General features: G+C 43.2%; 3 protein-coding genes, 1 long non-coding RNA gene and 2 other non-coding genes across 25 annotated transcripts; 2 read left to right on the top strand and 4 right to left on the bottom strand.

The window, feature by feature from the left end:
- Positions 1–5,496: 5,496 nt before the first annotated feature.
- TIPIN (TIMELESS interacting protein) lies at positions 5,497–21,309 on the bottom strand. Of its 19 annotated transcripts, XR_013538896.1 has the most exons (12): positions 21,066–21,309; positions 19,578–19,730; positions 18,714–18,807; positions 16,435–16,510; positions 15,410–15,532; positions 15,259–15,322; positions 14,072–14,278; positions 10,263–10,357; positions 9,642–9,761; positions 7,982–8,137; positions 7,435–7,500; positions 5,497–6,275 (listed from the first exon to the last, which is right to left on the bottom strand). XR_013538896.1 is itself a non-coding variant. In XM_078380881.1 (9 exons), the coding sequence occupies exons 2-8, from the start codon at positions 19,705–19,707 to the stop codon at positions 10,305–10,307; spliced, it is 747 nt and encodes a 248-aa protein (XP_078237007.1). In that variant the 5' UTR covers positions 19,708–19,730; positions 21,066–21,309; the 3' UTR covers positions 5,497–6,275; positions 10,263–10,304. The 19 variants fall into 19 exon arrangements, 11 of the variants coding, with proteins under 11 accessions (XP_078237007.1, XP_078237010.1, XP_072838070.2 ...); XR_013538895.1 differs by lacking the exon at positions 9,642–9,761 and having other exon boundaries at positions 10,254–10,357; XR_013538894.1 differs by lacking the exon at positions 9,642–9,761.
- Positions 14,527–14,659, bottom strand: LOC140702486 (small Cajal body-specific RNA 14). The gene has a single exon (XR_012081674.2).
- LOC144584563 (uncharacterized) lies at positions 21,307–22,995 on the top strand. The gene is made up of 2 exons (XR_013538900.1): positions 21,307–21,416; positions 22,908–22,995. It is a non-coding gene; the product is annotated as an uncharacterized LOC144584563 (long non-coding RNA).
- A 6,898-nt stretch (positions 22,996–29,893) lies between these two features.
- Positions 29,894–37,245, bottom strand: LOC110085466 (uncharacterized). Its single transcript, XR_013538893.1, has 4 exons — positions 31,795–37,245; positions 31,077–31,205; positions 30,676–30,854; positions 29,894–29,993 (listed from the first exon to the last, which is right to left on the bottom strand). It is a non-coding gene; the product is annotated as an uncharacterized LOC110085466 (transcript).
- Positions 37,246–37,625: 380 nt separating this feature from the next.
- Positions 37,626–101,610, top strand: MAP2K1 (mitogen-activated protein kinase kinase 1). 2 transcript variants are annotated; one of them, XM_072982078.2, is made up of 11 exons: positions 37,650–38,143; positions 68,757–68,967; positions 70,695–70,841; positions 85,642–85,719; positions 86,487–86,538; positions 95,736–95,860; positions 96,661–96,868; positions 97,972–98,036; positions 98,915–98,976; positions 99,393–99,438; positions 100,521–101,610. In XM_072982078.2, exons 1-11 carry the CDS (start codon positions 38,064–38,066, stop codon positions 100,632–100,634), a joined length of 1,188 nt encoding a protein of 395 aa, XP_072838179.1. In that variant the 5' UTR covers positions 37,650–38,063; the 3' UTR covers positions 100,635–101,610. The 2 variants fall into 2 exon arrangements, with proteins under 2 accessions (XP_072838180.1, XP_072838179.1); XM_072982079.2 differs by lacking the exons at positions 85,642–85,719; positions 86,487–86,538; positions 95,736–95,860 and having other exon boundaries at positions 37,626–38,143.
- SNAPC5 (small nuclear RNA activating complex polypeptide 5) lies at positions 101,525–111,650 on the bottom strand. Its single transcript, XM_020805673.3, has 3 exons — positions 111,500–111,650; positions 105,137–105,226; positions 101,525–103,672 (listed from the first exon to the last, which is right to left on the bottom strand). The coding sequence occupies exons 1-3, from the start codon at positions 111,587–111,589 to the stop codon at positions 103,559–103,561; spliced, it is 294 nt and encodes a 97-aa protein (XP_020661332.3). The 5' UTR covers positions 111,590–111,650; the 3' UTR covers positions 101,525–103,558.
- Between the last annotated feature and the right edge of the window lie 4,848 nt (positions 111,651–116,498).

The raw sequence follows: 116,498 nt of genomic DNA, 5'->3' as shown, positions 1-116,498 counted from the left end.
AATACCTCCATCTCTATTCAGTACATAAAATTGTAAATAGCTCAGGGAATAAGTATTAATTTGTTAAGATGTGACTACTTAATATTTCTTCAAATTTTTGCTGTACAATACTTGAAGGCACTGGCACTGAACAGTCAAACCTAAGTTAGCCACCTTAGCTACTTTATAGTTAAGCTTTTGGCATTTGCACGCTGGAGAGGTTTTTCACTAAGCGTATTCTTTGCAAGGGAATGGAGGGGAGCACTTTTTAATAGCAAAGGTACCACTTCCTGTCTCACCTGATACGTAGATGAGGGGTTTCTGTTTTGTTTCCAGTAACCAGAAGACCAAAAAACTACTTATGAAGCCAGAGCAGAGAAGGGCACAGGGAAGGCTAGATGTTCTCTACAGCGGTGCTAAGCTTTGCTACATATTAAAAAGGACTAAAACACATCCTGTTAAGGCAGAATAAAAACTTCTTTCCTAGGCACAATTTTTGTACACTTGGAGGCTTTGCTTTGCTTTGCAGTTCTGGGGTTTTCAGAAAGGGATTTGTTTGTCCCACTTAGTTTTTATTTGGCGAATTTTGTTAAAATGACAGAGATGACTCTGGGAGAGAGAGAGAGCTTGCAACATTTTGTTTTTAGGAATATGTTTTTAGGATTTTATGCTTGACATCTTTTAAAATTAGTTTGCAAGAGAAGAGGCAACAAAAAAGGGATTAACTTCTCCCTGCAGTGGTTTGATGAATATATATTGAAGTAACCTGCAGTAATATCTCTAAAGAAGGAGCATAGAGGATTATAGTGTTATGATGTACAGAAATTTTAATTTTTAAAACAATGTTCTCATCCAGTTGAGAATAACATCACAGACATCACAGACACCTTAATTTGAGGTGAATAATTTCCAAAGTTTTGCAAGTATGCAAGTCTACCACTGGACCTTGAAGGACTGCACCCCAGCCCCCCCACTACAAACATACTTCTATTTTACAAAATACAGAAAAGGATGGGGTGGGATGGGCGCAGGGGTGGGCAGGCACTCCTGCGCACACGCGAAGCGGTGGGGGAGCGCCCGCGCCGGAGGCATGGCAAGAACTCTGCAAACTGGGTATGGTTCCCAACCCGAGGTTGAGACTACCCCAAGCCAGCATACTTATTCTTTCTGCCTCCTTACCGGGGGAAGTCCTACCTCTGTTCCCTTCCTGCTGTAGATACAAATGCTTGCTTGCCTCTCTCTCTCCCCCCCCCAGCTCTGCACCACCCCCATCGCCGCCGCTGCCGGACCGTGAAGACAGACTTTCCCCCTTTCCCCACCCCGTACGTACTCCTCTCCCCACAGCAGCTTTGCGTGCATGGCGTGAAGGGGTGAGGGAGCGCTCACGCCAGGGCTGGCACGCGCGGGTGTGTGCAAAGGAGCTGTGGGAAGGGGAGTGCGGGGGAGAGGGGGAAAGTCTCTCTTCGCGGCCCGGTCTGGCTCATGCCAGGGACCAGCACCAGGTCGCGGACCAGGCGTTGATGACCTCTACACACTATAGAACCAAAAGGTGATGTTTTGTTTAATATTGTAGGTCCTGCCCATGACATTATTAGAAAAATTATCTCCCTGAGAAACACGCAGGTTATGCAACATTTGGGATCACAAGGATGTGATCCAAGGTTACTGATGGGTGGTTTGAGGACAGCTCTTACCAGTAATCTCTGCACATTTGCTGGCTGACAGAAAGCTATTACAGGAGGCTTGCTGATGGCTGTCACAAGATGCTCTGAGTTTGCTAACAATGGATTCATACAATCATAGAAAAGTGAAGTTGGAAAGGGCCTACAAGGCCATCAACCCCCTGATCAGTGCAGGAATACAATCAAAGCATATCTTCCAGATGATTATCTTTTTCTTGAATGCCTCCAGTGCTGGAGCACTCACCAACTCCTAGTTACTGGTTCCACTGTCGTACTGCTCCGATAGGTGGTTTTTCCTGATATTCAACTGAAATCTGGCTTCCTTTGAGCCCATTGTAGCATGTTCTGCACTATGGGATGATTGAGAACAGATCTTGCCGCTCCTCTACATGACAGCCTTTCAAATATTTTTAAAGTGCTATCATATCACCCCTCAGTCTTCTTTTCTCAAGGCTAAACATGCCCAATTCTTTCAGCTTTTCATCATAAGGCTTGGTTTCCAGCCCCCTGATCATCCTTGTCACCTTCCTCTGAACTAATTCTAATTTGTTAGCATCCTTGAAGTGTGGTGGAACTGGACACAATAATCAAGGCCTAAATAGTACTGAATAGAGGGGGACTAGCACCTAGTGAGATTCGGAAACTATACTTCTATTAATGCAGCCTAAAATAGCATTTACTTTCTGTAATTGCCTTGTCATAATTTGGAGATGCTGAATGGAAATCTATTATGAGAATGAGTTGTTCATTGGTAGATTTATACCTCTAACAGAAAAGTTTCCTTGAACAAGAAGCGCTTATTTTTATAATAGAATGAATGATAGAGTATATCCTGCAAATCGAGTGTTTCTTGCATAATCTTTTTATCATTGTGTTAAAAATGTGTCTGATTCTAAGAGACAAATCCTATGAGACAAACTTCTGTATATGTTTGGCAGGATCAGCGTTGGCATCAGTGGACTTGTTATAAAAGTCAGTAACAGATCTTTTCAGCAATAAGGAGAACAAGGAAACAGAAGGATGGATTTCCAATGGTTATTGGATGTAAATTTAATTCTGAATTGAACAGTTGATATGTGACCAAAATTTCTCTAGGTGTTCCTAGACTTTTGTCAAGACTGTAAAGATATAATCAGTAACCACCATATAAGTTTGTTACTGACCTTTCAAAATGTTTTTTTTCTTTGCCCATGAACAAATTTGCATAAGAAGGAACTACATAAGTGCCTATTGTTGAACCTCACCATTACAGGTAGTGTAATAATTAAAAATTATTACAAGAGGTCGAATGTTTCCATATTCTTTCTAGTGGATACAGATGTCTTTTTCTCTCTGTTTCAAAGTGAGAAGTCAGATCATCACATTTATTAAATACTAGAAGAGGCAGCAAGACCGCCTACTTCCTTAGCAACAATACTGAGCTTGTCTTATCAGGTGTTGGGTGCCCCATATTGCATGAATGGAGAGTTAGAATTTATTTATTTATTATTTTATTTATTGTATTTATACCCCGCCTATCTAGTCATTTCGACCACTCTAGGCGGCTTACAACAAATGATAACAAGTTCTAAAAAATTTATAACAATTAATTACTTAGATGATTCTATAAGATGGGAAAAATAAAAATAAATCAAATAGAGAGAGAAAAAAAGGAAAGAGGACAGGAATTAACTGGAAGGGAAGGCCTGCCTATACATCCATGTTTTTAGTTGGTTCTTAAAAGTACCCAGCAAGGGTGCAGTGCGAATCTCCGGAGGTAGGTTATTCCAGAGACGAGGAGCCACCGCTGAGAAGGCCCGGTTTCTAGTTCTTTCTTTCCGGGCCTCCCTCAGCGTCAGGCTCCTCAGCCTCACCTCCTGGCTCGCATGGGTGACACGGGTAGAACTAGTTGGGAGTAAGCGTTCCGCCAAGTATCGAGGTCCTAAACCGTTTAGGGCTTTATATGTAAGCATTAACACCTTGAAGTCAATGCGGAAACGGATGGGCAGCCAGTGCAGCATGGCCAGAGTAGGAGAGATATGCTGGTATTTTCTCACTCCAGTAAGGAGTCTGGCCGCCGCACTCTGCACCACTTGAAGTTTCCGCATCAGCTTCAAAGGAAGCCCCACGTAGAGCGCGTTACAGTAGCCTAATCTAGAAATTACGAGCGCATGTACTAAGGTAGTGAGTGCCTCCGTGTCTAGATAAGGTTGCAGCCGGGCAATCCGCCAAAGGTGGAAAAAGGCGGTGCGGAATACCGATGCCACCTGCGCTTCCATGGTGAGCATCGGGTCCAGGGGTACCCCCAGGCTGCGGACCCCATTCTTTGCGGCCAGGGCCACCCCCCCAAACATGAGGGAGTTTCCCAAGCCACCATCCACAGGGCCACCCACCCTCAGAACTTCCGTCTTGTCCGGGTTCAAGCTCAGCCTGTTCTCCTGCATCCACTGCTGTACGGCCCCCCAGGCAGTGCTGGAGGGACAGGACGGCATCACCTGCAGTTGGTGAAAAGGAAATATAGAGCTGGGTGTCATCGGCATATTGATGACACGATGCTCCATATCCCCTGATGACCCCACCCAGCGGCCCCATATAGATGTTAAACAGCATTGGGGAGATGATCGACCCCTGTGGAACCCCACAATTGAGACTCCACGGGGCCGAAATACTCTCCCCAAGCTGCACTCTCTGGGGGTGGTCCTCCAAGAAGGAACGGAACCAGGCCAGAGCTAAGCCACCGATACCCAATTCAGAGAGCCTCCCCAGGAGGATACTGTGGCCGACGGTATCGAAGGCCGCTGAGATGTTGAGGAGGACCAACAAAGAAATTTTACCGCTGTCGGCCTCCCTCAACAAGTCATCGTATAGGGCGACCAATGCCGTCTCTCTACCATGGCACGGCCTGAAGCCCGACTGAAAAGGATCCAGGGCATGTTTCATCCAGATGTGCCTGAAGCTGGTCAGCCACCACCCTCTCGACTACTTTGCTCATGAAAGAAATATTGGCGACGGGCCTATAGTTGCCAATTTTGTCCGCCGCCAAATTAGGTTTCTTTCTTATGGGCCTAATGAGTGTCTCCTTGAGGGCAGAGGGAAACCTGCCCTCAAGGAAAGACCCATTTATTATTGCAGTGGCCCATTCTGTTGTTATCGGCCTGGCTGCTTTGATTAGCCAGGCCGGGCAAGGGTCCAAGGAGGAGGTGGTGGCTTGACAGCGGTCAAGCACTCTGGCCACAGAATCAGGCGTGACAGGCTGCAAGGAGTCAAGGGTTACCAGGCAAGACGGAGCACTGGACATCTCTGCTCGACTCACTGTGTTCAAAAAAGGAGAGATGTCCCGTCGGATGGCCTCGACTTTAGATTTTAAAAAGGCTGCAAACTGTTCAGGTGAAAAACTAAGGGAAGGCCTATCATCCAGACCAGTTCCGGATAGGTTGCGCACTATACGGAATAACTCCACCTGCTGGTTGGATGCTTCACTTATCCGGTTAGCGAAGTAAGTTCGACAAGCAGCCTTTACCTTAGACAGGTAAAGGTTAGTTGCGACCTTGACAGCTATCCTATTATAATCCGTCGGGTTCTTCCTCCATCTACACTCTAGCCTTCTCCTATGTCGCTTCAGCACTCGAAGCTCCTGTTTAAATCAGGGCGCTGGACGAGCTCTACGACGGAGAGGGCGTTTAGGTGCGATCGTGTCTATAGCCCTGGTTACGAAGGTGGACCAATTATCTGAACACACATTTGTCTAGCTTTGAAATGACAGCCTGGATTATAAAAGTTTCCTGGTGGTTTTCTTCACAGAAGCCTGGTTCATTTTTTGTTTCCAACATTTATTTCCCTCATTTCACACATAAAATATGGACACAGATACAAATGTTTAATAATATGAAAGTTACAAAAGATTTAAATATTGAAAATGCTGGCTGTAGTTAGCTTGTATTATGTACTGTGGGGGTCCCCAACCTTTTTCACCCCGCGGACTGGATGGGGAAGGCAGGGCGTCCCCCACGCTTGTGCTCATGCACAAATGAGAGTGTGCACATATGCAAACTGCAGGGCAGTACTTGTGTGGGCACTCATAAACATGCGCAAATGGCACGGTGCTTGGATGTGCACACTGGAGCGCACATGCACAAATCAGTTGTGCAACGGTGAGTGCATGCGCGGGGGGGAGGTGTCTCCGTGGCCCGGTCCAGCTCAGGCCATGGACTGGCAGCAGGCTGCAAATTGGGGGTTGGGGACCACTGATCTACTGTTTATTTTTAGTTTGAAGTTGCTTATCCAAGTTTCAGGGATCTTCAGTAAATCTTACTAATATCTGACCTAGAGCTTCCTGACAAAATTGGTCAGTTCAAGCGCTCAAACTGGTTGCAGTTTTTAAAATTCAACTGTGAAAGAAAATGATAATAAAACTCCTTTAGTAACAAAGAATGAAAAATATGCCACTGGTGTTTCAAGATGTAGGGTTTGTCAGTAATTTCCAAAGCAGTTAAGATAATTTATCGTCTTCTATACTTCCACTTCACAGGTTTTCCGTAGCTTCAAAAGGGATACTTCCTGCTTCTACTGCAATCACATCTTGTTGCTCAATCAGAATGGTGTTCTTTTCTTCATCTGGCTGGGTCATGCACATCTCTATTAGAAACAAAAAATATTGGGTGTCTGAAGTTACTGTTCTTGCATTAAGCCCCTTCTTCTGTAAATTTAATTGGTAAGGGTCATACTCTCTAAGTCAATCAATAATAGAGTTTTACAATCTTTTAAAAAGTGACAATCTTTTTAAAAACAACTTTTACAAAGAAAAAAAGGAAAGCAATTATCACTAAAGCAGGAGTCAAGCTGCAGGAAATAGTTAATTTTATAGCAAAATAAAGCGAAGGTTTAATGTGAGGACAGACTTATTTTTATTATGATTACTGCACGTTTCCATGGAAAACAGGAACCAAGAGTATCGTATTACTTAAGAACTTTTTACAGTATTCTCACACCCTGCTCAGCACTTCCTATGAGAAAGTCTGTAGGTGTGAACAGAACATTGATTCTTTATGCCAAATCTCCCTTTCCCCACCAGCCTTTCCCCCTGAGAAAGTACAGGCAAGGAGTGCTAGAATATCTGCCAGCCTGACCCACAACTTCAAAGCTGTCTTCTGGTGGAAGGTTGCCAGTGCTGGTCAACCTTCTGTCTGAGGAAAGCCTTTGCAAGGCAAGGAAAATTGCTATTTAGACAGCTTGCTAGAAAGCAGTATCTCAGTGGTAATACATAGTTTTTCAATGCAGGTGGTTCCAGATTCAATCCCAACATCTCCAGGGAGAGCTGGAGAAACAACTGCTGCCAGTCAGTGTTCAACAGTACTGGGTTAGAAGGATCAATGACCTGACCCAGTGTTAGGGGGCTTCCTAAGCTGCTCCAACCACCTTCCAGTAGCATGACTCATTTCCCCTACCAAGAGGTGCAGAAGAGAGCCTGAAATGAGCATTGTAGATGTGGACTGCACTGGTTGACAACTCAATCTCCATTTCAAAGGTGCCCCTCATGCTACTGACCATCCACAATAATCATGCTCCCAATTGATTTCCCCCTCTGTGGGCCAATGGCCCTTGAGAAGAAAAAGGTGCATGTTTAATCATTTCATTTACAGTATTTGTTTCCAAAGGGCAAAGCAATTGTTTTGGGTAGATACTAAACGTAATTTTCTTTCAGCCAAGGAAGCCAACCCATTTCAGAGTTTGTCTGCACACTTCTCTTCACTGTCTATAAAGCTATCAAGAAGAAATGCAGTTTAAGGTTATCAACCTCCTTTCTTGCCTGGTGACATGACAGTTTGTTAATCTCCATCACTGTAGTAGTCTCTTTACTGAGCTGCACAAAAAAGAAAAAATTGCTATAAAAAAGAATTACTGCATTGTCATGGCAACCCCTATAGGCAAGCAACCTATACTGACTGCAAGAAAACATGTTAAATGAATTAGACCTCCCTGCCTTATGAACAGGCAGGCAGACAGCTTTTAGGCTGTAGGGGAGGGAGAACCTGCAGGCAGCAATTTTCTACCACGGAGCCCATTGCAGTCTGAAAAGGGGAGGATCAAAATCAAAACATGCAGTAAAACTCAAATGAGAGGGAAGGGGATGAAATAAGTCATGGGGGCCCGTGTGTCAGGCTCTAATACAAAAAGGTCACTCCTGGAGCCTTTCCCTCAACACTTATTGTCTTAGGGGCCTCAGGGCCCTTGTTAAGTGCTATCAAGTCTCCTCCACCTCATGGTGAATGTATGAGTGACCTCCAAAATGTTCTATCATTAGCAGTCCTGCTCAGGTCTTGCAAACTCAAGGATGTGGCTACCTTCAATAAGCCAGTCCATCTTGTATGGCTTTCCTCCTTTACTGATGCTTTCAAAACTTTTTCTACCACTATGGCTTCTCCAATTCTTGTCTTCTCGTTAGATGACCAGAGTACAACAGCTTCAATTTTTTCTTTTTTGCTTCAGGCTTGATTTAACTGTTCACATTCAAGAGAAAATTAGACAACCGTCAGATATACCTTGATTTGAATCCCTGCATTGAGCAGGGGGTTGGATTCAATGGCTTTATAGGCTCCCTTCCATATCCATTTCTATGTTCTAGGGCAATGGTTCTCAAACTGGGATCCCAAGATGTTCTTGGACTGCAATTCACAGAAGCCTTCACCACTAGCTGTGCTAGTCAGGATTTCTGGGAGCTGTGGTCCAATAACATCTGAGGACCCAAGTTTGAGAACTGATCTAAGGCCCACTTTTGTGCCTTTTTGGCAGTCCATGATATCTGCAATGCTCTCCTCCAACACCACATTCTGAAATACAGTGGTGCCTCGAATAGCAAACGCTTCGCTATGCGATGAAACCACACAACGATGGGCCCCGGGCCATCGCTGGAGCGTTCGCTCAGCGATGGCCCCTATGGGCTTTTTTCGCTATGCGATGATCGCGCGGACGCGATCAAAGCATAGCGAACAGCTGATCGGCGGTTCCAAAATGGCCGCCGCTAAAACAAAATGGCGGTCGCTGTTTTGCCTCGCTAACGAGGCATCCAAAATGGCCGCCGCAATGGAGAAAACTCGCAGAACGGTGAGTTTTAAGTCCATAGGAACGTATTAAATCAGTTTTAATATGTTCCTATGGACTTTTTTGTTTCACTTAACGATGGATTCGCTGAGCGAGGGTTAATCCGGAACGGATTAACCTCGCTAAGCGAGGCACCACTGTAATTTAATTTCTCCCGGTGGCTGTCTCTACTGTCCAGCTTTCACATCCATACACAGTAGCTGGAAATACAAATAGTGTTGATGATTTGGGGGCATGGACTCCAGGTGATACACCCCTTTTACTTCACAACTTTTTTTCTAGTTTCTTTGTAACTGCCCTTCACAGTCTCAGTCTTCTATATCAGTGTTTGTTTTGAGGGTTTGTTTATTTTGGGGTTGTTGTTTTGTCTAATATGCTTGCAGACTGAAAAAAGTACTTCTTTGAAAGTACTTTTGGTTTCTTGGCTGTGCATTCCATTTGGATGGCTTGATAATTGAACGAAGGCACAGAAAATCTTTAAACATTTAAATTTCTTCAGTAATGTAGCTCTTCTACAGTCATGATTCTTGTCTTCTTAATGTTCAACTGTATTCCTATTTTACAGTTTCATCAAGAGTTCTTTCAAGGTGTCGCTGCTCTCTACCAGTAAGTAACATGGTATATAACTTGCATGTTTCTTTGTTTGTTTATTTAATTTATAGTATACCGCCCATCTAGTCAAAGGCCACTCTGGGTGGCTTACAGCATAATCAAAGCAATAAAATACAGTATAAAAATAAATTCAACATATAAAACATACTGAAATATAACTACTATTAAGCAATTACACATTAAAGTGGCAATGCAAATAATAGTATTGGTGACTGATAGCTTTATTGGGATTCCATGGATGGAAATGCCTGCCTGAACAGCCAGTTTTTAAAGCAGCTTTCTAAAGTTTACCGGCAAGGTGAGGTCCAAGGGTAGTTGGCTCCAGAGTTGGGGTACGACCACTAAGAAAGCCAAGTTCCTTGTCTTCTCCTTCCAGGCTTCTCTCAGGGTCAGCACTCTCAGACATTCAGCCTGGGACAAATGAGTAGGGGGGGTAGTTGTTGCTGAGAGATGTTCTGCCAAGTTCCCAAGTTCTGAACCATTTAGAGCTTTATACGTTAGAACCATCAGCTTGAAGCTGGCCCTGAAGTGGACAGGCAACCAGTATAAGGTGGCCAGGGTTAAGGAAATATGTTGGTATTTACTAACTCCACCTATTGGCCTGGCTGCCATATTCTGGACCTGCTGAAGCTTCCATATCAGCCTCAAGGGAAGCCCCACATAGAGGGCATTACAGTAGCCTATTCTTGAGACTACCAATGCATGGACCAATGTGGTGAGTGACTGGGTGTCCAGTCTGGATGCAATTGCACGATCTGTCAAAGATGAAAGTAGGCGGATTGGACCCAGATGCTGTCTGGTTGTCCCTTGACAGCACTGGGTCCAGAAGAATGCCCAGACCGCACACCTCATCCTTAGCAGAGAAAGTCACCCCACCAAACCGCAAACACTAGGGGCACCCACCCAGAGTACCTCTCTCTTGTCCGGGTTCAGCCTCTGTCTGTTGTCCTTCATTCACCCCAGCACAGCAGCCAGGCAGTGCTCAAGGGACGGAACAGCGTCTACTGCTGATGGGTGGAAAGAGAGATAGAGTTGCATGTCATCCACATAATGATGACACAAAAATCCGAATCTCTGGATGACCTCCCGCAGCAGTCTCATATAGATGTTAAGCGGCAACTGGGAGATTATTGATCTTTCTTCCACTAGTTTTCACTCTGACTATCTAATCCAGCCTTCCATAAGACATATTCTGTGTATAGGTTGAACAGATAGGGAAATAAAATACACCCTTGTCTTACAACTATAGGGAACAACTGTTTCTACACAGTCTGTCCCAACAGCTTTTTGTCCAGAACATATATTACGCATCAGGACAATAAAGTGTTGAGACATACTCTTTAAAAATATTGTCCATAGGTTTTCACCATGAATACACTCAAAAGTTTTGTTGCAGCCAAAATGCAAACTGACCTTCTGAAGTGTTTGGTATGAATTGAAATATATCTTTGTCCCTTTCAGTATCCAGTCTGCACATCGGACATTTCTCACTCAACATAGGGAAAAAAATCTTTGTTGTGATACTTAAAGCATCACTTTGCTTGCATGAGATATTAATACACTCACTGGTGTTTTCATTTGGGGACGGCAATTTATACTGATTGCTTCCAGTCTGTGGGCCACTGTTTTGTTTTCTATATTTACTGGCATATTCCTGTTACGATTTTGACATATCCAGTCTCTGTAGTTTGAAATGGAATATTGAGAGGACTGTCTATTCATGGTGATTTAGTTCTTCCAAATGCTTACAGAGGCTTCCACTTCATTTTCTAAAACTGCAAGTTCTTGGCCACGGGATTCTTTTTTTAAAAAAATCTGACATCCTTGCATTTCTTCTATATAGTTTTTCAGTTTATCATTTTCATCTTCTCTTTATTTTATCCAGGTAAGATATCATGATCATTTACTGATTTTTTTACCATCCCTAATCTAGGCTTAAATTTCCCTTTGATTTCCTGGATCTTATGGAAGAGATATCTCCTTCCCAAGGGTCTATCCCTCTTATTTCAGAGTAACAGAAATACATACTGGTCAACAAAAAATAATAATAATAAAAGAATATTCCTGTCACTAGAAAACACAGTAATGCTGAAAAAAACTGGCAGCAGCAGAAGAGGAAAACCAAAATGAGATACAATCAATAAAGAAAGCCATGGCCTTGAATTTACAAGACCTGAGCAGGATTGATGATAGGGACATTTTGAAGGTTACCTATTCTTAGGTAAAGGTAAAGGTTCCCCTTGACAATTTTTGTCCAGTCGTGTTCGACTCTGGGGGGCGGTGCTCATCTCCATTTCCAAGCCATAAAGCCAGCGTTTTTGTCCGAACACAACCTTCCGTGGTCACATGGCCAGTGCGACTTAGACACGGAACGCTGTTACCTTCCCACCGAGGTGGTCCCTATTAATCTACTCGCATTTTGCATGCTTTCGAACCGCTAGGTTGGCGGGAGCTGGGACAAGCGACGGGCGCTCACTCCGTCGCATGGATTTGATCTTACGACTGCTTGGTCTTCTGACCCTGCAGCACAGGCTTCTGCTGTTTAGCCCACAGCGCCACCACGTCCCTCCACCTATTCTTAGGATTACCATAAATCAGAGACTTGATGGCACATTACAGCAAGCAATAAACCAGTTATTATATCGACAGCTAATTATAAGAATAAACACTGTACACCAAATGTGCTGTTCTTCTGGAATCATTTTGGTATGAGAAAACACAGCCCTACTAAACTGGAGTAGACCTCTGCGAAATATCAGAAATTTTATTTTACATAAAATCTAACATCCCTTGAACTGCAAAAGGGACAGGTAAAGTACAACCCACAATTCACATGCATGGCCTCCTCTAACTTCCCTTCTACAATTTTTAAGCAAAAAGAAAATGCTCAAGGAGTTTCTTTGCACACTGCAGGACACATGGGAGGCAATTCTGATATATTCCCCACCAGTACCTGTCTCCATCCATCCACCAAAACTTATTTTGCTTTAATTTGGCCCCTGAAGGGCACAGCAAAATTATCTAAGGAAAAACTGCTTTTTAAGTCTGGAAAATGTATGTGAGAGCAGTCCCTAAGGTTCAGGAGTTAAGCATGTCTGACCACTGGACTTCTGGAAATTGCCTAGTCCTACGTTACTGGGACATTATAATGGACATTAAAGTTCCATGAATTTAAATGCAGAATGTTTCCAAATTTATAAAGGAGAGTTGAGGGTGTGATCAATATATTAAAAAGCGCACACTTCACATAATTTCTCTCAGTTGAACAAAAAGTAAGAGTTGCTGTAGGGAAAGAAACACTTCCACTGATTCTCTTAAAAATCTGAAATGTACAACCAATCACTTTATTCCTATCTACAATTCTTCCTTAGGGCATTTCTTTAATAAAAATATAGAACTACAAAGCTGTCATATCTGAAACTGAAAGAGAACTCACGTACTGTATTACTATTAGCATTGATCACTTTTATAACTGCCATAGCTGATTCAAATATTTGCTAAAACAGATTTAAAGCCGTTTTTAAAAACACTTGACTATTTTGCAGGAACATGAGCCAAATAAACAATGGATGTTCAACTTCAAACAATGGTCCAATCATTTTATGATACTATAACTTGAGTAAAGCCAGAAATATATATGTACCATCTATACATCAGTGAAATTACTGGACCAGCATTATTCCACAACATGGCTACTGGCTGAAATTCTGTTGGTGTAACTACGCCTGCACAAGGTCGATGACTTCATTAGTAGAGGGCGTTTTTTATCAATTAAAAACTGCCTCCTTCTGTCGAGTTCCATTTTATGGAAGACACTGGAACTAAATTAGGGGAGGAGGAAGTCTTTGTTGCTACTAGATACCATTAACAGCAGGGGGAGATTTCCAATAATCAAAGACTTCTTACTGTGATGTAAGCTGTAGGTTTTGCTTTCAGACTCTGAAAGGAACTACAGTTGTGCCCTGCTGGACAATTACCCTGCTCTATGATGAATCCGCTTTATGTTGATGTTTTTGCAATCGCAAAACAATGTTTTAAATGTTTTTTTTTCGCTGTGTGACGATCGGTTCCCTGCTTCGGGAACCGATTTTCGCTTTACAACGACCAGCAAACAGCTGATTGTCGGGTTTCAAAATGGCCGCCAGCTTAAGAAAATGGCCCCCCTTTTCCTAGGACGGATTCCTCGCTTTACAGGCACCAAAAATGGCCGCCGTATGGAGGATCTTCGCTGGACGAGCAGGTATTCAGTCCATTGGAACGCACTGAACCATTTTCAAAGCATTTCAATGGGTTTTTTTAAATTTCGTTCGACGTTTTCACTCTACAGCGATTTTGCTAGAACGAATTAACATCGTCAAGTGAGGCACCACTGTACACAAAGGTTAGAAAAACCACAGGATGATGCAAGAATTTAAAAAGCCACAGGAGAAAGGCAGAAAATTTTTAATGAATAAAAATCAACCCCAACATCATCACCCTTCTTTGGGTGTAAGTTATACAACAGGATTTCGAGCTTTAAAATTTTTTTAAAGTACCTATTCTATCCCCTAAAAGAGGCAAAATAGTGATGATTTGTCTGTAGAACAGTTTCATATATATCAGAAACAGTAACTTTTTTCTTCAGTTCCTAAAACAGAACAACTATTTTTAAAGATTTTTAAAATGTAAGTATCCAAACTACATCCACATTTCTCTCTCTCAACTCTTATTTTGGAACTTACCATGTTCTTCTAATAGAATGTTGGACTGTGTTTTTGCATGTCTTCTTTCAAGGGCTATTTGCCTGTTTCTTTCAATTCTCTGCTGTTGCTCCTCTGTTAGTATAGTACTTAAAGGTGAATCATACTTTTCCTCGGCATTCAGTATTTCAGAAAATATATCTGGTTCTTCAGTGGCTATAGTAGGTACATTGGTTCCTGCATCTTCACCTGTAGTGAATGCAAGAACTCCATCAGCAGTTTTAGGCCAAAATCTGTATTTTAGCAAAATTGCTTCAAAATGAGTATATCCTGAAACATTTCCTTCCTCTGTGTTCACCACATTCCTATAACTGTAAATCAGTACGCCCTTACTTCATGAAACAGCTAAAGTTATCACATATGTAGTAAACAAAAACGTTTGTATATTTCTTGGATCTTACTTTAAAATCAAAATGTTTTCTGTTTCCCAGAATACATATGTATGGAACCATCGCACAGAAATCTGATAACTCGACAGACACTGTCGGCAGGAACCATCTTTTAATGTATGTGGTTATCTAGGGCTGCACTGTATTGTTAACAAATGCAACCAATATTCATTGCAACCACATATATGATTTTTTTACTCCAATATAGATAAAGACATAATAGTATTAGTCACTGTTGTGGCAGTGTCACAAACTTCTTCCTAATCTGTCCACAAGAAGTCCAAAATATCATAAGAGAAAACTATTATGAAGATATGACTAAAATACAGTCCTCATCAAAATGGATACAGAATGTATTTTAACAAACCAATTTGTATCCTCGCAATGTAGAATACAGTGTCTGAACTGGAGATGAAGCCAGCAAATACATACATCCCTAGTATTAATGTTCCTTACTACAGGAGGACAACATTCATTACACAAAGACGGACAGAAATTACATAGACCAATTCTGAGTGGACCGCCAAGCACTAGGATTGCTGCATAGAAAACTAGACAGCTCAAAAATCTGATTCAAGAAGGTACTGCTTCTGTCCTTGAGCAGGAGTGTACCTTCAGAGTCACTGAGGATAAATCAGTCCATCTTCAACTGCTGAAGTGTTTCTGAACATGCACCCAACAATATTAACCTGATTCAATAAACTAAGTGCATCCCAAATTTTGTTTTTAAGACATATTGTAATACTAGTCAATGTACTCCCATTTTCATTGCATACATGCCTTCATTACCTGGGAAGTCTTCATGCAAAATGGGTAGATCAAGTCTAATTCGCTTTAAGCATGCCTAGAAATGAGAACATGTACCATTTATTATTTACAACCTTCAATGAAGTATTATGTTTATTGAAAACTTAACACAGCTGACACTCACCTGAACGGTGTTCTTACTTCCCAAGCGCTCTACTCTGTCAACAAACTCTTCAAACTGAAGTTTAGGAAACAGCCTGTGAGCCCAGTGCTCCATGTGCCTTATAAGTGTCTGCAGGTCTGCTTCCTGAAAGCAAGGACAAGATTCTGTACTTGATCAGCCAAGCACTGGGCATACTCAGTCTTCACTCAACTATCAGTGTTAAACAATGGATAATTTAGCTTTGTATCTCTGGACTGTTAAGATTTACAATGTACAAAAAGAATTGTTATCACTACTGATTGGACGTCCTTTCTTGACAATACTGGCAGAATGGCCACAGCTCCCTAACAGAGCAAAAGTTTTACACCTTCAAGTAGGAAGGGCCAAATTAAAAATGAATTCCTCTTTGCACACATGTTATGGCAGCAGCAAGATTATTTCCCTTAATACAAATCACACTACAAGACCAGAGCAATTATTTGGAATGGTCTCTCAAAAACTATTTGTACAGTGAGTAACAATCTGTTCAACAATGTAGTAAATCCTCTCCTTTGCTTGACCCTCCTCATATAAGCAGACAAGATGTGTCCATCCAAATTTGTTAAGACTACAACTCTCATCATTTATCATAATTGGCTGTGCTGACTAGGGGCAATGAAAGTTGCAGTCCAACATTTGCAAGGCTGCAAGTTGCCCAATCCCACTTTATCTGGTTACAGAGGCACCACATTAAACAAATATTACTTAAAACCATGATTATTATACCACTATCTGAAGAAGCGGTACTTGTCTATGAAAGCTGACATTAAAATAGAGCCATTAATCTTTAAATTGCCACAATGTTTTTGTCTTCTTTGTTTTCTTTGTGTTTTGTTTTTTCCTGACATTTTATACCACTATTATCAAAAGAAAAGTAACAACAATTCACTGAAATTAAAAACTCTTCACAATTGAAAGTTTTGGATGTAACGTAGTTGAGACCCCAGACTACTATCATATGCATACAATTGGCCACAAAAATCAGAAGACTTCTCAGCATTGCTTACCTCATGACCTTTACCTTTGAATTTTACATTATCAAACATACTTCGCAAAGCTGGAAGTCCTCGCTCTGACACCAACCTGTGAATGTTAGAAGTGTCTCCAGTTACTTGGAAAAAAGGAATTGTTATTCTGTCTATAATCTTGAAATACTGTGTCAAAGTGTACAAGAAGCTTTCTGAATGCACACAGAAAACAAAACGCCACAGAGAACAAAACTGTGCTGAACCTTATTGAAACAGATTGACAATTTATGAGTAAGATTGTTGGACTGTCCCTTAGAAAGGTGCTGGTGTGCATTAGATCACAGAAATACAAAATCCTTGTCCTGCCATTAGGCTCCAAACATCTTCTATTGCAGTCTTCTACCCTTGTCCTCCCCACATTCTGTCAAAGAGATGACATGACAGAAAAACACATCAAGGGATGATGTGACCAACTTGTAACACTAATTTACAAAGACCACTTATTAAGTATTAAATACCTATTCAGCCCAAGGACCCCAATACTGTACAGTGGTGCCTCGCACAACGATTGCTTCATACAACGATGAATTCACACAGCGATGGGTTTTTTTGAGGAATTTCCCCCATCGTTTAACGATGTTCTCTATGGGGGAATTTCACTTAACGATGTCCCTTTTTGCTCATTTAAAAGTGTCTTAAAATGTTTGAAACCTGTTTTAAATGCTTGGATTCCATAGTGCACCTTGTGAAACATGTGAAAACTTAATTTGGTTTTGTTCTGAGTCTTCATTAATTTTTGGTGATTTTTTAATTTTCCCCATTTAAATCAATTGAATGGACAGTTCAATGCATTTAAATAGGGAAAACAAAAAACCATAAAAAATTAAGGACGACTCAGAACAACACCAAATTAAGTTTGCATAGGGTTCAGGAGGTGGGCTAACGATTGCAAGCATTTAAAACCTGTTCCAAACATTGTAAGACACTTAAAAATGAGCGAAAAGGGACATCGGAAAAGACTTCAAAAGCAGGAAAATGGAGATCAAAGAGCCCTTTCCAATGTCCGGTTTCGCTCATTTAAAAGTGCCTTACAATGTTTGGAACAGGTTTTAAATGCTTGCAATCGTTAGCCCACCTCCTGAACCCTATGCAAACTTAATTTGGTGTTGTTCTGAGTCGTCCTTAATTTTTGGTGATTTGTTGAATTTTCTGTCATTGGAATGCATTGGACGGAAAGTTCAATACATTCCAATGAGAGAAAATTCAAAAAATCACTAAAAATTAAGGACGACTCAGAACATCAAATTAAGTTTGCATAGGGTTTAGGAGGTGGGCTAACGATTGCAAGCATTTAAAACCTGTTCCAAACACTGTAAGGCACTTTTACAGGAGCGAAAAAGGACTTCGCAAAGCCATTGAAATGTATTGAGTCGGCTTCAATACATTCCAATGGAGGAAACACTGTTTCACTCAACGATGTTTCCTATGGGTTTTTTCACTTAAAGACAGCAATCTGTTCCAATTGGAACGGATTAACCGGTTTTCAATTCATTCCTATGGGAAATGGTGTTTCACAGAACGATGTTTCACACAACGTTGATTTTTTTGGAACCAATTAACATCGTTGTGTGAGGCACCACTGTATATCGAATTGGTAAAAACAAATGAATCAAAAAAGCAAGTCCCAAAACCAGAAGCCAGCCATTTAAGTTACACAACAGTGGAAACTACTAAGACAGATAAAAAAGCAAAAAGCGTGTTGCTTATATACCGCCCCACAGCACTTCAAGCACTCTCTGGGCAGTTTACAAGTTAATTATGCAGGCTACCCATTCCCACCCTCCCAGCAAGCTGAGTACTCATTTTACCAACCTCGGAAGGATAGAAGGCTGAGTCAACCTTGAGTGATTACAGAACAAATATCTTTTAAAAACTAGCAGTATGCTGAAAACACTGATAAGCAGGGAGGCAACTGAATCGAACAGAACAAAGAAGCCCACATAAATGGACACTACAACTGAAGGCCTTGTCATCTTGGTTAATCAGAATGCTAAATGCAAGAGGTCAACTCAACGGTGACAACAGGAAGGTGCAAGCAAGCTCATCTGGAATTCAGCTATCAAAGCATTGTTCTGAATAACTCTCTAAAAATGCATCAGACACACAGATCAACAAAGGATCAAAACTGTATATGTGCACCAGCATACATGTTGGGGTTTTAGGTTCAAGAATTCCAACATTAAATAAAAAGCATTAATAAAACACATTTTTGTGCTGTATATAAACTATGTATATGTAATTTCTTCTGCTGAAAATACCTTTGAGCATCTAGTTTAGGCAATGGTCTTCTAACCACTCTCCTGGTAGTTCCTGAGGCATCCTTGGTTTGTGACAGTTTGTTGCCCTCCGGCTCTGGCAAATAAAATACAACATGTGTAAAGAAGGAGAATGTAAATTATATCAATTGGATTGATATATTATTATACATATGGTACAGTGGTGCCCTGCATAGCGACGATAATCCGTTCTGGATAAATCATCGCTATCCGGAAACATCGCTATACGGAAATAAAAACCCCATAGGAACGCATTAAACTCCGTTTAATGCGTTCCTATGGGGGATAAACTCACCGCTAAGCGGGAATCCTTCATAGGGCCGCCATTTTCGCCGCCTCGGTAAGCGAGGAATCGGTGCGAAAACGCTGCGTGGCGGCCATTATGTTGATCTGGCGGCCATTTTGGAACCGCCGATCAGCTGTTTCTAAAACATCGCAATGTGATGTTTTGCCTATTTAGAACATTGCAATGCAATCGCTTTTGCGATCGCAAAATCCGCATTGCTATGCGGTTCGTCGTTAAACGGGGTGCTCGTTATGTGAGGCACCACTGTATCCATAAATGCAATACTAGTCTCAGATAAACCAACACACACACAGTATATTAAAAACTATAGCCATAAACCATTAAAAACTATAGCCATAAATTCTATCCCTTATGTTTCCAATAGATAATTGTTTTCAATGTTTTGGGTACAGAAAATTTCACAGTGACTCTGCAATGTCATAAACACTCTTCCTGAGTAAAGCCCACTGAATGCAAGGGAACTTAACCCTACATAAGCATACAGAAGGAAATACTGTTAGATTCCCTAATGCAAAGATTTAGATTAAATGAACCGTCACCTCCATTAACTAAGGAGGCGTCATCATTGTCTCCTGGAGAGTCTGGAGGTGGGAGAGGTAGAAACTCCTCATCCTGGATATGTTCATATTCAGGAAGATCAAACAAACCGCCTTCTAACGGATCTATCATCTTGCCACCAAAGGAGCTCTATCCTGGAAAATAACATAAACATTATCAAAATTAAAGAAAGGGAGGCTAACAACACTATGCAACAGGCACTTTTTTAAGAATGGCAGAGAATCTCTTCTCCCAATTCAGCAGTAAATTTAAAATATCCAAGGAAGATCAAAATACATAGGTTCAACATGAAAACTCTTGCCCACCCTCAGAAAGCTGTGGTCTATCAACTCATATTGAGAACTCATTAGTCTAAATAAGGTGGTACATTTTATCAACAAAATAGCATGTTATCAGAAACTAATATTGAAGCCAAGCCCCAACCTTAATACAGTGCCAACTCTTATCTTTCCCCTTTAGAAACTGCACTTTATAATCAAATATGTTATGAAACACTTTGCACCTCATGTGCATGTTTTCTGAAAATTATGCAAACATGGGAGAAGAAAGAGTTCAATTATTTCATTCCCTGCTCTGCTCCTGAAGGGAAACGGGAGGACCTTTCCTGTCACTGCTCCTGACACTCTGGAACTCTCTCCCCCTGGAAGCCAAGCTAGCCCCATCTTTGACTTCTTTCCAAAAGGAGGCAAAGATCTTTATCTTCAGGCAGGCCTTTCCCTTGTGACTGGCTGTCCGGGAGGGTTTTTTTTTTAATTGAGTGTTGTCCCTTGTTTCTTTGAATCTGTTTTTAATGTTGATTTTATCATTTTTAGTGGGGTATTTGTTTGATTCTCTTTTAAATGTTTGTCATACTTTCTGATTTTAGCTTTTACATCTTGCTTTTTAATTATGTAACCACCTTGGGCTTTTTGAAGGAGAATGAATCATTTAAAGGAGAATGGTAGGGTAAAAATGTTTTAAATAAATAAACAAACAAATAAACTGAAGAAGCCACTTCAAAGGAGCTATATCCTTTGGGAGAAGGGGTTCAGAGGAAAGAGCTCCTGAGACACCCGCCCCCATCAGAAACAGCTCCCAACCCCCTCAGATAATCCGACTCACGGGGCCCCTTCCAGCTCTGCAGTTCCCAGATTTACGGTTTTTTTTTTAAATCGTGCACCTTTAACGCAGAGAAGCATTTTACCTCAGATCTACTTCACGACTCTTATCTATCCCTGAAAAGCCAAAGAGCTGTTGGGCCTATCCCTCCTTTTAATCCTCATTCAAAGCGAAGTCTTTGCTCCAGAATAGCCGGGGAAAAGGAAATATACTCCCTTTTACTCGGACGTACCCTTAGGAAGCAAACACTCTCCTCCCATGGCCGTCTCCTTTTTTTTTCCCCTTTCCCTCCTAACGACAGGCAGCAGAGGGAGGATTCCCATCCACCGAAAGCTGGAGGAAGAAAGGACCTTGTCATGAATCCGCCCTACCTGAGGAAAACCTACGAGACACTTCGGACGGGGGGCGGGGGCTTCTCCTCCCTCCGCGGCTTACATGACGGGAAATTTCTCTCAAAACCAGGGCCTTTCCCAGTTCCGGGGGTGGCGGCGAAGGAAGGAAGAAAGCACCGACGGACGACGCGAGGCCAGACGCGGAGACGAAGGACTCTCCCCGGCACCGGGCAAGAGGCCTCGGCGCGCGCGGGTTTGAACGCGGAAGTCGCCCGGTCTCGCGAGACTTGGGCCTCCCGCTCGACTGAAAAAGAGGCCGCTTCCCGCCTCAGGAGGAGGGAGCGCCCAGTCTTTCTCCTCAGGAGACGGCTCGGCGCTCACGCGGCCGGGGTGTGGACGTCGCTCTCCCTCACCCCTCGCGTGCCAGCACCCGCCAATAAAGGGTAGCTGCACGAGTAAACAGATGAAGAAGGAGACGACCAAAGATGGGAGTGATTTAACTTGGGAAAGCCTATGTGTGTCCCCCCCCCTCGATTGATATACCACAACTCTCATACCCACCAAATTTAAAGAGGAGAGGTGCCAGTGAGGTTGGTGGAAGCCTTTAGGTTGGAAAGAAACACCAACCTCGGCCTTATAAAACATTCTGTAAGATTGTTGTGGAAAACCTTTTAGCTTGACTTTCCAGCCCGCAACAATGGGCATTATTTTTCCTACCCTGCAGATTTGAACCGCCCTGCCGCCTTCCTTGACTCAGGTTTGGTTGTTCACTAGACCACCCCTAGACCAGCTAAGTGGAGATTGAGGCAAAAGACTTGCATGCAAGAATTTGCTATGAGTACCACAACTAATGGTTCCCAATGTGTGTAGCGGATAGAGTGGCAAATTAGAACTCAGGATGTCTAGATTTTGAATCCCCAATTGGCCATGGGAACTCACCAGGGAAAGGAACATGTAAAACCACTCCTTAAATATCTCACTTACCTTTAAAACTCTGTTAGGGTCTCTATAAGTCGGTTCCAACTTGATGGCAAGAACACACAGCACCGTTTTTTCCACACAGACATTTATGCTTGATGATTGAAATGTTCCTGTTGGCACCAGATCAGGAGCTGGATTGGGGTTTTGGAAATTGGTTTAAAGTCACGTGGTACTCGCGTGGTTTTTGGGTTACTGTGTACATGCTCTCACTATAGTCTTAAGTGTGAGTGTGTTATATGAGCCAAAGGGCTACCTGGTTTTTCTAAGCTAAATCACTCTCCTCTTCCGTGTCTTCTTTTACACTTCTCTTTTCCCTCATTAAAAAGTGAATCACTATTCCTAAAGTAGCTGCAATTTTTATTTGCTTGTGGGAGCAAAGGGAGCTGAGGTCTGTTTTATACCCCAGACCCAGCTTGTGCTTTGCCAACCTTTCCTTATACTGTTCAAAAAAGTTTCATTTGCTGTATTAATGCTTTGCTGGCCAACTGTGACTACCGTTGTGATGTAGTAATTAGTTTTGCAGACTAGGGCTGGAAAGGCTTCAGTACAAATCTCATCTCTTCTAGGAATCTCAGTAGATGGATCAAGTCATGACCTCTCAGCTGGAGTTACCTTTCAGGATTGTAGTGAGAATAAAAATTCAGGAGGGATAGGAGCCTTCCTGTATTGGACCATATGGAAGAAAAGTATAATAAAACTCTACCCACTAAATAAAGACAATTAGTAACAAACAAACAGCCACCCGTGTTGTATGCTTGATAGGCAAGACAGATGCCCTTTTCTCTAAAAATATCTCATGAAAATCATGTAATCAGCTTAGTAAAGTTAATGCCAGATTGGCATTTGTTGCTGCATTTTCTGCCTGGTTCCATCTGGTATATCATTCTCTCTTCCTCCAAGGTCACAACTCATGTTCAAGCAGCCACTGTGGAAGTATTGGCCAAAGAGGCTGGGCTACCATGACTTCCAAATATTCTGGCCTCCACCTCCAACCACTCCTAACCATCATAATCAGTCAGCAAATATTAATGGGGTTGCAATCCAAAGAAATCAGGAACTGCTACAGCTGTCCACTCCTGAGCTACTGTGTTTGGTGTTAATTCCATATTTTGTTGCCTCCCGATACATATATTTGTAAATTCAAAACACATTCACAAGACTTTTTGAGAACTAGAATGCTTCTACAATGGAGAAGTTGTAGCGTAGTGAGGGCCAGGATCATCGCAATGGCCAATAAGATGAAGCCAGCCAAAGGTCCAGGAGCGTGAAATAAGTCTGTGAAGAAGAAAACTAGTTACCAGCATTCAGACCAACTTCCAACAATACTTAAGTCACCGTAAAGTTGAAATTGGCATCAATAGAAGTGTTTTTAATTAAAAGTTTAAACCTCTCCTTAGCTGTGTGCAATGGTCTCATTTTGGAATGGGCTTCTAATTTGCCTGAGTAAAAGCAAAGCAACTAAGATGCATGCTATCCATAAGCAGGTGGGTAGGATATACTAAGCAAAAGCATCGCCTTAGTTCCTCAGTGCATCATGCATTATTTTTTTTCCACTTTGTGACCCCGTACCAGAGCTTGGAAAGAACTACATCTACATGTAATTGTTTTTCAAGGAGGTAGCAAAATGACATTAGTGAAACATTAATGCAGTAATAACATTAATGAAAACAAAAGAGTTGGAGTACCTTAAAGACCAACTGATTTATTTCAGTGTGCATAACATTTGTGGACTACAGCTTCCAGTGGCCATGCTGGCTGAGGAGTTCTGGGAGTTATAATCCAAAATCAAATATTATACAAATCTCTAATTACAATCCACTTCCTCCAGCAGATTATAATTCATGAACGTTCACATTGCAATAAATCTGTTAATCTTTAAAGTTCCACAATACTTCTGGTTTATGTGGTTCTCACCTATAATTAGTCATTGGGGGAGAGGGATTGAAAACAACTAGAAAGAGTTATTAATGTCACCATAACGCAAGAGGATTGTAGCTCAGACTGAATCTAAAGCTGAAATCCTCTTGGGTTATAGTGGACATGAATAAGTCCTACTTGTTTTCAAAAATATATCAGGGATCTTCTAACAACTCTTCTCAGACTGAAGAAACTACTTGGATGAGCAGCGAAACGTTTCCAGCTGACAAGAAAGAAGTCCGGTTGCCATGACTCAACTTCCTCCATCAAGGATAGTTTCATGAAATATGACATTTGCACCCAGAAGAGCTGAAACACATCCATATTTTTGCACTAGAGCAGTGGTTCTTAACCTTTTTGAAAGAAACGCCCCCTTGAGCCATTGAGGAAGTTATCATCACCCCCCTCCCCACGGTGATGATATTTTTATTTATTTATTTATTTATTTATTCATTCATTCATTTATTCATTCATTCATTCATTCATTCATTCATTCATTCATTTAATACACTTAAATCCAATGACCCCTGTAAACAAAATTCAATTCCAAGAAAATGAAATGCCCCCCAAAAGTAACATTTAATGATTTAGTTGCAAGCGAATTTTAAGACGCAAAAAGAAATATAAAAAGGGCATAAAAACAAACCGCAATGCAGGAACTAAAAATTTCAAGACGAAAACTCTGAAACTAAATTAAGATTGGAGGAAAATACATATTCATGCACATTGTAAAAAGGCTGCAGCCATCTTCACAGGTTTGGCTTGCTCCAGAGCCCCCCTACCGCCCCCCTTCTGCTACAGCGCCCCCACGCCGCCCCTTTTCGTTCTACCGCCCCCCTGAAAACTGAAATCGCCCCCTGGGGGGCATTATCGCCCACTTTAAGAACCACTGCACTAGAGCAAAAGTGCCATGTGTTGAACTATCTCTGATGCTTTTTCTTACCTCTATTGGCACAGAAGGTTTCCATGATTCAGCATGGTTGTAGATGCTCCCTATGAATAAATAAAGAGGTTCCAAGATGGTTCTAGTCGTGGATCTTATTTTTCTTTCTACTCTAGCAGTGAAGCGAAGAATAAATCCTATGGTTTCTGTGGTTAGTTCTTCCAGCCTGCATGTGACCTGGCACATTTCTGTGTTTTGGGAATGTAGCCCAAGTTATTTCTTTATTTCTTTATCTAAATCTATTCAGATGCCAGCCAGGGAGCAACGTTTTTGCACCACTGCAGAGCTTTGCAACAAGGAACAGGAATGTTCTGTCCATGGGCCCTGGTAGATCTCTTTTGGCAGGGCCACTTCAGGCGGATCCCATGTAAATATCATATGAAAATTCACGCCTCATGACCAAGGTTTCCGCTAAGGCGCCCAGCTGCACAAGAGCACACACCTCTGCGCCACCTTCCTCCTCCGTGCATTCACAGTGAATGTGTTCACCCCCTTTTGTTCTGGCTGCAGTGGAACCCCACACAGGAAGGAGTCACACTCATAAGGGTGGAACTGGGGCCAGCAGGGCTGAATATCTGAGGGAACGTTGCTTGGGGCCAATGTTTGTGTTATGGTGGTCTCCTGAATGAAGAACCTCAAGTTATTTGCTGTTTGGCCTGAAGATACTGGTAGGACCTGTGGTGTGTGAATGATTTAAGATGAATCCACTGTAAAAAAAAAATCCGATTTGGATCCGTAACAGTCTGAGGATCCTAATTTAAGATCACGTGTTCCACGAGATCTATGCCATAGATATCCAACTTTTTTTGGTGTGTGTGTGTGCATCATGAAGATGCCATGCGTGAGATACTGTGTTCTTATGCTTCACTTTATGAGAACAGATGGAGCCACAATTTAGTTGTACTTGATCATATGGATCCTACATAAAAATCATGTCGATCCATGAGAATCCATGCTACAGATCCATTATTTTTGCCCCACAGCAAAGCTACACATCAAAGAACTCAAGATTTCTGTGTTGTAGTCTGTGGGCACAGAAGGGACCTCTGCTTGGACTGTGTTTTGGGGAGCACAAATATAAACATCTTAAGGATCCTGGAGGATTCATGCTTTGGTGGTTTTGCATGGTCCCATGATTCCTGTGGCCTATGACTAGGGAGTGGTTTAGGGATTACTCTACATAACAATCATGATCCAAAGCATGGATCCTCGTGGATCCACATCATCTTTATGCAGGATCATCCCCAAACCACTCTCCAGTCCTAGGGACAATCAGTGCCCACACACTACAACAAATAAATTGTGGGTCCTTCAGGGCATGGCTTTGCAGAGGGGCAAAAACTCGTCTGAAGCACAGGTGTGTGGTTATAGATGGTTTCTATGATGTGAAGGTTATTTAGACAGGATTTAATCTAAACATTATGTGAAATAATGTGGAACTGTGCCTGGAACCATGTTTTGACGCCGGTGAACAACCATGTGCCAAAGGATTCATGATTTATCTGGTGTAGTCTGTGCACACTGATGGGGTGTATAAGTTGATGGTGCTTTTGGAAGGATGCCACATGAAAATCATATGAGGATCTGTTTTTAATTCCATAGCACTTAAGAACTGTAGATAATAAATGCTGCTCTCCACTTATCCACCTATCTATAATAAAACTAATAACTACGGTATGGCCCATATGTATATGCATAACTACGGACTGCCCCATATGTATATGCATTGTCCATTCCAAAATATAGGACAGCATTCATGTTAGCTCACTTTAATGTATTGCCATCAGCCATCAGCTATACTAGATGCGCGAATTAGGGAAATTCCATTTAATGACTGAACTTGTCCTTGTGAAAATGGAGAAATTGAATCAGTTGAACGTTTTATTTTTCACTGCAGAATGTTTGATGATTGTAGAAATAAGTTAATCTCTCCACTAATATGTGTGTCTCTGCACATTAGCCCCTCCTGCTTAGAGGGTGTGTCCACTTATACCGTACTACTGACAGGGTGTCTACATTTTTATTGATTGCTATGAGAACTAGAGAGAAAATGTTGCAATCGCCTTTAAAGAAGGATTCATATACTACATAAGGAGTAATTTCTGTACGTTCTGTTTTCTTATAATCTTGCTGGTCTGTGACCGTAATAAAGAATGATGATGATGATTTAATAGATCCACCTTTTAGTTTCCTTCTTCGTTTGACGTATTTGAAATGTGGTGCTGGGAGAGAGTTTTGTGGATACCCTGGACTGCCAGAAAGAGAAAAATGGGGGTTCTGGATCAAATCAAGCCTGAGCTATCTCTCTTCAGGCAAAAATGATGAAATTGGGGCTGTCCTGCTTTGGGCACTTTATGAGAAGGCAAGATTTTCTGGAAAGGACAATTAATGCTAGGAAAGGTGGAAGGCAGCAGGAGAAGAGCAAGACCAAACACGAGATGAACTGACTCCCTTAAGGGACTTCCAATTCTTCCCTCGGTGTCCTCACCATTAGATCAGGTGAGGCAGTTACTTCACAGGGCAGAAGAAGGGCAGTGTGGCAACACTCCCTTCTCATCTTCTCCTGGTGGCAGACAGAGTCGTGGGTCCAAAGTGGCCTGTTCTGAACATCTAAGCTAGTGTGTTCCTCTCAGGTGTGCTGGAGGATGTTGGAGAGGGTACGGTTCAGTCAAGGTGAGGTAATAATTCAACTACCAGTCTGATCAGCTGCTGTAAGTGGAATGTGTGTCTGCGTCCGGAGGCTCCCTTTTGCCTTTTGCTTCAGCCAATAAAACCTCTTGGGCCAACCTTGCTCGAGTAAGCTGCAGAGGGGAACCCGTCAATGAGAGCTCTCACATTCAAAATAATAATAATAAAAAACTAATCTGAGAAGTGTGTCTGCTATGAAGTCTACCTTACCCACTGTCAAGCCAATTTGACTCCATTTGGAAGGAAAGTACCTTGATCCCTCATTTGTTGTCGGCAGTCCAGACAGGAATGAACTTCAAAGTGGGAAAAAAAACACCAAAAGCAGATTGAAATCTTGGGTAAATATTGAGGATAGTACAGGTATCTTAGCAGTAGGTTGAACTCATTGACTGCTAAGCTGCTCTACAATCATCCTGCTGAAGATCTGAAACTTACTTCTCTAGGCAGGGCTGTCAAAGGAGGTCAGGCGGGTGGTTCTTATAGGGAGCACTTTTTCAGCTCTGGGGGGCCCTCCTCCCAGTTCTGTCCTTCCCAGGAAGGCCTTTTAATTCCCTTGAGGCATTGTAATCACTCAGTTGCTAAGTGTGGTGTTCACTTTATTGCTCCATCCAGCAAACCTGCTCAAGACTGAACTACCCCCATTCCAACCGCACCACAATGTCTATTTCCCTACTAAACCTCCACTGCTATTTCCCCACCATTATTACCAGTAGAGCAGCCTTGATGATGATCGCTACTACCACTGCCAAGAGAACTTAAGCCATCTCATATCCCCACAAGACTTGGTTCCCTGCAATCTGGCTTGTGTTCAAGTAGCTAGTCAGAGGGTTGTGTGGAGGGAACCTCAGGGCTCTGGAGGGCATGGGTAGAATGTCTGGAAGTCAAATGAGGCCTCCTGGTCAACAACATCTATTTTAGATAAGTGCATCATTGTCCTCTATTGTTGATTTTCATTTAATTTTATTCCGAAGATTTAAAGAACAGAAAGGTGTTTCCCTCTCCCCACCCCCAATGTACTATGCTGATGCAGGACATTTAGATGGGGTTATAAGGAAAACATGTTACTCAGTGTGAATCCAGAATCAGGGATTTCAAAGGCTAGGGTCAAAAATCATAACCAGCAACCATGAGACCCAAACAATAGTCCAGGGAAAAGAAGAACAAGTGTTATAGAAAAATACAGGCTAGGAGCACACATGGCGAAATAGCAAACGCAAATCTAGAACAGCTGGGCTTCACTATCGTACAAAAATGAAAATAAGACAGGTCTTGCTCAGCTGCTTCTGCTTCACCAAGCTTCACGGCTGAGAATGGCTGGGTGGCATTAATTGTCCCATTGGTTCGCTGTGCACCTGGGAAGGATGAGATGGAGACGGATGGAGCTTCTCAGGAGGACGGCCACGAGGGACCTGAGGCGTTGTAGAATCTTCTCCGGACTCGGAAGGCTCCAAGCGTTTTTCATCCCCCACAGTCTCCTTTTTCCTCTGTTCTTGCTGAGGGAAAAGAAGATGGAGAAAAGGGGGATGTTAAGAGCAAAGGGAATGGTCTCAAAAAGCTTTGTGCTCGCTGACCCACCTGAGCGAAGAGGGCTTCACACCACAAATGGGTCTCAGGAGATACGCTCTTTCCTATCTATGCTAGGATACCCTTGTCATCTCCTAACCATTTGTTGATGAGGAAGTACTGTGTAGGCCATTTTCACTGCCTGCCATTTTTGCATTTAGATTCCATCTCCCCTCACGTGCCCATCTTTCTTCTCCTAGTTAATGGGGTGGAGGCATACATTTAGCTACTCTGTTTATATGAAACTTATCACACGTCTATCCCATATTTCTTCCAAAAAAAAAAAAATACAGCGTAATCCAAATGAATATTGTCACCAAGTTATCCTCACAAATTTTCCTGGGAGGTATGTTAATCTGATGAACTAATTACTGTACATGAAAGTGACCATGTAAGCTTCATGACAGTGTGGCTGCACTCAACCCGATGTCTAGCCCTCAAATCACCAAGCACATTTTGCTTGACTTTATTACTAAGTAAATTTCTTTTTTAAAGTTCTTCCAGTAAAAGAGCAGGATCTGTACTAAATGAAGCAAACCTCTATCAAACACATGCCAGCTTCGAATAATGTGGCTAGAAGACTCACTTCTCTTCTTTTCTTTATAGAGCACAATCTTTTTGCCTCCTTGATTGATTGATTGATTGATTGATTGATTGATTGATTGATTGACTGACTGATTGATTGATTGATATCTCTATTCTGCTGTTTAGGGTCAAGAATCTGTCCCCAAGGCACCAATTTGAAAGAGAGAGCGGTCTCTTTTTTGAACCTCACCTCCTGAAACTTCAGCCGCATCTTGTGAGCCAACTTATAGATTTTGTGGAGCTTCCTTGCATCCGATTTGGTAAACTTGGACACAAATATCCACAGGTTCCTGGAAGATAAAAAGGTTATTGCCCCCTGTTCTTGCAAATGGTTGAACAGATATTTGAAACCCATTCTTCCACCACCAGCCTGGCTTAGAAGCCCCAAACCTTCACTCCAGAGGAAGGTGGCGCAGAAGGAGCTAACCGGAAGGACGAGAGAGAGAAACGCTTTAGATGGCATCCGCTTCCCTGCCCTCTCCCTCTTGGCAGTAACTTTGGCCATTCCAGGCCTCGGACACAAAGAGCCACCAAACAAAGACACAGCCTGGGAAATGCAGCCTACGGTCTGGCCTGTGCCACCCACCACACTTTTTCCAACACAGAGGAGGTGCTCCAACCTCTGCCTAGATGGACCAATGATCTGACAGCACCTTCCCATCTTCCTAAAGGAAAGGGTCATGGTTGTGCATCCGGGGACCGATTCTCAAGATGTTGGCTGACACAACCATCTCCAGTCAGTCTAGAGGGTTTCCGGGCCACTGGGCCCTCCAAATATTATGGAACTAAAATCCCCATCCTCCTTTCAACTCAACCCCACCCTCTGCTCCCCTGTAATCTAGGCTGCAACTCATCTACGGGGCCCCATGGACACCCAAGTGAGCCCCTTTTGCATTGTCTAATCTGGGTTTTTGTTTCTGTGTCCTGGGAGTAGGTGATTCAGCTATTAGCAGAGAGAGGGGGAAAGATTACGTTCTCCAGAGCCTGATCTCCTCCTGGTCAGAATACGTTTTTAAGTGTTCTGAGATATGATCTCCAATCTTCAGCAGGGAGATCCGTGTGCGCTCCATCTCCTCTTGTAAAGAAAGCCCCTTGCCCGGCTTCTGCAGGTGGTTCAGGGCCCTTTTGACTGGCCGTATTATCTCTTTGCACTTGGAGAGGAACAGGGAAGAGAGAGAGAGAGAGCAAAGGTGCACGTCAGTGGCACAACAGAGATGGAAAGAGGACCTTTCAACCTTCCTTCCTCACTCATCCTCCTTCCCCAACCATTCCAAATCAGAGATAGACTGGAGGGTACAGGGAAGGGAAGGATTCAGCAAGACTCCCAGGCACTTCCCCTCCTGTCTCTCTGTGTCCGAGGAGAAAATCCTTACTATGTTGAAGGTTTCCTCATCCAGGTTGTCCTCTTTTCTGATGGAGACAGGCTGTCTCCCTGTAGTAATCTGGACACGGCTGTGAGAGTGTTTCCTCTTCCTTCCAGATCGACCTTCGCTGTCCTTGGACTGGGAAAGGAGAACATTTTCGCCAAGCTGGAGTGAATGTCAAGCCAAATGTGTGCTGTGGTTTCAAAACAGAGGGGAGGGGAAGGGGCCAAATGGTGGTGCTAGAGTCCCAGAATTGTGCTCTCTGGGACTCTGGCCTTAACGTTGCAAAAGGAAGCGAAGGGTTAGCCCTTCTAGTTGGGATGCCATGTTTGAAGGTCTATGCCCAATACCTCCCGACTCCCTGGCTACAGTTTGCAGAGAGACTTTGGTGCAATGTCCAATATTCCCCCCCCCGACTTCCCTAGAGACAGGCAAAGCCAAAAAAAAAACCATGCAAAATGAGGAAAATTTTGCAAATGGGCATAATGTATCTGTTTTTGACAGGTAGAGCAGAACATGTGAACAGCATCTTTGAATGTGCACTGTTTTGGAGATGCAGCAAAGAGAAATTGAAGTTCTACTTATGGTATTATAACGATCATAGAGCACTAAGTTGTTAACCCATATTCAAGTGAATCATGTTACGGAAGCCAAAATGGCCTCTGCTGGTGTAAGCAGGAAGAAAGAGATAGATCCTGTCCAGTTCTGTGCAACAGGTATCTTGTACCTTCTCTCTTTTGTCCTTTCTCTTCTTTCTCTTTTTCTCTCCTTCCTTCCGTTTTTTACTTGCAGTTGCTTTTTCTTTCCTTTCCTCATCCTCTGTCTTCCGCTTCTTTCTCTCAGGGCTTTGATCCACTCCGTCCCCCTAGAGAGAAGAGAGGGACATCCAACCCATGGATTCGTTTGAATCGTTTCTCATCCCTCCTTTCCTGAGAAAGATTCTCAAGGAGGAGAAAGCCACTCAACAAAAAGTAATAAAAGAACAGTGATACTATTTAAAAAATTAAGTGCACTGGAATTTAAATTAGAAGGCAGCCAGTGAAGCAAAAAAGAATGAGTTACAGCTACTGTAAACTTCAACTGCTTTGCCAAAAGTCTTAATATACAATTTTTTTTACAATGCTAAGTTTACCTGAATGTCTTTCTCAGACCGATTGCTCATCTCTGCCTTTGGGAGACCTGTTTTCCTTTTTAGCATGGGTCTCACTCTTTTTCACCTGGCTCTAGGGTAGGAGAAAAGCCAGTTAAAAGGAAAATATAATAAACTTGCAAGCTCCCCATTTCATTCTTTTGACTAAACACATGTATTTGCTTATATTGTAAAATCAGCTGCTACTTACACTGTGTTACCCAAAGATAGTTAATAACATACTTTTTCCTGCAAGAGTCACTCTGATAAATTTGAGCCAACAGAAAAATAAAAATAAAACTTTGCACCAAACTAACCCCAACTTGCAACCAGAAAGGTGAATTCTGTGATTTGTAAAGCTTATACAAAATCTGCTTGATACTTAGATTTTCCAAATATTTTGCAGAAAGATTTTTTTTTCTGCATTAAGAAGCAAAATAAGCAAAGCATGCTACTTATATACCACCCCAGAGCGCTTAAAAGCACTCTCTGGTTGGTTTACAAATTAATTATGCAAGCTACACATTGTGAGCTGGGTGCTAATTTTACCAACCTTGGAAGGATGGGAGGATGAGGAGACAGCTACTGGACCCAAAGAGGGGGAAATTTTACTTTCTGCAGTAGGATTAAAATACACCGAGCCAAGTATCTTAGAAATTTAGTTTTAAAAAGTAACCCTCGGACATTCAAGCAATAACCGCTTGGTCTGGCAAATAGCACAATCTCTTATTTTACCAATAACCAGATCAAACATTCACAAATTATTCATTTGTATTCATGTATGAACCAGCAATAGGCAGACAACCTAATATAGTGACAACATAAGCAACATAGAGGCTTGAAGTGAACTCCCAACCTCCCTAACTGACTTAACTCCCACTCAACCCAGCATTCTCGTTTCTATGGCAACCAGGTAACCATCAGGCTCCTCATGCAATCCCCAGCAACTGCTGCCCATCCAGGGATGGGGCAACTGCCAGCCTTACAGATGTTGCTGGAAGGCATCTCCACAAAAGTGAAGGATGATGGTAGTGGCAATCCAGCAACAGCTATAAGGCCACTAACTGCCCATTCTGAGCACATCCCCATAATGTCTGGCAGCCATCAACGGACCTCTCTTTCTCCATCAACTTGTCTAATCCCTTTTTAAAGCCATCTTGTGGCAGGCAATTCCATATGCTGATCATACATTATGTACAGGAAGAAATAAAGTCTCTTTTTTGTTGTCCTGACTGGAGATGGTCATGAACCAACAAAATGGCAGTTAGTCCTGGTTTATGGTTTGTGAAAGTCCGCAAACCATGAACCATGAAGATATGATTTTTTCCTGAATGAACCAGGAATTGAGTTATTTGTTGACCCAGACTCACATGTAGTAAAAAGGCCCTTCAAGTATCTGTCAGAGTTGTGTTTAAAAGCACTGCAATTCCACTATGATTGATACTGCAGCTGAGTTCCCTGGGAGTTATTAAGGATACATTAAATTTTGATGAGTGTAACTGAGGAAAAGTTAATTGGTATAAGACATCTTCATCAAACAATTAAATAATATTGTCTTGCGGAAATGACCAAATCAGAATAAATTGTGTGGTTCTATTTGTGAGGTACAAATGTGGCGAATATATTTGGGGGTATAATGCAAATTCTGACTAGAGTATCAACTAGACTTCATGGAAAGCCTTTCAACACAGCCATCATTCAAGTCTATGCTCCAGATGCAGGTACTGTGAAAGAAAAAAGCTGAAATTCAGGTGTCCTGGAGGAAACTGATTGCACATGGTAGGCCGATTCAAAACATATCAAACAGTCCCCCCCCCCCCGGAGCAAAGGGTCTTTTAGGGTTTTTTCCCCTTTTGCCCGATTAGGGTGCTAGCCAACTGCCCATTGAGCCCCAAGATGCATGCAGTCCGGAAGCCATAAGAATAGAAATGAGCTGCTAGGCTTGTATAATTGTCTACCTATTCATGGTACTCTACATGTATTTGAAGAAACAGGCTACACTCCATGAGCAATTGTGTCAAACTGATAAACTTCCACAGAACATTTTGTTATACCCATTTCATGACATTCTGCAGTTAACTGATCCCCACAGATTTGCAGGGAGACAGTTGTGAGGGAGACTGGTTCCATGTTCTTTTAGAGAGAACGAGATTAAAGAAAACCACAAAAATTTTAGGCCAACACCTTTGGCTCGGCTGAAGTGCCGCCATGTTAGATCATACTACAAGACTATGAAGCCAATGCTTGTGACCTTGGTTTTCGATCAAGCAATTGCCAACCACCCAGCAGGGTATGAAGGCAACTGTAATCAATATCTCATATTTTGTCTCTCTCTCTCTCTCTCTTGCTTTATATTCTTGCACAGAGTAACATGGCTACTTCTTTGAAAACACCAAGTAAAATCAGTTTTTAATCACTTGAGGGATCAAAAGGCAATGCATACGGTGTAATTCATTTCTTGCGTTTCTCCTCCTCTCTCTCTTTAAATTTATTTCTTGCTCTTCTTTAGTTTTATTAGAAGTTTTATATTTCTACTAGACCATTCAGCCCAAGTTTACATACATGATACATGGTGGCTACATGAAAGGAGACAACAATCTTATACCTTTAATAGTTTTGTAAAAGACAGTATTTCACAGGTGTAGCTACGGAATCTGTGCCTCACATCCATGTTTTTGCACTGCAGCCATGCTATGAATTGATATGTCTGTGATGCTTATTGTCTATTGGCATCATTGGCATCTCTCATTAGACGTTGTCACTTGGATGCATATTCCTCTGCCATTGTGACAACATGCAGGAAAAGGACTGTGAACTTTATGGTTTAGTCAGTGGCCACAGATGAGATGTCCAATTTTACAGAATTTTAATGCTAATACTATGTAAGAATCTTATAGATCTATGAAGATCTAGGCCTTGGGTATATGCTTATGCATTATGGCACAGCTCTGCAATGGATTATTTGTACATTGTGTGGTTCATCCAGAGAAGAAAGGTGGCATATATGATGGTTTGGGGCAGATCCTGTTGAAAAACTGCTGGGATCCACCAGATTCCATGCTTCCAACTTACATTTTTCACAATGGTGACACCAGGAATGAGAGATTATTGACTTTTATGGTGCAGTCTATTAGCACCAATTAAATCTGTGATTTTTATGGTGGCTTGGGGTGGAGAAAACATAAGGGTTCAGAAGAATCAATACCTGATATCCACATCTTTGTTCCGTGCTTTCACTGTGCACAGATGGGAGTTCAGATCATGATGCATATGTTTCACTTTCTAGGCATTAAAATGATCCATGATTTGACAATGATCTAGTGTGGACACCATGCAAAAATCCTGTGGATCCGTGAAGATCCATATGTGAAACACATGTTTTGGTATTCTGTGGACACCCTGCAGTGGAGGAGCTATGATTTTTAGGGTTTGGTCAGTACATACTCATTAATTCTAAGTTGTAGCCGCTCAGAGTGGTATAGATTTATCAGATGGGCGGGATATAAATAAATAAATAAATAAATAAATAAATAAATAAATAAATAAATAAATAAATAATGGTGTTGTTGTTGAATCCCTATACAAATCATGTTGATATCTAGGGATAAATTTGTGAGATCCAGATGTGATTTATGCTTAAAGCTCATAAATCTCATATAGATTGCAAAGGATCGTGAGGGATCCATGAACAGGAACATCAAGGTACACAAACCCACAAATTTTTGTTCAGCCTGTGAGTACAGACATAATTACAATTTGAACAATGATTTTGGTTGATACATGCCTTAGATTTGTCTTTTTACAGTTTGGTGATGCCTTGCATCAAACTATGGATGTTTATTGTGTTTCAGGCTGTACAAATAGTTGTTATCTAAGATTTGACTGATGTTTCGTGTGGATGCCATATGAAATCCCTAGGGAATCTAGTGGAGTGGATGTCTTAGACCCAGACATTTAGGTTACGCCTGCGGCATGCAGAAAGTACACCATTATTTTGTAGATTAGTTTGTAGGCACAGATGGGAGTTCAGATCAGAGAGGTCCACAATTTTTGTTTGTTTGTCTGTAGACACTGATGAAATATATGATTTGATGATTTGGGGAGAAACCACATCTCAGATGCACTATTTTGCAACATGATGATTAAGTAATCTATGGTTTTTAAGGTTCGGGGTGGGGGGAAATGACTGAGATGGGATATGTTGTTTCACAGTGGTTTCAGAAGGATCCATGTAAAAGCCATGTCTCAAATCTATGTTGTTGCACCATGGTGATGTCATGTAACAAGGGTTGGTTCATACGATGGGCATGGATGACGTACTGTATGTGAATTGACATGGTTTGGTGAGACTTCCTATGAAATTATTGTGGATCAATGAGGATCCACTCTTTGGATCAATGTCCTTGTGGCATGACATCACTGTACGGCCTGGGATCTATAATTTTGATACCTCTCTCTGTGGGCATAGATGAGATAATCTAATGGTGGTTTGCAGAAGATCCACGCTTTTGCACCACTGCAAAGCCATGTGCAGAAGGATCCCTGATCTCTGTGGTGTAGTCTGCAAGCCTGGATTATATGTAAAATTTAATGTTGGTTTGACAATGAGAATTGTAAATAAATTTTTGTTCCTTTTAAATATTTCTATACCTATGCTTTTTAGCACTAATATGGTCTTCTAATAATGTAAGCTGCCTCTTTATACTAATTATTCTTAGCTTTAAACATTAAATCTTCTAATAATGTAAACCACCCTTGTACACTCATTGTTTTCAGCTTTATATATTGTCTTTTAATGATGTAAGTAAGCTACCTTGGTTCCTTTTTAAGGATGAACGTGGGGTAGAAATCTTTTAAATAAAAGAAATAATAATAATTTAAAACAACACATGAAATCATGACGGTCTTTAATTATTTCCAGAGATCCACTTTTTGCCCCAGTTTCCTCACGGTGCCTAATGCAACCTGTGCAAAAAAATGAGCCTGAGCGCCTCAAAGGCAATACAGTAATTGCAACGGGGGGGGGGGAGCTGTGATGATCAGGATGAGCACCCCTCAAACTCAGCGGCTCGGTCTCGAGGGGGGAGGAGGAGGAGGCGGCGGCGGGGGCCCCTTTCGCTGAGGGGGTTGCTGACCCCATTTGCTCTTCAGGGATGCCCAGAGCCTCCAGAGGGTTCAGCACGCGCCCCCGGGGGGGACCGCCTCCTCTTCCCCGTCTCGCCCCATCAACAGGCGGCGATGGGGGAGCCCCGCGTGGCTCGCCTCCCACCGAGGCGCTCCACCCTCACCCCCCCCCCCCCGGCCGCAACTCTCCCGGGCACTCAAGGAAGGGCGGGAGGCTCCTTTCCGGCGTCACGCTCTCTCAGTGCCCATGTGCGAGGCGGGAGCACATGCGCCCTACGCCGGGCCGGGGCGGGCCTTTTGGGGGGGGGCGCCTCCGGGCGAGGCGAGGGGAGGGCGCGCTCCGCCTCCTTCCTAGTTTAAAGCGCTCCGGAGAGAAAGAGAGAGCGCGAGCGCGGGGGAGCTTGGCCCGCCGCCCTTGGAGGCTCCGCCCGGGAGGTGCCGAGGTGGAGCCCGAAGCCCAGCCCAGCCCAGCCGTACGAGTTGCCCGCGCGGGGGGCCCCCTTTGGCTTCGGAGCGCGCGTCTCTGGTGGTGGGGGGCTGTGGGTGCGCGGAGAAAGCCTCTTTTTTTGCTTCCCTCCACTCACTCCCCGGCCCGGGAGGCGTCCCTGGTCGCCACCCCCGCCGCGTCCTCCCTCCGCTTGATCTCCTCCAGGCGGAGGCAGCCCGGCCGGAGTCCGTCCGTCGGTCCCCCCCCCCCGCCCCGAGTTCTTCTTCTTCTCCGGGGGCGCCTGGGCGCGGAGACCATGCCCAAGAAGAAGCCGATGCCGATCCAGCTGAACCCGGCGCCCGACGGCTCCACCATCAACGGGACCAGCGCGGCGGAGTGAGTGCCTCGACGGCCCGGGGGGGGGGATCGGGAGATGCCGGGGGTCTGTCTGGGCCGGATCCCGGACCCCGAAGGGGCGCCCTGAGAGGAGCAGGGGCTGGGCGGCTGGCTGCCCGGAGTTGGACGGGGCGGGCAGGGAGGAAGTTCGCCTTCCGGAGCCGAAGGATGGAGGGCGGGGGGGGGGGGCGGCGGCGGCCGAGAGAGTTTCCCCCCCCCTTCGCTTCGCTTTGGGCGCCCTTGTTTCTTTCGGGACCTTCGCGATCTCACCGCTGCCCCCCCCCCCCTCGGGTGGAGCTCTCGGTGTTATATAAGTTCTCCCTCCTCGGGAGAGGATGCTGAGCCCGGGCGCTCTTCCTCCGAAGGGGCGCGCGTGCAAGAAACCACAGACCGACCCGGGGAGCGAGGCTCCGAGAAGAAGAAAGTCTCGGGTGGAATTGCCCTCGTGGATACACCAGAAACTGGAGGAGGGAGAGGGTGGCCCTCGAATTGCACGCGTGCCAGATTCGGTCGTTTAGGTAGATTTGAAGTTCCTGCCGGTGATGAAAGAATCATCACCTGCCCTAGATGATTCTTTCCGTCCCTGGAAATATTTTAGAGGCATCTTAAGGGGTGAGCCCTGTGAGAGAGGCAAGCTTTGAGTCATGAGTCGCCAGAGCACCTCATGACCCTTCTGCACCTTTCCTTCTCATTTTATGGATGTGTGAATCCTGGGAGGAATTGTCAGTTTAAGCAATAACATCCACCCACCGAGAATAATATGTTTTCCTGCCAAACATTTGAAGGGCTTCAGCTGGAGCGGTTGCTGTGATCATCCAGCAAAGCGGAGCCTTTTCTGACATCCCCAGGTAACTGCTGAAGATGTGGGACACGAGAAAGTAAGCTGGGGAAAAAGGGAATAGGCTGCAAGGTGGATCTGCGCTTGGTGCTTTCCCTCCCATATGAAAAAACGGCAGCGTTTGTTGCCCTGCTCAGAACTGTTGCCAGGATTACTTGGGAGAATCTTATTGCCTGAAAAGGCTGTCCTGAAGCTCTCCGCCTAAGGAGAGACAGGAAACAGTTCATTGGCAACAGGTGCCCTTTCAGTTTTTTTTACAGCTAGGATGAGGCAGATACAAAATTTTGAACTACCTATGAAAAGTAGCAATGTTTGGGCCCATTTTTGGTCTCTTGTGTGTGTTCCAACAAACACATTACTTATGTGAATTCAATTTTACTCATCCATTGCTATTCTGAACACATGTTTAAAAAATATATCAGAATAAAACTGGAAATATTATATAGGGAACACAACTATATTTTCAGTATTGTGGAGTTAAACTCTGTTTAAAGATGCATTTACTTTTGGATTTAAAAAGCATTGCAGATTAATGCTGAAACGGGATAGATTTACTAGGGATGATGAACTCCTGCAAAAGAGACACAATTTGAAAATAGACCGATGCACCCATCCTGATTCCAGAGTGATGGCTGTGCTGTGGCTTTGGCGAGGTCCTTGAATCTCTTCCATTTTTCAGATATGTGCAGAAACTCTGTATTGTACTTACTGCTTTATGCTTCCTGTTTTGTGTTTAGGAGAGGTTAATTCTGGGTACATGTAGACAACTTTAGATTGTCAGTGGGCACCCACATGATATTTGAGGAGATAAATTACCTGCTTTTATTAAATTAAACCAGGTGTCCAATGTAGACATTTTGATGATAAATAATGTACGGTACTTTCGTTTAAAAAAAATCCACATGGACAGGTGGAGGTTTGGAGTGCTATTGGGAACGCACCCATGAACAATCACAGGGATAACTTGTGGGAAAGTCAGTAGTATGACACGAATCCTTCTTCTGGAAATGGTGAAATGCTCACCTGCCAATTGAATTTTTAGTTATTCATTTATTTTTATATCCCACTGTTCTCCCAAACCAGGAGCTCAGATTAGCTAGCAAAATGAGGACAGAGGTGAAAGACATGAATTGCAATATTAAAAATGCAGTTAATCATATAATAATGTTTTGCAAAACCATTGACTGAAAATAATTTTGAAACATTAATAGCAAAATCTAAGAATCATAGCTCTGCAGTTCTAAGATGAAGGTGATGATTATTATAGAATCATAGAATAATGAAGTTGGAAGGGGTTCTGTAAAGGCACTGAGTCCCTGCTCAATGCAGTAATCTAAATCAAAGTGTATATGCCGGATGGCTGCTTAATTCATTGGAGCGCTCGCCACCTCCTGAAGTAATTGGTTCCATTCTTGTACTGCTCTAACAGTTAGGCTTTCCCCCCTGATATTCAGCCAAAATCTTGTTGCTTCCTGTAACGTGAGCCCATTATTTGTCCTGTAGTCTGAGATGGCTGAGAACGGATCCTGCCCCTGCTCTGGGGGGGGGGGGGAGCAATCTTTGTGATAGCTTTTGCTTTGCTAACAACATCTCTGCAATGCTTTGCAGTACTTGTCTGTAATTTTCCTTTGTGGCCTGGCATTCCTTCCACTTCCTTTTTTTGTCCTCCTCTCTGAGCTTTTTAGAAGCCAGAGTTGGTCTCTTTTATTTCTTTTATTTCTTTCTGTTTTTCACCTTTTATTCTTGTTTGAAATGTTTGTAGTTGTCCTTTTTAAGAAACTCCCACTACCCATCTTGGATTTCTTTTCCTATTAGGATCTCCTGCCTTAGGACCTTACTTATCCTGAGATGATTAAAATCTGCTTTCCTAAAATCCAGCGCACATGGGCAGCTACACAGTTTTCATTTCCTCTGAAATCCTTTGAGATTAAGAACTCCAGTAGAACATGATCACTTTTCTCCCAGAGTTCCCCTTACTGCCACTTGTTCCATCACGTCATTTCTGTTGGTTAGAATCAAGCCTAGCTCATCCTCTAGTTTCTTCCTACACTTTTTGTTAGAGAAAACGATTAGCAACACAAGCCAGGAATTTATTGGAATGGCCATATTTGGCAGAATTTTCCTCCCAACAGATACCAGAATAATTTAGATCTTCCATTATTACTGCATCATGTCTCTTTGAAATTCTTACAATTAGCTTTTCAAATGTTTAATGTGTATCTTCTCCTTGACTGGGCTGTCAGTAGTAGATTCCACCTACCACATTTATTTATTTTTTGTCCCTATTATATTAATCTGGATGCTCTCAGTGGGACAACCAAGCTCATCCTCCTGCATTTCTGTGCAGGAAAATATATTTTTGACATATAGTGGGACTCCACTTCCTTTTCTATTCTTTCTTTTCTTTTTGAACAATTTATATACTTTAAACTGCTGTATTCCAGTCGTAAGAGTCATTCCATCAAGTTTCAGTTATCCCTGCCAAGTCATATTTACCCTCTTGAACTAAGATTTCCAGTTGTTGTTTGTTTCCATTACTCTTGGCATTTGTATATAAACACCGGAGATGGTATGATTTGTGGTCTGCTTTCCTTTGTACATCTTTATGAAGATTATTATTGGGCCTCATTACAGCTGCTCATTTTGTTCCTCTTAATGTGCATAAGCTTTCATCTGTCTTTACCTCTGAACTTGTGTCTCCCTCCCTCTTCCGATTCAGTTTAAAGCTCTCCTGATAAAAGTTATTCATGCTGTGGTCAAGCACATTCTTCCCATTCACCCAGAATATTTTTCTTTCCCTTCCTCTTCGTCTTCTGGGTACTGTTAGGATGGGTGAGAAGATTATCTGGGCACCAAAGTTCTTCAGGCTCCCTCCAAGAGCTTCAAAGTCTAACATGATTTCTCTGGAATTCCTCTTGGCTGTGTCACTTGTTCACATATGGATGAGAAGGAATACATGTTCGTGAACGATGGCAACCCATCTGTCACATCCCTGATCCATCTTCCAGGGAGATGGCATACCTCACAGGTCCATGGAACTTCCTGACATATTCCCATTTCAGTCCCATGCAGCAGGGAGTCTCGTACTGCGCTGATTCTTCTTTATGTAGGGCATGACTCTGCTGAAAAACAAGTTTTTAAAGGTTTTAAAAATGGGTTTAAAGAAGAAGCAAAATGAAAAACACAAGTTTAAAACTCTGTAGGGGGTTTCACTTAGCAAAAGTTTTGTTTGAAAGAAAAATCTGTCCCTGGTGGAGAGGCCAACTTGTGGGAGGGAGTTGCACAGCCCAGGAACAGCCAGTAGAACAGCGTGTAGGACATGCCTGTAGGATGGCGGTCATGAGAGAAACGGTTCCCCAAAGATCTTAAAACTTGGGTTGGTTCATATGGTGAGTTAAGGTCCTTCAGACAGGCCAGACCCAAGCCATATTGGACTTTACAGGTCATAGCTGATACTTTTTGTTGAGTTCTGGCTCCATTTATTTGCATATATTTTGACAAATGGCTTTGAATAAACTTATTAGCCAGCTGGCAACTGGCTAAGAATCAGGAAATAAAGAGTAGAAAGAAAGAAATAGTTCACACAATGGATGAAGTTGAGTCCTGGGCTCACCTGCAGGTCTGTGTTGGGGAAATCATTGCTGATATTCATAAATTATCTGCAAGTAGAGTGAGGAGAGTCAGATTGGCAGAGGATATTCCAAATAACAAGAAGTATTAAACGTTTATTTGGTGTAACTTTCATGGACCGTCGCCTCCCTTGTCAGCTATGTAGAAGATACTATCCAGTGGTACCTCGACTTAAGAACTTAATCTGTATTGGAAAGTTCTTAAGTCGAAGCACCATTTCCCATAGGAATGCATTGAAAACCAATCAATGCATTCCAAGGGAAGAAAAAAGGCAGGGGAAAGGGGCTGGAAATTCAAATTTCCCGCCCTTTTCCCCTGCCTTTTTTCGTTCGTAGGTCAAGGCTCCGTTCGAAATTTGATGCCAATTTTTGCGAACGGAGCCATTCATAAATCAAAAAGTTCGTAGGTAGGGACGTTTGTAAGTCGAGGTCCCACTGTACACTTAAAGAGTGCAAAAAGTCACAACTGTGGCTTGGAGTAATTCCTTCAAATAGAAAGGGGCCTTTTCTTATAGCACAGAAATGGGGAATATGCAGATCTTCATCCCCACGAGGTTGAGTTGCAACTTCCATGATCTCTCACCATTGGCTCTGCTGGCTAGGGGTAGTGGCAGTTGAGGTCAAAAACCCTTGTTTTGCAGCCTGTTCCGGGACTATTGGAGGTGGAAGGGCAGGTACCCTCCTTTCTTCTGGCACCTGCAGCAGCTGAGTGGCTGGCGCTCTCCTGTGTCCTGCTTGCCTGAGTCACGCCAGATCAGAGTCTGCAAAATTCTGCAAGCTTGCCTTGAAATTCAGCCTCTGATGAGGTTGGGGTGGGAAATGTATGGAAATTCATCCAACTTGTAGATCATCTTCTTTGCCAAGTTCTTTCAAAAAAACCTTCGATGAAGGTGTTTGACTGTAAAGAGCATATTGTGACAAAAATTAAATGTGATTTTGTATATTTTTCCTGCTGCTTTTCTCTTTCCATTACTGCAAACTATTTGCTCAAACTGGGAAATAGCAAAAATATTACTTCCAGTCTTCCCTCTTTTGGCTCTAGTGAGTGAGAAAATTGGGTACAGTAAATATGTACCTGGAACAGATTTGATACTGGTCAGCCCCAAAATTATATGTGAGACATTACATTTTACATAAGGGAGTATTGTCGTGAGGAAGAATTTAAAAAAACTAGGTGTAACTTCAAATTAATTGGGGGAATAGAGAATGCTATTTCACAACATTGGGACAGACTTTTAATGCCTGCCTGTATGGCATAAATAATTAAAATGGAACTCCCAGTAGGAAATCATATTTCCTGAGTGATAAATGTTTGGCTGAGTCTTGCAGCACTTTAAAAAGGTTGTTGTGGTCTCTGGGGGCCATTTTGTGGACCTTCACTCATCTTGCCGTGCAAATAAAGGGCTTCCACGAGGAGATCACTCCCCCCAAGGCTGGAGAGGAGGTGCAGAGCTTGCAAACGTTCCTTGTTTGGACAACAATTTTTCAGACTTCAGTGGCCAGAGTCTCCTGCTGGTTGTGGGATTTTAGCAATTATAGTATAAAAACTAACATTTTTTTCTTTGGGGTAATGGCGGGACCATATTTGACAGTGGAATAGAAGAAGGCAGTAGACTCTGCTGTGTTGGAAGCTTTTCAACAGCAGTTGGATGGCCATTTTTTGCATTTTAGGGGTTTGGATTAGTGAAATGTGGGTCTCTTCCAGACCTACTCTTCTGCAAACTTGCCTAAGCCATTAAGGAAGTGCATGGAGCCCACAGATGTTGAAGGGAGTATGCTAGCCCAACTCTCTGTGGTTGATTGAAGTACTTAAATTTGGGCTCACATGGAGAGGCTACCAAGATTGGATGGTCTCTCCGTCTTCAGACCATCATGTTTCTGTGTTCAGCATTTATGATGAAAGGGGTAGGGCTATCGGGCATGCTTCAATATGTGTGGACTACAAAACCTGGGATTGATTGATTGATTGATTATTGATTTATTGATTTATACCCCGCCTATCTGGTGATTGTGACCACTCGTAGAGATTGTTTAAAAGTCTGTGCCTCTTTTGTCCAGACTTTTAAGAGTTTATGTTCATAAGAAAAGAAGCTCCAGAATGTCAAAAATGGGTAGTTGGTGGGATGGGGCTAAAATGTTTTTTTTCCCCCTCCATCTCCTGAATTTTTGACCTCTCCTCCAGAGAGAGGTTGGGGAGATTCATATACATCTGCACTCTATGTACATACGTACAGTGTCATGCATTTTCCTTACCGCATCCTGCCTCAGAAACAAGAAGAGTCTTACAGGCTGCCTACTTGGAGGCAGCATCCTGCCTTCCCTGCCTCGCTTCTTCTGCTCTCCAAAAGAGGTGGCACCGGGAACTGCTGAACCAGCGCAAACCGCCAAATCAGAAGTTTGTGCTCATCTCTAATTGCTACGATAGCACCCTGAGTACACCAGATCTTTTCTGATTTTGGAAACTAGATTAAGTTGGAGTTGGTTAGTGCTTGGATGAGAGAACAGAGAGACTCTTGAGATGGGGAAATTGTAGTAGTAAGCATCCTTCAGTCTCGAGAGACGATGGTATCGTGCTCTGTATGGAGAACTTGGAACAGTGTCTAGTGTGGCTGAAAAGGCCGATTCGAGAGTGACCATCCCTTCCACACTGAAGACAAATACAATCTGTCCCCTGTCCAGCTCCCTGATTTTGCTGCTTTCGTGACTGCCTCTTTGCCTCGGCCTGCTGGACAAGGGTCTCTTCAAATTGGGACAGGCCATGATGTACCGCCTGCCTCCAGGCTGAATGCTCAGATGTCAGGGTTTCCCATCTGTTGAGGTCCATTCCTAAGGCATTTAGATCCCGTTTGCAGATATCCTTGTATTGCAGCTGTGGTCTCCCTCTGGGGCGATTTCCCTGCACTAATTCTCCATACAGGAGATCCTTTGGAATCCGACCGTCAGCCATTCTCACGACGTGCCCAAGCCAACGTAGACAGCGCTGTTTCAGTAACGTGTACATGCTAAAAATTCCAGCTCATTCTAGGACTACTCTGTTTGGAACTTTGTGATACCAAAAGTGCGTCAGAGACTGTATTAACAGTACTAAGCTGGATAGATCCACTACTTTGACCTGATTTAAGACACCCTCTGTTGTTGAAGTTATTTTAAAAGTAGCCTTTCAGGGCCACTTGTTTGCAAAAGACAATGGCTGAAGTCCAGTATTAAGTTGCAACTTGAATATTTTCATTCAGTGGAATTTACAGAGGAGATGACTCACCAGATCCCCACTGATTCAGTGGTGTTATTTTAGTTGGGACTTAACTACTGGGTTTCAGCCTTTGATTTCTGTGGTTGCTCACTTTACATGTAATTTCAAGTCCGATTTTTAAAATTTAAATCATGATTTAAATACAGTAAATATGATTTTTTAAAAATAACATTGATTTTTATCTGCTCTGCTGAGTGCTCTGCGGGGCTGGTTTCAGTAGATTTCTTGAGTGATACTGATTTGTTTAGAGCGGCAGCTCTAGCTGTTATCCCTCTGAAGTGTCAGTGAATAGAGGATTCTTGGAGGTGGAGACAGTCTGGGCAAGGAGATTGTGAAACATCTCTATAAAGTTAAGGCAAGCAAAAGTGAGTTTATTTGACATGACCAAACTAAGCTTTTCTGAGCACTGGTTTAAATCACATCCTCCTTGGCTGAGAGTTTGTGATTGAACTCGTGTCATGGCACTCTGCTTGTGTAGTGGGAATGATATCATTGGCAACAGCGGATTGCTGCTGAGTAAAGACTTCCTCCTTGTGAAATCTGGGTGCCCATGCCTTTCACTCAATGCAACAAAGCTGCGTGCATTCCTAAATTGCAAAAGGAAGCATTTAATCGGTAGCGATCTGCCATTGTTTCTGTTGTCCAAGCAGACACCGTCCAGCAGGATTCTGGCATCTGATTTTTTTTTTGCAGAACTGTGGCTCCGCTGGTGCAGTGGTGGGCAACGCAGCCAAGGGGTGACGCAGAACCAGCTGTAGATGAAATCAACTAATTACGTATGCATTTGTGCCCTTGAGCCCTGGAAGTAACACATTACAATGTTACCTGCAACACTATATTTTGATAATAATGTTACCAGGGCTGTTACTTTAAAAAAATTCACGAACTGGTAGTATGGATCTTTTTTTTTTTTTTTTTTTTTGTTCTAATGTTTAATTTGATTGAAAAGAGGAAAGACTTCATGGAGATGGGCAAGCTCTAACTTTTGTGATAAAGGGTTGAAAAGGGCTGTTGTTGAAAAGGGTTCCGACAAATTACTGCTTCTGGTATATTTTTGAATAATGTTTTAATTGTATCTCTGTTTGAGTTTTATTGCCTTTAGCTGACTTGATCACAGTATTGTTGGCAGAAAGGCAGGATAAAATAGAAAACTTCATTAATCATAGCACCTTGACTTCCTACGCTCACCCTGCAGTGTTGCACTTTCTTTTTTTAGTGGCATTTTTGTTAGGTAATGCTTACAGTTTGCAAAAAAAGGATTCCTTTTAGTCTACAACTTAGAATCAACCGTAAAGACATTTAAACTGCTAAGGGGCGGGCAAGATAGTATTGGTCATAACAGTATTACATTAGCTGGCTCCTGGTATTTTGGGGGACTTGGTTAAAAGTGCTTGGTTTGATTTGCAAAGCTCTTCACAACTGAGAGCATTCTGGACTTCTTTTATTGGGCATCTGTTTTAAATGATTGTTTGCATAATTTGTATATGTTGTTAAATTGCATTTATACTAGCTGAATATTGCAACCTGTGTTGCAAACATGTTTTGCTTGGAAAAACGGGAGTAAATTTATGATGGCAAAGGGCTTACCCAACCTCAGGATCAGTGTGCTTCTAAATAGCAGACTAGCACATAGGGTAGCCTTAAGCCTTAAGGCCTTAGTCTTTAAAATTGTCAGATTCTTGGGATTCTTAATTGCAAGGTGGATAGAAATCAGTGATTAAAAAAAGACTTAAATCACAGCTTAAATTAAGGAACTGATTTTTAAAATTTAAATATCAAACAATTTGATTGTCAAAATTTAAATCATGATTTAAATAATATTGATTTAAATCAAATTCGCTCTGTTTGCTTGTGAAGCACCCACTGGATGTACTGTGTGGACAAATGCAGTATCAGATCTCCTTCTTCCTCGAATCCTCTTCATGTTCCTCTGATGAAATTCAGCCCCTTTTATTGGCCTAAGACACAGATTGGGCACTTTTAGAGGGCATGGGCCCATTTTTCATAACCCCCAAACCTGCTTGTGGGCTTTCCAGCCTCTCCCACTGAAAACTGTTTGTTTTGGTTTTGCTAAAACAAAGGGGGTGAGGGGGTGCCTTGTTTTAGGGAAAAAAAACACTCCATTTGGAGATATGATCGTTATATAGATCCGTACCTGTATCTGTCTGTATCAATCTATAATGAACAACATGTTATGTGGGATTTTGAGGCCTAAAAATAAGGACCTGCGGGAAGTCCCCTGGACTGCAAGGAGAACAAACCTATCCATTCTGAAGGAAATCAACCCTGAGTGCTCACTGGAAGGACAGATCCTGACGCTGAAGCTCCAATACTTTGGCCATCTCATGAGAAGAGAAGACTCCCTGGAAAAGACCCTGATGTTGGGAAAGTGTGAAGGCAAGAGGAGAAGGGGACGACCGAGGACGAGATGGTTGGACAGTGTCATCGAAGTGACCAACATGAATTTTGACCCATCTCCGGGAGGAAGACAGGAGGGCCTGGCGTGCTCTGGTCCATCGGGCCATGGAGAGTCAGACACAACTTGACGACTAAACAACAACAACAAGAAAGCTGGGCTAAGGTGGGCTAGCCCCACCTCCTTCTTTCTCTTTACTTACGCTCTTTCTCCTTCAAGCCACATGCTCAAACCATCAAGTTCTTTTTCTCTCCTATCATCATGGAATCGAACTTCTCCGACATAACCTATCGTCCATTTTCTACATTCTCTAACTCTGCCCTTCTTCTTTACACTTCGTGTCTGTTAAACAATTAGCCTCAAGGGGCTGTAACACCTTCCTCCGCCCTGAATTCCCATGAAAATCCAGATGTTTTATCTCTTCTCCAATTAGCTCGGTATGTTGAGTCTTTCATGGGCCTCTTTGTCCGACCTTCAGCTTTATCTCTAACCACACTTTACCGGTCTATGAAACCTTCTCCAGTTACATTGAACTAAATCCCCACCCTATCAACCCTGGCCACACCTTGAGATTATCGGGTGTACAGGATGCAAGATACAGTCTAACACACCTGAGGGGCACAGACTTGAAAACGGGTGGTCTAGTGTCACAGTTTGGCTACGGGAGGACCAGCCATTCCAGAACGGGAGGAGGAAAATGATTATGCATATTTTATTCATCAGACACAATTGTGATATAATGTATTTGATTGTGTATTTTGATAGATTTAGATATTTATTGTTCTGGAACCAGTCTTGGTTCTTCTTTTCTTCACTGTGGTGCCTCGCTTAACAATTACCTAGTTAAATGATGAATCCGCTTTACAATGGTTTTTTTGCGATCGCAAAACGATGTTCCTATGGGGAATATTCGCTTCACGACTATCGGTTCCCTACTTTGGGAACCGATTCTTACCATTACGATGATCTAAAAGCAGCTGATCATCAGGTTTCAAAATGGCTCCCCCCTGTGTTAAAGATGGATTCCTCGCTATACAGGCACCAGAAAATGGCCTCCCTATGGAGGATCTTCGCTGCATGATGAGGTATTTCACCCATTGGAATGCATTGGATGGTTTTCAATGCATTTCAATGGTTTTTAAAATTTTGCTTGACGACGATTTCCCTTAACAGCAATTTTAACGGAACGCATTATCGTCGTCAAGCAAGGCACCACTGTATTTGTTATCAGAGTGCTGCACAATTTCAAATTATGGACATTTATAAAATATAGCTGAAGTTCAAACAAATTTAAAATGTTAAAATGATTCGACTGTTGTTGATCAGAAGCCAGATGCTTCATTAAGATCATCTCATCCTCAGAAAAAGTGATGTAAGTGCACTTCACATAAGATGAAGGAGGAGGGTCCCTTTGGGAGAGGGCCTCAGCTGTGTTACTGGAATCGATATAAAGCCTCTTGCTATATTCCAGGATGCTAAGGTCAAGATTTGTAATAGCAGCCGTTTCAGGTATTTGAGGGAATTGTTTTCCTTGTGGGCCAAAGCTCAGACTCCTGATTGACCCAAGGAGTAGGTAGGAAATAGGAAAATAATATAATTCTCTCGTCACTTCACACAGTGGGACTAGACCACCTGTAAAGGAAAAATGAACAGTAGTGTTTCTATCCTATATCTGCTAATAACAACCTTTCTTTCTTTCATAATAGATTTCAAGGGAGCATGAGAAGTGCTGGAAAGCTCAGTGGTTTAGGTTTCTGGCTGTGGAGTCAGAGATTGAAAGCTCAATTCCCCGCATGGGCCTCCTTGACAGGAGCTGTACTCCGCGATCCGTAGGGTCTCTTCCAGCTCTGCAGCTCTAAGATTATTTTATTATTATTATTTTAAGATGCTAGGCACTGTCAATCAAGATTATAAAAACATTGACTGGTATTATATAACAGATACAAGTGTTAACCAAAAACCTCAGTATCTGTTAAACATCGGCACAGTATGCATGCTGTTCCTGACATAGCCATATCTTTTTTTTTTAGCTCTAATGGTGTTATTTCTGAGATCTGTAACTGCTTATAATATTGTGTGAAATTTCTTGATACTGTTCCCAAAGCACTGTTGACTATGAGGACCACTGAGGTATGTTTTATCCACAAGCGAGATGTTTCAAATGTCAGATCTCTATATTTTGTTAGTCTTTCCAGTTCTTTATTTTTAACTCCCCTGGAATTACAATGTCAATGATCCGGGCATTTCTTCATTCTGTTGTCCGATCAAGGTGTCTATCAGTCTGGATCCGGAAATCCCACAAGATCTTGATTTTGTCATTTTCTGAGGCCTTCTCTACCTGATGTTTCCATAGGTTTTTGGAGGCTGGCAAGTTATATTTATTGCATAATGCCCAGGGCACTAATTTTGCCACTCTATCATGTCTAACTTTGTAATCTGTTTGTGCAGTCTTTGGGCATTCACAGATGAAGTGTGACATAGCTTCATCCTTTTCTTGGCAGAGTTGACATTTGCTGTTAGCACGAATTCTTTGAATCTTAGTTTTTATCACATTGGTTTGAAGTACTTGTTCTTGTGCAGCAAAAATCAAGCCTTCGGTTCCTTTCTTAAGGGTTTCCAGTTTTAGCCATGCCCATCTTGAATTATGATCATGCTTTCCATCAATGTTTCTCAGGTGTTGTGCATGTAGTGGTTTATTTTTCCAGCTGTTTAATTTATTTTCAAATTGTTGTTTCTTATATTGAGCCTTTGTTTCTCTTGTTTTCAAATTATTCTCTATTTCCACTGCCTTAAGTAATTTTTCTCTACTTGCACTAATATGATAATTTAGGATTTTTTTCTCCTACTACCTGCTGTATTTGTAGTAATCCACAGCCTCCAGTTTTTTATGGTAAATATAATCTGTTCACATCAGTTTTTGAATGTAGTGTGTGATACATGTTCATACGTTTCCGTGTTTTTTGATCCAGTACTTCTAATTCATTTTGCGTCCAATCTATTGGGTAGCTGGGCATTTAATTACCGGAATTGCCCATGTATTGATGGCTTTCATTGTATGTCCACCATTTAATTTTGATTTTAAGATTTTCTGCAGTCTTTTGATATACCTTTCTGTCAGTTCTTTAGCTTTTGTGCTCAGGATGTTGTCTGCTTCTACCCTGTTTCCCTGAAAATAAGACAAGGTCTTGTATTAATTTTTGCTCCAAAAACCGCATTAGGGCTCATTTTCAGGGGATGTTTTATTTTTTTCATGTACAACAAACTACGTTGATTCAAATACAGTCATATCATCTTATTCTGGTTGCTGCACAATGGTGGAGGGCGGGGTTTCACTTAACTGGGGCTTATTTTTAAGGTAGGGCTTATTTTGGGGGAAACAGTAGTATACCAAGGTGTTTATAATTTTAATCATTTGATAGTGGTTTATGATAATGATGTAGGTACTTGTGCTGTGTTTCACCTAATCGTGGTTTTCTTTAGTGTAGCCAGCTGGGCCCTCTGTATTTCTGTGCTAACACATTGACATTTTAAGGCCTTTTATTATTGTGCTGTGGGGACCCCACAAATGGTTTGCTGTCCCTGATAGAGTTCTGTTAATTTAAGCCAAATGGGGGACCACTTGGAATCTTCCCCGTTTGAATCCCATAGTTGAAGAAAGGCAGAATGTGCATTTCTTTCTGGTCAATTTCCATTTATAAAAACATTGCTTTTAGCTACAGTGGGCCTCAGTAGGGAGCCAAAGTTGCCTTTAAACAACCAGTCTCGTCTCCCAGAGTGGTGCCTCGCTTAATGACGATAATCCGTTCCAGGAAAATCACCGTTAAGCGAAAACATCGTAAAGCGAAATTAAAAACCCGTTCAATACGTTCCAGTGGGGGGAAAACTCACCGTCCAGCGAAGATCCTGCATATGGCAGCCATTTTCGCTGCCTGTGTAGGGAGGAATCCGTCCCTAAGCACAGCGGGGAGCCATTTTAAGCACCTGGTGGCCATTTTGAAAACCCGACAATCAGCTGTTTTTGATTGTTGTAAAGTGAAAATCGGTTCCCGAAGCAGGGAACCGATAATCGCTAAGCGAAATTCCCCCATTTAGACCATCATTTTGCGATCGCAAAGCGGATTCGTCGTAATGCGGGGCAATCGTTAAGCGAGGCACCACTGTAGTAGGTTTCTGGTTAACAAAAAATTGCTTTGCCCCAGGAGTTGTCAGGGGCCTGCAGGCAGCTTTTGCTCACTACTGTGCTTAGCAAATACATCCTCCTCTATTCACTTCAGTCACTTGCAAGCCTGCCGACCTACCTCTTTCCTATCTGCCAGTATCCTGGACAGCTTGGGCATGAACGCTGGATGTTGAGGCCACCTGCCTCTGCTTCCTATCCAGCAGCATGGGAAGGAAAAATGTCCCTACTGGGTTGAGCCAAAGTTCTTCCCGGCCAGTCTCCTCTTCAGTGGAAATGCTTGTGGGACGCTCACCATCGTAGCACAAAAGCAGCAGTGTTCTATTTGTGATCCTTCCTAACATCTGGGAGGATGTTATTTGCAGATTGGATATTTATTGCCATGGGTTCTTAGCCACACAAGCATTTTTTCTGGCAAATGCCCTCTTGTTAAGGAGCATTGGTTTCTCCTTTGGCAGAAGAGGTGGTTCTGTGTTTTCCTTTACACAAGAAAGCATCCTTCCTCAGCCTGGTGGCCTTCCAGGGGCCTTGGAGCACAGCCCCAGGACTTGCCAGTGGGGCTGCAGGAGAATTGTACTGCAATAAAGGGGAACTGTGCGATTAATTTAAAATAAAATAGGTGCAAGAGTAAGGGACACCTTTATAGGCCACTAAGAATCCTCAGACAATAATGTACGGTCATTTTTCAGTGGTCAGTAAAGGTATTGCCCATTCTTGCATTTGTATTTTAGAAGGATTGTAGTTCCGCGTATTTGGAGGGCTGTTGGCTGAAGGAAAACTGTAGTAGAACTTTTTATGTTTCTTTAATTTGGGCTGATTAGCTTTTGACCAGAGAAGCTGCCCAGTTTGATGTTATCACTGGAAAATGAACGATCAAGCCGTTTTCCACTGTCCAAACTGGCATGTTTGCCCTGCTAGCAAATGGAGGCCACCTTTCCCTTTCCTAATGCAAAAAAGGTTCCTCTGAGGACACGTTGCCTTAGAGATGGCAGACCTGTTGCAGGCTGCAGAGAACCAGCAGCTGTTTGGGGGGGGGGGGAGAGGCATTTGCTGTGCAGAAATTCTCGACAAATGTCTGCTCTCTGATGGAAATTCCTTCCTACCCACAGTCCTGTCCGTACAGGAAAAGAGCAGATTTCTTTGGAATGCTGCTGGCTGGCATTCCTTCGTGGCTGCGACATAATTTACGACCTCTCTGAGAAACTTCTTAAGACATTCCTTCTGTGCCACAGGTGCATTCATGTCCAGCAAGGAGAAATGCTCCAGGAGGTTGATTGATTTAATAGTCGTGATGGGCAGAACGTAGAATGGGAGAGGAGTATCTGTAGGAGATCTGCGAAATATTTTTTTTTTGGTGCCTGATAATTTTAGAATAGCAAATAATTTTCAAAAGGGCTGCAGAACAGGGAAGGAACACGCAGTACCTTTAAGGCGAACCGATTTCTCCTGGCATAAGCTTTGATGGATTATTGTATGACGAATGACAGTGACGAAGCGGTTTGTAATCCACAAAAGCTCATGCTCGCAACAAATCTGCTGGTCTTAAAGGTGACACTCGGCCCTTTTTTAACGGTAAGCAACATTGCAAGTAAAGACAGATTAGAGTTCATGACCGCCTTTGGCTTTTTGCCAGTCATGATCTCTCAGCCTGGCTATAAAATCATTGCTTTTTCACCAAGGGTAGGTGCTAGACAGTTTAGAATCCCTGATCTCTAAGCTACAAATTGTAATTCTGCAAGTACTGTGTCAGAATCAGGTTTATTTCTTTGTGGCTAATAAGTTGCCATGGATTGGTTTTCCCTGGTTCTGGTGCTTTTTGTGTGTGCTGGGTTCTGACTACCAGCATCCAAGTAGGATGATACATGTTGTAGTTGTGTGTGTGTGTGTGTGTGTGTGTGTGTCCATTTCCCCATGCATGGATGATTTTGCCCAGCTTCCAGGACAAAGCTTGATGTTCAGCCAACTTGGATTTGTAAGTGCAGTTCCATCCAGGTCTATTCGGAATGGAATTCAATGGGATATACAGTGGTGCCTCGCAAGACAAATGCTTCGCAGGACAAAAAACTCGCAAGACAAATGGTTTTGATGACTCGCAAGACAGATGTTCCTATGGCCGTGCTTTGCAAGACGAATGCTTTCCAGTTTTGTTCCTGCCTCATGTTTGCTGATTTTTAAATGTTTTTCTATGATGTTTTAAAAGTTACATTTTTTATTTAAATTTTTAAAATCATCTGCACAATATGTATGACTTTAAAGAGCACCTAATAAACCCTTTGCAAACCAAATTTGACTTTGTTCTGACTTTTTTTGCCCATAGGAACGTATTAATTAGATTTCAATGCATTCCTATGGGAAAACACGTTTCGCAAGATGAAATTTTTTGCAAGGCAGCATTAACCGCGGAATGAATTAATTTGTCTTGCGAGCCACCACTGTATATTCCTTTGTAAGAGTTCAGGTGACTGCAACTCAGGCTGAAGTCTCTGGAAAATACTTTCTTCAAAGGAGAGCGGAAAATCTTCCAAATGCCCAGGAGACCAAATTTCTTATGAACATATACGATGTGAGGAAGCATCTGTATAGTGAATCCGAGAAAACATTTCAATGCCTAGATCCTGGGATCAAAAATTTCAGAGTGAACGTGATTAGGGAGCTTAGGAGCATCCGTGATGCTGCCTGTAAACCCCCACTCCTGTTCTTCTGTGGTAGTCGGCCTTTTTGGTGACCCTGGTAGAGTTTATGAGATGCTTGAGAGTTTTAGGAAGTGGTTTACCATTGACACCTCCAAAGTTTACCTGGCTGAGAGTTCTGTCTGCTGCACCACACTGGCTCTCCGTTAAAGTAGGAAAGCAAGCAAGCAATTAAAAAAAAAGGCCACCTGAAAGCTACATAAATTATAACTCACATTCTTGCCTAGATGTAAAAAAATAATAATTACAGTACATGGAAGTGTTAGCTCTTGCCATTTTTTTTTTGGGAACAAAAATAATGAGTAATTGCTTTCTTTACTAATGAAGGACAGTGATTACTGTATGATGATGCAGCAGGGTGACACATGCTTCCTGGAACTGACTGGAGATGATACAGCATTCTGTTGCTGGCTTTCAAGTCCTGTTAGAAAATGACCGAAATGATTCGTTTTTTGTTAATGTTCCATGGAACGACATCCAGTTTAAACTTTGGCAAATGATTTCATTTCCTAAAATTACTCCTTGCCACTAAGAGTTTCCAGAAAAGTAATTGTGTTAATGAGTTGCGACAAAAGCCACAGAATCTTGTGGTGCCCTCAAAACATCAAGATATCAGTTGGTCAGTGCAGTGCATCAGTCAGTCTGTATTTATTCATTATGCTAGTATCTGGGTTTTCTCTGTAGTACTGTAACTCAAGATGATGTGCATGCCTCTTCTTTCCCCTTTGCCCCCTTACAATCCTGTAAGGTAGGTCAGGCTGGGAGAGAGAAGGAGGAGTGTGAGTGAAGTATGGTTCACTCCTGGCTCAGTGGAGGCTGTGTCTCCCAAGTCGCAGACCACACTCTTAACCACCAAAGTCTATGAAAATTTATAGGAAATACAACTTACTAAACTTTAAGATACCTCAAATCTATTTATTCTTCCTCCCGCCTGTGTGTTTTTCTACATTTCTTTGCAAATGTACTTCTGACTCATAACAAGAACAAATATGTAGCTGTGCTGGATCAGGCCAAAGAGTCCACTGAGGCTAACCAGGTGATTGAGAAAGTAGCAGATTTTGAATTACATACTGCTCCTGTACATGGAGGTTCTGTTCAGCTTGGAAAAGTTAGCTTTTTTTAAAAATTGACCATGCTGACTGTGTAATTCTTGGGGTTGTAATGTGAAACACTTATTTGTGGGTATGGCCTTATTTGACTGGCGTAGTTAATAGCTACTGATAGACCTAAGCAAGGTGTGTGTTCTGTATCTTCAAGTCAGAACCAACTTATAACGACCCTAATTCAAGGTAAGTGAGATATTTAGGGAGTAGTTTTACCAGTTCCACTAGCCCTGTGAGTTCCCATGGCCATGTGAGTATTGAAACCCTTTACTCCAGAGACAGTCACTTTATCCATGACAAACCCCACTGGGAATCAGCAAAGTGTATCTGTCCCTAAATTCCCCTTTAAATCCAATTAAAGGCATCAATGCTGTTTATGGCAGTGAAACCCACAACGTGTGTGTTGTGTCTCTGTATTGCTGTTCTGTCCCAGCAGATGGTGAAGTAATTTTAAAAGTGGATCTCAGCATACCACAGAATAATATCCACCTGCCATGGATTCAGTAAGGAAAGCTGTAAGGTCAAAGGCAGTGACCTTGCATTCCTACACCTCCCTTTTTAGGATTTAATCCTTGACATTCAAAGGAACCAAACAAAGTACAGTGGTGCCTCGCTTGATGAGGATAATTCGTTCCAGCGAAATCGCTGTAGAGCGAAATCGTTGTCAAGCAAGGAAAAAAAAACCCATTGAAACGCATTGAAAACCAGTTCAGTGCGTTCCAGTGGGCGAAATACCTCAGCGTCCAGCGAAGATCCTCCATAGGGTGGCCATTTCCCGATCCCTGTTAAGCGAAAAATCTGCCCTAAAAATGGCGGGGAGCCATTTTGCACAGCGGGCAGCCATTTTGAAACCCTACGATCAGCTGTTTTTAGATCGTGTAATGTGAAGAATCGGTTCCCAAAGCAGGGAATCAATCATTGTCAAACGAAAATCACCCTTTGGAACATCGTTTTGCAATTGCAAAAACATCGGGTGAAGCGATTTTGTCATTTAACGAGCTAATCGTAAAGCGGGGCACCACTGTAGTTATTCCCCTGCTGACAGGACTGTGCTGGCTTCTCTGGTGAACAAAGCTAACATCTTAAGGGAAGGGACACTTGGGGAACCTATAGGCTTGGTGGCAGACCTGACACTTTGCACACAGGAGTTGTTATGTTTTCATCTGCAACCTTTTTAGTGTGTAACAGAAACAACGTCCCTGTTAAGGTCTGGGGAAGCAGTGGGCTGATGACCCAGAGTTGGGGAAGGCAGCTTCTGTTGTTCCTAAAGTGACAGAAAAGTTGGTGATGCTTTCTGGAACCAGGCTTAGCAGCAGATTCTCTGCCAGTGTTTTGTGGGTAATTATGATGGTTCCGTGTCTAAATCACACTGGCCATGTGACCACGGAAAGATTGTCTTCGGACAAACGCTGGCTCTATGGCTTGAAGAGCGGGATGAGCGCCACCCCCTAGAGCAGTGGTGTCGAACTGTGGCCCTCCAGGTGTTCTTGGCCTTCAACTCCCAGAAATCCTGGCCAGCAGAGGTGGTGGTGAAGGCTTCTGGGAGTTGAAGTCCAAGAACATCTGGAGGGCCACAGTTCGACACCACTGCCCTAGAGTCAGACACGACTGGACAAAAATTGTCAAGGGGAACCTTTACCTTTACCTTTACCTATGATGGTTTACGTTTAATCTCACCTTTTCTCCTGTGAGGAAAAGGCAGTATATACGTTATTCTTTTCTTCTTCACTTCATTTTGACAACAACCCTGTGGCTAAGAAAGAGCGAGTGGGATGGCCCCAGGTCAATCGGGGAATTTAATGGCTTTATAAGGACTAGAGCGTGGATCGCTGGAACCTCAGTCCGATTCCAAAGCCTACTACACCACTGTGTTTTAAATACTAAGCAATCGATTCAGTGGGCCAAATTGGCCATGACGCCATTCATACAATTGTCAAGTATGTAGGGGTGGCTTTTTATTTTAATGTTTTAGTAAATAGATGGTGTGCAAGACCCAATCTCTACTGGAACATTGAGAAGGAGGAAGCATTCTGATCTTGTGTCACCCCTTTGCTCCACTCCTCCTGTTTCTTATTAATCGTTTAAAAAGTATACTTATTCATAAAATTCCTAATTGCATATGCAGTGTTACAGCTTGTTGTGCTTCAGATCTGCTGACTTAACTGACAGTAAAAGGTATCAACCCGAGGGGTGAGGTGCAAAGACACTTACGCTGTGCCGAGCATCTACGCACCTGTTATTTTTTGAAAAAGTAGAAGGCATCTGACAGCGCAATTTGCTTGAGGAATTGCAATCAGAATAATTCTAGGGCAGGAGACAGGAATAGTGTGAAATTCTAAAGAGCCCTAAAGGCACTGGGAGAGGCAAAATCTTCTTCCTGACTGCTTCATGAAACAGAAGGCAAGTCAGTTTGTAATTGTTTCTTGAGGAATATCTCTGGGGGTTGGGGGTGGAGGTGGAAATAAGACATGTTTCAAGGGAGCTGCCTTAATCCTAAGGATGTGGTTTGTTTGCCTGTCAGCAGGTCTCTGCAGTCTCAAGTAGAGAAGGATCTTTTCTATCACCTGATCGCAAGGTTGGATGACATCTGCGGGTCTAAGGGCTGCTGTAGCTATTGGAGGCTACCCAGGCCACCAGTGATGCAGTCAGACATATAGAAAGCAACCAGAAATGGCTGGAAGTCCATTTCCAGTTTTGAAAGAAGTCTCAGCAAAACTACGAGTGAGAAGGATCTTGGAATTGTCATAGATCACAAGCTAAATATGAGCCAACAGTGTGATGTGGCTACAAAAAAAGGCAAATGAAATCTTAGGCTGCATTAATAGAAGTATAGTTTCCAAATCCCGCGAGGTGCTAGTCCCCCTCTATTCAGCACTGGTTAGGCCTCACCTTGAGTATTGTGTCCAGTTCTGGCCCCACAGTTCAAGAAGGATGCTACTAAATTGGAACAAGTTCAGAGGAGGGCGACAAGGATGATCAGGGGACTGGAAACCAAGCCTTATGAGGAAAGGCTGAAAGAATTGGGCATGTTTAGCCTTGAGAAAACAAGACTGAGTGGTGATATGATAGCACTTTTAAAATATTTGAAAGGCTGTCACACAGAGGAGGGGCAAGATCTGTTCTCGATCATGCCAGAGTTCAGGACACGCAACAATGGGCTCAAGTTAAAGGAAGCCAGATTTCAGTTAAATATCAGGAAAAACTTCCTAATTGTTAGAGCAGTTAGACAGTGGAACCAGTTACCTCGGGAGTTGGTGAGTGCTCCAACACTGGAGGCATTCAAGAAAAACTTAGATAATTACCTGGCAAATATACTTTGATTGTATTCCTGCCCTGAGCAGGGAGTTGGACTTGATGGCCTTGTAGGCCCTTTCCAACTTCACTTCCATATATTTTGTGTTGTTGTTTTTTAATTTTTATTTTTTAACCTAAGGGATGACAAAAAGGAAAAGGGGACATAGGAATTTATGGGGAAGAGGAGAGACCATAACATGCTAACAACCATTCTAAACTTATTGCCATATCATAGTTTTAAATTGTTCTGTTTTCTCTTTTCTGCCTTTTAGATTAAGTTCTCATTTCAATATATGCTATTTACACGTTGCCTGTTAATTTGGTCCATTTGTTGAATAGGTCCCATCTTTCTGTTGCCTTTTGTAGGGGATAGTCCTTCATGACTTCTGATAAAATGTCCATTTCTGCTATTTCCCGTATTTTTCCAATAAGGTCTTCTTGTTTCGGTATCGTCGGACTTTTCCAATTTTTGCATATAGAATTCTAGCTGCCGTAACAATGTACATAACTATATGTTGCTTTGACTTATCTATGTTATCAGTACTTCCATATATTTTGTGCACTGCAGGGATCTTACATTTTAGGAGGTAAATTGCTGCTCATGGGATAGCAATTCACCTTTTTTTTGCTGGGGAAAATCCTTTTTGAGGTTGGGGCATTAATTTAGTCCAGTTGTTCCTACTCTAGAGGGTGGTGCTCATCCCCGTCTCCAAGCCATAGAGCCAGTGTTTGTCCGTAGACAATTTCCGTGGTCATGTGGCCAGTGCGACTTAGAAACGGAAATCCATTACCTTCCCACCGAGGTGGTACCTATTTAACTACTTGCATTTTTACATGCTTTCGAACTGCTAGGTTGGCAGGAGCTGGGACAAGCGACAGGAGCTCACTGCGTTGTGTGGATTCGATCTTATGACTGCTGGTCTTCTGATCTTGCAGCACAAAGGCTTCTGTGGTTTAACCTGCAGTGCCACCACGTCCCCTACCATTAAGCCAAAGGCCACCCAAAACAACTGCCACAGTGATACTTTGCTCATCTTGTTCTAACTGGTGATGCTGCAGACCTGCATGTGTATCAGAGATGCTTTGCCACTGGGGTGAGAGCTTTTGTGCCAAGGTTTTCTATCATGATTCAAAACCCATTGCTGTGGTGGGTTTTTGTTGTTGTTTTTTACTTCGTCACATTGGTCTTTGACTTGACAATGTTCCACCAGGTAAGAAGTTAGCATAATTAAGTGTGTGACACAGCAAGTTAAGAAGCTGTGTGACTTGGTCTGTAACAGCAAATGTGTACACTAACTGCTTAACTTGCAGCAGTTTTGCACAAGGATTTATGCCAGTTCTGATATAGCCTCATAAAATAAAATTGCAATAGGAATTTGGCCACTGATTTGTAACCAATTCCTTCTTTGGTAACAAAGGGCTGATGACTGTAATGCGATCTACCTTCCCTTACTGAAGTTGTAATTTAAAACAATAACAAAATAAAAGCAAAAGGATTTTGGCACCTTTGAGACTAATAAATGTATTTCAGTGGAAGTTTCCATGGATTATAATCCACTCTTTCAAACACAGTTTACACTAAAACAAATCTGTTAACTTTTGAGAGGTACAGTACAACGTTTCTGTTGTTGCTGAATGAGAGATATCTTTAACTCACTTTTTTAGGAGTCAATCTGGCTTCTTGAGTTTGCTCACTAGCCAAATGGCAGTTTGAACCTTAGACTCAGTCATTAGCACAGTAACCAAAGTCCTAATCACCCAAATAGAATTGAATGACCAATGACAGCAGTAGTGTGACTCTTGCTTCTTGCAAAAAAATCAGTAAAAGGCTGTGTGGTCCCCTCCAATACAAATGCAGGAGCAGGTTATACATTTATTGGATCACTGGAAAAATTAAGTAGATAGCTAGCTTTCTGGAGGGGCGTGGTGGCGCTGCAGGTTAAACCGCAGAAGCCTTTGTATGCTGCAGAGTTAGAAGACCAGCAGTCGTAAGATCAAATCCATGTGACGGAGTGAGCTCCCGTCGCTTTGTCCCAGCTCCTCGCCAACCTAGCAGTTCGAAAGCATGTAAATGCAAGTAGATAAATAGGGACCCCCTCGGTGGGAAGGTAAATAACATTCCGTGTATAGCTGCGCTGGCCACGTGACAACGGAAACTGTCTTCGGACAAACGCTGGCTCTACGGCTTGGAAACGGGGATGAGCACCGCCCTGTAGAGTTGGACACAACTATTCTAAATGTCAAGGGGAACCTTTACCTAGCTAGCTTTCTATGATAGCCAGCTTTTGTCAGTCTGTGTTCCGAAGTTTCATGGCATAGTTGTTAATGTAGGCAAAAATTGTCCTCAGGTGAGTTGGGCAGTATGCAAAGAGCTTGTGGGGTGGGTGCGTGGAAACACCTCCCCAAGTAGCATCTCACCTTCATGGTTATAGGCATGTGGCCTGATGAAATGATGGAGAAGAAACCCCCTTGTTTTATGCTGCCTGTTCCCCTCCTGCATCTGTTGAAGTGACAGCAACACAGGTAGGAAGAGAGCAGAGATGAAGAGTAGCTGGTTGTTACTTAATGAGTTTTTGTTTGAAATAAGTAATGCTTCCCATCTCTGGAGCGCAGTGCATTTTGTATAGTAGGCCAGTGGACTGCAACTTTCAGATGTGTGTGTGTGTGTGTGTGTGTTTTACTTTTTTAAAGTAAGTCGCTGAAAAGATTGCTGTAAGTAATTTTTATGAAAAGGAGAAAATAAAACAATACTTTTAAAATTGCAGTGATAGTGGTAGCTACGTGTTTGGGATATGGAGTTGTACGTGTAGTTAGTTGATTTTTAAAAAGTGATTTCCTAAGCCCTGAATATCCTTTGCACATCTTTCTGTTAAAGCAGACATCCGGCACATGGGGAATGCAGAAACTGGAGCATCTCCTGCCCTGGAGCAGAATTCCACACCAGGGTCATGTGGCTCCTGGCACCATCTGATCTTTCACGGAGGAAGTTCCCAAGGCCTTTCTTTCCGCTTGGCTGTCTATAAGCCAAAGCTGCCGAAGTGGGCCTCCCAACGGACATGCTTTCAGAAGTGTGAGGCTGCTTATTCTCCTCTCCTGTCACAAAACTTCCAAGGCAGGAAGCGCATCATCAGATTGCATTGACACTCCGGTATTTACTGGGGTGCGATAAACGCAAGCTCTCTGCTCCTCCTAATGACAGCTTGTACTAATGTTGTTTTATGATTGTCGGCAGAAAGACAAGAGGCAGGAGACAGCTGCTTTTTGCCAGCTCTTGCTTTTAGTGGATGCTTCAGTTGTTCTGCAGCAGGCAGTGAGAGTACAGCTCATCCTTTCTGTCTTGGGGGGGGGGAAGGGCAAGTGAACGGGCTATAGAAACATAGCCCTTCTGTTCTTTATGGTACAATTCTGCAGCAGATCCACATTAGAACAACAGTGCCATGTGTGTTTTGTGGATAATGCAGAACCCCCTAATCCTGGGCACTGGCAATCTCCTTTTCAGGGTTGTAAAATTTACCGGCGGGATAGGCTCACAAACGTAGGTCTCTGGATGTGAAGCCAGAGGTTGTGAGTTGGCTTCTCCATTCTGTCTGTCTCCTGGGAGACAAGCTAGCCTGTGTCGTCCATGGGCAAGCTGCACAGTCCCAGGGTGTCCCCAGAAAAGGGAATGGTGAACCACTTCTATGTATTACTTACCTAGAAAATCCTGGAAAGGGTAAAGGTGGAATTGACCTGGCAGCACACAATTATGATTATTAAGATTTACAAACTTCTGAAGTGGACTTAGACTGCAAACTGACATATTGCTGGCTCTGATCCTGGATATGCCACCAGTTGCAATTCAGTGGTTCAGTGACTGTGCGATCTGACAAAACTTCAGTTTTATGGTATTTTTATAGGCACCACTGAACAGCTGTTACTCTGCAAGTATCCATTTTATTCCACACTGTGCTTTGGTTATCAAGGTATAAGGGTGACAGGTCCTCTTAGACGGAAGGAGTGGGCAAAATGTGATCTTCCAGAGAGCGTGAGACTGTAACTCAGAATTCGTCACCATTGGGCCGATAGAAGCTGCAGTCCAACAACATCTGGAGGATGGCATTTTGCCCATCCCTACATTAGAGCTTTGGCTGGTGCCTCCAATTTCAGTAATGCTATGAAACCGTTCTGGATCTGTCTTCAAGCTTTACAGGTTCTACTGGAGGTGCCAAGTCTGTTTCAGCAGCTTTGGATGCCTCTATAATGTACAGACTATAAAGCCCAGAGTGGATTCATAGCATTGGTGAAATTGGAGTCGCCAGGCGTCATTGCTTGTTGGCGTACGCTCTGAAATTCTTCAGTGACCAAAAAAATACATATTGGTAGACTTCTTATTGCTTGCAGTGACCCCTTATTTGGGTCACTTAGCAAACCAGAGGGCTTTAGATAATAAGAATGGATTTAAAACATCCATAGCCAATTCCAACTGAGCAAGAAAACCACTTATAATTACTAGTTAAGCAGGTAAAAGCTTCAAAGATGTGGCATCCTGAAGAGTTGTAAGTGCCATATGGTGGGTTTGGAACTGAAGCTGTCTTCGCCTGTTCCTTTGTTTTACATTCCTTCCCTCTGCAGACATTTTTACGTACACAGGGAGAAGAAAAAGCATAGGCAAGAAGCTTTCCTCCTGTTAGAGGTTATGTAATTGCCTGTGAATTGACACAGATTCTTTCCAGAGTATGATATGCATCGTTTCTCCATCCGCCCCCCTCTCACCACTTTCCACACTTCAGTGACCTCCAGATGCGTTGGAGTACAATTCACAATTGTATTGGAATGCTGTCCCACAGGCTGTCTAGCAACACAGTCTGGAGGGGGGGGGGGGACACACACTGATTTAGGGCAGGTGGTTCTAGCAGAATAAGGGAACACTTTCTGTAGAAATGGTGATCTTTCACTGACATGAATCAGAGGTCAACAATCGCATGGAAGAAGGGAAGGTGAACTGAAATTAGGACTTCCCTCTGTCAGCCTTCTTCAAAAAGGGTTTTCTTGGAAATCAGCTCATGGTTCTCATGTGGTGAAGACTGGTTTGGTTTGGTTATTGTTTATGTCGCACTTCCTTATCATGCAAACTCTCTGGATTTTGCTGTTCTGTGTGTTGAAAAATGCACAATGGGGTATTGGTATAAATGCAGCTTGGAATTTCTGCTGATTTTAGATTCCAGTTTTGTTGTGTTTTCAAAAATCACGGATCCTTATGATTTGTAAAGATGTGCTGGAAAGAGTTTGGCCAATGTCTTTTTAAGTCTCAGAAGATGCCGGGGGGAGGGATTGGGGGAAGGAATGTATTCATTTGCTAGAGAAGTCTGGCCTGGCCACAGTGCCACATGCCTTTCTTCTTTTTTGTTTAAGCGCTGCTGGTGTTTGTGGATTTCAATGGCTCCCCTGTGCAGTGTAACATAATGATTGCTGGTGTTGTCCAGTACCTCTGTGTTTTGAAATAGAATTTCGTGTCCAGCTTGTTTCAGGGCATGTTCAGCTACTGCTGATTTTTCTGGTTGTTTTAGTGTCTCTCATGTTCTTTGATTCTGGTGTGGATGCTACCTTTTGTGGTTCCAATATATACCTGGCCACAACTGCAAGGTATCTGGTATACTCCTGCAGTGGTGAGGGGGTCCCTTCTGTCCTTTGCTGACTGTAACATTTGTTGTATTTTTGTGGTGGGTCTGAATACTGTTTGTAGGTTATATTTTTTCAAAAGTTTCCCCATGCGGTCCGCGACCCATTTGATGAATGGCAGAAATACTTTATTTGTGAGTGGCTGTTTTTCCTCTTCAGTTTGCTGTTGTTTTCAGGGTTGATGGCTCTTGTGATTTCATTCTTGGAATAGCCATTTGCCTGTCGGGTCCAATTCAGATGGTTGAGTTCAGTGCTGAGAAATTGAGCTTCACAGTTCCGATTTGCACGGTCTACCAGTGGGCCTTAGTGGGCCTTAGAAAGCCTGGCTAACAACAAGGCCAGTGGAGGTGATGGCATTCCAGTTGAACTATTTAAAATCTTGAAAGATGATGCTGTTAAGGTGCTACATTCAATATGCCAGCAAGTTTGGAAAACTCAACAGTGGCCAGAGGATTGGAAAAGATCAGTCTACATCCCAATCCCAAAGAAAGGCAGTGCCAAAGAATGCTCCAACTACCGTACAATTGCACTCATTTCGCACGCTAGCAAGGTTATGCTCAAAATCCTGCAAGGTAGGCTTCAGCAGTATGTGGACCGAGAACTCCCAGAAGTACAAGCTGGATTCCGAAGAGGCAGAGGAACTCGAGACCAAATTGCTAACTTGCGCTGGATTATGGAGAAAGCCAGAGAGTTCCAGAAAAATATCTACTTCTGCTTCATTGACTATGCAAAAGCCTTTGACTGTGTGGACCACAGCAAACTATGGCAAGTTCTTAAAGAAATGGGAGTGCCTGACCACCTTGTCTCTCTCCTGAGAAACCTATATGTAGGACAGGAAGCAACAGTTAGAACTGGATATGGATCAACTGAGTGGTTCAAAATTGGGAAAGGAGTACGGCAAGGCTGTATATTGTCTCCCTGTTTATTTAACTTATATGCAGAGTACATCATGCGGAAGGCTGGACTGGAGGAATCCCAAGCTGGAATTAAGATTGCCGGAAGAAATATCAACAACCTCCGATATGCAGATGATACCACTCTGATGGCAGAAAGTGAGGAGGAATTAAAGAACCTTGTAATGAGAGTGAAAGAGGAGAGTGCAAAAAACGGTCTGAAACTCAACATCAAAAAAACTAAGATCATGGCCACTGGTCCCATCATCTCCTGGGAAACAGAAGGGGAAGATATGGAGGCAGTGTCAAATTTTATCTTCCTGGGCTCCATGATCACTGCAGATGGAGACAGCAGCCCTGAAATTAAAAGACGCCTTCTTCTTGGGAGGAAAGCGATGACAAATCTTGACAGCATCTTGAAAAGCAGAGACATCACCTTGCCGACAAAAGTCCGAATAGTCAAAGCTATGGTTTTTCCTGTCGTGATGTATGGAAGTGAGAGCTGGACCATAAAGAAAGCAGACCACCGAAGAATTGATGCCTTTGAATTGTGGTGCTGGAGGAGGCTCTTGAGAATCCCCTGGACTGCAAGGAGAACAAACCTATCAATACTAAAGGAAATCAACCCTGAGTGCTCACTGGAAGGACAGATCCTGAAGCTGAGGCTCCAGTACTTTGGCCATCTCATGAGAAGAAAAGAGTCCTTGGAAAAAACCTTGATGTTAGGAAGGTGTGATGGCAAGAGGAGAAGGGGACGACCGAGGATGAGATGGCTGGACAGTGTCTGCGAAGCAACCAACATGAACCTGACACAACTCCGGGAGGCAGTAGAAGACAGAAGGGCCTGGCGTGCTCTGGTCCATGGGGTCACGAAGAGTCGGACACGACTAAACGACTAAACACACACACCAGTGTTTTGATTATGCCTCTTTTTTTGTTGTGGGTGGTAGTTGGAGTTTTTGTGTAGGTACTGGTCTGTGTGGTTGGCTTTTCTGTAGACCTTGTGTCCCAATAGGAGGTCAGTTTTGTGTATGACCATGACATCTAAGAACGGGAGTTGTCCCTCTATTTCTTTTTCCATGGTGAATTGTATACAGTATTTGGGTGGATGCTGTTGAGATGGTTTAGAAATTCTTGCAGTTCTTCTTCACCATGGTTCCAAATTGTGAAGGTGTCATCCACGTATTGGAACCAGACTGCGGGCGCGAAGGGTGCCGAAGCCAGGGCCTGTTTTTCGAAATGTTCCTTGTAGAAGTTTGCTCCCCATGGCCACTCCATCTGTCTGTTCATAGAACTTGTTATCCCACTGAAAGTAGCTGGTCGTTAGGCAGTGTTGGAAAAGGGCCTTGATGTCTTCTGGAAAGATCTGCTGGACGAATGCCAGAGTGTCCTTTATCAGTACCTTGGTAAATAGGGATACTACATCAAAGCTGATCAGTCTGTCCCCAGGGTTGAATTTTAGGGTGCTGATCTTGCTTATGAAATGTCCTGAGTCTCTGATGAAGGATGAGGTTTGTCCAATGTGGGTCTGTAGGAGGGTGGCTGGATATTTTGCTAATTCATATGCCGGGGAGCCGATGGCACTTACAATAGGCCTGAATGGGATTGAGTCTTTGTGGATTTGGGGGAATTTATTTAATTCATTTAAACATTTGTATAACTTAACTGTTTTTAGCTTTCAAATACTGCCTTTTTTAATGGTATAAGCCACCTTGGGAATTGTTTTAAAGGAGAAAAGTGAGGTAAAATTATTTTAAATAAATGAATACATTTAAAATAACTAAACATGACTGTTCCTGGGCAAGTTAACTGAGAGAGAGGTGGCTGATCCAGTTGCAGGTGTTGTTGGAGAAGACTGATAGTCTCGATCCGTTTCAGTTGGGATTCATGGTACTGAAACCACGACCTCCTCAGGGAGACTGTCAGGGGTGGGTGGGTGTAGCCTTTTTGGTGCTTCTGCGGCCTTTGATATTGTTGACCGCGGGTGGTGTCCTTCTGGGAAGTCTACCGAGTGTGGGGATCAGGAGCACGACTCTCTGATGGTTCTAATTCTTCTTTGATAGCCATACCCTAAAGGGATATACCGTATTTTTCGCTCCATAAGACACACCTTTCCATAAGACGCACCAATTTTTTAGTAGAAGAAAACAGGAAAATATAATCTGTTTTCTTCGCTCCATAAGACGCACAGACTTTCCACCCACCCACCCTGTTTTGTGGGAAAAAAGTGCGTCTTATGGTGCGAAAAATACAGTAGTTTAGGGACGTTGTCTTGTCCCCTTAGAACTTCCGTTATGGGATCCCACAGGGGTTGATGGTCTCTGTGCTTTTTAACATCTATATGAAGCTGCTAGGAAAAGCCACCCGGAGTTTTGGAGTGCATTGCCAGCAGCACACTGATGGCTTACAGCTCTCTCTCTCTCTCCTTTCCATCATCTGCAGAGGGTGCTGTTTGGGTTCTTGAGTGCCACCTGGCCTCGATAATGAACTGAGATGGAATCCAGATAAGACAAAGATCCTGTTTTGGGAGTTTCATTTGACTGGTTAGAAGGAAACCTATGTTATGCCTGCACAAACAGGATTTTGGCCAGTATGTCAGCTGAAAGGCCCTGATTTCACTTCAGCTAATTACTGTTTCTGTGCTTTCTCTCTTCTTATGCTGCAGGACAAATTTGGAAGCCCTGCAGAAAAAGTTGGAAGAACTGGAGCTTGACGAACAACAGCGGAAACGACTTGAGGCCTTCCTTACCCAGAAACAAAAAGTTGGGGAGCTGAAAGATGATGACTTTGAGAAGATCAGTGAACTTGGTGCAGGGAATGGTGGGGTGGTCTTCAAAGTCTCTCACAAGCCTTCTGGCCTCATTATGGCAAGGAAGGTGAGCCTTGTCTTGCAAGCTGTTCTAGAATCTGTTTTCAGTGAAACCTATTCAGATTTTAAGAGCAGAAAACTGAAGTTTTTGTTCTTTTTTGAGGGGTTTAAGTATCTACGGACCTGGTTAGACTTTTAATCCTGGAAATCAGAGAAGCGACAGTTTTCAGTTGCAACAGCATCGAGTGTATTCCCCCCACATAATCCCTCCCATATCTGCAGATTCTTTCAAATCAAATTACAGTATGTCTACCTTGCTTTTTCCATCTTGTTTTATTTGCCCATAAAATGGAACCACACTGTATGTCTTCTAAATTCTAAAGTTAAGCTGTTCAATAGTATTTGCATAAAGACACTTGTGGCACTTTAAAGATTAGCAAGTTTTATTTGGCTTCTGTGAACTGTGGGTGGTCCCGCTTCAAAAGCATCTTTAAAAGTAGGTTGCAGTTCATGAAAGTTTATGCCAAACAAAATTTGCAGGGATGTTGGCAAGTCTTGGGACCCAAATCCCAGTAAGAATCTTGGGGCCGACGTCTGAGTGCAAGTCTGTGGTACCAAGTCCCAAGCTTGAGTCTGAATTTTGAGTCACCCGTCTGCCCCCCGCCTCCCAAGGCTTGGGCCTGGGACCCAAAGACCCGGGCCTCCCCCCACACCTGCCATTGACCTACCTGCTGCCACTGCCACCCCCCCTTCAGAGACAGCCTTCCATTCCTAGAGCCAGCCACTGCCTCTACCCGCGCATGTGCTCACCTATCAGCTAAGCTGGTGCGTGTGTGGTTGGAGGAAGTGGGCCAGCTGTCTCTGAAGATGGTGGCAGAGGGAGAGAGGCCGATGGCAGGGGCGGACCCAGAAGGACTCGACAACGTGACTCAGACAAATGGGTCCAAGTTGCAAGTCAAGTCCCAAGTCTCCTCCAAAACCCCTCAGTCGAGTCAAGTCACAAGTGCAAAGTAAGTCAGACTCAACAGGGATTTGCGACTCATCCCTGAGACATTACCCCTCAGTCGAGTCAAGTCACAAGTGCAAAGTAAGTCAGACTCAACAGGGATTTGCGACTCATCCCTGAGACATTTGCTAGTTTTCATAGTGCTGCAAGGTTGTGTGTGTGTGTGTGTGTGTGTGTGTGTGTGTGTGTGTGTGTGTGTGTGTGTGTGTGTGTGTGTGTGTGTGTGTGTGTGTGTGTGTGTGTGTGTGTGTGTGTGTGTGTGTGTGTGTGTGTGTGTGTGTGTGTGTGTGTGTGTGTGTGTTATTTTAGACTAGAGATGGATGTGTCCTATCTGTCTGGAAAGTTACTCAGTGAACTTTGATGACGGTTGTTTTTTGTTTGGCTGGTCTGCTCTTTAGATGCCTCTTCATTCAGCCTTTTTTTCCTGGCTGGCTTCTTCAGCCACATGTGTTAGGCAGAGTCATGTGACATTTGCCATTTGGGGCATTGTGCAGTTGCAACTTGGCCACATCATCAGATTTTTGGCTCTTGTTGACACATCCACAGTGACTGATTGAGACAAGTGATGGGAACAATTCTGGCAGGAAATTCAGATCACAGATTTTATCCTCTTGATTTCTAATGTTGCTACTCGGCAAGATTTTGCTCCATGAAAGGTAGCTTGGACGATAAATGGTTTTCCCACATCAAAACAATATGCCATAACATTAAGGATATGTTTTTTTTCCTTCTTCAGTTCCTAAGAGTTGTCCAAAGAAGAAACTTAAAGCAATTGATTTATTTTGCAGCTCATTCACCTAGAAATCAAGCCAGCAATTCGCAACCAGATAATCCGGGAGCTTCAAGTCCTGCATGAATGCAATTCTCCATATATAGTCGGCTTCTATGGAGCATTCTACAGTGATGGTGAGATCAGCATTTGCATGGAGCACATGGTAAGTAAGCCTTTAGGCTTGTGTACATCTTACACTTTGTCTGCTGTGTGGGTTCTGTGTACTTAGCCTGCATATTCCTGTGTAGTGATGGAAGGGTATGTTATGGTTCTGACTATGTTTTTTTCTATTTTACTTTGCTGATGTATTTTGTTGTAATTTTATTTTATTTTTTTATTTTTTTTGCTGAGGGTCATGGTTAGCAGCAGAAGTAAAATTTTTATTGCCACTGGCTTTTGTGATTTCAGACATTTATATTGGGTACTCATGTCCCCTTTGTCCCAGAATGCACTGATAAATAGACTCTGGTATGCGTGACCCTGGTCAATAGTTCGTTCATCTGAAAAATCTTCATTTTGAGTCTTAGTCAAAGCTACAGACTTCGCAGCCACAATATCTGGACAGAGATTTGGACCTTTTTGTTTCCTCTCCATCTCCTGCTTTTTGTCCCATATTGCCTGAAGTGTAGATCTGGAGAGATGAAAACTTTGCAGGCTTCTGTAGCTATTTGTTTGCTTCTGTCAGTATTATCACCTGCCTGTGGATTTTGTTTTGTTTTCTCACTGACCTGCATGGCTTGCTTTCTGGTGTTTGTGATTTTCTGAATACTGTTATTTCCAAATATACAAACTTTGGGATCACTTATGAGGCAAGGGGGTGGCACAAAAGAAGCCTTTAGGTGATTATATGCATGAAACCTCATGACAAAGAATGGTGTAGTTCTTTGCTTGGATCAGTTGGTGGCTAAAAGTGCGGCTTCATGAAAACAGGCCTGTAATTAATGTATCTTGAGAAGTAACACCCTGATGCCTTCATGGTGTCATTTTAGACACCTCTGCCCCTATTTGGCACTCTGTTAGCAGACAGGATTCTGAGAAGGAATGGATTCTTGGCATGTACCTATGGGTGGTAAGGAATTCTGCAAGTTGTAATCCCAAGCGATAACTTTTCTGAGCTCTGATTCAAACAAGGGTGGCCCACATGGTAAAGGATCTAAGAGTGTGCCATATGATAGTTGCTTCATTTTATGCCTTTTGGGTAACTGTTAAGCAGCTTTGACATACCTCCATGTTTTCTGGTGTAACCTTTTTAGTTCTGTGGGGTAGTTGCTAGATTTATTCCTGTGTGCCTGTCCTGCCATGGCGTCCTGATCCACTTCTCAGGAAGTCTCTCTACTCCTTTGCCCTTTTCCTCCTTGAGGTGGGGAGACCTAAGGAAGGCACAAAAGGCTAGTGAAACCATCAAACTCAATTTGGGCTGTTTCGACTCCCTGGCATGCAACCCCCTTCTCCGTGGTTGTGCCTTTTCAGAAGTGTTACCCACATAAAATAACTTCCACCATTACCCACATCCTGTCCTCTCGTCTCAAAAATCCAGTAGCATAGCCGAGGCTAAGGCAGTAGAAGTTAGCACCTAAATTTGCTCTGGACTTTAAATCCAGCAGACCCCTGGAAAGGATTTGTTTGTATTTTATTAAAAAGAAAAATAAGCCAAAAGATAAAATAGTTACAAAAGAGTGAAAAGGTGAAAGTTACCCAAAAGATTCTTGGTGAAAAAGGTTTCTGTCAAGCATAGGCGGACCCATTCTGACAGATGAATTTTTCCTTTACATGAGGATGCTAAGTTGTCGCCTTTCCTTGTATCTCCCAGGCTTTCTTTATACAGAACAAGCTTTATGTCACAGAGGCCCTAATTACCTGTCATTGCTGTTAATACCTTTCAAGTACTTCCAGGCTAATGAATTGTTTCCTTAATGGGGCTTCATCCCTCACTCCAATTACCATACCCTCAGGCAGGAAGACAAGTTCCTCAATGAAGTCTAACATACATTATCTATCAAAGCTTACTTTGAAGGAACTACACAGGATAAGCAGGGCAGCCAGGGGTCAGCCCTTTTGAAATTCTTCCTGGCCATCACAGTTGGCAGAGGGCAAAGCATGAAAAGGTTTCTTCAAAGGTTCGATTTCTTCCATTTGGTCCTCAAAGTCCACACATGTTTCCCAGGTTAATACATGGCCCACGCTTTATCATTTTGTAGAGCCTGTTTTTACAGAATCCCTCCACAATTCCTGCCTCTTTCTCAGGCAAAAGTTTGTCCCCTGCACGAACAGAAAAGCGAGAGGTTTGAACTCCCCTAGAACACCCACTCACTCATAGAATCATAGAATAATTGAGTTGGAAGGGGTCACTTGTTACCTCCTCCCAGTTTGAGAAGCACTGTGGTGAGTACGATTCTGTAGCCAGCTGTGTATCTACCTGACAGTGGTTCTGTCCAGCCTACACCTAGTTAGCTTGCTAATCAGAAAGCAATACTTCATTTTTTCTTCACCACTTCTAGGCAGTGTGGTACACTAATTACGGTCCTGGACAAGAGCTTGCAAGACCCAGACGTACTCCCTATTCAATTCTTTTTAAAAAAACCTCTGGTTTATAAATGTGGGATATTATGCTTTTGTAACCACGATTCAGAATGCTAGGAAATGGCTTGATATCACTGTATAATATTATGCCTCTGCTGTGAGCAGGAAAAAGAATGTCAAGCTTAATGTAGCAAGGGGCAGCCTGAATGTTGACAAAAACAATGTCAGCCGTAAAGATGGTCTACAGCAATGGTTCCCAACCTTGGGTAACGCAGGTATCTCGTCAGAGTCTTGAGAGCGGCAACAGATAAGGCCTTCTCCTGTGTTCTCACCCAACGCATCTGAGAGGATGGTGGGACTGAGAGAAAGGCTTCTCCTGATGGTCTTAACACCCAGGCAGGCTCACGAAGGGAGATGCGGTCTTTCAGATAGCTTGGACCCAAGCCATTTAGGGCTTTATAGGTTACAACCAGCACTTTGAATTGCACCAGAAATGGAGTAGCGGCCTGTGGAACAGCTGCAACAGGGAAGTTATGTCTTTCCTGTCACCAGCCCAGGTTAACCATCTCAGGACAGCCGCTCTTGGCAGTTTCATGTAGATGTTAAATAGCATGGGGGACTAAACAGAACCCTGAGGGATAACGCAGGCCAACGACCAGGATGTCGAACAGGAGTCCCCCAACACCCCCTTCTGAGTTCTCCCCTCCAGGAAGAACCAGTGCCACCATAAAACAGTTCCTCCAATTGCCATCCCAGAGAGACGGCCCAGAAGGATAGTATGGTTGATGGCACTGAAAGCCATTGAGAGACCCAGCAAAATCAACAGGGGCACATTCCTCCTGTCCAGGTGTAGCTCATCCACCAAGACAATGAAAGCAGTCTCCATTGTGTAACTATTGTGCAGCCATAATTGACCCAAAGATCACTGAATGACTTTGGACAGTCAAATCCATCAACCTGACCCACCTCGGAAGGTAAAGATGAAGTGGGAAGAAAGAGCGCTGGCTGCACCACCCTGAACTAATTAGAATAAACCAAAGATAGTATAATATTACGGTATCTTAATATAAGGCTGGCTAGTACTTGGTCGTGGTGGGGAAAGTGATCCTTATATACTGCCCCATAGCACTTGAAGCAATCTCTGGGCAATTTACAATTTAAATTATGCAGGCTGCACATTGCCCACCTGCCCCCAGCCAGCTGGGTACTCAATTTACCAACCTCAGAAGGAAGACTGAGTGAACCTCGAGCCAGTTCTCTGGGACTGAACCCAAGTTGTGAGCAGAGTTTTGGCTGCAGCAAAGCAGCTTAACCACTGCTCCACAAGGAAATCACCAGGTAATCTCCAGGGAGGGCCAAAAATGAATTCTGCCTCTAACCTTGAAGAGTCATGGCTTAGCAGGAGTCAAGAGTATTGGAGCACATGGGACAATGTTTTTCATTAAAAACAGTTCGCAGTGTTCCTTAATGTGACAAAAAATAAGTAAATAAATATATAGCCCCTGCTGTCCTAACTGCTGGTTGTGAATTTGCACCATGTGTGGATCTGTATGTTAGTTGTTTGCCAACTCGGAGCCCCTGAGCGTCCATTTTCCAGCAGTTGCAAACCTTTGTCACTTATCCTGATGCCTTCTGACTGTTCCCTTTCTAACTTCATTTTTCACCTTGTTTGAACTCTGATATACGTATATAAAAAAGGCATTTTGCTCTCAACATCTGCCTGCCTTTGTTTAGCCAGATGGAAGTTCTACTTTTAGAGCACCCTTTCAGTGACTAGGAACTGGTTAAATCCCTTCCTCTCCTCAGCTTGCATTGAACAGTTTCACATGTGAGCGTAAATGCTGTGTGAGGCAAAACGGGCCCTGGGGCTAAGTGAGGAAGGTTTCGAGAAAAATAGCTGTTTATGCAACATTAAACCTAGCTATTTATGTCTTGCTCTTATAGAAACCTTAATTGTCATCTTCTGTTTGTGACACTAATATTTCTAATACGGTCAGATGAAAGTTTGTGTTTTAGTCAATATTAATAAAAAACATAACCCATTGGAATAGAGAAGAAGTTGTTGAAATGAAGGTGGGTGGAGAAATGAGGGAGCATAGAAAGCCAAATGGAGCACAACAAGAAATGGTGGGAGGGGAGGGTCTGACCTGGGTTCATCTGGGATGGCTAAGGAAAATACCCTACTTTGATAGTTTAGGAGTGTTTTCCCTTTCAGAGAATCCTTGTACAGACAGTGGCAAACATTGATTGTGTGTCCCTTGCGTTTGAGTCCAGGGACCGTGTGTGGGACTCTGATTAATGTAATGTCCACCTAATTCACCAGTGGGTGCCTTGGATGAACTTCCTGAAGTGGTCTCACACCTGAGATGAAAATGTTTGGCCGGTACCTAGGGCAAAAGTAGAGGAAACCTCAGCCCATTTCCTTTAAAGAACGTTATAGACAATTCATGTGTGTCTGCTCACAAGCAGTTGTACTGTGTTTCCCTGAACATGAGACAGGGTCTTATATTAACTTTGCTCCAAAAAACGCATTAGGACTTATTTTCAGGGGGTGTTTTAATTTTTTTCATGTACAACAATCTAAATTTATTCAGATACAGTCCTGTCATCATCTTCTGGTTGCTGCACAATGGTGGAGGGCGGGGTTTCACTTAACTAGGGCTTATTTTGGGGGTAAGACTTATATTATGAGCATCTTGAAAAATCATACTAGGGCTTATTTTCAGGTTAGGTCTTATTTTCGGGGAAACAGGGTAGCTGCCAGAAAAACATATTGTACAGGCAAACTATCAAGGGCTTCCCAGTGATTCAAGAGAAATATTTAAAGCTGTGCAAGAATTTATCAGCCATGCGTTCAAGTAGTGTTTGGCTCTGACTTACAGGTAATTCTAAAAGTAGAGGCTTCTGTGGTGCCATCTTGTCATTGTTTTCTGAATAGATTCAGTTTCTCTCCCTCAAAGATGTTAATAGGATTCTAGGGTGTGTGAAGGCTACCACCTGCGGTCTGGATCTTTGCCCTCATGGTAGCTTAAGGCCTGTTCAGAGGAAGTGAGAGACTTCCTGCTGATCATAATTAACACACCGTTGTCAGATATTGTCTTCCCAGAGGCCTTGAAAATAGCAATTATAAAACCTCTGTTAGCGAAATTTACTGTGGAAAGGACCAAATTGTCTAGTTATTTTCTAGTTTCCAACTCACTCTCTTTTGGGTAAGGTTGTTGAAAAAGTGGTAGCTGAGCAGCTCCACAGACAACTAGAGAATGTCTTCTTTCACGTCTGGCTTCTGGCTCAGCTGTGCCACTGAGACAACTTTGGTGGCTCTGGTGGATTCTCTCTTTTGCTCTCTGGTCAAGGGAGAGTCATTGTTGCTGCCAGTGACCTTTGATACAGCGGATCGTAATCTTTTGCTGAGGAGACTGGAAAGAGCCCTGTGTCTTGCTAGACCAGTACCACAGTGGTCTTCATCATTCTTTTGCAAGGGGACCCAGAGAGTCATGGTAGAGGGCTGCCTGTCAATCTTCTGGGAACTTGTAGGGCATCCTATAGGGCTCAGTTTTAGCTCCAGGGCTGTTCAACGTATACATGAGACCCATCTGTGTCTTTGGAGTTAGTATTATCAATATGCTGAGGTCAGCAAGCTACTGTGTGGCTTACATTACCTAAGCAACCAGAGGCAACTGGAACAGCACTTAGTCAAGTGACTGAAGGTCATCAAACTGAATCCAGACAAGATAGAGGTGATGCTGGTCACTTGGCAACCGGTAAATCCAGCTGTCACTTCTCCAGTAACTGGTGGAGAAAAAGTTCACCTTGTGAACCAAGGAAAGAGCTTGGGTGTTTTATCAGACCCAGTGTTCCTCCTGAAGAAACAGATAGGAACCGTGGCCAGGTCAGCATGTTATCATCTAGAGCAGTGGTTCTTAACCTTGGGTTACTCAGGTGTTTTTGGACTGCAACTCCCAGAAGCCTTCACCACCAGCTGTGCTGGCTGGGGTTTCTGGGAGTTGCAGTTCAAAAACACCTGAGAAACCCAAGGTTAAGAACCACTGATCTAGAGAAACTTCTCTATCCTACTGATAGAGAAACATCTATCAGTAGAGAAACTTCCTCCTTACAATTGTAACCTTGAGATTAGATTACTGTAATTTATTCTACATTATGCTATCCTTGAAGACAACTCAGGAGGTACAAATGGTACAATATATAGAAGCCAGGCTATAAATGGCTGCTTTCCGTTATGCTCTCATATGATACCTATGTTATGCTAATGTTATTGATTGCCAGTGGTTTTCTGCATTGAAGTCAAGGTGTTGACTATTACCTTTGAGGTCAAACATAGCTTGGGACCCACTTACTTACTTACTTACTTACTTACTTACTTACTTACTTACTTACTTACTTACTTACTTACTTACTTACTTACTTACTTACTTACTTACTTACTTACTTACTTACTTACTTACTTACTTACTTACTTACTTACTTACTTACTTAATTTATATGCCGCCCACACTACCCAAAGGTCTCTGGGCGGCTTATTAGACCACCTCTATGCATATAAGGTCAGATGGAACTATCCATCTAAAGGTGCCAACCACCAAAGTAATACAGAGTGTATTAAAAAAAGATAATTCCATGTTGTTGACCCCATGCTCTGGAATGCTCTTCCTGAGTCCCTGTGACATATGACATCCTTGCTGGGATTCAGGAAGGGATGTAAGGTGGAATTGTTTCAGCAAACCTTCGGAAGCTAGATATTACTGCTTCACTACTTACGTGACATGCATTTTTATATGTTAGTGTTTTCATTGTTGCTCGGTTATATTGTACAGTGTTTTATTATTTGTATTGAATAGTTTATTGTTATCTGTATATCTTTTTGTTGTGTGTCATTCTTGATCTCTCTGGAGAGAAGAACAGCATATAAAGGAAAATAATAAATGATAAATAATGAATTTGTCTCCTTGAACATGGCTTGGCAGCAGGCACAGAACTTTTGAAAAGTGATTTTGGGGAATTACAGGTCCCAGAATGCCCTGACCATCATGGCTGCTAGCTATATCGGCTGAAAATTGGGAGGTCTTATCCCAAAAGCAAGTTCTGCTGGTCATTGCCTTGTGCTGGACAGGTTGACAGAAAAAAGTACCAAATTTGTTAAGGAGTTTGAAGGAAGTTCTAAAAAGGTTGTTGATCCTGCTTCACAAGTACATAAGCCTAGAGTCTTTCTTGTCCAAGACGTAAGAGTTGCTGAATACAAGAGAAATGGTAGTGTGATTTCTGAGTGTTTTGCAGTTTGTTTTCCCTTGCAGAGGTGTAGAATGGTTTGTCAAAGCAAAATCTTTTTTAAACATTATTCCCATCCACCAGAATATCTACTTCAAGGCCTTTTTGTGGAAGTAAAACTATAAATATTTATTTATTTATTTATTTATTTATTTATTTATTTAATTAATTAATTAATTAATTAATTAATTAATTAATTAATTAATTTCCCACCCATCTAGACACATGTCTACTCTGGGTGGCTAACAATAAAAATAGAACAAAAACAGTATAATAAAATAAAAAAGCAACAATAATAATATAGTTCAAGATGGGGAAAAAAATAAAAAAATCAAGTGATGACAGGAGGGAAAGCCTGACTAAAGAGCCAGGTCTTCAGTTGGCTCTTAAAAACACCCAGCGAGGGAGCCAGACAGATCTCTGAGGGGAGACTGTTCCAAAGGCAAGGGGCCACTGCTGAGAAGGCCCGCTTTCTTGTTCTTTCTCTCCGGGCCTCCCTCGGCGTTAGGCCCCTCAGCTGCCCTTCCTGGCTAGAATGACTGATTTGGGTGCTATATATTGAGGTCCTAAACCATTTAGGGCTTTATATGTCATCATTAACACTCTGAAATTAATGTGGAAATGAATGGGCAGCCAATGCAAGGCAGCCAGAGTGGGGGAAATATGCCTTGCATTTCTTGTCCCACTAAGAAGTCTGGCCACTGCATTCTGCACCATTTGAAGCTTCTGCATCACTCTCAAAGGTAGCCCCACGTAGAGTGCATTGCAGTAGTCTAATCTCGAGATTACAGGTGCATGGACCAAAGTGGTGAGCACCCCAATATCAAGATAGGGACACAGCTGGGCAATCCACCACAAATGGAAATAGGTGGAGCGGACCAATGACGCCACCTGGGTTTCCATGGTGAGTGCCAGATCCAAATGGACCCCCAAGTTGTGAGCCTCACTCTTCGTGATGAGAGTCACTCCCCCAAAAGAGAGGGAGTTTCCCAAACCACCAATGGAGGGGCCACCCACCCTCAGGACCTCCCTCTTGCCCAGGTTCATTCATCCCACTTAAAAAAATTACATGTTCTTTTGAGAATCAATGGTAGTTACCTTAGTGCACAAGTAAATTTACTAGTTTTAATCTTTGAAGTTACTTTTTGCACTATGTGACCCTGCCAGCTAGCAGATTTTGGGAGCTGTAGCCCTACAACATTTGTACATTATGTGCCGGATCAGGAGGATTCAGCTTCAGTCAACAAGATGCTTCTGGGAAATTCACAAGGTATGCAGTCAAGTGTCCTCTTCTTACCCATCTACTCCATGGCAGAGACTACTTTGCTTTTGAATACAACTCCTCTGTTTAACCTGTTTGGGTCAACAGTAACTAACAGCCCCTTATTGCAGGATGGAAAAAATACACAGTAAATTCCTCTTTATTTTATCCACAAGAGGAGACCCCTCCAAAAGACAGAGGTCTTTCCAACCATTCAAGGGTTTGGAATTTGCATAAAATGTCTCTCTTGTCCTTTTCTTGTGTGAAGAAGGACATTTACAAATATGCAACAGGAACAGAAGGACTGGAGATAATGAAAAAAGGCTCTAACTCATCTGGTGCTTCAAATTCAGAGGAAAAGCAGCAGTCATCCAATTTTTGGCTAATTCATGTAATTTCTGATTTGAAAAATTTAGTTCAAGGAATATGTAACTATGCAAAACATAACAAAATTTTGCACAAAAATTGGTTCATATCTCACTATCACCAGCAAACTATTCCCTTGTTCCAACACAAAAGGAAGCAAAGGGGGAGAATGATCTAGCTGAACAACCTTGAACAAGTATCTTTTGATTCTTTAGGTATCTCTTAAAAAGAAATCTGGAGAAGCCTTCAAATGGTTCTTAAGCACTGGAGAAGTTGAAATGATTTCCCCCATATCATATTTAAGCTGCAGAACAGTCCATAAAACCGCAGGGACAAGTGTGTGTTACCCGTCAAGGCAAACATCAGAGTTGGTAGCACGGGTAAAACGGGCTTCAGACAGAGAAATGGCAACAAAGGAGTTGGATGTTATTGTTGGCTTGCATGTTGTGGGTATATGTTGGACTTTTATAAACTGCCCAGACCTGTGGCTTGCCACTAGATGGGTGGGATATAAATGTAATGAATAAATTTAAATAAATTAACAAAGCAAAGCAAAACACCATCCTCTGCAGCCAACAGAGTACTGATCTAATTCTGCCCATCTGCACCCATCTGTTTTTTAAACATCAGGATCTGTATCCTGTCCCAGATTTCATGAAGTTTGATCTTCATGCACGTGAAGGCATGCGAAAGGGGCTAAATCAATTTATTAGTTCCACAAGTAGCCGTGTAAGAAGAAAAGGATGCAGAGAATCAGACACAATTAAAGCAACACAAAAAAACTTTTGGAATCCAGTAAATAAGAATAAATAACTCTCTTGGCTTATCAAGGCCTTATTTAATGTGTTATAGAAAGCAAACACACCCCTTCCAAGTTAAATATAATACTGCTGTTGCTAAGAGCTTCAGAAGAGGGGAAATGGTGTATGCCACATTTATTCTTCATAAAAGACAGCCATTTAAAATCAAGAACAGCCTTTAAACAATGCTCACCTCTGTTAAAAAACAGGAAAAAAGACTACATTTTAATTTTTTCACGGAAAGGAAAATAAATAAGTTCCGATTTTTACTGTATTGCAGTTTTCCTGAAGTCGTGGATCATGTATGAGATACAAACAGTTCCTGCATTCCTTTATTTATCTTAACATTCAAGAATAAAATCCTGCCTAGAAGAAGCAAATTGGTTGGGCTTGAACATCTCATTCCAATTTAGTAATGTATATCATTGTGTGCTGAATGGTGAGATTGTTTGCCTGGCACAGAGCATTCCAGACGTCATACATAACTGTGGGGCCTCAGAAGCTCACTGCAATCAATTCACATTACATTCTTCAGAATTAGTTCCTCTCTTTCTAGACTGGTTGCCATATTTTTTACAGAGTCAGTGAGAGATGTGCAGGATGCTGTTTAGTCATGTTGCGTTGGATATATTTCTGCCTGTAAAACCTAGTGAGGTTGGAAACCTTCTAGGAAATTGGGCCTCTATCCCTGTCCTCTGGATCCTTGCCCATCTTGGCGATTGAGACCTGTCAGATTAGGACTTATTATTCAAGATCATAAACACTGATAATGCACTTGTCAGTGAACGATGTACTATATGCAGCTTTCTAAGTCAAACTGTTGAATGACAGGTTAGTTCATGGAACAACTCTAAACACCCAGGATCTGATCCTAGATCATCATGCTCCGCTGGCATGTATCATAAAACTAGATGAGGCAGCAGTGTCTCAGTTACGCAGGAGAAGGCTCACCCTTGGGGGCACAAAACTGGTCTATGAGAATAACACCACCCTGATAAAATGCTTATTCCAGGCTTTGCCAGCTTTGAGTTCCTTTGAGGCTGGTTATCTGGGACAAAATAGAGGTTCTCTTGGTGCACCATCATCTGCCCTGCGGCCCAGTAGTCTTCCAACTGAAGAAGGCTGAGGCAGTCACACGGTTGAGGTCGTGTCTCCTCAGACTGAGTGTTCTGTGGGGTTTGGCAAAGCAATACTGGTCTAGCAAAACTCAGGGCTCTCTCCAGTCTCCTCAGCAAGACAATGTTCCCCGATATCAGAGGCTGCTGAGAGATCTGACAGTATTAGCAAGAATGACTCTTCCCTTGACCAGATAGCAAAAGAGAGAATCCACCAGGGCCACCAAAGTTGTCTCAGTGGCATAGCTAGGTCAGAAGTTGGACTGGAAAGAACGCACTCTGTAGTTGTCTGTGAAGTTACTCAGCGACCACCTTTTCAACAGCCTTACCCAAATAACTAGTTCTTTCCATTGTAGGCTTCTTTACCAGAGGTCTTTTCCATTGTAGGTAATAGAAGTGTTATTTTTTTTTAGTGCATCCATGGAATATGTAGCCAAACAAACAAAGAGCAGAGTTTATTTATCAACTATAAGTCATTAAAATACGTTAAAATAAAATAAAAGCAGCAGGTGAGATAATTAATTAAAAAGCAAATACAATGAGACGTAAATAGGAATCAAAAAGACAAAGGTACAGGAAACAAGCGAGCTCGGATGTTAATTGCAGCCAAGGCAAAGTTTGCCACGTTTAAGGTGGTATTGGCGTTGATGTCAGCCAGGAGCCAACAGACCTGGGCGAGATTAGGTCTGTCTTGGATGGAAGTCAGAGAACTTGCCAAAAACCTTGATCGAGGGGAGTGGTAATGTGGACATCTCAAAAGGTAGTGAGTGATGTCTTCGACTTCTCCCAGGTGGCAAGGACAAATTCTTAGATGATAGGGCAGATTCTCGTGTCTGCCCTCTAACACTCTTGAAGGCATACATTGAAAACGTAGAGCGGTGAAGGCCTTGCGAAGGGCGAATGTAGTTATCCAGGTCAAATAATTTTCCATGACAAAGGTTGACTTATAGAGTGGGAGTGAAGAGGAATAAGGCGAGCTAGAGATGGTGCAAAGGTCACTTCTGATATGAAAAAGGCGAATTGTGTCCTTGAGACTAGCTTTCACACATTTGAGCGGAAGAGCGGTTAAAGAATCTAAGTCGATGCCATAGGAGTCAGTTATTTGTTTCACAGCACTCACCCAGGATTTAGGAGAGGGGTTGGCCAGTTGTTCTCTGAAGCAGATCTTAGGTAAACTGGTATCATTCATTTGGGACAGTTTATGCCAGTACCGGACTAGTGCTAAATGGCAGGTGGCAGCTACAGAGATAAGGCCTACTTCTGCCCTAAGTAAGGAGGCTGGAGTACTCCGCGGGACACACAAGATGGAACGAATGAAGGTGTTCTGTGCGGCGTCTAGGGTCGAAATGTTTGTGTATCCCCAGATTTCGGCCCCAAAGGTCATTTGGGGAATCAGTTTTTTGGCAAAAATTTCAGTAGCGGGGGGAACCAAGTTGCCTCCTTTAGACCTAGTAAAGTGTAGGAGGGCTTGGATGGCATGGGCGGCTTTGAGCCTTGCTGAGTCCAGGTGTTTTGACCAGGAAAGATGAGGGCCAAAAATAATACCCAAGTAACGAAAAGCTGACACTTGCTCGATTGGGAAGTCGCCAAGCCTCCAGGTATGTTTTCTGCGATGGTTCCCAAAGGTCATCACTTTGGTTTTTGCGTGATTTATTGTTAGTTTTTCATGGCTGCAGTAGGTACTTAATTTGGCCAGTAGTCTGCGTAGCCCAACCGGGGTGAGTGAAAAAAGAGCAATGTCATCGGCATATAATAATATTGGAAGTTTTATGTCCCCAATTGTCGGCGGAAAGAAATCGAGACCTTGGAGCTCAGGTACAATGTTGTTTATGTAAAAGTTGAAAAGAAACGGAGCCAGTAAGCAACCTTGGCGGACCCCCTTTTCGGTAGTAATTTCCTCTGAAAGCATACCATGTGGGCCGAGTCTAACTCTGAGATTGGTGTTTGTGTGAAGCTTTATAAGAAGAAGGAGGAGTCTTTTGTCAATATTGGTTTCTGCAAGTTTCCGCCATAGACGGGATCTATTTATTGTATCAAAGGCCGAGGATAGGTCGACAAAGGCAGCGTACAATTTTTTCCTCCCCGCCTGGGTGTATTTACGGACCAAATGGTGGATAACAAAGGAATGGTCCAGCGTTGATTTCCCTTTTTGAAAGCCAGCCTGTTCTTTAGCGATAATAGAATTCTCTGATGCCCATTTCTCCAGCTTAAGGAGCAGGAACTTCGTGTATAATTTGGAAACCACACAAAGAAGACTTATGGGACGGTAGTTTTTTGGGTCCAGTTTGGATCCTTTTTTGTGAATGGGAGAGACAATACTGTCTAACCACACCGGGGGAAATTCACCTGAGTGGTTAATGAAGGAGAACACTTTGGATAAAACATCAGACCACCAGTCTGGGTTACATTTGAAGAGTTCACCTGGCAGCATGTCAGGTCCAGGGGCTTTGTTGTTAGCAATGGCGGTAATAAGTTCATTTAGTTCTTCCTTAGAAACTGGGTCCCATTCAGGTAGCAGGTGAAGTGAGGGGACATTCAGCTCGAGTAAGTGAGTGAGCGAGTTGGTATCATCCTTTTCCCGGTAAATGGCGGAAAAGTGCTGGTGCCATTGGGAAGAAGAAATCTGATGGTCCAAGGGCTCAAATGAAGACTTCATACCTCTGTTGACCAAGGCCCAGAATTTGGCAGGTTCCTTGTGTAAGGCGGCCGAGGATAAGGCCTGCCATGACTTTTTAGTGTGTTCGTCTTTCTTCCTTCTGAGCAGGATTTTGTAGTCCCTCCTCAATCGAGTGAAGGCATAATAGTTAGCAGTAGAACCCCACTTGCGGAGTCTTCTGAGGGCTGTTAAAAGTACGCGCTTCTGGATTAGACAGTCTTTGTCAAACCAGCCGCCTGCTGAAGAAGAGTCATATTTTGGGGGTTTAGAGGAGACAAGGAGAGGCTTAATTGCTGCTGTAATTTCATTAAAGGTATCCAAGGGGTTTGAAGTATCGGAAACAGAATCTCTTAAGGCGAGCATATTAGGAGAATCAAGTAGAAGTAGAACCTGGTTTTGAATTTTCTCATTCCATGGAAGCCTTCTTAGGCAGTAGGGTGGGGTGGGAACATAGAAGTGTTATAATTGCTGTTTTCAAGACCTCTGGGAAGACAGTCTCTGACAATGACATGTTAATTATGGTCACAGGAAGTCTCACATTCTCTGAACAGGCCTTAAGCTTTAAAGATCCAGACCGCAGGTGAGAACACACATCCCAGAATCCTATTAACATCCCTGAGGGAGAGAAACTGAATCTGTTCAGAGAAGAATGACAAGATGGCACCTCTAAAGCCTGTACTTTTAGAACAGCCTCTAAGTTAGGGACCAGGTCATCTTGGAACACATGTACTCCAGTGGTCAATTTGGTGTTAAAAGACAAAAGGTTTCTCTCACTCTGCACTTAGATCTCCACTGTTTGCTATTGAGTTCCTCACAGGCGCAGCCCAGCCATTCATTTTCTGTGGTCAGATATCAAGATGCTGTCTCTCCCCACCCACCCCACCCCCTTCATCAGGCTTTTGACGCTTTGAGGATAAATGCAACAAATGCACTGAATTTTAAAACGTTTTCCGTTTGATCAGGATGGTGGCTCCTTGGATCAAGTCCTGAAAAAGGCTGGCAGAATCCCGGAACAGATTCTGGGCAAAGTTAGCATTGCTGTAAGTATATTGCTTTGGTGTTCAGAAAGAGGCATTCAAATACAGTTGGCATCAGGAGGTCATGCCTGAAGGCAGAGACTGCTGGAAAAAATGTTTCCTTGAGACCAAACAGAATGCAGTGGGCTTACCTGACGGTGCTTTGGTGAATGCATTGGTTTTCCATTTTGAATAGATCTTCAGCTTTATGTAGGAGATGCAGCCCATGAAGGCATTTGCTGATCATAGCAAATCCTGCTTTTAGCAGCCATTGCAGGGATCCACTGAGAACTCGATCTCATTCCTGCTCCAGACTCATGATTCAGCTTAGAGTAAACGGGGCGTGCAAAGGAGAGGAAGACAACAAGGGGCCTTTCTTTCCTCTGCGTATTTGTCTTGCCTCTGATATCACCAGCCCAATAACCCTCCAGTCTCCAAAAAATTTAGGAACACACAAACGAGGTCATTTTTGTGTGGTGGTGGTGGTGGTGTGTGTGTGTGTGTGTGTGTGTGTGTGTGTGTTTTCCAGGCAAGTACTGTTACCTTTTTCTTTTGAAAAGTGATATTTTGGGTGTAGTAATAATAATAAAGTGCAACCAAATCATTCCCCATCTCCACCACGATTCCAGAGTTCTCTGTGCATCATAATCCATATGTATAAGTAAAGCAAAGCAGGACAGTCTGTCCAAAAGAATATCTCCTCCAACTGAAGAGAAATATTACAGTTTCCTTGAACTGATGTTTCATTTCCAATATTATTGTTTTGATTAAAGTTCTGTTTTGGGTTACAGGTCATAAAAGGTCTAACATATTTGAGAGAAAAACATAAGATAATGCACAGAGGTAAGAATGTTTCAATCTGCGTTCCTGTTTGAGTCTATTAAAATGCCTTTGCTTATTTAGTCTATTTCTAGAAATGTGTGAGTGGTGTGTCTGTATATGAGACTGAAGTGAACAGATATTTCTCTTCAGAGCATCTGTGCTGGTTGACGTTTGCTGTTCTGTTGCTCAGTCTGTCTCTAGCTTAACCAAAATATTGAATATTGTATTCCTGTAAAATATTTGAAAATGTGGTTTCTAAAGCTAGCTCGTGCAATCTACTCAAGAGCAGAAGGTTGTTGCTGGGCTGGGAGAGTGTGGTTCAGTTCTGGACCTGTCAACCTCACTTGCCGTATCAGGAGCAATCGTGCATATTTCTGTGGAGTAAAGACAGGATTAAAAAAAAGATACCCCACCTTCCCAGAATACTATTTCCAGTTTTGTTTTAAGAGGTTTGTGCCTGGCTTTGTGGCAAGATTTTAATTTGCTCCACCGCTGCCAGACTTTCGTTGAGGGGGGAAGTAGGGACCTCAGAAAAGGTATTGCGAACCCCTTGTGGCCCACAGGCTGCACTTTGGCACCCCCGATTTAGGGCCTCGGATTTATGAAGGGCCTATAAATTAGGAGGAAAAAAACAGGAAATGGGTCAGTTTCAAGTTTTATGTAATACAGTACACATTTGTGCAGTGCTGCTGAAATATAATAGATCTTTGGCTCCTCCACGGTTTTCAATCTCGTCCCGATGTTTAGTGATGCTTCAACTGTTCGGAAGTGTCTGTGGAGATGGTGAAGGGGCCTGTACGTGTTATTGCAAGCAAGATTGTTTGTGTCCTTTGAAAGACATGCAGTTCCACACAATGAATATACTGTATTTTAAAGCTAATTCCTGCCCCCCCCCCCAATTCCAAAGGCAATGTGACGTTTCCCTCCTGTACCAGTTTACCAACAGGGCAGGCAGCAGAGGTCGTGCCTCAGCGCAACCCCTTTGCAGCTCCTCAGGAGTCGATGGCGCTTTGATGTTTACAAAACTAGGACATGCTGTTTTCAAATGTCCGTGTTCTGACAGCGTTCCCATCAGCCTGTCTCTTCCTGCCAGCCATTATTGGATATTTGGGCAGTGAAAAATCAATGAAGGTAGAGAGTTCAGATGAAGAGGAGGTAAAAAGGATAAGAAATCTCTCTCTCTCTCTTTGTGCATGAATGTGTGCGTGCGTGTGCGCATGTTTGCTTAAAGAGCCCCTCCTTCTCTCCTGGATTATCTTCTGGGATTCTAATCCTGGATTCGAACTGCTTTGTTTTATCTTCCTCGGTGCACTTTTAGCTGCTTGCAGGCCAGTTGTTTTCCATTTGCGGTTTTGTCTCTCCTTCCCCACAAGTAAGGTTGTCCTTGTGTCCCTACACATTAGGGAGATCAGCACATTCCACCCTAGAAATGACTCAGATCCGTTCATTGAATTACCTGTTTTGCAACCATCTTGTTGAGAGGTCTGGGGAACAGGGCTTGAGAATTAATCCCACTGAACTGGACAGGGGAGGAGAGTCTTACTAAATTAAAAAAAAAAAACCTCTGCTGAAATGGATTAAAATGTATTTGCATCTTACTTTGACCCCAGACAAAGTGTGAAGTCTGAGCTACTGATTGGGCGTGGGGGAAGGACTGTTAAGGTGATTGTGGATGTGTTTAGTTAGGAAGGTGTGAAAGTTATGTACGTAGGTGGAGTGGGGACACCCACTCTGGAGAGCAAATGCAGAGATTTAAGGCATATACAGACTCCTCCCCAACCTTGAGTAACCCAGGAGTTACCATAGCAGCCGATAAGCTGAGTCCACAATTTCTAGGTGGAGAGATTTGCGCAGAAGAACCTCCTGGATGAAAATAAGAATGAAATACTGCCTGGCCACCTGAAAGAAAGTGTCGTGATGATGGGGAGGGGAGCCTGTTTTCTTTGAGGACCATAAATAACTGGAGTAGCATTTCAATCTAGGTGCTGGCAAGGGAGCCATCGGACGGTATAGTTGCATTAGGCTAATTGACTGCATGTACTTAAGCTCTCAGCCAGCTTCTTTGGCAGCCATAAAACATTGGGATATGATGGCAGCAAGACTGAGGGAGGTCAGAGGAAGCAGCTGCTAAAGATTGCATCCGAGATAACCTGGATGGGAACTGAGTAGAAGAGCTAATACCCTGTTTCCCCCGAAAATAAGACCTAACCTGACAGTAAGCCCCAGTACGATTTTTCAGGATGCTCGTAATATAAGCCCTACCCCCAAAATAAGCCCCAGTTAAGTGAAAGCCTGCCCTTCCACTCTTGTGCAGCAACCAGAAGATGACACGACTATTTGAATAAATGTAGAGTGTTGTACATAAAAAAATTAAAACATCCCCTGAAAAATAAGCCCTAATGCATTTTTTGAGTGAAAATTAATATAAGACCCTGTCCTATTTTTGGGGAAACACAGTAGGAAAGCTAAGGGCATCTAAAACTACTGCACTTCTTCCTTTAAGGACTTGCCATGTTGAAGTCCTGCTAAACAGAGACTTAACTGCTCCTTCTTCATTTTGTCATTAGTCTCTTTTCTGGTGCTAGATCCAGATCGGGCTTGAAAGGAATCTCCTCAATAGTCTTAGCTGGTCAACGCTGACCGTCCTGGGCTAGATGGCCGAAAAGTTTGCCTCAGCGTAAGGCAGCTTTCAGTGGCCCTTGTCTTTCCACACATGTTTGGTCCTGACTTGAAATTTCCGCTCCATCTCATAAAGAACTTGGATGTCCTTATTTGTACTGTGGTCCGTGTCTGTGAAAGGCACAGCAACGTCCCACCTTGTGAGGGTTTGAACTCAAGCCAATCAGCTTTCTTAGGGAGCCCTCACTGCACTTCAGGAGTGTCAGATAACATCGTTATAAGGCAGCAGTTGGGATATCGTGGCCCTCCAAACGTTGATGGATTGAAGCTTCCGTCATCTGTCACCATGGACTGAGTTATAGGGATGATGGAAGTCAGTGGTCCAGCAGCATCTGGAGGACCAGATACAGCCTGTTCCTCTCAGAGCCAGGTGGCACTCTCTCTCTCTCTCTCTCTCTCTCTCTTTCTCTCTCTCTCTGAATAAGGGAGGTTGGCCATGTGACAAAGATTGGGAGCAACCTCTAATTTACACACTCCTTAAAATTTAGAGACTAATAATACTGCTTTCAGTCATGGTGAGATGGTAAACCAGCTGAAGCCGATAATGTTTAAGCTTTAAAGGGTTTTCTTAAGATAAACAAACCCTGACTTAAATAGAAGCATAAACCATGGCTGGTGCTAGAAGGGAAAGTGAAGTCTTTTTTAAAATGCTTGACAAGGGATATGGTGGCAAGTGGTTATTCTTTTTAAAGAGACATATTTACAATTTAACAATGGGTGAGTCCCTTGAGTCCTTTTACTGGGAAAAGGTGGCATAAAATGTTAAAAAAAATTATTTTGCACAAGGTACAAAGATTCAGTGTGTTTGTTCGCAGGGAGTTCAGAATCTGCCATAACTTTTCAGTCAGGGAGCTCCTTACCAAAAGCTAGTCTGCTTTTATTAGCGTGAGGGTAAGAGGAGAAGGGGACGACAGAGGATGAGATGGTTGGACAGTATCATCGAAGCTACTAACATGAATTTGACCCAACTCCAGGAGGCAGTGGAAGACAGGAGGGCCTGGCGTGCTCCGGTCCATGGGGTCACGAAGAGTCGGACAGGACTAAACGACTAAACAACAACACAAAGCACCTCTAGCCCTCTTCTTGTTTGTTTCATTCAACTTGAGAAAACGGAAAGAAAGCCTTGTCTGCCAATTTGCTCGCCCCCTTCAGACTCAACTACCCTCAGCCCCATCTGATAAAAAGGTAAAGGTAAAGGTTCCCCTTGACAATTTTTGTCCAGTCGTGTTTGACTCTAGGGAGCGGTGCTCATCCCCGTTTCCAAGCCATAGAGCCAGCATTTGTCCGAAGACAATCTTTCCGTGGTCACATGGCCAGTGCGACTTAGACACGGAACGCTGTTACCTTCCCACCGAGGTGGTCCCTATTTATCTACTTGCATTTGCATGCTTTCGAACCACTAGGTTGGCGGGAGCTGGGACAAGCGACGGGAGCTCACTCCGTCGCGTGGATTCGATCTTACGACTGCTGGTCTTCTGACCCTGCAGCACAGGCTTCTGCGGTTTAGCCCATAGCGCCACCACATCCCTGATAAGCCCCAGCATTTGAAGATAATAAGTCTTACATCAGAGTTTGTTGAGGTGCTGGAGTCGGATTGTCTGAGATGTCTTTCGGAGGCTCTTCAGTCAACCTGTCCGTCACAGGCCTCTGCCTCGGAACCCAGTAGACATGCTAGGCTCTCTCCATAAATTTATATCAATGTTTTAATTTAATTTTAACATTTAAAAGATGTCCTCAGTTGGGCGATACTGACTGAGCTCCTAGCTCTCATCTGTCTCAGTGGAGGGGCTTATTAGAAGTTTTTGGGGTCCATGGTAATATGTTGTTTTTTTCCTGGCCATTTTGTTGCTGCCATTTACCCCATCTTGGAAATGTGTTGCTAAGCACAAGACTTGAGTGACACAGGGTCAGAGACTGGAAGTGTACCTTTTTCGACTGTATAATCCCAGTATTTCTCAGCCACCATCATAGGTAGCCGTATTGTTTAGTCAGTTCTTAGTTGTAGCATAGAAAGGTGATGTTTTTCCTAAGCTGTGTGTTTGGTCTGAGTGTCCAGGGAGGAGTAATTTTGTACTCAAGCATTAGTTCAAGTGCACAGAATCAGTGGAGGGTCTAAGGTGAGGGAAGGGAGGTTGGCTGCACTATGAGGGGAGGAATGTTCCCATTTCAAGGACAAGAATCAGCATCCTTAGGTGCTGTAGTAGATGAGCACGGCTAGGCTACCTCTCAGGAAGCATCTTTGGACTCTTTTTATACGGCACCCACAGAGATGATTTTGTAAAAGTGGAAGTGGAGAAGGAAAGTGTAAAAGTGGAAGTGGAGAAGAGCCTGTGGCTTCTAGACATTACTGTTCCCCTATTTCTCATTTCACAAGTAAACGTGTGAGGAGGTGTCTGCTTCTTCTGTTCCCTTGAACTCTCCATCACTGAGTGTATATTTCCTCTCCCCCCACCTTTTTTCTTTTTCTTTTCTCTGTACTGGCAAAATTGATTTGCAGATAAGTCTGCCTACTTCATAAGGCTTAATGCACTGCTAATGACTAGATAAGTGCTCTGTTCTACAGAGTGGTGTCCTACGCCTACAGTAGAAAAGATGAAAGGAATTGCTTCGAGTGCTTGAGCATTCATAAATAGTGAGTTTTCAGTTGCCTGGATACCGGCAGCCTTCATTTAAGGAAGTCAGAATATATTTATAGGAGCATGCTCATGATGGCTGGATTCAGACAACCACCTCTCTTTTCCAATGAACCTTTACTTCTGCAAAAATTAAAAGTTTCAGTGCATCTTAAATTGATTAATGGGGTACAATAAGCAATGGGCTACCAGCATCCATGTGTTCCACATGTTTATGGAAAGTGGGATCCCTTTCAACTAATTTGCTTTGGTTTATTATTCCATGACATAGTAGCTTTCAAAGCTTGTCACTTGAGAGGGGCAGAAAATTACAGGCTTTCCATGCAGATGACCTCAGGTCAAAACAATACAAAATAATCCTTCCAGAAACCCTGGGTAACTACTGCTGGCCAGTGCAGAAAATGTCGAGCTCAATGGACAAGTGGGCTGACTCAGTCTAAGGAAGCTTCTTGTCAATGGTGAGGAGATTCTAAGATCTTGGTTTCTATTTGGCATTTACTTATCTATCTGTTGAACTAGATCTCTACTTGCAAGGTAGCAATCTCCCTGCTCCCATTGTCATGCTCTCAGGAGTGGTGTTATGATTCAGGCTATTACAAATGTCTGTGAACTCTGAGTAGGTGAACTGCTGTCTCACTGAATGCATGAAAGATGTTGGCATACACCACTTGCACGCATCACTGGTTATGTGTTCCAAACATCCTCCAAGGAGCTCAGTACATAGCTTCTCTCCCATTAGCCTTTTGCAATAGTCTTGTGAGGTGGGTTAGAGAGAGAGAGGAAGACCGTGGGCAAAGAGCAGATATACAGGAGGAACATATGACCCATTCAACAGAGAACACCACTGGCAGAGATGCAAGGTCAGAAGAATCTGTCCTCAGCACATCTGAAGACTTCTTTTTGATTCATGAAGATCCTGGTGTTTTCCTTGTTCAAGACAGGTTTTCAGACTCAATGAAAGAATTCTTTGCTTCATTCCCACAGGCTTTTATTACACACACTTCCACACTGGGACATAACCTCTTCCCTTCATTCCTTTAGTGCTTTCCATTATTCATTTCACGACAAGTGCATCGTAGGGCAAAAACCACACTCCCAAAGATCACTTGTAGGAATTATTTTCAACTGGGGAAGATCATTATTCATGTCTTTGCTCTATCACAAAGTTAAGATATTAGATGAATGGAATTCCTGCTAAAGCTCTACTATACCTGGACAAGCTGGCAGTGAGTGAGATATCTGGCTGTGGAGCCAGAGGTTGGGAGTTCAATTCCCAAACTCTGCCTCCAGGGAGAAGCGCCAGCCTGTGTAGCCTTGGGCAAGCTGCACAGTCCCAGGATGCTCCCAGAAGCAGAGAACTAAAAATCAGTTCTGAGTACAGTGATGCCTCGCTTGACGATGATAATCTGTTCCAGCAAAATCGCAGTAGAACGAAATCGTCGTCAAGCGAAAGTAAAAATCCCATTGAAATGCATTGAAAACTGCTTCATGCCTTCCAATGGGCGAAATACCTCACCGTCCAGTGAAGAACCTCCATGGGGCAGCCATTTTCCGGTGCCTGTAAAGCGAAAAATCCGCCCTAAACACAGTGGGGAGCCATTTTGAACAGCAGGTGGCCATTTTGAGAACCTGACAATCAGCTGTTTTGATCGTCGTAAAGCGAAGAATCCGTTCCCGAAGCAGGGAACCGATCATCGTCAAGCAGATTTTCCCTATTTAAACATTGTTTTGTGATTGGTATTGCGATCGCAAAAACCTCATCGTTAAGCGATTTCGTCGTGGAGCGGGGTAATCGTTAAGTGGGGCACCACTGTATTCTTTGTTTAGAAATGCTGGAGAAGGGTCACTGCAAGTCAGAATTGACTTGATGTGTGTGTGTTTAGTCGTTTAGTCGTGTCCGACTCTTCGTGACCCCATGGACCAGAGCACGCCAGGCCCTCCTGTCTTCTACTGCCTCCCGGAGTTGTGTCAGGTTCATGTTGGTTGCTTCGCAGACACTGTCCAGCCATCTCATCCTCGGTCGTCCCCTTCTCCTCTTGCCATCACACCTTCCTAACATCAAGGTTTTTTCCAAGGACTCTTTTCTTCTCATGAGATGGCCAAAGTACTGGAGCCTCAGCTTCAGGATCTGTCCTTCAAGTGAGCATTCAGGGTTGATTTCCTTTAGAACTGATAGGTTAGTTCTCCTTGCAGTCCAGGGGATTCTCAAGAGCCTCCTCCAGCACCACAATTCAAAGGCATCAATTCTTCGGCGGTCTGCTTTCTTTATGGTCCAGCTCTCACTTCCATACATCACGACAGGAAAAACCATAGCTTTGACTATTTGGACTTTTGTTGGCAAGGTGATGTCTCTGCTTTTCAAGATGCTGTCAAGATTTGTCATCGCTTTCCTCCCAAGAAGAAGGCGCCTTTTAATTTCAGGGCTGCTGTCTCCATCTGCAGTGATCATGGAGCCCAGGAAGATAAAATTTGACACTGCCTCCATATCTTCCCCTTCTATTTCCCAGGAGGTGATGGGACCAGTGGCCATGATCTTAGTTTTTTTGATGTTGAGTTTCAGACCGTTTTTTGCACTCTCCTCTTTCACTCTCATTACAAGGTTCTTTAATTCCTCCTCACTTTCTGCCATCAGAGTGGTATCATCTGCATATCGGAGGTTGTTGATATTTCTTCCGGCAATCTTAATTCCGGCTTGGGTTTCTTCCAGTCCAGCCTTCCGCATGATGTATTCTGCATATAAGTTAAATAAGCTGGGGGACAATATACAGCCTTGCCGTACTCCTTTCCCAATTTTGAACCACTCAGTTGTTCCATGACCAGTTCTAACTGTTGCTTCCTGTCCCACATATAGGTTTGTCAGGAGACAGATAAAGTGGTCAGGCACTCCCATTTCTTTAAGAACTTGCCATAGTTTGCTGTGGTCCACACAGTCAAAGGCTTTCGCATAGTCAATGGAGCAGAAGTAGATATTTTTCTGGAACTCTCTGGCTTTCTCCATAATCCAGCGCAAGTTAGCAATTTGGTCTCGAGTTCCTCTGCCTCTTCGGAATCCAGCTTGTCAGAAACAATTGACTTGATGGCACACTATTATTATTATTATTATTATTATTATTATTATTATTATTATTATTATTATTATTATTATTATTATTATTATTATTATTATTATTATTATTATTATTATTATTATTATTATTATTATTATTATTATACTTGTATAACCTGTACTATGCTACTGTAGTGCAGGGCTAAACACTCACTCCCCAAATGTTTTTGTGGATCCTTGAGGGTCTTCCTGCATCCCTTGTCACAACAACTCTTGCTGCACCTCCAGAATTTGGTGAGGTGGGGTGGCAGTAGAGGCGGGAAAGGCTCTTTAAAAAAAAACAACAACCCAAACCTCTTCCTCATTAAACCAATTATGTGTGGGGGATTCTGTGACTTGTCTGAAAACCAGTTAGTGCTCCCAGAAACGTCATCCAAATACTGTACTACTTTGGTGACAAACAAGGTGCACATTCCATACACAACTTGTTGTGTGTATCGGTGACTTGTTTAAAAACAAACATCATGGGTAAGGTGGGGTTTCTTTGCAGCACAGCTGGAAAACCTGTTCCCAGAGGTTGTGAGGTGACCATGCTGCTCCCCAGATCATCCCGGGGACATTCTGCCCTCTTTGCTATCAAAGGAAAATGAGTGTTTTTGGAAGTAGAAAAGAGATTAAGAAGAAAGGGAGCATGTCACCCTTCACTCTTTTTTTTTTTTTTTTGGTTCCTTTTTGTGGCTCAATTCTCCCATTTCATTGTAATCACTCTGGGAACTTCAGAGATCAAAGGCAGGGCTGAAAGGCCTTAAATAAAATTAAAAATATATCCTCCATTCACCTTCTTCTTTTTTCCCTCCCAGATGTTAAGCCATCCAACATTTTGGTAAACTCTAGAGGGGAGATCAAGCTTTGTGATTTTGGTGTCAGTGGACAACTGATAGATTCAATGGCAAACTCCTTTGTGGGCACACGGTCGTACATGTCCGTAAGTACAGATGGTTGAGATCGTCCACAGCAGAAATGCCTCTTATGCAGGCAACGCTATGGGATAGGAATTTGTGCAGTCCCAATTTGCATGTAGATTTTTTTCTGTGATGCATGCTGATGTCTTTTGCTAGCCCTGCAGCAGAATAAGGTGTGTGCAGTTGTCACAAGCTGCTTTCGACCCAGAAATGCTGTAGTCAGGATTGACATTTCTGGGATCAGACCTTGCAAGGAACCTCTGTGGTCTTTGAACTTCCAAGCGCAAGGTGGGTAGGAGTGTGGAATCGTAGTTCTGACTCTGGTGTATCTGCCTTGTACAGAGACACCCCTTGATAGAAATGGTACCTATTCATTTCAGGGTCAGTTTTAATAGGAGATGCTAAAAATGGTTGTGGAAGCCAGATGGTTACACAGTTTTCTTTGTTGGGGGAGATTTAATAGATAGTACACCAATAGCAAATATTTTTTAAACATGTTGGTATTTGTGGAATGTTCAGCAGCTCAGTCACCCTTGAAGATCTGCACATCCTACAGGCTTCCAAACCAAATTGTTAGCTATTTAGGGGTGGGTGGGTGGGTGGGTGGGTGGCTTTGGGTGAAGCAGAAAACCCAAAACAGAAAGAGTACCTGAGACAACATGTAGAGTCAAGCTTCTCCCTCCCTTTTGCTTCCCTTGTCATACTTCCCAGGTTACGGCTGAATGAAATGTTCCCTAGACCATGTTGCAAATTTCTGCTGCCCCTCAGAGTTTTACTTGCTTTCATTTTTGTTGTTGTTGTTGTTGTCATTTTCTGCATGTAGCCAGAAAGACTACAGGGGACTCACTATTCGGTGCAGTCGGATATCTGGAGCATGGGGCTCTCGCTGGTAGAAATGGCTATTGGCAGATACCCGATTCCCCCACCAGATTCGAAGGAGCTGGAGCTCATGTTTGGGTGCCCCATTGGGGCTGACTCGCCGATCTCGGAGACGTCGCCCAGGCAAAGAACACCAGGCCGTCCCATGAGTGGTAAGGCAACTTTGGCTACGTGCGGGGGCTAGAAAGGAAGAGTGTTTTCTGAGGTTGGGGTATGATTGTACATGGCTTCTGGGTTCCACATGAACTCACAAGGCAGTTTTTGCCCCTGGGCCCTTCCCTATCTTGCGGGAGAAGCAAAATCACTGCTTCTGAAAGCCACCAGGAGTGGCCGTTCTCTAAAATAAGGCCCGGCGTTCTTTCTTCAGAACTCTGAAGCAGAATTTTATGTTTTTTTTTTTTTTTTTTAAACTAGAAGCAAATAACTGGGCCAGCATCTTGTGGGATTCAAGTGTGTAAGCCAGCAATCTTGTGTGTGGCGTGTGAAGTCCTGCCAGCTGTCCTTCACATGCTCCAGGATGGCTGTATCACAGACAAACAGTGAAATGTAAAGAATACAGAAGGGCAGTATCTTCATAAACATTTAACCTACTGATGCCTCAATTAATGTAATGTTATTGGTATCTATTTTTATTTTTGAAATTTACCAGTAGCTGCTGCATTTTCCACCCTCGTCTTATACTCGAGTCAATAAGTTTTCCCAGTTTTTTGTGGTAAAATTGGGTGCCTCAGCTTATAGTCGGGTCAGCTTATACTCGAGTATATGCGGTAGTAATTAAGTGCAAAAACGCAGTGCTCCTTTCATATGAATTTTTTTTATCAATTATTATCTGGCTTTAAGTGGAGACAAATGTAGGGGGAGTATAGCTTACGACATTGGCCTCTGTCCAGTGTAATGCTTGTCATAGCATCACAATACCCGCTTCTCCTCTCACCTTCTGAAAACAAAGGGGAATGAATTTCCAAGCCATCTGGAGCAGGGTTGTAGTTTTTTTTAAAGTGTGGAAGAGATTGTCACTCTCGAATTGGCCTCCTCAGCCACACTAGACACTGTTCCAAGTCAGAGCACGTCACCATAGTCTTTCGAGACTGAAGGGTGCCTAACAACAACAACAAATTGTTGTCTCTCTGTTTGAACCTGCTAAAGCAGTTTTAATAACTAGTACTAGCAGAAGAAAAGTTACAAATGGTACAGAGCACGTTGTTAGTTTATAACCTCTCTTGCGATTTATAACCTTCTGCTACGGCTTTTTCAGCCTACGGTTCCGATAGCAGACCACCAATGGCTATCTTCGAACTCCTAGATTATATAGTCAATGAGGTAAGCTAGCTTGTGTCACATTTCACATTTAAGGGTACACCACTACATTCTTTTCTACTAACAACTGCTGCTCTCCCCAATCAGGACAATTGCTGATTTTGCCCGTTTGAAGCGATTTGTCAACTTGCACCTGAGATGCAAAAGACCCCTTCCGACTGCCGCAGAATATTGTTCTGGCAGCCGTTATTCTCTGGTATCCCTAAACCAAGCAAGGCTGCAAATGACTTAAATTCTGCAGAGTTAGTTATGACCCTGTTGATTGCACCTACCTATCCGGTTGTGATTCAGCCTCCCATGTCCTGATTGAGGGGACAGCACAGGATCGAGAGCTGTGTGATCTCCTTTTCTGGGCTTCTGATTTTAGAGTCACGGTTGTATACCTCTATGCACGGGCTTTTACCTCGTAGCTTTTCTACATTTCTGCTGATGATTGACAACTGCTTTTGTTTTGTCTGCCATTCTGAAATAAAGCCAGTTTTCAAAATTTTGCCGTCAGGTCCCTGACCGATGGCATCAGCAGCCTGCAAGGATAGATGCCTGTTAGTACAGCAACACAAAAGGCAGCTAACATTTAATATTTAAAAGGCACAAGAACAGGGTGGTTTGGCAGTCTATCTCTGCTTTTAAAAATTCAGCTTAGGCTTTTACCTCTGCTGCTGCATGTGGGAATAAACCTGATCCTTCTCTCCTACAAAGAACCCCACGAATATTGAATCTCTGCCTGTCAATAGCATCATCTGCCATACTTTTTTGTCTTGTTGAGCTGATGTATTAGAATAGAAGTATTTTATAATAATAAGTATTATACAGCAATGAAAATGCCACAAGTTAACGTTGATTCCTGTTTGCATCCATCTCTTCGTAATGTCACCCGGCAGCCTCCTCCCAAGCTTCCCAGTGGGGTCTTTAGTCCAGAATTCCAGGACTTTGTGAACAAATGGTGAGTTCAACTCCTGAGGAGTTTTTCCCCCCAGGATTTTTTTCCCTTTTTAAAAGGAATTCTAAGAGCGCTAGTATGAATGGGGAAGGAAAGAAAAGAAAGATGTATTTCCTTTCTTTGAAAACAATTCAAAACAAGTTGGCTGGATCAAGATGTTTGTGGATTTTCCGGCTCACACACCAAACTGGCACAGCTTTGCCCTTAGTTTATAACGTGGTACAACCTGGCATTCCGGGGAGGTCTTGCTCCAACCCGGTTAAATGAATGAAAGCCATGCAGCTCATGCTATGGAGAGCTGTTGCAGGCAATAGGGTGCCAGGTCTTAGGCAAAAGGAGCAGCCTCTGCTATCATTTTGATCAGATTTTGAGAGAACTGGAACGCGCAATAATGGCTCCCTCTGTTCTTTTTTGTACAGCTTGATCAAGAATCCAGCAGAGAGGGCGGATTTAAAGCAGCTTATGGTAAATGGAACCCTAATTTTTCAGTTTACCTGTTCTGATTCTTTCTCTGAGCTTTCCTTGTGCCCTCCACACTTTGTCTCCCATCCCATCCCTCCGAGATTAAAATCAAGAAAAAGGTTGGTTCGAATATCGATGAATCTCAAAGAAACAGCAGAGAGTGCTAGGACTACAATGTGGAAAGACAGAACTAGCCCTCTCCAGCACTGGGTTACTCGGGCTAAAGGCTAGAGTGGATAGGACCAATCTGAACTTAAGAAAATTGGGTTTTCCCCTCAAGATATACAGTCTTTTGTGAGTGCAGAAGAAGAAACCAGCCACTTGACACCTCTGTCAGTGTACTCTGTACTCCTCTCAATATGGACCATTAGAAGACTTAACGTTAGCTGCCCTCAGTGTTCTTGATGTTGCCTGTTGTTGGGCAACAATTACCGTATTTTTCGCACCATAAGACGCACCTTTCCATAAGACGCACCAATTTTTTAAGAGAAGAAAACAGGAAAATATAATCTGTTTTCTTCACTCCATAAGACGCACAGACTTTCCACCCCCCTGTTTAGTGGGAAAAAAGTGTGTCTTATGGTGCAAAAAATACGGTATCTGCTGTCTCTGTTAATGAGACTGTGTTGTTTCTGACATGAACAAAAAAAGAAGGGCTTTAGTGACATTGTATTCGCGAAGGCTTTCACGGCCGGAATCTAATGGTTGTTGTGGGTTTTTCGGGCTCTTGGCCGTGTTCTGAAGGTTGTTCTTCCTGACGTTTCGCCAGTCTCTGTGGCTGGTCTCTCTGACAGTGCTGTCCTCTGAAGATGGCGGCCACAGAGACTGGTGAAACGTTAGGAAGAACAACCTTCAGAACACAGCCAAAGAGCCCAAAAAAGCCCACAACCGCCGCTTTAGTGACACTTCTGGCTCTCTGTGTGCTGCGCAACAGTGTGCAACAACAGTGGCCACAAGGAAGTAAGGAGGAAAGCATTGTGCCACTCTACGACAGGCCTTCCTTGCCTTGGAGCCAGCACGCAGTTAGGAACTCTGCCCTGTTTTTCTTTGGGGTGGTGGTAACTTTATTCTTTGGCCTCCTTCAGGTCCACACGTTCATCAAGAGATCCGAAGCAGAAGAAGTGGATTTTGCAGGCTGGCTGTGTTCCACCATTGGCCTTAACCAGCCTAGTACCCCGACCCACGCTGGCGGAGTCTGACAATCAAACAAGGATGCGGAGAATCCACCAAGTGCTGCTGCTACACAACCATCATTCCAAGGAGAGGGTTGACCAGGGAGCCCCACAGAAGACCCAAGGGCGCTTGGTGGATTGGCATTTGGGTCCTTCCTCCTATTAGCTATTTAAAGCAACGCTGTTTTGGTCCTGTTTCTTCAAAGCTTCTTGTCTACTAAAAAGTGCATTTCCCCCATCCCATTTAAGGAAAAACACCTCTCTCTACTTAGCATGTGCCAAATTATTTTTCTGTGCCAACCTCTTTCTCTCTCTCTCTTTCAGATTCTAAAATGACAGCTGTTGTGTTTTGATTACTTACTTTGTTAACTGACCAAACATGTGATGCTTTAAGTTAGTGGTATGCCGATTTGGAGTAAATGCTGGATACCCTTTTGCAATGGGAAATCTGGCTGGAGCTACTGCCTTCCTACCCCCTTACCTAGGTTGTTTTGACATGAAGCATTTGTAACTTGGTGGTACTTTTTCAGTCTTGCTTAGTCAGTTTCAAGCGACGTGGTAAGGGATGCTTCGAACAGGCCTCTCCCCGAGCATGTGTTAGCTGCTATGAATCCGAAATCCGAGTTCCAGTCACTGTTCTGAGCTTTTTACAATGAACTCTTGGTAATGTGAGCAGGACCTCAGCAAAGCCTCCTCTTGTCAACATAAAGAAATCTGTTGGCACTTCTATTTATTTTTTCCAGTGTCGGTTAGATATTTTGGAATTAGTGGTGCACTTCTCTCAGTTGAGATTTGTATTTTGAGAATGAGAGATAGGAGTAACCCTCAGCCATGGTCAAAATTGTTTTTTTTCCAAATGCCTCAGTATCGGTTCCCTTCTATATCAGCTGATGTTTGATATGAAAAACTGTGCAGACTTTGTGTTTGAAAATTCTTTTAATCATTTTATTCTTTCAGATGTTGAGCAATTTCATCTTACACTAATAAATATATCATGAATTTACTCCAGGGAACTGCTTTTTTTTTTAAGGAAGTGCTGCTTGCAGCTCGAAGCATTTGTAATGAAAGGGTGGGTGTGCCTCTCGCCTTGGTCTCTACGGCCTCCGCCCCCCGACCTCACTGGTCCTCTCCACTTCTAGCCAGGGACACAAAGGGAGGACCTTCTAAAACAGGCTCGTCCTGCGGTAGCCGATGCTCCTCTCAGCCTGGGAGTCTGGTGAGCTGGTGCATGCGACTCTCAGCAGACACCACACAGGGACCTGCCCAAATAAACTCCCTAATACTTCCAGGTCTAAGAGCGTTTTGCCTGTAAGTGGCAAAACAGGAGACAGCCACTAAAGCCTGCACATGGAAGGAAAACCATTAGGAACATGACCAGTGCTACTCACTTTGTCAACCGCAAGGCTGTTGTGATGACGCAGCAGTTCCTCCTCCTTCCGAGGCTATGATGACCAAACAAAGGGAAGGATAGCTCCGCATTATGCTAGAAGCCACTGCTACAAACATTCCCTGTCTCACTTGGGCACAGCCACATTCGTAACCCTACAGCAGAATATGGCTTCAGGCTAAGGAATTTAAGGTAAGAGACTCATTGCTTACCCTAAACCTAATTACAGTGACTCTAGGGGCGGTACTCATCCCTGTTTCCAAGCCGTAGAGTCAGCGTTTTGTCTGAAGATAGTTTCCGTTGTCACGTGGCCAGCGCGGCTATACACGGAACACTGTTTACTTTCCCACCGAGGTGGTCCCTATTTATCTACTCGCATTTACATGCTTTTGAACTGCTAGGTTGGCGAGGAGCTGGGACAAAGTGACGGGAGCTCCCTCCATCACGTGGATTCGATCTTACGACTGCTGGTATTCTGACCCTGCAGCAAAGGTTACAAGTGGCCAAACAGTGTTGGCGAGTGAGAATAATTGGGCCACCCCATTCAGGAAAACTTTCACAAAAAAAGATGAAAAAATAATTATTATACAATAATTGGATGAAACTTGTTGGACTCTCACAGGACCCTTATGAAGGGAAGCACCAAAAAAAATAAAAACCAGTTGTTTTCTAATATTAAAGGTAATGGTTGCCCTTGACATTTTAGTCCAGCCATGTCCAACACTAGGGCATGGTGTTCATCCCCGTTTCCAAGCCATAGAGCCAGCGTTTGTCCGTAGACAGTTTGTGTTGTCACGTGGCCAGTGTGACTAGGGAACACCGTTTTACCTTCCCACCGAGATGGTACCTATTTATCTACTCTCATTTTTAACATGCTTTCAAACTGCTAGGTTGGCGAGGAGCTGGGACAAGCAACAGGAGCTCACTCCGTCACGTGGATTCAATCTTACGACTGCAGGTCTTCTGACCTTGCAGCACAGAGGCTTCTGTGGCTTAACCTGCAGCGTCACCACATCCCTTCTAATATTACTTGCAGACAATTAATGATGTGTTCAAAGGTTTATACAACGAACAAAAGATGGTTAGATATCATTATCAGTAGTGGTTTTATGCCACAGCAAACCCACCAAATAGCTACATGCACAGAGTCCTGGATTAGTTCTTTTTTCCTTTGTTTTATAGTTTGAACAGTTTTACCTAATGTGGTTTTGCTGCTGCCGTTTGTTTAGAATTATCATTTTTACCAGCCATAGATGTTTCATGGAGAAATTATTGCTTTGAGAGCTGTGTCCTGGCATCTCCTGAATGCTACTTGGCTCCAAGAGTGTGTTTGTGTGTTAAGGATAAAACATGCTACATAGTTATGAATCAACACCACATTCCTACCAACAGTTTATCTTCACTTTTGGAAGGCTTTGCGAAATGCTGTTGCATTTCTTAGTACAGCCGGATCTCTGCAGCACCAGGCAAAGTCTCGTACAGTCATATTTTTTTTTAAATGGAAAACAGGGAGGTTCCTGAGTGGGAGGTGGGGAAGGGTAGTCAGACTGCTGTATGCCCCACTTTAGGAATCCGATTCCTGTTCTTCTTCTTCCTCCTCCTCCTCCTCTTCTTCACTGATACACATTTGTAGCTGCAGTTTAGTCTGATTGATAGCTGCTTCATTGTCCATCTGCTCCTGAATTCAGAATGAGGGAAACAAACAGGTTACTTCAAGCCAAGGGACACAAATGAGAAGAGCATCTTTTCCTTGAAGGGTGTAAGGACCTGCATTAACACCCTTGCGTTACATTTCACACACCCTCAAGGCGGCCTTCCTGGAGCAGAGCCTGCTCCCGCATGGAAGAATCCATGGGGTTGCCAACAGCCCAGAAGAGAGCAAAAACAGACCTCCTAAGTGGGGAAACGGGAGGAGTACTGGCTGACAAGAGCCATCCAGATGTGCTGAGCCATCCAGATGTGCTCTACCACGAAGGCACTGGGTGCTTTACAAACTTCCATTCAGTTTCCCATGCTCATTTGTTTTACAGTGTAGGTGGGAATCATGCAGCCCTCAAGGCTATTTCTGTGGCCTTAAAAGTTCCCCAGAAAACTTTTTCCTCCCAAAAAGTAGAACTGAACTCCTACATTGGTGGTTCTCCTCTAACACAAGATACACCACGAAGATGCACATTGGTCAGAAACCTACTGGGAATTTTACACCAGTATAACAGCATAAACTCTGGTGGATTGCCATTGCTGCTTGCATTCCATGCAAAGTCGTGTGACAGACACATAACCAGGACTGTGAGCAGCAGCTTACATGTTTGCTGCTATGATTTACACAATTACACCTATACCTACACCAGTGGAAACGCCCAGCAGGATTCTGCCCACTTAGGCAAAAACCTTCATTTGCTTTTTATTGCTTAGCTTTAAAACCAGACATGACTTTCCAGCAGTGTCTTATTTCACCTGTTGGCGCTGGCGAAATGATCCCTGGAGCTTCCAAGCTTGCCCACCTCATTTATAAAGTCAAGGTCACTTCTAGCCCCTAATCTAGTGACTCCAATTAAGAGGTTAGAACAAGGATTGTGCCCGACCACAGAGGACCAATGGGGATAGAACTACATAGTTCTTGTTATGCACTGTCAATTTGGACCCAATTATAGTGACCCTAATAGGGCTTTCAAGGTGAATGAGGTATTTCAGGAGTCGTTTTACCAGTTCCATGCCCCCCAGTTAGCCTCAATGGCTGGGGGGGATTCAAACCCAGGCCTCCTAGTCTGTCACCATAACCCCACAGCACACTAGGTATCACACTCAGATACTATGCTTCTTTAAATATATTTTGTATTTTTTAACCTCCTTGTTTGCCATTAGGTACTGTCTCACATTCCAACCTTTCCTGCCACTGACTGACAGTAGTGGCTCAGCACGCCACCACAGCTACAAATAATTCAACCGCTCCAAGTACATTTTGGCAGGGGAAGCAAATCATCATCTCTTTTCCAGCTGGGAGGAAATAAATGGCATAGTGATTCAGACATGCAAAATGCCTTGCATCGCCTCCTTAGAATCAGAATACTTGTCTTCTCTGGCACTAAATGCAAAAGCCGATTTCCTCATAAGCAAAAGCAGATATGAGGGGGGGGGGGCTTACATTTTGATGTTCTTCCGTTAGATCCGCAGAAGAGATGGGCATATTCTCTTCCCTTGCATTGATCATGGACTGAAGAGCCAGCTCTTCCACCTAGAAAAGTTTCCAATAGTTGGTGTTGAAACAATGGTTAGGCAACACATAGTCTCTTCATTCAGCTCCTTTACCCGCAAACAGGAAAAAGACTGCAGTGCAACAATTCAAACACAAAAATTCAGTTGCCAAGGTCAGTCAAATTCACAAGGAGGGATGAGAACGGGTGCAGAGTAACCATGAAACTCACATTGTGAGCTTAGACTAGACACTTTGTTTGAGTGTGATCTACCTCACAGGAATGTTGTGAGGATAAATTAGTGAGGAGGAGAACCAGAAACATTTGACTGAGCTCACTGGAGGAAAGAATACTGTATATAAATTAAGGCTAAGCAGATTATAAAAGGCCTCAGTCCCAAGATTTGCTTAATAAAGCAATTTAATTCATTGGGGTAAGCAACCAGGTGGTTTTCCCATCCCTCCCAGCTGTCAGCCTTACTGACCAAGATGTAGTACAAAACCTCTAGAATGGTGGTCCCCAATCTTGGGTCTACAGATGCTCTTGGACTACAACCCCCAGAAGTCTTCACCACCACCTATGCTGGCCAGGATTTCTGGGAGTTGAAGTCACAGAACATCTGGAGGCCCAAGGTTGGGGCCCAATGCTCTATAACAATTTTTGTTCATTGGATCCCCAGATGTTCTTGGACTACAACTCCCTGAAATTCTGACCAGCATAGCTAGTGGTGAAGGCGGGAGTTGTAATCCAAGAACATCTGAGTACCCAAGGTTGAGCACCATGGATACAAGATACTTGTCTGATGCTACAACCTCTGGTCACCATCACACAGTAATGTGGTAAAATCTACAAAGAATTAGTTACTCTCCTTCATAAATATTAATTCATTCATTCAATTTGTATGCCATTCCCATTATTGCCAAGGCACTACTCTGGGCAGTTACAACACGTATAACAGAGAACAAAAATAAAGATAAAAACATTAAAAGCAACAATAATAGTCCTAAAAACAGATGGCACAGCAGGGCTCGAAAAATCCACTTGTCTGTGACAAGTGAAAAGGCGCTGCTTGACAAGCCACAGCTCCCTCCCTCCCTCCCTCCTTACCCTTAGTCCCCCTCTCTCTCTGATCCTGCAGTCCTCCCCTCCCACTTCCCATTGTAAAAGGAATAACAGCCCTCTTCTCCCAAGTAGAGAGTTCGAGCTGCACATAGATATATAGCTCTGCAGGAGAATGTAGAGTAGTCCCATGCTGGAGAATATGGAGATTCCCTGCTCCCAATTTCAACCGAACAACCTGGCTCCTTAAGAGGCCAGGCACTTCTGCTTTCAGTTTTATTTTTGCTGGAGATATCCAAAAGAAAGGCATTCAAAATACAAGCTTCATGACCCCACAGGTAAGCAGGTAATAAAGCAACCCAAGTCTGAGGGTTTATTTTGGGTTTGTACACATTGTTATGTAGAAAGTGCCTAGTTTAAATTTAAGGTTAAACACAAATTGCAAGGCTATAGTCCAGTCATGCTGACTGGTGAAATTTCTGACTGACTGGTGAGACATTCTAAAATTTTCCAAGCCCTGTGGCAAAGAGTAATCATATAAACCCAGAATGGACAGAGGAAAGGAGGTGGGGAAGGTGATCACCTGTGGTTGATGTGGAAAGCCTCCCTGAAAAGCAACGTCTATTAACTGCTTCCTAAATGTCCACCAGAGGGGGGGGGGCTAGGCAGAGCTCCTCCAAAAGCTGGTTCCCTAAGGTTGGAGCCACCGCAAAGAAGGCCCTACCTCTTGTAGAGGATTTATGAGCCTCCCTCGGGGTGGCCATCCGGAAGAGCCTCGACTGGAATGATCTTGTGCGTCGGGAACATGACATTAAGGAGGGACGCTCTGACAAGTAACATGGTCCCAAACTGTGGAGGGCTTTGTATGCAAGTGTCAAAACCTTGAACCTGATCCGGGATACCACAGGCAACCAGTTGAGGTGAGCCAGGACTGGAGTGATGTGGTCAAATTTACTCGCACCCACTACCAGTCTGGCTGCCACATTCAGGACTTGCTGAAGTCTCTGAATCGGGCTCAAGGGAAGTCCCATGCAGAGAGCATTGCAGTAGTCAATCCAGGAGATGACCAGGGCCTGCACCAAAGTCCAAATATAAATACGTTAGGAGTTTATTTTAAATGAGCAGATACATTAACTTGAACTCTCATTACTGCAAAATACATTAAACTGTAGGACAGCAAAAACCAGAAACTACCTTTAAAAACTATTTAAATAATACAAACATTTGAGTGTCCAAAGTCAGAATCTTACTGGTAACTGATGTGTGCATAAGTGAAATCACACTAATCACAGCAGCAAATTGCCTCTAATTTTAATGAGGTGTTATTATTGCTGATCCTGTGTCCAGTCATGCAACAGCCACAAAACCAGTAATGCGACTACATCTAATTAATTAGCACCAATTCTTTGCAGTGACTTATTTGATTTTATTTATGCCTGTATAAGCCGCCAATAGGTCTCTGACCTAAGGAAGTTAAAGTCTACGATTCCAGTACATGGAATGCCTACGGCACAATTTTTAGGTGCAGAAACAGTAACAAGCCTCCACTAGCACAGCAGAAAGTAGCCTGCACATGCCATTGAGCTTAAACTCTTAATTCCTTCCGGAAAGCACATTCTTGGCCATCTATTTATAACACTGGCCCTTTGTGTGTGCTGGCCTTTCCTCTCCTTTTCACACCACCCAGCAGACAGCTGTGCTAATACTCTCCAAATCTTGTGGCATTTAAACACACACTGCAAAAGTCAGGTCTGGTGCAAGGCTGGTCAAGTCCTTTTATGGCTACATACTACATTGAAAGAACTTAATTTTCTAAAGGATATAGGTAAAGGTAAAGGTTCCCCTTGACAATTTTTGTCCAGTCGTGTTCGACTCTAGGGGGCGGTGCTCATCCCCGTTTCCAAGCCACAGAGCCAGCGTTTTGTCCGAAGACAATCTTCCATGGTCACCATGGCCAGTGCGGCTTAGACACGGAACGCCGTTACCTTCCCACCGAGGTGGTCCCTATTAACCTACTCGCATTTGCATGCTTTCGAACCGCTAGGTTGGCAGGAGCTGGGACAAGCGACAGGCGCTCACTCCGTCGCGTGGATTCGATCTTACGACTGCTTGGTCTTCTGACCCTGCAGCACAGGCTTCTGTGGTTTAGCCCACCTAATTGTTTAGATACAAGGGGTTTCCCCCTTTCAAGTTTCAGGTCTAAATGTTGACTAATTATTAGTCCTCAACTTATAGCAGATCCACCAAATCAATGAAACCTTAAGAGTCAAGACTTAAAAAGGCTACTGATTCAATGGGTCTGTACTAAATGGGACACAAACCCCTCCATAAAAAAATGTGAACAACCACATGAGTTCAGATCTTTAAGGGACCCTCTCATCTCACACCTGCTCACGTAAGGTGGGCTGCTGTAAATAACAAGGGTCTGATTTCCAGAGCAAGTAGCCAAGGCGACCAGAACTCTGTTATGCCTTAGGGAAGCTTGGGGAACCCAGAGCAGCACAAAAAGAAAGACTTGGCAAAGGTTGCCATAATTTGGAATCAAATGGATGGCACATATTTATAAAATGTGCATAAATGTGTTTGCAAAGAATCTTGGTTAATTCCCCAATCTAAAGCAATTGACATAATTTTGCTCTCAAAAAGTAAAATAGGAAAGCTATAGTGATACAAAAAGCCATCCATGCACATAAAGGGAGAATTGTGGAACACAGAACGAGAACTAAAGTTTTGTAAAACCATTAAGAATTGTGACGGCAGATTTGGATGAGGAAAAGAGAGTGGACATGTTTTATCTTGAATTCATTGTATATTTATACAGTACATAAAAATCAGAAGCACAATGAGTGGAGTGAAGAGGGATCTCTGGAGTGATGAGGAATAAAGACACATCAAGAATTGTGCTAGGTCAGACCAAGGCAAGTCTCTGATCTGTCCTACTTCCAGGAAAATCAGGAGAACTTGAAAGCAACCAAGGGAAGTTTAATGGAACTAGCAAAAGGTGGTCTGTGTTATGCTCAGTTTAAGAAAACAGACAAACTAGAGAAAGCAGGTTTATTCCAAAACTGTTCCCATGGTATTTTGGCTCAAAGGTTTCATTCAGGAGTCTTTCCGAGGCCTACCTAGAAATACCAATGACTGAACCTGGACCACCATCTACACAAAGCATATGCTCCACCCCAGCCCATTTCACAGGCATTGAAAACATCAGTAAAAAAAATTGTGGGAGCAATCTATAACAAGGCATAAATATGAGTGTATATTTATATTTAATATGTTAAATTTTAATTTCCAGCTTTTCTTATATGAATAAATATGATGTTTCTTTATACTCTTACTCTCTAGGGTGTCTGCAGAACCTAAGGCAAGAGCCCAATATCGGAGTGACGGCAAGCTGCGTCTTCAAAAGAGGGCATTGCTATAACCTAATACTGTACCCCTGTGAGCAACTCTACAATGTCCATGTTATGACTGCATTTGAACAGAGCCCTCATGTTACATCTGGCCAAAGGTTTAGCTTACCATGATGACAACCTTTAAAAAAACAACAACACACACACACACAAAACTACCTACTCATGAAGTTTTGAGACATCAAAAATTTCCACACTTTCATGCAATTTGGTCTCAATGAAGGTACCTGAAAGGATTTTGTGTGGATAACAAGAACTTTTCAGTCTCCTCTGAACACATCAAGCCAGGCATCAATTCAGTGAAACTGATGGGTACAAAAACTGGGACCTTCAGTGTGCAATGAATGGGCTTGACGAGTGAACAACCTTTGTTTCTCCCAAATAAACCTCTTCTATGTATGTTCCCTGTTGTGGGCCTCAATGTACAGGGATTCTCTACGGAAGGGTAGGGGGGGCATATGGCAAACTATGTAATTGAACGGCATTGGAGTGTTTAGCGCAATAAGATAGTGTGATTGTTAGATAAGATGTTATTGTTTGCAGAATTTTGCCAGAGGGTAAGTAGAGTTTTTGTGCAACGATGCATGTTTGTTTAGGATGGAAAACGAGTTTCCCCTCCCAAACAAACATATTTAAGAGAGGAGGAATGTAGCATTCACCCTAAGTTATGCATTGTAAGTTATGCATTATTCTTATTATATGTTAATATGGTTAAAAGGCGGAGCCTGAGAGAAGAGGCGCAGTCTGAGAGAGTCTGAGTCTGGAATCAGAGTGAGAAGGATAGGTTGGGGATCCGAGGAGTGATTAGCTAGAGTGTATCCTGTGATAATTAATATAGAAGGTTAATATTAATAATTAGTGAATCTTGAATAATATGCTTATGAATTATTCCAGCTACCAACTTTAATTAATAAACTTGTTCTGTTGAAACGTCAACACTGGATGGACCTTCATCTTTTTCTAAGTAAACTAAGTTGATAAAAGAGATCACCTGGTGGCAGCGTATTAAGAGGTACCTTGTGAGCTCTGTGTTTGGGGAAACAAGCAGGGCCCACGAGGGCCAGCGCCACAATTGGACTGGGATTGCCCTCCGACTCCATGCAGTCTGGGGAGGGATCGGCCATCACAGGAGCAGCAGTTCTAACCACCTGAAGGGCCAAGGATCCCCTGATCTACTGAGTTTCAACCCCTCCGATGTATGAGACTAAGGAAACCCTCTAACACCATTGCAGCTGATTACAAAACCTATAAAGTTCATTAGCAATTGTAAAAAGCCAGTCTAATTAACATTCGAGTTATTCTATCATTGTTTCTTTCTCACTTCCTTACAGCACAAACATCAATGAAAGACCTGCCTATCAAAGGCTGTCGCCACAATGTTAAAACACTCACTGACTTTCTTACCAGCCACCATCTCTGTTATTTTGATGCCATGTATAAAGATTTGACATGTTATATCTATTTCTTTTCTGAGGATGTGGACTTGTTCTTTAAGGTGCCGTCACGTTTTTGGGTTTTTTTGTTCATTTTTACCTATAGGTAGTACCTGTCAGGGGACCCTGCTCCTTTTTAAATAAATCGTAGCCAATTGTAAGCAGCGCCGGAGGGCCAAAAAGCCAGAATAAACCGCCTCGTTGCTTTAACACACCGGTGGCAAAAAACACGTCGAAGAAAGAGATGCCCACGTTCATCAAATAACACGTGTCCGTCGGGGCTATAGCAGAGCCGAGCTTCGACCTCATCATCAGCCTTGCAAATAGACACACACACACACACACACACCCGCCGCCCTCCCAGCTCAGTTTTCCCTCGCCGCCTCCTCCCCGACCCTCCGCTCCGGACCTTGAGGCGGTTGAGCTGGTCGTTCAGCGCCGCCTTGACCCGCAGCAGCGTCTCTTCCTCCCGGCGCAGCTCCTGGAGACGGCTCAGCATCCTGCTCTCCCCCCTCCACCTCGGACGGCGCGGACCGATGACGTCGCCGGCGCTCCCGACGCCCAATAACAGCGACGCGGAGCCAGGCAGGCCCTGTTCTTTGAGGGAGGAAGTGGGACGTTGCCAGGCAGGCCATGTTCTTTTAGGGCGGAAGTCGGGCCGCCTCCCTTGAGGGCGAATCCCACTCCCGACGACGCGCCTGTTTTGCAGCGCTCATGCCCGGGGGTGGGGAGAAGAAGCATTAAGGAAGGGAGGGCCCCGCCGTCCAGGCCGCCTCCCTTCAGAAGAGCAGGTTAAAACACTGCCCCCCCAACCGCCCCACATGGGCCTCGAACCCCGAGGTGTGACCCCTCCGCGCCCCTTCTCCGCCCTTTGTGCCCAAGCCTTTCTCCGAGGAACCGTCTCGGGAGCTCAGCAAGCGGGAGGCCTGGTCCTCAGCTTGTAGCTTGCAGGATGAAAGCACACACACACACCCGGGGCCGAATGCAAAAATCAAAAACACGAAGACGAAAACTTGAGCCTCGAAGCTTCCTGGACCCGTCCCGAGGAGAGGGAATGGACTGAACCACTTTGCCTTCCAGTTGAAAGCGGCAAGAAAGGAGGCCTCTGCTGACCCCGGGAGTGAAGCCGGTTAATAAATAGTTCCTTGGCACGAATATAGGATTAAAAGAAAGATATGGTCCAAAAGAAAAAATATATATCACTTTATCCGAACAAAGACGTTGTCTCTCTGACGGATGGAATATGACTATTCTATCGGTGCCACATACTAAGCACAGCTCTGGAAACTGGTCCTAGGTCTGTTAACTTCCTCGAAATGGCAGCATGATTATTAACATCATCTTCAACTATTTTTCATACATGTAGGCTTTCATGTGCAAGAGCAGATACTTTTAGCAGACCACTAAAAAAATCGAACAGCCAGCTAGCTTGATGTTAATTCATCTTCCTCTGGCTGTGCAGCTTAAAATTACACTTTCATATCGTTTTACTTTTTGTGAATTCAGCTCTCCACACAGAATAACAAGAGGAGGAGCTTCAGAAGGCTATTTTGCTTGTAACTATGATCCAGCAAGTCAATTCAGACTTAGGTAAAGGTTCCCCTTGACATTTAGTCCAGTCGTGTCTGACTCTAGGGCGCAGTGCTCATATCCGTCTCCAAACCGTAGAGCCAGCATTTGTCCATAGACTGCTTCCGTGGTCATGTGGCCAACACGAGTAGACATGGAACACCGTTATTACAGAGTTGTTCTCATTAACCATCTTGGCTTCAATCCCAAATACTCCAAAAGAACAATAACACAAGAACCTCTCTATCCATCCCGCTAGGGATGAAAGGATAGAAAGATAATATTTGCCCATAATTATAAACACAAGCTACTGTACTAAGCAGCACTTTTATGCCTAATCACAACCCAGCCTGCCTTCCATACCATCTGTACTCTGTTGTCAAGGATGGCATAGAAGTCGTGCTCGAAGATTAAGAAATTCCTCATTAGACAGATCTGATGACAAATCAAAGTGTAGGGAACTCTAACAGGTTTGGGGGCTGAATTTTAGTTTGAGATGCTGCTACGGGCTGTACTTGATGGGTGTTTCTGCAACCTCATGTGCTGTTTCCAGTTGGTGTGGCTTGAAGGATCTTTCTGGCCTAGGATAGACTGTCAGTCTATCTAGCACTAACCAATGCAGTGGTGCCTCACTTAATGGGTGCACCGTTTAATGACGAATCTGCATAGCGACGAAGATTTTGCGATCGCATTGCGATGTTTTAAATGGGTAAAAATTGCTTTGCGATGATCGGTACCGTTTCGCTTACCGATCATCGCAAAGCGAGGATTTTTTAACAGCTGATCAGTAGTTCCAAAATGGCCACCAGGTAAACAAAATGGCCACCCGCTGTGTTTTCGCACCGATTCCTCGCTTACCGGGCAGCGAAAATGGCAGCTGTATGGAGGATTTTCACTTAAAGGTGAGTTTTAAGCCTATAGGAATGCATTAAATGGGTTTTAATGCATTCCTATGGGCTTTTTCTTTTCACATAGCTGTACGGATTATCGTCGCTATGCGGGCCACCACTGTAGTTCCTTCCCTGCCTCTGATGCAAGGAGATATCCACCTCTCTGCTCTGCCCCACCTCTTTTCTCCATTACAAGCAATCAGTCTGTTGAAAGTAGTGAGTCTGTTGCAGCCTGCTGCTGAGAATCAGTCAGACATGTTCAGTTTGCTGTCGATATCTTCAACAGTACATGGAATCTTTTTATTTTCTACTTCAGATGTCTGAATTATTGAGACTGTAAGTGCCCGTTGATGAGGAAAAGGGGTGGACTACTCTGTGGAACTTGATGCTAATTTTGCTCTGTGAATCCCTTCACTTCTGCTACACAGCTAGAAGTAATTAATGTGTAATCAAGACTGATGGGCTTTCAGTGAAATTCCTCTTAAGGTCACCAAAACAAAATCCTATAACTAGGGCTTTTGAAAAAATTGTATTTTTTTTAAATGGATGCGTGTATTGGTGACTAGTCCAAGCAAGTTTACAAACGTGTCTACACCAAACTTAAATACTGCTGTTAGGTTTGTATTTACCAAAGCTCTTACGTACAGTATCCTGAAATGGATTAAAATGCAAGGCCTAACTTCAGTTGCTAGTCCCAAAAGAACATGCCCATTGATTCTACTAGAGTTATATTAAGTGCTGAATTACTATTGCAAGATTCACTGGATCTGCTGTACTTGGAGAGGCAACTGGATCTAGGTGTTTACTAGAGACAGCAATCTTTCCTACAATCCTATGCGCATAAAAAAGCCTATGCAGGACCACACAAGCAATGTGAAAGCCAGAGTGCTAAAATATATTCAGGCATTACACTAATTGTACTGAAATTTATAGGTGCAAGTTTGTTTTACACAGACTTGTACTTATAAATTTCAATACAACATTTATTCATTCTGGGGTAGTCTGGCTAGGAGTAAGTCACAGCAATGTTGTGCTATATTTGTGAGAATACATTGTGCATTTTAAGCATCATAAGCAGCAATATCTATAAAGGAAGGGGGATAAACCTGGTAAACATTTGAGAGACATAGAATCATAGAATATTGAAGTTGGAAGGGGCCTGTAAGACCATCAAGTCCAACCCCCTGCTCGATACAGGATTATAAAGGCTGCCAGGTGGTTGTCTAAATTTCTCTTGAATGCCTGCAGTGTTGGAACACTCACCACCTTAAGGTAATTGATTCCACTGCTCTAACGAGGTTTTCCTGATACTCAAATGAGATATGGCTTCCTGTAACTTGAGCTTCTTGTTGTGCGTCCTGCGCTGAGATTATCAAGAACAGATCCTGCCCCTCCGTTGTATGACAGCCTTTCAAGAATTTGAAGTTTTATATTACCCCAGTCTTCTTTTCTCAAGGCTAAATATGCCCAATTCTTTAAGTCTTTCCTCATAGGACTTGGTTTGAACATCCTTGTTGCCCTCCTCTGAACTTGTTCAAATTTGTCAGCATCCTTCTTGAATCTGTGAAGATTCTCAGGCATCCAGGTAAGGTTGAGACATGGCAAACATGGTTGAAATGTTTCACTATGTCGAGGATATATCAGGGGTGCTCTCCTCTGCCTGAACCGTTTCAACCCAACAAGAAGTCATTGTCATGGATCAGCTTCCAGACATCCTTCTTGAAGTGTGGTGGCCAGACAGTACTCTAAGTGAGTCCTAACCAGTGCTGAATAGAGGGGACTAGCACCTCATGGGATTTGGAAGCTATACTTCTGTTAATGCAACCTAAAATAGCATTTGCTTTTTTTGTAGGTGCATCACTCAGCTTGTGATCTATGACAATTCAAAGATCCTTCTCGCCCGTAGTTTTGCTGAACTAGGTATCCCCCATCTTGTAACTGTGCCTTTGGTTTCCTTTTTCTGAGGTGCAGTACTTTGCATTTATCCCTGTTGAATTTCATTCTGTTGCTTTTGGTCCATTGCTCCATCCTATTGAGGTCATTTTGAAGTTTGTTTCCGTCTTCTAGGGCAGAGGTCATCAAACCCCAGTCTACGGCCCGGTGCTGGTCTGTGGGCTTGCCAGAACTGGGCTGCAGATACGGATCTCCACCCCCCAACCTGCACATTTGGTGGGCATGTCATGCTCGTGGGGGGTGTCGCGCCAGTGGTATGTCATGCTCATAGTGGGTGTCACTCATGTGTGAGCACAACACACCCCCTGCATGGGCACAGGGGGTGCCACCTCGCATATGGAGCTCGCTCCCCTGAGCTGGTCCGTGTCCCCAAAAAAGGTTGGGGACCGCTGTTCTAGGGTTTTAGCTATTCCACCCAATTTTGTGTCATCTGCAAATTTGATAAGCATTCCCTCATCTAAGTCATTAACAAAAATGTTGAAGAGTACCAGTCCCAGGGGTAAGCCTTTGGGTACCCCACCTGTTACCTCCTCCCAGCTGGAGAAGGAGACGGAAGTTCTGAGGGTGGGTGGCCCTGTGGATGGTGGCTTGGGAAACTCCCTTATGTTTGGGGGGGGTGGCCCTGGCCGCGAAGAGTGGGGTCCGCAGCCTGGGGGTACACTTGGACCTGATGCTCACCATGGAAACGCAGGTGGCATCGGTAGTCCGCACCGCCTTTTTCCACCTTTGGCGGATTACCCGGCTGCAACCTTATCTAGACACGGAGGCACTCACTACCTTAGTACTTGCGCTCGTAATTTCTAGATTAGACTACTGTAACGTGCTCTACGTGGGGTTTCCTTTGAAGCTGATGCGGAAACTTCAAGTGGTGCAGAATGTGGCGGCCAGACTCCTTACTGGAGTGAGAAAATACCAGCATATCTCTCCTACTCTGGCCATGCTGCACTGGCTGCCCATCCGTTTCCGCATTGACTTCAAAGTGTTAATGCTTACATA

The sequence above is a fragment of the Pogona vitticeps genome, chromosome 12, assembly GCF_051106095.1.
Source record: "Pogona vitticeps strain Pit_001003342236 chromosome 12, PviZW2.1, whole genome shotgun sequence".
Taxonomy (NCBI): domain Eukaryota; kingdom Metazoa; phylum Chordata; class Lepidosauria; order Squamata; family Agamidae; genus Pogona; species Pogona vitticeps.
Note: the sequence above shows the minus strand (reverse complement) of the source record. Positions and strands in the feature narration are given on the sequence as shown.

Excerpts from the sequence above, each read along its gene's own strand:
- MAP2K1 (XM_072982078.2), top strand. The coding sequence starts at position 38,064 with ATGCCCAAGAAGAAGCCGATGCCGATCCAGCTGAACCCGGCGCCCGAC. Across the intron at positions 38,144-68,756 it reads AACGGGACCAGCGCGGCGGA|GACAAATTTGGAAGCCCTGC; the intron begins GTGAGTGCCTCG and ends CTTATGCTGCAG. Across the intron at positions 99,439-100,520 it reads CGGATTTAAAGCAGCTTATG|GTCCACACGTTCATCAAGAG; the intron begins GTAAATGGAACC and ends GGCCTCCTTCAG.
- SNAPC5 (XM_020805673.3), bottom strand. The coding sequence starts at position 111,589 with ATGCTGAGCCGTCTCCAGGAGCTGCGCCGGGAGGAAGAGACGCTGCTG. Across the intron at positions 105,227-111,499 it reads ACCAGCTCAACCGCCTCAAG|GTGGAAGAGCTGGCTCTTCA; the intron begins GTCCGGAGCGGA and ends AAACTTTTCTAG. Across the intron at positions 103,673-105,136 it reads TAACGGAAGAACATCAAAAT|GAGCAGATGGACAATGAAGC; the intron begins GTAAGCCCCCCC and ends TTCTGAATTCAG.
- TIPIN (XM_020805682.3), bottom strand. The coding sequence starts at position 19,707 with ATGATAGATCCGTTAGAAGGCGGTTTGTTTGATCTTCCTGAATATGAA. Across the intron at positions 18,808-19,577 it reads CGCCTCCTTAGTTAATGGAG|AGCCGGAGGGCAACAAACTG; the intron begins GTGACGGTTCAT and ends TTTATTTGCCAG. Across the intron at positions 15,533-16,434 it reads TCAAAGGTAAAGGTCATGAG|GAAGCAGACCTGCAGACACT; the intron begins GTAAGCAATGCT and ends CCTTGCTTTCAG.